Source organism: Grampus griseus (assembly GCF_964374135.1).
Source record: "Grampus griseus genome assembly, contig: HAP1_SCAFFOLD_505, whole genome shotgun sequence".
NCBI classification, from domain to species: domain Eukaryota; kingdom Metazoa; phylum Chordata; class Mammalia; order Artiodactyla; family Delphinidae; genus Grampus; species Grampus griseus.
Window position 1 is genome coordinate 1 of NW_028132952.1, and position 126000 is coordinate 126000.

Consider the following 126000-nt stretch of genomic DNA (forward strand, 5'->3'; position numbering starts at 1 on the left):
TGTACTTTGTGAAGTTTTTCTCCCATACCCTTGGACCGGGTCTCTCAGGTTTCCAAATGTTGCTGCTACCAGATTGCTACAGAAACTGTTTTTTTGCCCCAGGTCCCTTCATACTGTCCTCATTCCACAACTGCAGGTTCTGACCATCTGGCAGGCTCCTTCTAAATAGTGTCAGTGTGTCATCTGTCACATCTCACATCCCCTGAGGATATCTTGAATAATTGCTCATCCTAAGCAATAATCACACCTCTTAAGGCCAAGAACAAGTTGTTTATATATCTGCACTGCCCCCAGCATTATCTAGGCATTTAAATTGAAAAATTAAATAAGCATTCTACAGCTAGCTATTAACTACTACTCAATAGACCAGTAACCTCTAGGTATGTAGGCCAGATAATATTAATGCAAACTACATGAAACCATCCCAGGTTATTTTGTTCTGGTGGGCATTAATCAAGAAAAGTGATATATCGCTTCGGGTACAGAGATGAATTATGTGGAAATGTTAGGACATCTTTGTATAACAGGTTTCCCCTTCAAGTGACGTCTTCTTTTGAGCAATGAAAGTGTTGAGTAATGAGCACAGATTTCATGGAATTTTAAGAGAGAAAATTAAACTTAGAAGCCAATCGTGTCCAAATGTCCTCACCTAGTTCTCTCCTGTATAATCGAGCAAACCATTAAATCTGACCTCGTGTGACCTTCTAAGAACTTTATAAATATAATATCGTATTGAGAATGAAAAGGTGTTCTAGCAAATCTATGAATAAAGAGAATAAGTTCTTAAACACCCCCAGATAATACTGATGACATTTTGCACAGGGTTGATATGGAAGCAGAGGTGTGAGGTTTGAGAAACCACTGGTGATAGCAGTAAAGCATCTTACCTAAAAGCTCTGACCCCCTTGGTAGAATGAATGTCGTATCAGAACAGAAAAAGTAAATATGTGTGTACATATATGATTACATATGTCTACATGTTGTGCTTTAACAGAAATGGTACTTTTCAACAATGGATGCTTTTCCACCAGAATTACTCATATTTGATTTTAAAACTAAATGCCAACAATTTGCTACTTGGTTTGCATCCCCTTGCCAAATTCATTGCCTATAAAATGAGTTGCAGGCTGCACAGAGGGGGCGCTTTCCAGTTGTGTCTTCCTTTGCCACAGCCATGGCCACCACACACATACACACAGGCCCACACCAATGTATCTTCCATCTCCCTAGCCGACAAAACCTTCTTCAGGGTAGATTCTCCAATTGCTGAGTCTGAATTGAGCACGGTAGGGACAGTGGTGCAGGCGGTGGAAATGTCTTCATCACGAGATGACAGGAGTAAAAATTTTTTCTGTGTATAAAATGCTTTTTTTAACAGAAGGCAGAATATCTATAATTGTAATCCATTTACTCATTATAAAATATTTTGTAATTAGGAATTGAGTAACAAAATATTTTTAATTTTGCCAATGAATGTAGGTATCATTAGCCAGATTATGGGAAAGGAGAATTACATGTCAAAGCTATTTTGCAGCATTAAAATCCTCCGTTTGGGGCTTCCCTGGTGGTTCAGTGGTTGAGAGTCCGCCTGCCGATGCAGGGGACACGGGTTCGTGCCCCGGTCCGGGAGGATCCCACATGCCGCGGAGTGGCTGGGCCTGTGAGCCATGGCCGCTGAGCCTGCGCGTCTGGAGCCTGTGCTCCGCAATGGGACAGGCCACAACAGAGAGGCCCGCATACCGCAAAAATAAAAAAAGTATGAGACACTGATGAAAGAAATTAAAGATGATACAAACAGATGGAGAGATATACCATGTTATTGGATTGGAAGAATCAACATTGTGAAAATAACTATACTACCCATAGTACTCTACAAATTCAATGCAATCCCTATCAAACGACCAATGTCATTTTTCACAGAAGTAGAACAAAAAATTTCACAATTTGTATGGAAACACAAAAGACCCCAAATAGCCAAAGCAATCTTGAGAAAGAAAAAGGGAGCTGCAGGAATCAGGCTCCCTGTCTTCAAACTATAGTACAAAGCTACAGTAATCAAGACAGTATGGTACTGGCACAAAAACAGAAATCAAGATCAATGGAACAGGATAGAAAGCCCAGAGATAAACCCACGCACATATGTTCACCTTATTTTTGATAAAGGAGGCAAGAATATACAATGGAGAAAAGACAGCCTCTTTGATAAATGGTGCTGGGAACACTGGACAGGTACATGTAAAAGAATGAAATTAGAACACTCCCTAACATCATACACAAAAATAAACTCAAAATAGATTAAAGACCTAAATGCAAGGCCAGACACTGTAAAACTCTTAGAGGAAAACATAGAACACTCTATGATATAAATCACAGCAAAATCCTTTTTGACCCACCTCGTAGAGAAATGGAAATAAAAACAAAAATAAACAACTGAGACCTAATGATACTTAAAAGGCTTTGTACAGCAAAGGAAATCATAAACAAGATTAAAAGACAACCCTCAGAATGAGAAAATATTTGCAAATGAAGCAACTGACAAAGGAGTAATCTCCAAAATGTACAAGTAGCTCATGGAGCTCAATCTCAAGAAATAAACAACCCAGTCCAAATTGGGTAGAAGACCTAGATAGACATTTCTCCAAAGATATACAGATTGCCAACAAACACATGAAAGGATGCTCAACATCACTAATTATTAGAGAAATGCTACAATGAAGTATGAAAACTACAATGAAGTATCACCTCACACCAGTCAGAATGGCCATCATCAAAAAATCTACAAACAATAAATGCTGTAGCGGGTGTGGAAAAAAGGGAACCCTCTTGCACTGTTGGTGGGAATGTAAATTGATACAGCCAGTATGAAGAACAGTATGGAGGTTCCTTAAAAAAGTAAAAATAGAACTACCATACGACCCAGCAATCCCACTGCTGGGTATATACCCTGAGAAAACCATAATTCAAAAAGATTCATGTACCGCAATATTCATTGCAGCTCTATTTACAATAGCCAGGACATGGAAGCAACCTAAGTGTCCATCAACAGATGTATGGCTAAAGAAGATGTGGCACATATATACAATGGAATATTACTCAGCCATAAAAAGAAACGAAGTTGAGTTATTTGTAGTGAGGTAGATGGACTTAGAGACTGTCATACAGAGTGAAGTAAGTCAGACAGAGAAAAACAAATACCATATGCTAAAACGTATATATAGAATCTGAAAAAAAATTGTTTCTGAAGAACCTAAGGGCAGGACAGAAATAAAGATGCAGACGTAGAGAATGGACTTGAGGACATGGGGAGGGGGAAGTGGTAAGCTGGGACGAAGTGAGAGAGTGTCATGGACATATATACACTACCAAATGTAAAACAGATAGCTAGTGGGAAGCAGCTGCATAGCACAGGGACATCAGCTCTGTGCTTTGTGTCTACCCAGAGGGGTGGGATAGGCAGTGTGGGAGCGAAACTGAAGAGGGAGGAGATATGTGGATATATATGTATGTAGAGCTGATTCACTTTTTTAAAAAGCAGAAACTAACATACCATTATAAAGCAATTATACTCCAATAAAAATTTAAAAAAAAAAAAGGAGAAATGAGGCTTTGGAACGAAGGCCTGGAAGGATTAAAAACTTAGATCCTCCCCCAGTGATTGTGAGGTTGACTGAGCAGAAGGAGACTGTGGTTTTGCCAAACAATTGGAGGCAGACAGTTCACAAGTGTAGCCACACACTTGGATGTTTGATTTTCTCCCTATACTCTTACAGCTGGCCTAGGCCTGGAGAAGTCAGTTTAAAGAATATGTCCAGAAGTAAGTGTAACTGGGCTGAGACTGTGAAAGAAAAACAGGCAAAACACTTTCTCAAGCACTAGGAAAAGAGAGGTTGGAATCAGAAGCCAAGGGATTTAAAATATAGAAACAGAAATGAGAAGATGATGGAAGGAAGTCGAAATGTGAATGGACTGGAAATCCCAGTAAAGAAGAGCAGGCATTGTGGGGACTTGGACCACAAAAGGGGGAAGTATGGTAAATGATCCTAAACTTCCTCTCCAGACTAATTTTATATTATTTAATTAAGTTTTATAATACCCATTGAGATTTTTCATTAAATTTTATTATACGTATACATCCACAAGGAAAAAGTAATATATTTACATTGTTAGACATTCTCAGTCAAAAGCATGTTAAATATCTCAGTCCATGCAAACCTTATTTTATGTCACTTTGCCGTGTTTGGTTGTTGTCTACAATACAAATTGTAATTGCGTGCACAATTCTCATTCCACTGGGTGTTCACTCTTGTGTCTTTAGAAAATTAAACGTTTAAGTCACCAAATTGATGTCTGTTTCTTTAGTATTGAGCAGAATTCAATAACAGGGACTCCATGCTCTGTCAGTGAAAATGCTTTACCCTGCTTGTAGGGATGGATCTATTTGAGCCTATAATTAAATCTTACACGGGCTTATTCTGACATATTTACTTTTGACAATTTAAGAAGCCAATATTACCCATTATTATGTATACATTATTGATCTTTTGAATTTTAGTTTTCAACTCCATATCATGGATTAAAAAAATAGAATTTTATTCTAATAGAAAAGTTATCTTCTTTATTTCCTTTCAGCCAGCCTACTGTGAGGCTAAAAAATGGTCAAAATCAAACAAATATTATACAATGTAAATTATCATGAAATGTAATAGATTACCACCAATATTTATCAATATTTACAATATCTATCAATATTTAATATATACACCAAATTTGGATTTAAATATGTGTGGGTTTAAATATATGTTTAAATTTCAGCACCATTTCTTATTTATGAACTGTGTCATCTAGAGCAACTACTCATATCTCTAAACTCTCTATTTCCTCATATGTAAATTGCATGTAATAATACAGGCCTCAGGGACTTCTCTGGTGGTGCAGTGGATAAGACTCCATGCTCCCAATGCAGGGGGTCCGGGTTCAATCCCTGGTCAGGGAACTAGATCCCACGTGCATGCCACAACTAAGAGTTCACGTGCCACAACTAAGGAGACCTCCTGCTGCAACTAAGGAGCCCATGTGCTGCAACAAAGGAGCCGGCCTGCCACAACTAAGGAGGCCATCTGCTGCAACTAAGAACTGGTGCCGCCAAATAAATAAATAAATATTTAAAAAAATAATATAGGCCTCAAAGAATAGTGGTATTTATTTGTCAATTATTAGTAATAAATTGACTATTATTGATGTGGAACTTCTTAGACAGTATATTTTATAAGAAAGATTGATATATAATATCTTTATAAACGTTACATGATTGAGCTGAGAATTCTGAAAATAGAATATACTATATTCATCTTTAGTTTGCATTTTTATGTAACAATGTGCATAACTTATATGAATCATTTTTTTTTCATGTTAAACTGAGAACTTCAAACAATGCCTAAGGAAAACCACTCTAAGAGCACAGTGATGGATTTCTTGAAGTGTTTTGTTCCCCATCAGAGGAAGAAACAAAGTGAGACCCAAGAAGATATAAGAAATAAGTAATCTGTTTAAGAACAAAAAAATGGCACTATGTTGGAACATAATGTGCCAGAAAAAATGGATTTGAAATGATCCAGAATCTAGGCATACACAGTAAAGAGGAAAAAAAATAGATGTGCCATAATGGAAGAGAAAGATTGCAGAAAAGGCAGTTCAGGAAGCACATTTCTATGTTGTTATCCTATTTTCCTTTCCCTCTTTTAGAAGTAATAACTCTCCCAATTAATTTCCATCTATGCACATATTCACTGTGTATTATTTAGAAGAGAATCAGTTCCATATTTTAAAAAGGGATGAGATTATAAAAGGAGGAAAGTGTAATGAGGTAGAAAACTGAAGGGAAAAAAACACAAAATAAGATTAAAGAGAAATGAAAAAGAAACCATATAGTTGTATCTTAATACGTTAACCAAATAATTTTGCTGCAAAAAACAAAAACTGGCTAGGCCAAAATTTAACAAAGGGCCGTTTTATGTAAAATGTTTCTTCACAAGTAAAAGTTTATGAAATTCTGAGATTGTTCAGTAGATTAGATATATCTGCAAATCACTATCAATCAAGCTGAAACCTCTGCAGTATGTACTTTTATGAATATTATTTTTTAAAAAACAAAGTCACCCCTATGAAACAAGAATAGCTCTTTTCTTCTCTTTGCTTAATAAAATTAACAAACAAATACACATATATAGGAAAAAAAAACATGTAAAGTGTGTTCACTGCATGACCCAGTTGTGCACACAGTTGAATGTCTTTCCTGTGTCTTTCTTGTGTTTTCCTGGAGAAAATACTTTAGTGCTTCCTTTGTCTTGTTTTCTGTAACTATTTTTAAATTTTCCCCAAATGATCCAGAGCTCTATTCTCCTTCTAGAATTAGACTTTTTCCCAACCATAATATTTTCTTGCAGATGGTTCTTCTGTTACACTTTGAACTGGTTTTTCTCCACTCATGCAGCAGTCTTCTTCCTTGAACTTCCATTCATCTTCAACTTAGGACTTCCTCCACTACGTCCCATCCCTTGTTTCCTGATCTTCATGCTTTCCTGTTTTTAACTCAGTAATATTGTTGGAGTCCATCCCTCAGTAATTATCTTGGGTCTTGGTGTTGAATCTTTCTTGGATTCTTTATCAAATTGACTGGGTAATGGCCAGTCACTCTGGGTGGTAACTTCTCTGACCAGCTGTAACAGTTATTACTCTTTCATTGTATTTCTGCTTCCTGAACATGTATTCAAACATATCATCTAGGATTTTCTTCTCTTTCAAAGATCTGGAGGGCTGGAGTTGGGTATTTCTCTTCTGCCAGTGAGGTTAGGCTTAGATAAATTCCAAACTGTTTGGCTCTGGTAAAAGTTTCCCTTGAGGGTGCACTTTGTTAAGAACAGGGACATGTGGGCATATTTCAGAATAGTGACTTTTCCCCTCCCCCTGCCAGAAGTATGAGAGAATTTTTCCTCTATTCTTCCCAGTAAGAATCTAATGGGACTCCTAGAGGTAAAACGTATAAAAGATTGGGGCCACATGGAGATTTTAACTCTCAAGCTAGTGCACACTGAGCCTCTAGCACTCTGTCAATACAGTTTGTGTTCCTACTGGGATTGGCACCAGTGATGGGATTCTGTTCCACTTCTGGGTTTATACTCCCAATAAGCTGTGATTCTCTGTATTCTCCTATTTCTCCAGGTTTAGGGGCAGCAGTTTGCCTTGTGGCTTTAGCTCCCTGATGACTCTAAAAAGAGTTGCTGCTTTTCAGTTTATTCATCACTTTTCCTGTTGTGAGGAAGCAAGTAACAACTTTCAGGCTCCTTACAATTTGGACTAAAACCCAGAAGTACAATCAACACAATATACAAAAGTCCTTTTACGAATTTTTCTCTTAGATCGTCAGTTCATCTCTTAGATAGGTCAATAACAGTTATTTCCTATGTGACTTTTAAATCTTTTCAGTGTTAAAATGCATGTTTCATTTTATCCTTTCCCCAAAAGGTACATCTAGATAATTGTTCAATTTTGCTGACTTTTCACCAAATCAGTATTCTTAATCATTGTATTTAGGAACTGGGTCCAGAATAATTCTCTGATGATGGCATTTATTAATCCATTTGGGAATTTTGTTCTAGACCTTGCTAAGTGTAAAGACTTGGGCGAGGTACTGAATTCTACACAAAGAGGAGTAAGATGTGATTTCCACTTTCAAGGTCATAACAGTCTATCGATAAGTTGCCAAGACACACTTGGAATGCACAAAGTGATAAAATGGCAATGCATTAGTTTCCTGTGGTTCCTATAGAAACATCAGAAACCGGTGCCTTAAATCTATAGAAATTTATTGTCTCACAGTTTTAGAGGCCAAAAGTCCTAAATCAACGTGTTGGCAGGGCTACATTCCATCCCAAAGCTAGAACGGAGCATCTATTTTTGCCACTTCCAACTTCTGGTGACTCCACGTGTTCCTTGGCTTGTGGCTATACTGCTCCAGTCTCTCTGGGTCACACAGCTTCTTCCTCCTGTGTTCGTGTTTCTCCTTTTCTGTCTGTCTCAAAACTGTTTCTCTCTCATAAAGATAAATGTGATTGCATTTAGGGCCCTCCTGGTTAATCCAAGATAAGTTTTGCCTCTCAAGATTCTTAACTTAATCACATCTTTTGCCATACTAGGAATAATTCAGGCATTCTGAATATAAGGGCATGGACCTATATTTTGGGGGCCATGATTCAATTCATTATGGCCAATAAAACACCAAAATCTATAGAAATAGAGAAAGAAGTCAGGGAACCCCCTGCTTTTAAGGTAGGTATATTTAACCTGGCAGAGAGAAAGAGTTTTAATGTTTTTTTGTTTTTAAAGACAAAAAAAATCCATGCTGAGTGATTACTTCTGTGTCTCTCATAATCCTAATCATGAATACATGTTATTTAAACATCACAAAATCTTAATCAGCATATGATTATACCAAGTGATTTGCAGCTGAGTTCAAGAATTTCAAGGACATTATAGGATTATTCTGATTTCTCTAGTCATAATGCTCATAGGTTATAAAGTCAGGACTTCCACCCACATTTTTCTGACCCAAAGCTCATGAGCTTTTAAGAAAAAAGAATACGATAATAATAATATTCGTATAATTAGTGTTAACTAGAAGAATATGTTTTCTTTTATCTTCAGAGTATGATGTGTTTACTCTAAGTTTGTTTTCTTTTCATTAACTCAGAATTTGAGGGCAGCACTTTTTGGATTATCCTACTAGCTCCCCAGTTATCATTAGAACTGCTACTACACTCAACTGGTGAGCCAGTAAAAGCCGGCTTTAAAAGCAAGAAGCTTTATGCCATGTGCCTATGGGGCTTGCTGTCAGAGCAGTCCTGACACATCCCATAGAAGCAGAGAAAATGGAACCCTCTGAGCCAGAGGTAACAGCAGAACTGATGAAATGAGCAGCTGTGCTCACAGGCTTCAGTAGCATCATCATTTCTTCCTATTTATTGTTATATTCCTACTGAGGATAAGAAAAGACTTTTTGAGGTAGGCTTGCCATCAATCAGTTCCAGAATGCTTGGAGGTGAGGGAAGCTTGGCTTATACATGAAGAGCAAAGAATCTACATTCCATAAAGCTGAGCATCACATAGGCTGTTTTGCCTTAAATCATAAATGAAGATCAAAGTAGAGAAGAGATTTAGTGGCACAATTTGATAGATCCTTGTTTGTTGGAAAATAAATCATATGACAAACTAATAATAGAAGACAAGAGACTTGAAAACTTAAAGAAAACTGGGCTGTTTATCTCCAGTTATAACATTGTTTGATGAAATTATTTTGAGGTTTTAGTAAGCTCTAGGCTTTGAGAGATCAAGCTATAATCCTGATAGATTGACCCTTTCTAATTTGTAGTTTTGTTTTCTTGTTCTTCATTTTGTGATGGCATGAGTACTTCTAAGCCACTAGTTGATAAAATGAAAAGACAAAGAAAAACAAATAATTTTAATAAAGTGAACTTTGATCTAAATTTTGTACACTTATTAAAAATAGAGAAAGTTTAATTTATGGCCCAAGAGCTATCAAAGATGGTCATTCTTTTCATGGCTTTGTTTATCCTCATTTTGTAGCTTTAGTGTTTGGAATATAATAATTCCTTAATAAAGAAAAATGTGGTGCGTCTAAATACATTGCATTTATAGGATCTTCAATGTTAACCGGCAGGCTCAAGACCTTTTATGTATTCTTGGCCTCTCCTCTTCTCCAAATTTCAGCCTAAGCAGAGGCACAGCTTGTTAAAGGGAATTTATTTTGGCTGCCCCTGCTCACAGCTGATCCTCATTAGGGAAAACAAACCTCACTTTAAAAAGAACTATTGAGGGCTAAGGAAGAGGTCAATGTAAATTAGTTCACAAAGTGAGACTTCAATTGTTACCTAGTAGAGGGGCAGGAAGTCATATAAAGAGACACCAATTTGAAAGAAAAGGCCTAAGCCCTGTTTTGTTCAAAGTTAAGCCTTTAAGTGAGTTTCTCTCTGTCTCTCCTGCTTTCTTTTTTCTCTCTCACAGATGTTTGCCTGCCTGTGAAAGAGCACAGAGATCCTTTTTGAAGTCTGTTTTCATGCAACATCTGTGAGAATTTTGGCTTTAGGTCTTACTTCAAAGCTTTTGTACCTAATGATACCACAGAAAGATGATTCAACAGTAACAGCACACCCTCCCAGGAAGACATTTCCATGTGATATAATTTTTTATGTTTAATAGCAGCATAAATTTTCAAAAGGCAAACAAGGTATGTTAGGTGCATGTGAGGAAAGAATCAACTTCCCTGTGCCAAAGAATGATACCAAAATGGTAAAATGAGCTTCTGACACTATCTTTTCAGCAAATCTCTACTAGAATTTTTCTTAGCTCTAAAAAATAACACATTTGAAGTGAGCAAAAACTCTCCCTGATCCTCTTTCCTTACTGAAATAGAAAAGAATGCACATGCCAAAACAATGTCCATATACCAGAACCTGAGGCTCTATCTGTTCTAACAAAGTTACCACATCCATCATGGAAACTTCAATCAGGGCAACTACTGGGTTGAGCTTGCAGCGGTCTACAGTCACCTTCCAGGATCCATCTGGTTTTTGCAAGATCATTGCTAGGTAACTTAACTGGGGATGTGATAAGGACCACCATCCTTGCTTCTGTTAGAAACTCATAGCTGATATAAATCTCCTAAACTCTATATAATACATATATGATACAATTTTTATTTATATATTTTCACTTACTTTCTCATGACAGGAACAGTTTCAGAGGCTTCCATGTGGCTTTCCCTATTTTGGTAGTTATCTACAACCAAGGACCCAATCTGGAAGTTGTACTAACTTCCAAGTATGTTAATACCAATTAAACATTCAGGGTCCAGGGAAATGACCATCAGGTGGTCTATGTAAGTGATTTATTACCTGTCTCCCATATGCCCCCATACATATAGGAAGGCCACAATAATGTTTCAAAGTATTCATAGTTCAATATCACAGAAACCCCATAACCTATACCAACAGTGCTAAAAATATGAGTAATCCCCATCTCCCAATTTATAGTCAAGTGAGTAAATGGCCATAATTTTCTTGAGGAAAAATGCAGCAAATCATTGCTTTGTATACATGCTATGGTATTGCAATTGTTCCACTTGGAACCACTGTTTAGTGGGCTCTGATTCTGAACAATGGTTCCCAGTCTGAAACCTATGCAAGGAATCATGACAGATTTATTAGGGTGGCTATCCTCAGACGCCCAATCACCAAACCTTGATTTCTTCTGCTGGTTCAAGCTGAGTAGTGACTTTGTCAGACACCAATCTATTTTGCCCCTAGGGAGGTCATATTCTATTAACCATCCTTGTAAGTCCCTGTGTATCTGGTTCCCAGGGCTATTACTCCAACTTTGCTAGTGATCACAACATATGTGGTTAAGTGCCACCTGGTTACTGACAGTTAACTGCTGCCACCTAGACTCTACTATTTTAAAGTCCATTCATGGACATTGTTTTCAGCTAGATAAATTCTGTAACAGTATTTTCTATCTCCAGCCCTAAAATGAAAAGTAGAGACACAACTGAATTTTTTTTTTTTTTTTTTTTTTTTTTTTTTTTTTTGCTGTACACGGGCCTCTCACTGTTGTGGCCTCTCCCGTTGCAGAGCACAGGCTCCGGACGCACAGGCCCAGCGGCCATGGCTCATGGGCCCAGCTGCTCCGCGGCATGTGGGATCCTCCCGGACCGGGGCACGAACCCGCGTCCCCTGCATCGGCAGGCAGACTCTCAACCACTGCGCCACCAGGGAAGCCCCTGAACTTTTTAATGATGCTTCCTGTCTCACCAGGCCATTCATATGGCCTTGATAAATTTTGTGTCCTTTGGGCCTTCCCAGGGAACATAACCATCATGCTTATCTTCTGACTGTACATATTACATCCATTCTAGCACGTCTACTTCTCTGAACTTTTTAATTTCTTTATCCATCATCTGACATTGCAGTTCATGCACTTCAATTTTGTTCAGCTTGCCCACTTGTGTACCATGCCACTGGGAGCCACCTTATTAGTTTGTACAATCTCCTGAGGTTCTTTCCAGGACACTAAATCCTTTATCTCCAAAGAATATTCTCAGGTAAATAAATTCTTCCTTTTCCAATTCTATGTTCCAGTCCCTTTGATAAAGAATCTTCTAACACAGTGCCACTCATACATCCCAGATGGCTACTGATACATGTCAGATAGATTTGCAGCATCTTTAAATTACAGTACCTTGTTTATGAAGCCAAGTGCATCCTCAGTTGCTTGATATTGTGACTTAAAACCTAGGTATAAGCCAAGTGGCCAGGAGGGAAAGTGAGGGCAGATCTTGAGTGGTATATCTGCTGCCTTTCAGGATTATTGAGATGACTGCTCTTAGCAAAAAGGAATGGAACACTTCTGCAGGCTTAGAAGGTTCAGAAGAGTCAGAGGAATCAAAATCTTCAGGAGCAATCATCCGCATGTCTAGATTCTGTGTGTTAAATCTTCAGATTTTCCCAATGGGGGCAATGCCCTTGGTATAACAAATCTGCCAAGTTTAACCTCCTTTGAAGTTAGTCGCACAGACTAATAAATCTCAGGCCTCATGTTTGGCTTTCTCTGCACTCCTGCTGCAAAACGAGGGCTTCTTTGCCTCTACCAAGGAGTCCCTTTGGCTTTCACATCTCATTTTTAATTCATTCTTATTTTCTTTATCATTCTATTATCATTCTGTAGAGAAATTATAGCGCATAAGAGTGTGACAGAGAGGGGACTGGAATTATAGAAATTGAGGAAGGTATTAATGGTCTCCTTGCTCCTGGATGAATTCATGTCCATGTTCATAAGAGTGCACTCTCACTTGTGAATCCCATCATATCTCTTCCTTTCCCAAATCTCTTCAGGATAAACCATATATATATATATAACAAGACTGTATTATCTATTCCCCACCAAAATAGTAAACTCATTTCCTGTTGCTCCCTTTTGTGGCATTTTAAATTCTCAAAAAATATGTAAATATAGAGAAGATCAATAATTATCAACATATGTCCAATCGTGTTTTGGCTCTGCCCAAAACACGATTACTTTAAGCTTACTTTAGGATTACTTCAGAGTTACTTTAACCCCTGAATAGTATAGATGAAAATCCTAAACATAACATTTCATCGGGGAAAAAATAGCATAAGGACTAAAAAAATACAAAATAAGACAAAAGCTTTTCCAGCTATCCACCCACAAATTTAACAATAAACCCTTTATATTAAAAAACCTAGTCAGTGTATATATCTGCATGATGTATCATAATTTATTTCCAAAGTTGTTTTATTGAAATCAGAATCCCAACAGGGCTCAGAATATTGATAGCTTGGTTGATTATTCTCTTGTCTTTAAATCTACAGGTTGTCCCTCTCTCTTTTTTCCATGACGTTTATTCTTCCTTGTGGGTGGTCATTTGCCTTGTGGAGTTAACAAAATTTTGCATTTTTCTGTGTGTATTCCTGTTTTATTTTTAACATATTTCTCCGATTTTCATGTTTTTCTTTTTTAACAAATTAGTGGTTGGGAACTACAGTTTTGATTCAGATTTGATTGGTAAGAGTTCTTCATAGTTGATGTGCTACACTTCTTATTTCTTCACATTAGGGAGCACATAATACCTGGTTGTCTCAAGTTTCATGTTCTTAAAATTAATCACTAGGTTCATTCACTTAAAATCCCCCTCGATGTGTTATGATTCTTAAACACTAATACATTTAGATGTACTGTTTTCTCTATGGTTTTGAGTGCCCACAGCATACTTTACTTATATAGCATTATAATAATTATTTTAAAGAAATAAAGCAATTAACAAGGATTAATGTACAAAAATGCTTATTATAGAAAGTTTGGGGATAGAAGAAATTAGAAACACATTTAATATCAAGTAATAAAGGCACAAATAAATTATGTGGTACTTGCATAAGATGGAATGTTTTGTAGGTATTAACATGCTTTCAAAAAATATTTAATAACATGGAAAATGTTCTTAATGTAATGCTACATCAAAAAGTGCTAAAGACACAGATTGTTCCTTAAAAAAATACAAAAGCTTATCAAATGTAATTTCAAGAGCAAAGAAATAATATGTAATTTTAACTTCCTAGTGTTTCTGTAAATATACTAAATTTTAATTTAGGATAATGGATAATAAGAACCAATATTACTAAATATCAACAAACTGATTTGTAATTATATATGGCTGAATAAAGTTGTTTCTTTTGCCCTTTTCTCAGTAATTTGGTGCCAACAACAAAAGTAAAAGTTAATGAAAAATATTTTAAGTGCATCTTCAGTAAGAATAAAAAATACTTTTTAGCTCTCAAAAGAAGATTTTGTTAGCATAAGGAAATATGACCAAACTGAGGAAGAACTGTGAGATCATAAGATTAACAATACAGACCTCAATAACACAAAACAAAGTTCTAAAATTAGGTGACTATCCTTGTGTTTCCTGAATTAAAGTTTGGGAAAAGGAGCAGGTTTCTTCAGGAGAATTAATGAGTGCTAAGAAAACACATCGAAACCAAATTGTATGGATAAGGTTTTCTCGTATAGAATTCCTGGCATAGCAACCAAGTAAGGACAACTCGAAATCCCCATAAGAATGACAAATAAATTCTGAAGAATCCAGAATATGTGCTATGAAGGTATTTTGAAAAAGTTATAAATCTATAAACAGACATGAAAAAGTCTCTAAATCTTACTATCAAATAGAAAGCAAAATCCAAAACAATTCAGAATATTAGTCCAATGTTTATATTTCCATCAATTTGAATAGTTTACATTTAACAAATTTCATGAATTAAACGTATAGACAAAACATTCATATTATTTTTATTTTAAATTTTGTTTTGTTGAACACTGGTTAGTTTGAGCATTTCATTGTATTTATCACATTTTTTACATTTGCTTTCCTGAATTTCTTCTTCCTGGCATTTATTCAATATAATACTTACCTTCATTTTTTAATGAAATCTCTTGCCCCTATATTGATTATTTTGCATTGCAGAAGTTATTTCTCTATTTTGAGATTTGTTTAAACTTTTTGAAGCTTTTGGTGTTTAACCAAATCATTATGTCTGCTTTTATTGTGTAACTCAGAGTTTCAGTTATCTACTGTATTATTTCAGTAATTTTATGCTCTATATATTTAAGTCCTTATTCCATCTGAATTTTATTTTGATTTGTATTTTAAAATCTATATAAGGAGACCAACCATCTGCTAACTAAAATGTACATATGTATTTTGCATTATCATATCATGATATTTGTGCCCTACAGAAATCTCTGAATAAAGTATACTACTGTAGTTGAGGTGAGGGGCGGGGGGACAGTGTGTCCTTAAAGAGAATAACTTACCATCAAGAGAAGAGTAGGTCCTTCGAGAGAAAACAGAAACCTAACAGAAAATGTTAACTTGCTGGACAAGAGAAAACACATTTCAAGTTTCTCCTTAACCACTATTCTACAGAATGCCAAGCACTTGAGTGTATTCACTTTTGACAGTAGGGGATAGAGTGTATTAAATAATTTTGATACTCACTAGCTGATCCCATGAAGATGGGCTGCTGCTTCGGTTGCTTTGGAAAACCATAAATATCTATTTAAAACTCAGTTTGTGAACATCTGTGGTTAAGTTAATCAAATATTTTATCAACGTTTCTTCATGCATTCTCAGTTCCATGAGGTGAAAACGTGCTTCATTTCCCCCCCCTCAGTCCACCATTCACCAGAGGAAAGTTCTCCTTCGTTTGCAGCATTATGTTTTTATCAGATCAAATACTGGGCAATTATCAGCTTCATCTTGACTTGTGTCTTCAGAAATGTTGAAAGGAATCTGAAACTAGTAACTGATAAATAACTATGTCACTTTCTGGATTAAAAAAAATCTTGTAATTTGTAAAAGTGACTGTTTCATGAAGTTACAATTTTCTGTAGATTGGATTTTATTTTCTACCTTCTTTCACTTAACTATTCTCTCATCACACCTAGTTTCTATTATTTTCTTCTGAATTCTGAGAAAAATTGAGTATGTATGTATGCCGAGTATGTATTTCATTGCATTGATTTTCTAAGGAATATAACTTGCTGCTTACTGCTATCACAATGATTTTAAATTTGATAATTCTGTTTTTAATCAGGAATAATAATTTCTTTATAATCTCTAGAATAATAAAGAGGCAATGATAGCTTTCAATCAGGTCGAAAATGGAGTGGTGGCTAGACTCTGGGTTTCCGGGGTTCTAGGCATGTCCCAACCACATCTGGGGCTTCCCACGTCTAGAGGTGCCTCAAGCAAGGAGGGCTTAGCTCACACTTGGAAGGCCCCTATTTACTTTGTCATGTTCCCCAGGGTGGGAGTCAGCTTGCTGAACGCCTTCCTGTTTGCACCAGAGAAAACATAAGAACCCAAGTTTTTGCCTATCCCCATCTCTGCATCAGGTCCAAGCCCTTTTCCTAGAGATACGGTAACCGTTCTTTATTCCATAACCCTCATTTGAAACCACTTCTGACCTACAATGAAGATGAATAAAGAAAACCTGGACCATTGTTCTACATCATGGACCACAGCTCAGATTTGGACTATTCTTGCACATGGACCAGTAAAATGTATAGGACCTTAAGCCCATGTTCTTTATTTGCATCAAATGATGACCAGTAGACTGATTTTCCATCACTTTTCTTGTAGCAGGAGATGAATTAAATAAATAACTTAGGTAAAAAAAGAAAAGGAGAGAAAAAAAGGTAAAGATAAGAGGAAGACCATGTCTCACTCCCCCTTTTCTTGTTGCCCTAGATTCCATCCTTCCAATCAAGGAATCATAACATTTATATATATATATATATATATATGTGTGTGTGTGTGTGTGTGTATATATATATATATAACATACATGCACATATATATACACATATTTATGTTTTGTGCAAATAAACATTCTGCACACTATATAAAAGACAAAAATTGATCAGTTACAATTAAAGTTCCCACTACTCAGCACTGCAAAGAGAAAATTGGAAAAATCAGTTTGAGATTAGTTCTCACTTTGATGCAATGGTCTCAGCAGAGGTGGATCTAGAGGAAGTGTAAGGTGGCAGGTCTTCTATGATGAATGGCTTATTAGAGGAGAGTATGAATTGGTAATAAAAAACATGGGATTTCAGTTCACAAGATTGATATAATTTGTGAGGTGAAAATAGCTAAGAATTTTTCCAAAATAATGACAGACACCAAACCATAGATCAAGGACTCAGAGGAGTCCAAGTGGGATAAATAATAAAAAAACTTTCACCTGGCATGTTGTGTTCAAACTACAGAAAATCAAAGAAAAAATCTTGAAACACACACACAGAAAAACAACACCTTACCTATGAAGAAAGAAGTATAAGATTTATAGCAGACTTCTTGTCATCAACAATGCAAGCAAAAAGAGAGTGGAGAGAAATATTTAAAATGTTGAAATAAAGGAATCACCAAGCTAGAATTCTGTATTAAGGAAAATTGTTCCTCAAAAATGAAGGAGAAATAAAGACTTTCTCAAATGAACAAAAATGAGGAATTTTTCACCAGTAGATCTGCCTTTCAAAAAATGTTTAAAGAAGTTTAATTTTTTTAAAGTTCAGAGAAAGAAAATGATGCAGCTTAGAAACTGTGATCTATGTAAAGAAATGAAGGGCATTAGAGAGGGAACACATAAAGGTAAAATAAACCCTTTTACTTTTCTTTTTCTTACTTGATTTAATATATAAGTGTTCAAACTAACAACAGCAACAATATATTGGATGAGTATAGCTTATTGATAAGTGAAATGAGTGACATCAATGTTAGAAGGGATGAATATGAAATATTTTAAGGTACCTACACACTCATAAAATAATATAGACTTATTTAGAAGTGGACTTGTAAATACATGTTGTAAATACATGTTGCCATCCTTAGGGCAACCACTAAAATCATTTTTTAAAAAGAAGTATAACTGATTTGTTAAGAAATGAGAGAAAACAGAATCATATAAAATGCCTAATTAAACCAGATAAGGCAGAAAAGGGGTAGAATATTAAAAAATAAGAAATAAGAAGTGCAATGAATAGAGAACAGTACAGAAAGGGGAGAGATTAATCCAACTATACACATAATCACTTTAAATGTGAATGGATTAAATGCAACTATAAAAATTAAAAACAGAAAATGACAGAGGGGATAAAAAAACAACTGACTATATGTGTCTGCAAGAAACCCACTTTAAAAAGAAAGACATAGATTATAAGCAAAGTGATGAAGAAAGCTATACCACACTAACACTAATGAAGGGAAAGCTGGAGTAGCTATATTAATGTCAGGCAAAGCAGACTTCAAACAAGGAAAATTATCAGGGATAGAGAGAGGCATTACATAACAATAAGGAGGCCAATTTTCTAAGAAGACTTAATCCTTAATGTGTACGTGCATAACAGCAAAGTACCAAAATAAGTGAGGCAAAAACAGATAGAATGGCAAGATGAAATAAACAGCTCTATTATTATAGTTGGAGACCTCAACAGACCTCTATCAGTAATTGACAGATTCTGCTTACAGAAAATCAGTGAGAATACAGTTGAACTGAACCACCATCATTATCAACTGTATCTAATTGACATTTATAAAATACTTATCCAACAGCAGAATATTACAGTCATCCCTTGGTATCTGAGGGGGATTGGTCCCAGGAGCCCCTGCATATACCAAAATCTGCTGATGCTCAAGTCCCTCATATAAAATGTAGTAGTAAAATGAATGGAAATTTCAATCCAAGTTGATTGAATCCACAGATGCAAAACCCAAGAATTTAAAGGGCTGACTAAATATTTCTTAAAAACAATCCAGGTATAAGTGGACCTGCCCAGTTCAAACCCATGTTATTTAAGAGTCAACTGCACATTCCTCTCAAGCTCACATGGAACATTCACCAAGATACATCACATTCAGGGACATGAAACACACCTCAAGCACATTTTAAAAGAATTGAAATCATCCAAAGTATGCTCTCAGAACACAATGGAAATAAACTAGAAATCAATAACAGAAAGTGGCTAGAGAATCCCAAAGTATTTGGAGATTAAACAAACAACACACTTGTAAATAATACATGGGTCAAAAAAGAAATGCCAAGAGATATTAAAAATAATTTGAACTTAGTGAAAATTGAAATAAAACCTATCAAAATTTATGAGATGCAGTGAAAGCAATGCTTAGAGGGAAATTTATAGCATTGAATGCATATTTTTTAGAAAAATAAAGATCTAAAACCAAAAATGTAAGATTTCACCTTAGGATACTAGAGAAATAAGAGCAGTATAAACCAAAAGAAAGAAGAAGTAACAAACTTAAAGCAGATATTAATGAATCTTAAAATAAGAAATAGAGAAATATCAATAGAGACAATGAGAAAATTAATGAAACAAAAAGGTGGTTCTTTGAAAACATTAATATAATCAATAAACTTCTAGCCAGGCTAAGAATAAATATAAAGACGTAAGTTACCAACACCAGAAATGAAAGAGGCACCATCATTTAAAAATATAGTAGACTATTATGAAAAACTGTATGATCCCAAATTTGACAATTTGAATGAAATGGACTAATGCTTGAAAGACACATCATACCAAAACTGACACAAGGAGAAATAGATCATCTTAATAGGCCCATATCTATTACAGAAATTAAAACAATAATTATCCTTCCAGAAGAGAAAGTACCAGGCCCAGATTTTTTCACTGGTGAACTCTACCAATCATTTAAGAAAGAAATGATCCCAAATCTCTTTAGTATCCTCCAGAAAAGAGAAACAGAGGGCACACTTCCTCACTCATTCTTTGAGACCAGAATTATCCCCATAACAAAACCAGAAAAAGACAAGAAAACTACAGTCCGATATATCTCATGGGTAGCTGCAAAAATCCTAACCAAAATTATAGCTCACTGCATCCAAAGATGTATAGAAAGAATGTACTCCATAACCAACTAGGATTATCCCAGGTATTCAAAGCTGTCTAAACATTCAATAATCAGTGTAATCCATTGCATCAAAAGGCTAAAGAAGAAAATTTTGCAGCAGTATTACCTCAAACATGTTACCTTGCATTCTCATGTCTCATTTTTCACATTTGTAAAGTATGGTTTATAATAGGACACACCTCAAACAAGGCAGGCCGTGAGGAGTAACTGCTGATTCCTTTTTCTCATTCATTTTAGGAGGAGACCACCAAGCACTAGTCTGAGTCTAGCAGGGGAATCAGACATGGCTGTCATAGAGTTCAGGAAATGATGGTACAGAGATACAAATACAGGCCTGGAATACAGTAGGTAATTGCTAAGTGTTTGTTGAAGGAGTGACAAAATGAACACAATACTATGGGGACTCAGATGAGGGGCAGCTAACTCTTTCTGGTAGTTTCATGAAAGACTTGTTGGCAAAAGTGATTTTTGAGCAGGTCTTGAAGGATGCATAGGAAGCTATCCAAAGGAGGAGATGTATATACCAAATTTCATAGTCAAAGAGCAAGGGGAGTCCCAAATGACAGCAAGCGAGGCAGTGAGGCCAGGAAGAGCTGTAATGCCCCTCCCTCCCTCCTTCCTTCCTTCCTTCCTTTAGGTTTATGGCTGGTATCGATTTAGGGCTTTATAGTTGTTGAGATTATCTGGTCTGGGAAACTTGCATTGTATCTGTTTTTGTAATATAATTTTCTTCCCATTGTGTAACATAGCAAGACTTCAGGTACTTAATCTAAACGTTTTGTCTTTGGGCTGAGCTGACATTCTGTTTTAGAAATACCACTCTAATATTTAGGTGTTATATAGTTATGAGTACTGTTTACTACTGTCTGCTCTCATTTGCCAGGTCTAAGTTCTACCAGTTGTTACATATTTAGAAAATCACAAGATAAAAATACTAATTTTGATGCAAAATTTTGGCCAAGTGTAGACAACACTATCCATTTGATATGACTTAAAAATCTTCTGCTTTTACTTTTATTTTCTTTTGCCTTTATTTTGACTGTGTAAATATTTCCAAAATTTTTATATTTTTACAAAGAAAAAATACATGCATAGTTCCATCCATTTTGTAAGTAGACTTTTAATTTTGTGTTTATTTCCAAGACTTCTTCTTTGAACACCACCATTTTGTCATTGAACCATCCAAACTATGTGAATTAAAAAAATTTTTGATTATATATTTATTAGTAAACTTTACTTTTTAGAACAGTTTTAGATTTACAGAAAAATTGTGAAGCTGGTACAGAAAGTTCCCAAATAGTTCATATTCAGTAGCCTCTATCAAAGCATCGTACATTAATATGGTACACTTGTCACAATTAATGAACCCAAATTGTTAATTATTAAATAATTATTAACAAGTTCCAAACTTTGTTCAGATTTGCTTAATTTTTACTTAATGTCTTTTCTCTCTTCCAGGATCTCACTGAGGATACCACATTACATTTAGTTGTAATGTCACCTTAGGCTCCTCTTAGCTGTGACAGATTATCATACTTTTATTGACTTTTGATGACCTTGAAAGTTTATTTTTTAATTTTTAAAAATTTTATTGAAGTGTAGTTGATTTACAATGTCATGTTAGTTTCAGGTATACAGAACAGTGATTCAGTTTATATATATATACATAAACTGAAGTTTATGTCTATATATATATATATATATATATATACATATTTCAGATTCTTTGGCCATATATGTTATTACAAAATATTGAGTATAGTTCCCTGTGCTATACACTAGGTCTTTGTTGGTTATCTATTTTATATATAAAATATATAACTATGTATATGTTAATCCCAACCTCCTAATTTATTCCTCTTCCTCACCTTTCCCCTTGGGTAACCATAAATTTGTTTTCTATGTCTATGGGTCTATTTCTCGTTTGGAAATAAGTTCAATTGTATCTTTGTTTTTCAGATTCCACATATAAGCAATATCATATGATAACTGTCTTTCTCTGTCTGGCTTACTTCACTAAGTATGATGATATTTAATCCATCCATGTTGCTACAAATGGTGTTATTTCATTCTTTTTATGGCTGAGTAATATTCCATTGTATATATACCATATCTTCTTTATCCATTCATCTGTCAGTGGACATTAGATTGCTCCCATGTCTTGATTACTGTAAATAGTTCTACAATGAACATCGGGTTGCTCGTTTCTTTTTGAATTATAGTTTTCTCTGGATATATGCCCAGGAGTGGGATTGCAGGCTCATATGGTAACTCTATTTTTAGTTTTTTAAGAAATCTTCATACTATTCTCCATAGTGGCTGTACCAATTTACATTCCAAACAAGAGTGTAGAATGGTTCCTTTTTCTCCATACCCTCTCCAGCATTTACTGTTTGTAGAATTTTTGATGATGGCCATCCTGACCAGTGTGAGGTGATACCTCATTGTAGTTTTGATTTGCATTTCTGTGATAATTAGCAATGTTGAACATTTTTTCATGCACTTTTTGGCCATCTGTATGTCTTCTTTGGAGAAATTTTTATTTAGGTCTTCTGCCCATTTTTTGATTGGTTTCTTTTTTCTTTTTTGATATTGAGCTATGTGAGCTGTTTGTATATTTTGGAGACCTTGACAGATTTGAAAACTGTTCAGGTATTTTGTAGAATGTTCCTAAATTGAGAGTTGACTGATGTTTTCTCATTAGACTGGAGTTTGGGATTTGGGGGAAGGAAAACTATAGAAGTAAAGTGACACTTTCATGTCATATCAAGGGTACATATTATGAACATGACTTAGCACTATTGATGTTGACCTTGACCACCTGGCTGAGGTAGTGTTTGTCCAGTTTTTCCACTATAAAGTTTTTACTATTGAAAAACTTTTATTTTAACTGCCTCCTTTCCTTGCTTATCTGTAAACTGCTACTCCAATTACATTCTTACTTTTCAAAAATAACACATATAAAACATGGAGAATACAAATGTATCAAGAAAACTGAAATTACTAAAAACCTCCCCACAAACAATACATCAAAGTAGTCTCAATTTTTTTTTCTGAACATAAACAGCTAAGATTAAGTTATCAGTTTTCTAGGGTGATTACTATCATAATAGTAGTCATGGGAAATTTCCCATATCTAATGGAATGTTTGGTTTAAAAATAATTAATCCATGTTGTGAAATCTAAGAAATTTGCTCCAAATGGAAAAAAAAGCTCATCTTTTTGCCCCCTTCAACACATCTGCATTTTAGCAATAGTAATAGCTACCATGAATTTCAATGAATCTTACATACCAGGTATCATGTTAAGTACAATGCACATATTATCTTCTATAATACTCAGAGCCATCCTTTAATTATTTCTCTCATTTCACAAAGGAAACACCTGAGTTTTGTAGAGATAGAATACATTGTCTCATATCATAGTAAGTATGCAGCAGAAAACTGAGTCAAACAGAGCAAAAACTCATTTCTTTACCACTCTTTTATATGACATCTTGCATTTTGGTCCTCTGTTCACCACTAGTACATTTAGAAACTACAACTGAACTGTATTGCTGATTATTTTAGTCATATAGAGTAGGTCGACATGATAGTGCCCTGAAATGTAGCAACTGTAGGTACAATTATTGTATGTGAACTTTACAGTTCAGAGATTATAGATATACTTTTATACACTGAATACTTAAAAACTTCTGTCAGGGTCACTGGCTAGCTCTAAAGGGGAAACCCAAATTAAAGGAAGTGTTAGATTATTTTCTGTCTCTATGCTAGAATGAAGTTCTATGAGGGCAGGGAGTTTATTTTATTAAGAGATCTATTCCTAAATCCTAGAAAAGTTCCTGGCATGAAGATACAACGTTAAACATTGCCAAAAATTTGTGGGGAAGTATAAACTTAATATAGAGTTATTTTTCAATGTAATGCTACCTATTTGTATAGATGAACAAATTTTTTGCTCCTATTTGTATAGATGAACAAAACCACAGCAACAAAATACTGCCTTCATAGAGCTCAAATTTCAGTAACTCATAATCATTCCTTCTCATTTCGCTGAGGATCCTTTCAATTTATTCATTTCTAGTGATATTTTAATGGAATTGGTTGATCTCAATAAAGTATAGTCTTAATTATGTTGAGCTCTTAAGAATACAATGGCCACTTCATTTCGTAGTTGTGAATATCTTCACAACAGAGTATTTAACATATTTTAATCCTGGTTGGAATAAATTAAATGAAATGTTCAATACAAAATCATTTACAAAGCTCTTTTAGGAACTAAAATTTTGTTTCCATTTTGGTTTTATTCAGCTAAGAAAGTTAATTTTCTGTTCTGAAGTGCTGTGTGAAACAGGTTATAAGTGAACTGAATTTCATAAGCCAAATGAACCTGCAATTCTTGTCCAAGTTTAAATAAAAATGTGGTATATAATACACATGCAATTAAGATAGTGAAATCGTGCAGGGCATATATTATTGGCTCTATATCTAAATACATATATCATACAAAATTGCAATCCAGAGGTACAGTGTACTTATAGGCAGAATTATGTCCCCCCTAAATCCACACATTGATGTCCTAACATCCAATGTGCCTGCATTTGGAACTAGGGACTTTACGGAGGTAATTAAGGTTAAATGAGATCATAAGGATGGGGCCCTAATCCAATAAGACTGGTGTTCTTATTAGAAGAAGAGAAACCAAATAAAAGGTCATATGAAGACACAGAAGGCAGGAAGCCAAGGAGAGAGGTCTCAGGGAGAAGCCAAACTTGCCATCACCTTGACCTCTAGCCTCCAGAACTGTGAGAAAATACATTTCTGTTGTTTAAGTCATCCACTCTGTGGCATTGTTATGACATCCTTAGTTGCCTAATACCACTGCCTAAACCCTAAAGACACAAGGAAAAAATCCCCTAAGGAAAACTTGATAGTGCGTGTAGAAAGCTTTTTTCATATATTTAATAGTTTTAGGGTTTATGCGTGCATGTGTGTGTGTGCATGTGCTTGAAAATACAGCTCATGCAATATATACATTTATATGTATATACACACAGATATACCCCAAGCAACTTAAAATCGGCAATATGTATGTTTTATTTTGTATATTTAAGAATGAATAGATATTACTTTATAGGTGTTATACAAATAAGCCAAAGATGTCCCCTGTTTACTGTGGCCCCCATGTTTTTACTTCATCACAGCAGTCTAGACTGTTAGCTCAAAAGCCTACTGGTGCTAAACTCAAATTCTTACACATCCAATTGCTTTAAATATAGCCCCAATAGGCCTATTTTTAGTCATTTAGAAGCCAGTCTTCTCTGCAAACCCCAAGAAACTGCACCCAACATCTACTGGCCATAAATAAGGTAAACCATGGCCCTTTAAAGATCCCAAGTCCCTGCTGGCTTTGAAAGCTCTCTGACCCAGGCACCACCTAGATACTTAAGCCAGCTCTCCAGCTCCAGCTGGAGCTCCAGCTCCAGCTCCAGCTCTCTTCCCCAGTCATTTCTTTGTCCTCTTCCCTTTATGGATGGTGGACCTAAGCTGCTGTGTCTAAGAGGTCTCCTGCTGTGAGGGATCTCCCCTCACATGCATCCTGTCCAAGTGCTGCCCACAATGCAGCTCCTTGTGTGCTACTGCCACCCCCTAGCATATGTCTTGTCCTTGATTAGCCACCCAAATCCTTTAATTCAATGCAATGGGTATGAGTATCTTAAATATGGATAGGCTTGTAGTCAAACTTAGAAATACATATGAATCAAATAGAAAGCAAACATTTATTAGAAGTGGCAAAGCTCTTATAAAATACAACTATCTCATAAGGGTGTTGGGAGGAGTAATTAATGTAAAATAGTTAGAATAAAGCTCAAAACACAGCAAGTACCTAATGATATTAAGCAAATATTAATAATCTTGTCAATCTAGACTCAAAAATGTGGATCTAATTTATTCATCTTTTTTTGCTCTGCTAACTTTTTATTATCATTTTATAACTTATTCAGCAAACATATTTGAGTACTTTCATTGTGCCAGGTCACTACATGGTAGGAATTTTCCATAATTGTTCCTCTTAGTTTAAATAGAGTATTTCACGTGGAACTTTTTTATTATATAAAGAGAATTTCCTATCCAGATTAGTCAATTTTAATCATAAATCATTTAAGAGATTGTTCTATAATCACTGAAAAAAGCTGACTAAATACATGTAGATTAAATGAGTTTAAAGTCATTAAATTTATAATGTAAGAGAAGATGATTCTAGGACAACTTATAAAAGCCTATGCTTTCCTTCCATATTATTTCCTTTTGTGATCATGTTTACTATTTCCTTTGGGTTTGAGGTTTCTAGGGTACTGAATACACTGGTTTCTTTGATTCTTCAATTTTTAGCAAAACTTATCTATTATGTCTATTTATCTATAATGTATTAAAAACATCAAACCCAAAATGTATAAGAATTTTCATATGTTAAATTTCTTTGGAAATGAGAGTCAATGTAAAAGACACATGGATTCCAAGTTGTGTCAGCACCTTGTGTCCAGGAATGTGTTAAACTTTATCTCAATTAACAGAGATGTTTATTAAAAAATTAATAGCAGTTAACACTGCTGTATGATATATCAGAGAGTTGTTAAAAGAGTAAATTCTAAGAGTTCTTATCACAATGAGAATGTTTTTCTTATTTTTCTTTTTATTGTAGCTATGAGATGATGGATATCAGCTGAAACCACTGTGATAATCATTTCAGAATACATGTAACTCAGACCATCATGCTGTGTGCCTTAAACTTATACAGTAATATATGTCAATTATTTCTTAATAAAACTCGAAAAGAAAGTAAGTGGTGGTTTTAAAAATTTACCAAAGTGAAATTTACTAATGGGAAACTAGAACAGCAAAATAATGAAATAAAAGTTCCCACATGGCAGTGTGAATTTTCTCTTTACTACCGCTCTTCAAATATCAATATTTAAGCCTTTGAAGAGAAGCTTTATAAACAACTTAAGTGTGTTTAAAAACATAGAACTATTGTGGTAGAAAGTCCTTTATATTTTGATTACATCATGTTCAGACTGAAAAACCAATAATTAAAGATTAGATAATTAGGAGGTTAAAAATCTTCAGGTTTGGGGGCTTTTACTGAATTGCAATGCTTAAAAAGGAAGTTTGCAAATAAGAAGATGCTGAAGTGTACCAGTATGAAAGTAAAGTAAGGAACAATCTATGTGACCTTGAACTTGGTGACACATTTTTAGACGCAATACCAAAAGCACATTCCATGAAAGAAAAGCTTGGTAGGTTGGATTTTTAAAATTAAAAATTTCTAAGCTCTGAAGTAAACTTTTAAGGGAATAGAAAGACAAGCCATAGATTGGGATAAGCTATTTGGAAAACCCATGTCTGATAAAGGTATTGTATGCAAAATACAGAAAGAAATTTTAAAACTCAACAATTAAAAAAAAAAATTAAGGCAAAATATCTGGATACCTCACCAAAAAGGACATACAGATGGCAAATAAACGGGAATATGCTGAAAATTATTTGTCATTAGGGAACTGCAAATTAAAACAACAAAGAGGTATCACTACACAACCATTAGAAAGATTTTAAATCCAAAATTTTAACAATACCAATTGCTGACATGGATGCAGAGCAACAGGAACTCTCATTCACTGACGGCGAGAATGCAAGAGGTTCAGCCACTTTGGAAGACAGTTGGCAATTGCTTACAAAGCTAAACATACTCTTACCACACAATCCAGCAGCCATGCTCCTAGATGTTTACTCAACTTATTTTAAAACATATTCACAAAACCCCTGCAGACTTCAGGTTTTTGATTTACATGAAAGAAGCTTGGAAGTCACCACTCTGTCCTAACAACCAGTAAAACACTGAACAGACTGGAAAATCAACAACTCTTCTTGAATTCATAACAGAGGGGGAGGACACAGTGCAAACTGCTGTCTCCAGGACTGGAAAGTCAGACAAGTGAATACAGAGAGTCATGACTCACCTGAGCAGAGTCTGGCGGGCAGAAACTGCCAAGGGAACCAGTGCCGGAGCAGGAAAACCTGAACTGGAATTGTCTAATTGCTGGAGGCTCAGTGTGGACAATTCTGACGTTTAAAAACTCCAGGGGAGCCCAGTCATAGTGGGGCTCCCACACTTTAGTGAGTTTTACCTCCAGGAGCTCAGCTGGATTCTCACAGTAAGTGTACGAGAAAAATCCCCTTGTGCTGTCAGCAGCAGGAAGGGAAGAGGAACCATTTTGAAATATGCCAGAGAGCAGGCTGTTCTACTTAACAAGGCCAGCGCTCAGGAGAAATTAATTAACCGGAGTCTAATTGGCTGCGATATTAGCAGAGCCTAGCTCACCTGGGAGAAGGGAAATACCCAACTCTAGTCAGCTGTAGCCTTCCACATAGGAGAGGGGGAATACACAGCTCTAGCCCACTTGAGCCATCCTCATTCACCTAAGGAGAGAGACAAAAACTGAAAAACACTCGTGAAGTTCCAGAGGCACTGGCCCACTAAACAACTGAGAGCTAGTTATTAGAGATTACAGAATTATAGAACACTTCCCCTCCCCCCACACCTTACCACCACATTACTAATCGCCTGGTTACAGCAGTTCTTTGTTCAAATCTGGCTGTCAAGAAAAATTACAAGGCATAGTAAAAGGCAAAGAAAACACAAGAGATAGAAGGAACCACACATCACAGGGATTGGGAATGATCATACCAGGATTTTGAAAGAACTATAATTAATATGTTAAGAGCTCTAATGGATAAACAGCATGCAAAAACAGACGGATAATGTCAGCAAAGAGATGGAAATCCTAAGAAAGAACCCAAAAGAAACACTAGAAATGCAAAACACTGCAACAGAGATGGGAAGAAAGCCTTTGATGGGATTATTGGTAGACTAGACATGACAGAAGAAAGAATCTCTAGAATATCCAAGGTCTGTGGGACAGCTACAAAAGATGTAACATACACGTATAAGAATACCACAAGGAGACAATAGAAAATAACAGAAGAAATATTTTAAACAATAATGACTGAGAATTTCGCCCAAATTAGTGTCAGTCACCAAATCACAGATCCAGGAAGCTCAGAGAACATCCAACAGAATAAATATCAAAAGATTACATGTAGGCGTATCATTTTCAAACTATAGAAAATCAAAGATAAAGATCCTAAAAGACAACTTCATGCAAATATTTATAGCAGCTTTACTCATAATTGTCAAAAATCAGAAGCAACCAAGTTCTCCTTTTAACAGGTGTGAATAAACAGTTGTGGTACATCCCAACAATGAGATGTCATTCCATGAAAAAAAGAAATGTGGTACCAAACATGAAAAGATATGGATAAATTATAAATGCATATTGCTAAGTGAAAGGAGCCAGTCTGAAAAGAATCATGAAAAATTGTATGACACTCTGGAAAAGGCAAATCTATAGAGATAATTTTAAAAAGTCAGTGGTTGCCAGGTGTTTGGAGACTGAGAAGTGTTAAATAGGTGAAGTACAGAGGATTGTTTAGGGTAGTGAAACTACCCTGTATGATACCGTAGTGGTGGATACATGATACTGTTCATCTGTTAAAACCCACAGAAATTTACAGCACGAAGAGTGAACCTTAATATACATAATTTAAAAAAAACATTCATTTAGATATTCTGGAGAATCCACAATGGAACACAGAATGTGACAAAACATCTAACTGTATTACAAGTAAGAAATAACTTCACTTAAGAAGTTTTGGGGAAAATGGTGTTGACCTAAGTAACTGTGGAACTGAGTGGAGACTGTAAAATGAAAGCCAAAGTAAACTATATAAAAGCGCTGTAAAAAATTAATGAACAGATACTTTGCTAAGAAAAAATAACTCAGATAATATATTTACTTGAATTAAAGCATAACATCATTGATATTCCCAGTCTCTGACTAAATTGGCACTGAATGACTCACCCTGGATTGTCACATCTGTTGCCTTTGAAGTCTGTGAAACACCAGTGTCTCAAGCACATGTTTAAGGCTTTACTTGAGATTTCACATACACTGATCTCAGGGACAAATTTACCTAAAATGGATTTTAAAAATGTATAAATGTATTAAAGCCATGTAGAATCTTTACTTTGGTGCTGCCTGCACTCAAGTTGCAGATTCCCTTAAGACTCTAAATGTACACTTACCACAGCTGTTGGGTTCAAGCAGACGTGTTGGTTGCAGAAGCTCAGAGACGAGAGAAGTTGAAGAAACCTGCAGAGATTTCTTGGAACCCAGCTCCTATTCACTAACACCAATGACAAATGTAAAGCAAATAGGAGGTGACAAAGGTTGCAAAGACATTCATTGTTTATGTTTTCTCTAGTGTGTGCTGATTGCCAGGAGTCCGTTCCCTCTGTCATCCATTCCCCAATACGGCATGAGTTAGAAATTTTATCAGTAAATGTTTTCACTCTCAATATTCAACCTGTTCTAGTAGACCGTTGAAGACAGTTTTTAGATTCACAGCTTGTCATCATTTGTCTATACCTGTGGCAAGGAATATGGAATAAGATGCTCTCAGCGCTGTTTGCACATTAAACTAAGGTGACAAATGCTGTGTATCAGAATGATCAGGTACATAAAATTCAGAGACCCAACTGGCATGCTGTAGATATTTGGATTTTATTTTTAAAATGTTCATGATAAAGGGTTATAAGTTCAATATTATAAAGTCAGGTATACATTATAATGAAATGAACTACATGAATTAGCAATATGCACAATACAACTTATTCTTTGATCTTGATTTTTAGAATTCATGTTATGTTTATCAATTTATACATTAGAGTTTTTCTATTTAAATACAGTTAAACAGAGCTATAATAAAAAGCATGATGTTTTATAATTGGGATGAGCTTTCTCAATAGGCAGAGGGAAGGAATGTGACTGACATCTTTATTTTCTTCTATGTGTAAAGGAGAATCACTTTATTTTGACATGCCTCAGTATTAAAATCAGCATTATAAAATATTCATTGTAATCTCTAATTTTCATACTGATAGTCAAGATTTAACAGAAGTTATAAAAATTGCACTGATATAGATTTATGGTACTCCAAATAAACATCAAATATGGGCTGTGAGCTAAAAGAGCCTATGTCATACTGCTTAGGTCAGCTTCAGAAAGACATAGTAGATTTCCAGAATTCTTCAGCACTATAAAATATGCATTGTAATCCCTAATTACAATGCAGATACAAGTCTGTCGATGCCCTTTCACATAAAACTCCTTTAATCGCTGCTTCAGATATTGGCAAATCATGATTTACAATTAATGAAAATTTAAAATTACACAATTATTAATCAAATAGTGTACTATCAAGCAGGATGGATTAAATTATGATGTGATAATTTACAATCACAAAATCTCACTGGATTAACACAGTCACAATTTATTTCTTGCCAATTAAGCATATCTATTGTGGTACTGCAGGGGCTTTCTGCTTATAACTGTCACTCAGGAATCTAGGGTGATACAGACTCATTCTGGACACGTAATTCTACAACCATTGCAGTAGGCAAAAGGTTAGATGGCAAGTTGCACCTGTATTCAATTTTTCCAATTGGAAATCCACATAATGCTCTGCTCACATTTCACTGGCCAAAGCAAATCACATGGCAATTCTTAATTTAAAGATAATGGAAGAGGAATAAACCTGGGATGATTCCAACACCAATCATAAGTGCTGCAATTATTGAGGAGGCCGCCCAGTGCACTTCACAGGCATACCTATGTTAAATTTATTCTAGCCATTAGCTTCAGCTGAGTGCCCAAAGAAAAGCTGGAGCTCTTGGCAATCAAACTACTACATGGTAAAGATTACAGTCAGCAAATTACCCAGGGCTGGCCCATGACTGTTCCTGTAGGTAAAGTTTTCTTGGAATCAACCATGTCCACTCCTTTATGTATTGTTTATGGCTGCCTTTATACAACAACAGAAGAATTATGTAGTTACAAAAAACGCTGTATGGTCTGAAAAGTCTAAAATATTTACACTTTGGAGTTTTAAAGAAAAATTTGCTGGCTACCAGTGTAAGTGCATACATGACAGATGATGAAGATTTTATTTTTGTTTCTTCCTCATTTTTTCTTTCAGTAGTGCTTGTTTCTGATGTAATACTGTACATGTGAAAATTCAAGGAGGTCCCCACAGGAGTCTACATTATTGATTAATGAGTGTGAAAAGCATCAATCCATATTTACCACCAGAAATTACTGAGAAAGGTTGAGTTTGTAACTGTGAAAGGATAAATATGAAGTTATGCATGCCTTTCGGTAAACACAGTATTTTTATATATCTTTTGTGTATTTTTAATTAAAAAATATTTCATTAATAGTTACTTTTTCATTTTTTTCTATTGTGGCAAAATCCACAATTCTTATCACTTCAGCTCTGTGGCATTAAGCGTACCCACATTGCTGTGCAACCATCACCACCATCCATCTCTAGAACCTCTCCATGCTCCCCAACTGAAATTCTATACCCATTAGATACCAACTCCCAATTTCCTCCTCCCCACAGCCCCAAGTAACAGTATCTGTCTCCATGAACCTAAGCACCCTAGCTATTCCCACACAAGTGGGATGTTGCAACATTTATCCTTCTGTGACTGGCCTACTTCTAGCATAATATCTTCAAGGTTCATCCTTGCTGTAGCACATGCCAGGATTTCCTTCTCTTTCAAGTCTGAACAATAGTCAACAGTATGCATAAACTACATTCTGTTTATCCTTTCTTCCTTGGATAGACACCTAGGTTACCCCCACCTCCTGGCTACTGTTAAAAATGCTGCCAGAACATAGGTGTACAAGTGGCTGTTCAAGTCCCTACTCCAACCTCTTTTGGGTATATACCCAGAAGTGGAACTGCTGGATGACATGGCAATCGCTGTACAATTTTTGAGGGCTAGACAGTCCTCCAGAGCCACTGCACCATTTCATATTCCCATCAGCAAAGCACAAAGACTCCAATTTCTGCGTATCTTTGCCAACACCTGCCACTGTGTTTTGTTTCAACAACAGCCATCCCAAGTGTGTGAGGTGACATGCCATCCTGCTCTCAGTCTGAATTTCCCTAAAGATTAGTGATATTTAATATCCTCTCATATGCTCATGCACTACCCATACATCCTCTTTGGAGAAATGTCCACTCAATTCCCTTATATTTAATTGGACTGCCCTGTCTTTTTATTGCTGAGGTGTAGGACATCTTTTGGTATTCTGGGTATCAATCCCTTATGCAGTATATGATTTGCAAATATTTTCTCCCATTCTGTAGATTACATCTTCACTCTGTTGATAGTGTCCTTGGATGCACAAAAGTTTTAAATTTTGATGAAGTCCAACTTATCTATTTTTTCTCTTGCTGCCTGAGCTTTCGGTGTCATATCCAATAAAGCATGATCAAATCCAATGTCATGAAATTTTGCCATGTTTTCTTCTGATATTTTGCCATGTTTTCTTTCTTTCTTCTGTTTGATAGTTTTAGCTTTTACATTTAGGTCTTTGATCCATTTTCAGTTAACTTTTATATATGTTAAGAGCATAACTTCCTTTCTTAATGCATGTAGATCACCTACTTCTCCCAAAACCACTTGTTGAAAAGATGTTTCTTTCCCCATTGAATAGTCTTGGCATCCTTGTTAAAAACCAGTTGACTACTTCAGGTCCCTTTAAATTCTATGTTAACATTAGGATGGATTTTTCTATTTCTGCAAAAAAAAAATCATTGTGATTTTAATCGGTATTGCATTGAATCTGTAGTTTACTCTGGGTAGTGTTGACATTTTAACAATATTGAATATCCCAATCAATAAATATGGGACATCTCGCCATTTATTTGTGTCTTTTTGAAATTTGTTTCTTTAATTTCAGTGTAAATATTTTTTCTAGTTGGTTAAGTTTATTCCTAAGTATTTTATTCTTTTTGACGCTATCGTAAATTGAATGGTTTTCTTAATTTCCTTTTTGATTGTTCATCGTTAGCATACAGAAATGCAACTAATTTTCGTTATTGATTTTGTATCCTATAACTTTGCTGAGTTCATTTATTAGTTCCGTTTTTTCTCTTTTTGGGGGTGTAATTGTTTTGGTTTTCTACATATAATGTCATGTCATCTGTGAACAGAGATAAGATTAATTCTTCCTTTCTGATTTGGAACGTTTAACTTTCTTTTTCTTGTCTAACTGCCCAGGTTGACTTCCAGGACTACGTTGAATATAAGTGTTGAAAAAGAACATTCTTGTTTTGTTCTTGATATTAAGAGAAAAAGTTTTCAATCTTTTATCATTGAGTATGAAGTTAGCTATGAGTTTTTCATATACGGCCTTTATTATGTTGAGGTGATTTCCTTCTATTCCTAGTTTTTAGAGTGTCTTTATCATGAAATGTGTTAAATTTTGTCAAATGCTCTTTCTTAATCCATTGAGATGATCATGTGTTTTGTTCTGGCTTGGTTTGTTTTTTCTGCTAATGTGATGTATGAATATTACATTGATTGATTTTCATATGCTGAACCACCCTTGCATTCCAGGAATAAATCCCACTTGGTCATGGTGTAAGTACACAGAATGTTTATGGGGAAATTTAACAAATATTTTTAAATTATAAAAATTTTCAAATATTTACAAAAGAAGAAAGGTCAATAAATCTTATGAATTCATCATCTAGCTTAAAAAAAAACATGTTTTAAATCTATCCCCTAACATTTGTTCTTTAAACCAAACAACTTTAAAGTTAATATGAATCTCAAAAATAGTAATAAAAATATTTCTTACATAAACACAATCACATTAACACTTGTTACAAATTTAATTATTTATTAATGTCATGTAATAATATTCAATTCATAATCAATTTCCTTTACCTTCTAAAAAATGTATTTTCACAGTTTTTGATCACATCAGAATTTTTAAAAAATCACACAAAATCCTCCATTTTAATATTTTTTTCAATTCTATTAAAATTTTAAAGAAATAGAGGCAATTATTCTATAGTACACTCCAAATTTTGGATTTTATTGATTGCTTCCTTATGAGGTAGTTTTAACTTTTTCCCTGTTCTCCATATTTTCTCAGTATTTTAGTTAGATATAAATGTTTGAATATATTAAACTTCAAAATTTTTGTCAAGAATACTGTGTAGGGCTTCCCTGGTGGCGCAGTGGTTGAGAATCTGCCTGCCAATGCCGGGGAGACAGGTTCGAGCCCTGGTCTGGGAAGATCCCACATGCTGCGGAGCAACTAGGCCCGTGAGCCACAACTACTGAGCCTGCGCGTCTGGAGCCTGTGCTCCACAACAAGAGAGGCGGTGACAGTGAGAGGCGCACACACCGCGATGAAGAGTGGCCCCTGCTTGCCGCAACTGGAGAAAGCCCTCGCACAGAAACGAAGACTCAACACAGCGAAAAATAAATAAATAAATATTTTTTTTAAAAAAAGAATACTGTGTACATAATTTTGGGTGATTCAATTGCATAACATGGAGAAGCATAGTATGTTTGTTTGTCTCAGGACTAGTGATTCTAATCAGGAATAAGTCTAGATTAGTTAAGGCCTGAAACTTTTACAATTTGAAGTCTCTTCTTTAACAAAAAGGCTACAGAATTACAAAAAAAGTGACAAATGTAAATGTTTAGTTAGAATAGTAAAGAAATTACAGACACAAAAATTAAAATTCATAAAACCTAACTAATTTCTTCAAACATCATACACTGTTCTGGCCCCTCCCAGAGCTTGGAAGTGACATATGCAAATAAGGGAACCTGAAGCTGAAGCTTAATTACCTTCATGGTAACCTGCTTCTGATACTAAGATTGATTACTGCATTCCAGTCATGAATAACTCCTTCTTTATAATTCTTCCCATTAGCGTTCCACCATAGTACAATGGTAACAGCCATCATGACTGTTGCCTAAATCCATTATTTCAATATAGATTGCAAAAAGTTATTTAAATTTGATCATTTCTTCTCCATTTTTGAGATAGAATTCATTTTTAAGAACAGTGACCCTCAGAGCTATTTGACTATCTAAAATACAGTTCCTACCATAAAGATAGTAAAATGTGTATTTCCTTACCATTATCTCTTTTGAGAGTAATGAGTTGATGTTTAAGCAAACTCTAATGATTTTATCATTTTGATATGTTACTTTTTTCTTCTTTTTATCACTATCTCTATGAAACAGCATGTTCACCTTTATAATATGTATACTGTATATATACACATACATACGTGTATACAATATATACACACAAATATATAGGCTTGTATGTATACTGTATATAGTACTTACACATATACTACAATGTGTGCATACATATAAACATATGTGTATACATATATATATAATAGGTATACACACATATACAAATTAATAGGCTTGTATATATTCAATATTTTTACATATATAGTTTCATTTTAAGGAGTTGACTCATGTGACCGTGAGGCAGGCAAGTCAGGGCAGGACTCTGGGCTGGAGACACAGGGAAGAGCTGAGGTCCCAAGTCCATTGGAGGAACACTTTCCTCTTTCTAGGGCACCTCATTTTTCTCTCCAGTCCTTCAACTGATGGACGAGGCCCACCCACGCCGCGGCACTGACAATCTCCTTTACGCAAAGTGGACCAATTTCAGTGTTAATCTCTTCTGAAAAATACCTTCCTGGCCACATCTGGAATAATGTTTGTGGTTGCCGAGGCCCCATTTAGTGCGCACATGAGATTAACCATCCCCGTGGCGATGATGACACTTTATTTTCTCCCTTGACCATTGTCACTACTATTCCAATTAAAATGGCAGTGCTATGAGGGCAGGACATTTCCTTTTTTGCCAGTACTGAGCGTCCGCGGTCTGGTGCCTAGCATAGGCTAAATACACGGCATTTTTGTGAACACAAGCCGGGATTCCAGCTGTTATATTTAATAGGAATTATAGTCTTATTATTGGGGGGCAGGGGGGTGTGTCAGGGTACGTCGAGGTCGGGAGTCGAACCCGCCACCACTGGCCCTGAGAGGTTTTCCCGGGTCCCCACTTCGGGCCGGGGGGTGTGGCCAGGGGCAGCCGATGACGTCCTACGTGCGTGCTTACGTGCGTGCGTGGAACCGTGCGTGCGTGAGAGCGTGCGAGTCCACGGGGTGGATAGCGCGCGCCAGCAGTGTATCAGCCGGGACCCCGGCTCATCGTGATCGCCTCTCACCGGCCCGAGTTCGCAGCAGTGCTGGAGGCCCCGGGCCTGTGACCACAAAGAGGGAGCCGGGGGCCGGACGGGAGCGCGGCGGCGGCAGCTGAGGCCCAGGCCAGGCCCCCTCCCCTCAGACTCCCGCCTGCCCGTCTGCGCCGCCCCCGCCGGCGGCCCCGCGCCCCTCCCCCAAGCGCCAGACTAGCGCGGTGCGGGGGCCGCGCGCGAAGACACGGGGGAGAAGTTGGAGCTGAGGCTGGAGTCGCTCTTGGGGACTGAGCCCGCCGTCTACCCGTGGCCACTGCCGGTCTACGTAAGTGTCGCCCGTCCCCTCCTCCCGGACCCCCTCCCCTCTTCCCCCAGGGCGCGTGCTGAGCCCACCGAGAAACGGAGCGACTCGAGTCACCAGACCCTCTTTGGAGGCCCCTTCCCGCCCCGCCGTGGTTCTCCGTGGCACTTTCCAGCCCCCGCGCGCAGGGTGGGCAGAGGGGAGCCGGCGCCGGCCGGGGGGCACAGACTCGGCTGCGGGGACCCCGCGCTTCCGCGGGGCGCCCGAGCCGGTCTGCGGTTGGCTCTGCAGGGCTGGGGACCCCGGTCTCCCCGGGCCTGGACTGCCGGCGGGCTTGCCCTTCTGTACTTTAGGATCTGACATGTAGGGTTTCTTTTTCCTGGTGGTTTATTCTTAGCGCTGTCAACGTGCTTAGTTTTTTTTTTTTTCAGGTCACCCTTTCCTCCCTCCAGTTTTTTTGTGTTTCTGTTTTGTTTTGTTTTAGTTAGGCATTTTATCCCTCTGATCTTGAGTGGGTGGGCTGGCAGGACACTTGGAGAGGAGGCGTTCTGTCCCCTGACCTTGAGTGGCCTTTGGAAAATGACAGGCCAGACGGAAATGTACACAGGTGTCCGGTGATTCCAGAAATGCAGGGTGTCCGGCTAGGTGGGCGCCCGGCCTCTCGTCCCCCGTGGCGGCGTGGTGCGCGTGTTCCTTGTCTCAGGGTTTACGCTTGGGCCCCGCAGCCCACCTTCCGGAGGGGAAGCGCAGCGGGCGCCTTGGGCCGGCGCCTTTGGGGCGCCCTTTCGTGCGCTCGGCTCGCGGAGGACCGGCCTCCAGGCGACCCGGCGGGGAGGCCCGCGCGACCCGGCCCTCGCGCGGGCTCCGTGTGTGTCGGTGTGTGGAAAGTGTGTCGCGGCCGGGGTCGGGGTCGGGACGCTGGGACCACCTGGGAGCCGATGTAGAGGCATATGATTTCCATTTTCAAGGCGCATTCATCCTATGCAGGGAGACAGCCTAACATAAAATTTGCCTAACAAAAAATATATTAACAGGTGGAAAGACTATCTCCCAGTTGAACAGCGGATGCCTGGGACTCGGTTCATTGCTTTCAAAGTTCCTTTAAAAAAGATGAGCAAAAGTTAATACCGTATTCTTCCAGAAATCTGAATTCACCATATAGAGCCCTGGCTCTCAACCCCGTCGTACTCCATTTTCCCTTTTTATAGCAAATACTTTTTAATACCTCTTTTACTATCCAGAAATGGGATTCATAGACAAATACAACCAACTTTTGTACTTAATTAAAAAACAAAAAAAAACAATGCAATGCCCTAACTATAAATAAAGAATAAAGTAATTTATAAGAAAGTAATATGTATCTCAGTATGTAACTCTTTGGGGATGACTATACTAGAAATAAAGAAATAGTCAGTTACTTGTACCATGAATGCAATAAACTATGGACTTTGATTGATAATGATGTGTCAGTGTTGGTTCATGAATTCTAACAAATGAAGCACACTGGTATGGCATGTTGATAATGGGGAAGGCTGTGTGGGATGAAGGAGAGAGGGTATAAGTGGGAACCGTGTACATTTTGCTCAGTTCTGCTGTGAATCTCAAACTGCTCTAAAACTAGTCTACTAATTTAAAAAAAAGTTTGTGTTGCTGACACTTGAATAACCAAAGAGATCAATGGAACAGGGTACATGTATAAGCCAAATACATGAAAGAATATTTAGCAGTGAAAGCCATCCTTCCTATATGTAGATATTCAAGAAGTATTTATTTCTGTGTCTATTTTCAGGCACTCTGCTTGGAGCTGGCAATACAGTGGTAGGCAAAATTGATGTGGTCCCTGCCTTCTGGGAGTTTAGAGTCAGGTTAGGAGACCAACATGAAATAAACAAACATAGAAATAACTATATAGAAGTGAGCTTATTTTCTTCTGTCTAATCTCTCTGGAAGAAAGGATTGTAATATCGCTTGTAAACTCCAGAGGAGGAAACTTTACTTTGAATCTCATATGTTAGCATCACAGGGTTTGAATAAATGGATAATATAGTAAAGGATTTTAAACATATGTTCTTCCTTATTTTATTCTTTCTGACAGAGTTTTGAAAAGAATCTTGCTCCAGAAGAACGTTTCTCCCCCTTGGATCTCTTGACAAAATCCAAGGACAGAATGAAGAACTTGGGCTGATTATTGACTTAACAAATACTCGCCGCTATTACAAGCCAGAGGTAAATGGAAGCCGTGATTGAAAATGACCTTCTTTCTGATACTGTAATAATTCATAGTAGTTCAGTAGTTATCATCTTATGCTAAGGTGAATCCTGGCCTTCTCTCGTGGGTTCAAAAAGGGAAGCTAGTGGTTTCCTTAAATACACATTTGTAATTGCTGTTTCAAAATGAGATTAAAGATATGAATTGAACTATAGTATTTGGCAGTAGGCTCTAGATATGCTTAAGAAATTCTGTAAGCTTCCATGTTCTATATTTTGAAAATGAAGTAAACTTTTAGTAGTTACAGTAGTATCCTAAAAAGAAAGAAAGGTATGTCCATTATGTCTTTAGCACTTATTTTAAGCAGTTGCCTGAGCGTGCTTAAGCATCACTGTAAAAGACAATTGTTCTCTAAGTTTTATGCTTCCTTTTCCTAATGCCTTCTGATATAGTACAGAAACCCATATATTCTCTTGGCCCATGTAGGACATTCCAGTGCAAAAGAATTATCCTTCTTCTGACCTGTTCCATGGCCTTGGGAGACAGTAACACCTAATGTCTTTTAATATTTGTAGAGCAGTTTGCCATTTAGAAAGTTCTTTCATATCCATTGACTTAGTTAATCTTCACAGCAATCCTTTGCTCTTGAAGTGGAAGTAGTACTGATATCTCCTACTGAGTGCTTACCCTGCACTAAGCTCAGAGGATAGACAACTACAATTACTAATTTTACAGGCGATGAAACTGACTCTCGGAAAAGGAAGAATTGAAATTTCAGCTCTGTTATTCCTTTTTTTTATTGTGGTAAAATATAGAGAAATCATATTTATTTTAACCATTTATAAATATGCAGTTCAGTGGCATTAAGTACAGTCACAGTGTTGTGTAACCATCACCGCTGTCTATAACCAAAACTTTTTCATCATCCTCAACAAAAACTCTGTAACCATCAAACAGTAACAACCCCATTTTCCCTCCCACCAGCCCTTGGTAACCTCTATTCTATTTTCTGTCTCTGTGAATTGGCCTATTCTAGGTACCTCGTGTAAGTGGAATCTGCAGTATTTGTCCTTCTGTGTCTGGCTTATTGCACTAAACATCATGTTTTCAAGGTTTATCCATGTTATAGCACGTAACGAAATGCCATTTCTTTTTTGGCTTAGAAAATCACATTGTGTGTATATAGACCATAGTTTGTTATTCAATGGTTGATGAACACTTGGTTGTTTTCCACCTTGTAGGTATTGTGAATCATGCTGCTATGATCATTGGTGTACAGATATTTGTTCAAATCCCTGCTTTCAGTTCTGTTATATGTGCAGCGTAGGTAGTAGCAGAGTTGTTGGATCATACGGTAGCTCTACACTTAACCTTTGAGAAAGTGCCAAACTGTTTTGTACAGTGTTGTCTTGTTTTTAAACAATTATCACAAATTTTAAGCAAAGTATAAAAATACTGTGAGTGTTCCTTGTATACCCATGAACTCATCCAGCTTTCTTATTTACCAACTGATGGCTGTCATGTTTTATCTGTACCCCCACCTGTTTCACCCCATTCCATATTATCTTGAAGCAGCTCCAAGACAGCATGTAATTACACCTGTACGTTTTTGGTACGTGCATTTAAAATACAGGACTTTTATTCCTTAATATCATTTTTTAATATTAAATACCCAGGGAGTGCTCAAATTTGCAGTTGTCTCCTAAACGTCATAAAAAATTGTTTATAAGAATTTTGAATTAGATCCAAATAAGGTCCACACTTTGCCGTGGATTGTTAGGTCTCTGAAGTCTTGTTTAATCTATAGGTTCTCCCTCCATGTCTCTCTCACTTTTTTTTTCCTCCTTGAATTTTGTTTTTAAAGAAACCAGGTAATTTGTCCCATCTAGATGTCGATGATTACATTCCATGTGTTGGTAACATATTCTTCAGTCCTTTTATTTCCTGTAAATTGGTAGTTGATCCGAATGAAGCTTGCATGTTTTGTTTTGGCAAGACAGTTTCATAGGTGATGATGTGTTCTTCCATGGAGACATATAATTGTGTCTTTCTGTGGTATTAGCAGTCACTGATGATTCACACCTACATCCATTAATTCAGTTGAGGCTACAAAGAATGGTGAATTCTGTTGTTCTTTTTTTCACTTATTAGCTGGGTATATTTGTACGAGGAGAAGATTCCCCTCATCAACTGTTTGGTTGCCCAGTTGTAGAGGCATGATTCTCTTCTTTTATTTAACAGTTTTCAGAATAATGAATTGATTCACAAATATCCTCCAGTGGTGACCAGTTTTGTAAAATTTTATTTATTCCTATCACCGTGGACTCCGTTACAGTTATTCTAACTGAGGCCCTGTCTTTGGCCAGTTGGAGCTTCTCGGTGACTGCTGAGTCCTTTTGACATGACATCAGTTGTTTCTAGACTTTTTCAGTGGTCAGAGCTAGGAAATATGTATGTTTGTTTTTAATATTTTTAAAATATGTCATAGGTTCCTACTGCTACTTTCCATTTAAATTCAGAACTAGAGAATTTTCACTTATCCTTTTCTGTCTTCTATGGATAGTCTACTTTCTCCCACCCCAAGAATACCAGTTCTCAACAATGCCTGAAATTGCCTCTATTTCCTAATTCGAATCCAAGTTCTTCTGACTCTATTCTACTCCTCTCCTTAAATCACAGCCGCTTTATGGCCCTTGAAATGTAAGATAGAACATAAATGTAGGTAGAACTGTTTATATCATTTTGAGTTACATGTGCATTCATTCACATAGATTTGCTTTTCCTTTTGCATGCCTGGTAACTGTCCGTTCTGCAGTTTTAATGAAAATCAAGTGATAATTACTGGTTAAAGCAGCTTTGGAAAAAATGGCTCTCATCAGAATGACTGACATACAAAGTTTAATGTACTCTCCTGGTTTATAGTCTGCCTTCTCTAATTAATTTTTTATTCTTTCCCTACAAAGGAAATAATACATATTTTCATGGTTTTGCCTTATAGGACTTACCAGAAACTATTCCTTATTTAAAAATTTGTACAATTGGGCATCAGGTGTCAGATGACGACGCTAGTTTTAAATTCCAGTGTGCTGTTAATGGGTTTCTGAAAGAACATAAAGATAACGGTGAGTTGCTTTTGTTTTTGTTTTTGTTTTTCCTTTACCTGAACTTTGGTATGCATTTTGAGTGGGGTTGGGGATTTTTAACATTTTTAATAGTTTTGACATTAGTGTCAAGTTGTGTTTGGTAACATTAAGGTGGAAATGTCAGATGGTGCTAATAGAGTACGGTGCTTTTCCTGTTTATGGTCACAAACAATTTAGTTTAGTTTGGAAAGTGATTTTTGTGAGAAATATGAACTGAGCTAGCTTACTTATCTCTTTTTTAAAAATTTGAATGGAAAATACATAAAAACATAAAAATGTTCTTTTGTCCTATTTATTGGTTGGGAGGTGGAAGAAAAGGTTAAGACTCTCGGGTTCTTAGCGTACATAAAAGAGAAAACAAAAAGCAAAGGTTCGGAGTGAGACAGATCCCTAGAAGCAAAACAAAACAGAGTGGACCAGAAGAGCGGCTTCCTCATCATATATGTGTTTAAGATATTTTTGCCGCTTTTATACTTCGGTGCAAGTGAGGAAGAACACTACCACCTCTTATTCTTATCTTCAGACAGGAAGAACTTAAAAGGCTGGTGTTTTCTTGTTTCCGCTTTAAGATCTACTCTGTTGATAGTAGGTCTTAATAGCGTATGAATTTTAAGGATCCACTTGCCTTTTTCTAGCATCTAACTATCAGAAGGAACGTGGTGTTTGCCATATTTTAAGACTGAGGAATCTTTTGTCTTTGGAACACCACTGACGCCCATGTGAAAGTGTTCATTTTGTCCTCTTTCTAAATTTAGCACTTTATTAAATAAACGTAACAGTAAATATTCCGTGTATATATAAAATGATGCACGTATATACATAAAACAGGGAGTAGGGGAGAAGGAATAGAGATGGAGGTGGGAAGATAGGGGATAGGAGGCGAGAGAGAGAGGGAGAGACGGGAATTTCAAGATGAATTTTCATTCTATAACCTGGTTGCTTAATGCAGGTACTAGCTCTTAAATATCTTAAGCCCTATTCACAGATCTTCCGTGTACTTTAGCTTTAAAACTTGAGAGGCTTGGCCTGTCCTGTCATAACCAGGGTGTCTAGAAAGGAGGCAAATTATCTGATTTGTTTAAACTGTAGTCACAGAAATGTTACCTCTTAAGATGTTAGGGCACAGCTGCCGGCCTACTCACTTCCTCCAGGCTCCTTTGTGTGTGTTCTGTCTGTTCCGCGTGGGCTAGAAGATCCTTACAAGTGCATGAGAACACGTTTGTAAACCTTGATTGTTCACATGTTATACCAAGTGTAGTCCATTGCATATGCTGACTCCTCTGTGGGTCTTCTGCATGCAGTGGGCTAACTTCACCATGCTGTCTGCCATTGCAGTCTCAGGACCTTAGTTATGATCCATTGGTGACTTTCCTCTGCTGTAAGGCCCTCCCACAGGTGCCAGGCTCACTGATAAGGAGGAGGAGACTATACTATGCACTCCCTAGAATTGGTAGAGACTCAGAAAATAAATTGTTTCAGTAAACACCAAGAGCCTTATAGGTTTGTTGTTAGGGCACGGGGATACAGAGGTGAGTAGAAGTCTTTGTTCAGTAGCAACTTACAGTTATCTAGGAAGAGAAACATGTAGTGAGTATAAGTGGGTTAATTATGATAAAAGAATCAAGTGCAACAGGAATATAGAGGAGAAATTGAGGAAGGCCTGACTGAGGAGACAGCGTTTGAGCTGGGCTTGGGGGAAGAGGATTTTGCCGGAATGAGGAAAGGACAGCCCAGGTATTGGGGACAGGTACAGAAGGCACAGGGCTTGAACTTGTGCTCTGGAGGGGCAGCCTCTGGTGTGACTAGAGGGTAGTGTGAAAGGGCAAAGAAGTCATACATTGATTTTCAGCAAATATTTGTATAACACCTTCTAAGTTGAAGGCACTGTTCTAGGAAGTAGGAAGAGAACAAAGTTCTTGCCCTTACGTACTTTCCATTCTAGTGGGGGAGAGAGACGAATAAATAAGTCAATATATGGAGTGTCAAGCAGTGGTAAGTGCTTTGGAGAATAACAAAAGAAGATGAAGAGGTGAGGGAATGTGGTAGGTGATCAGGGAAGTCCCCTCTATTAAGATGTGGATTGAGCAGAGCCTTGAAGTGAGAAACAAGCCATTGGCTATCTGGGAGAGTGGAGATGGGGTGGGAGGGTGTGTTCTGGGAGAGTGGAGATGGGGTGGGAGGGTGTGTTCTGGGAGAGTGGAGATGGGGTGGGAGGGTGTGTTCTGAAGCAGAAGGAATAGTAGGTGCAAAGTCCCTGAGGCACGACTGTGCTTGGCATGTTTGAGGACTAGTAAGGAAGCCAGTGTGGCTGGACAGGGGAAAGTGAGTGAGGGCAGGGCAGTAGAGAATGAGATCAGGGGAGGCTGGCAGGGCAAAGGAGGGAGGTGGATGATGTAGGTTCGTGGCCTTGTGCTGGCACCGGGGACACTGGGTTGGCGACTTTGGCACTCCTGGCGTTGGGTGGGCGGTATCTTGGGGGTGACGTGAGCCAGTTCGTCGGCCACGAGGAAGGGCGGAAAGCACATCCCGGAAAGGTAATACGCCTTGGCCCCTGGGCGTTGCCGGTGGAGCTCAGAGCCCCTGGGCCTGGGCTTCGTCTCTTGTGCTGTCGCCTGTCACAGTGGCCCCTGCGCGCTGGCCCGTCCGCGCTGTGCTAGGGGGTACTGGTCGTCTCGCGGCTCAGTTCACAGTAGCTGAAAGGGACAGTGTGTGATGTTCTGATTTCTCCCCATCGTTTTAAAAGGGAGGCTCTGGCCATTGCTCCTCGGGTAAAATGCAGAGGGACTGCTTTTTAAGATGGGACTGTCAGTGTTGGGGACCCTCCTTAATTACCAGGATGGAATCCCCTTCAGTTCCTCAAGCTGTGTTGTTTAGGCACAGAAAATGTGAGTAATAGTTACTGGAACTAAGTTTGAGTGAAAAAACGCACCGGTACCGCCGAATTTTCCATCGAAACAGTTGATCTGTGTTGTCTCCTGGAATTATAAAGGGCGTACTGTTGCTTCCTAGCCGGTGTCCTTTGAGAGCTCTACCTCTGTACGTTCAAAGGATTAATTTTGAGGCTTTGCTCATACGTGTAGTAAACCCTTTAATTCCCTAAGACCTTCCTTTCCTCCATCTCATACCCCATTAAGCCCGCTTCAGTTTATCTCCTGAATTTCTTCTGAATCTGTCAACTCTTCCTCAACATCCTAATACTGAACTTGCCTGTCTGTTGCAATGAGGTCCTAACCAGTGTCCATATATCTTGTTTCCTTCCAATCCATTCTTCACCCAAGAAACCTTAAAAGCAAGTTGGGACATTGCTCATAAACATGGCTCAAAAACATTGTTTTGAGAATAGAAAACAAACTGTTGGCCTTTAACACTCTGCGTGGTCTAGAATCCTGTCTGCTTCTCTGCTACGTGGACTCCAGCTTGGTGCCTCTCCAACTTTAATATGGGTATGCCTCTCTTGTGGATCTTGTTAAATGCAGGCTGTAATTCAGTAGTTCTGGGTGGGGCCTGGATTCTGTGCTTCTAACGAGCTCCTAGGTGACGGTGACCCTGAGAGCAAGGGTCCAGCTCCTGCCTTTCTCCCTTCTTTCTGGAAGAGCAGGACGTCTGCCCCCCCGGGAGGAGAAAACATCCGCAACGTGACTACTAGTAACCAGCTTCCCTCACAGGCAAGGGACCTTTACCACTGCTCCCTACCATTTTGTCTGAGGCGCGGCAAGCCAAAACACTGACATGCTGAGGTTTGCAGCAAAGAGGAGGTTTATTCACAAGGCAGCCAAGCGAGGAAGTGACGTGACAATAGGTCTCAAATCCGCCTCCCCAAAGGCAAGGGGCTTGGGGTATCTATGGGATAAAGAATGAAGAAGCAGGGCAGTATGAGGCATGGGGAGCATGAGGAAAGGTGATTGGAAAAAGGTGTGCTCATCATTGTTCTGAGCTGGCGTAACTAGGCTACGGGGCTCAGCACATTCTCAGGCTGTAGTTTTCGGCCCTCTGATGGCAGGAGGTCAAAAGGCACTGGCCCAGGTGGAAGATCGGTGGTCCTCTCCAGTCTTAACCAGCTCAGCCTAACTAGACACAGCTGATTCCAAGTTCCTGGACAATACCCGGGGCAAACATCTTATTGCTTATGCTACATGCTATTTGGAGGACGTGCAAGTGTTCAAGCTACCTTGAGGAGTGAAGACAGGATTTGACTAATCCTTACACATGGTTTCACCTCCAGATGAGCAGAAGAGGCCTGTAGGCTGAATCTGGCTCCTGGCACCTGGAATTGGAGGCAGATGGTTTAAAAACAGGCTCTCCCACCCTCTGTGTTATCTTAGGTAGATAGACTATTGAACCTTCCTGTGCCTGTTTCTCCACCAGCAGCATGGGGACACTCAGAGTCCCTCTCTTGGGGGCTGTTATGGGGGTTCAGTGAGATATAGATGCATGCACAGGCACACGGGAGACACCCAGTGTGTGTTAGCTTCATGCTTCCTTTTATTAGGAGACCAGTATTGTTAGAAGATTTCTGGTTTGGACCACAAATTAGATAGGTGGTCATTACTATAGTTTATGCAACAGCAATTCACATTACCATTTGCAAAAAAGCAGTTGGTTGTCCAGTGGGGATTATAAACATCCATTTACCATGAGCTACTGAACAGATACTTTACACAGTAACTACTGCAAGTACTATTTAAGATCAATTCTCTATGTTGTCTTAAGCAGTTGTTAACCCCCAATTTCGTGAATAGTACCAAGTAAGTCACTTGAACATCAGCTAGAGCAATCTATTTCACTTAGCAAGCCTAAAGCTATAGTTCAAGAATTTTATTTACTGTTCTATGACAAAAATTACTCTCAACAGCTATGCCCTGGATAAGTAATCAGCTAAAGCTAGTTTGACTGACCAAATCTGATTTACTGAGTTAATAAGCCAGTTGATTTAGAAAGGTCTAATGTATATTTCTCATCCATTCAGCATTAAACTGTTTCCCATGCCTAAAATGTCTTTTTTCCCATTCGTACATATCCAAATTCCTACTTCTGTGCCATAGGGCTTGGCTGAACTACAACTGCCTTTAGTGACACTTTTCTCACCTGCACAATTGGAGATAATTTTAGTCTCCTCAAGACTCCCACGGGGTTACCTCTGTTGTGACACTTGACGATTTGGTGGCATATTTTATTTTATTTTATTTTATTTTATTTTATTTTATTTTATTTTAAATAGCCTTCCATTACTCCGTGCACATCAAACAGTAACTGCTTTCTCCTAGTAAAGGTGCATAACAATTTTCTGAACTCTTCTGCTCTGGGCAAGATTCATAAATACACCAGGCAAACATAGTGAAAGAGGAGACAGTACTTGTGTTATATTCAGTTGGGTCTTGATACCTAAGTGTGACTCTTAACCAAGGATTATGCAGTAATTAAGGACACAGGTTAAAGTTGTTTAGAGTGTGTCCTAAAGTCTCACTGGCAGAATTTAAATCTCTACTCTGGAAATTGTAGACCTGAGACAAATTACTTCCCTAAACTTCATTTCCTACATCTGAGAAAGATAATAGTATCTACCTTGTAGTAGACTGAATAGTACCATTGCCCCCAAATGTCCACCTTCTAATCCCCAGAACCTGTGAATGTCACCTTAAATGGCAGAAGGGACTTTGCCAATGGGATGAAAGTAAGGGTTTTGAGATGGGGAGATTCTTCTGGACTACCTGGATGGACCCAGATGTAACCACTGGTGTTCTCGTAAGAGAGAGGCAGAGGGAGTTTTTACTCCAAAGAGGATGTGATGATGAAGTTGGGGTTGGATTGATGTGGCCAGAAGTCAAGGAATACTGTCAAGGAAACAGATTCTCCCTTAGAGCCTCTAGAAGGTGGATGGACGGCCTTGTCAACTCCTGGTTCCAGCCCAGGGAAACTGGTTTTGGACCTCTGTCTTCCAGAACCATAAGAGAATGAGTGTGTTTTGTTTTACACAAGCTCATTGGTAGTAATTTGTTACAGCAGCCATAGGGAACTAATGTGTACCTCATAGGAACTATTTCTCCAATTAAAATGTGTGACTGTAAACACACTTGGTGGCATGTCTGACACACGGTAGGTATGCTACTGTGGGTAGTTCTTGGAAACTAAAGCCTTGGTTTTTGAGGAATCATCAAAACCAGTACAATGGTTGCCATGTTTCTCCTTGTTCATCCTGGTGACAAACCTGTATTGAGAGCTCCATCCTTTCCCACAGGACACCCACCCCTAGTACTTACAGGGAAGAGGTTATGTCTCACTTCAGGCACCTTCCTCTTTTCCTTTCTGCTTTTTTTTTTCATTAATCTTCATCCAACAGGCCTTTCTAAGTTTAAAAAAAAAAACACAAGACAAAACTATTTCTCAATGGATTCAGATACTACCCCAAGTTAATATTCCAACCATGTTCTTGTTCTTCCGGGTCTCATCACCAGAAATTTCTGAGCTGAAATCCTCTCTAGTTTCTAGGATCAGTCACTTTCTAATTTCTCCCTTCTCAAGTTCAGAGTCTTGTCAGTTTAGTCCCTTCCCTAACCACAACATCTATTAAGGTGACATAGCAAAGTGATGAAAGTCTCGACGGTCTGGTTTTCATCCTGGGTTTCTGCCCGCTACTTACTGTGTGGCATTAGACAAGCTATTCAACCCCTCTGGGCCTCAGTTTCCCCCCAAAAAGGTGAATATTATGAACATTACCTACCTATAGGGTTGCCATTATGAGGATTAAGTGAGTTAATATTTGCTAAGAACTTAGAATATTACTTGTTATAGTCTAAGCACTACAGTTGTGCTTGTTAATAATAATAAATGCAATTCCAAGTGTATAACTTACTCAACTTTCTTGTCATAACTTTGAAATGTTGGTCTATCTGTTGGCCAGCGTTGCAGGTAAATGAGTCGAGGCATGGGCTGAGGCATTGCTACCAGTGAGTGGTGTGTTCCCAGAACTAGGAACAGCCGTGTGAAATAGGTAGTGGTTCTACTTGGAGACGGGGCAGACTGGAAAATGACAGCCCTGGGAAGGAGGTGTGATGTACATAGGTTTGGTGTCAGAGCTGCTGCCTGCTGAAGCACCGATGCCGGCCTAAGCCGTAAATGGGGGGGGGGCTGGGGAAAACAGGGGCAGAATGGAAAGGGAAAACAGGGGCAGAACGGAGAAAGATAGCCTAGGGAGGAGGTGTGGTGTCCATAACTTCGGGGTCAGAGGTGCTGCCTGCTGCAGCACCGATGACACCCGAAGCCGTAAATGGGGTGCTGGGGAAAAGGGGGGCAGAATGGAAAGGGAAAACAGGGGCAGAACGGAAAACGAAAGCCTGGGAAGGTGGTGTGGTGTCCATAGCTTCGGGGTCAGAGGTGCTGCCTGCTGCAGCACCGATGACACCCGAAGCCGTAAATGGGGTGCTGGGGAAAAGAGGGGCAGAATGGAAAGGGATAACAGGGGCAGAACGGAAAACGATAGCCTGGGAAGGAGGTGTGGTGTCCATAGCTTCGGGGTCAGAGGTGCTGCCTGCTGCAGCACCGATGACACCCGAAGCCGTAAATGGGGTGCTGGGGAAAAGAGGGGCAGAATGGAAAGGGAAAACAGGGGCAGAACAGAAAACGATAGCCTGGGAAGGAGGTGTGGTGTCCATAGCTTTGGGGTGAGATGGGCTGCCTGCGTGATCTGAGAAGAGCGAGTGAAAGTGGGAGAGCTTCTCCCTAGCTGCTAACTCTTCTCAAGGTCTAGCACGCACTGAACACTGGCCGGCTCAGCCTGGGTGTTGACATTGCACTGTACGTGTCACAGAGCAAGGGCGGGTCAGGGGGTGGGCTGGAGGCCCCACACAAGCCCAGCCCCTGGAGAAACCCAGCCCGAGGGCAAAGAGCCCGACCCCTTCTGGACTTTCTAGCGGCTGGGACTTGTCGCTGTGGGTGGCAGGTGTTTGGCACCGGATGGGCCACCATGCGGAGACTGTTGGGGACTGTGGAAGCCGCCTCCTCCAGAGCTCACCCTGCCTGGGCACCGGCTCTGCAGACCCCTCAGCCCTGGGTATGTATCGGCCAGCCCTTCCCCGCAACGGGGTCCAGAGGCCAGAGCCTGCCCAGAGCTGAGTGGAGGAGGCACCCAGAGCTTGCCAGGCTGTGGCCCGCCTCCTCCGTGGACCTCCCCAGCTTGTCCGTGAGCCCTGGAGACAGGAGCGCCTTCTCCAGGGCTGCTGATCTGCCAGCATCACCATGAGCCAGGCGGTGAAGGTTTCTGAGCAGGGGATGCAGAGCCCTGACGCGACTGGATGCTGCACCCCACGATGTCCCTTCCTGGCAGGTAGGTTCTTTCTTCACTTGTTTTTCGAAATTTGGTAAAAGAACATTTAAACCTTCGACTGTTCTTCAGGGTATACAGGTGGTAGTGGCTTAGCCGGGATTCAAAGCAAGCCTGTGTGATTCCAGAGCTCGTGCTCTGGACTCTGGTGCCTCCTTGTCATATATGCTTCATGTGTTACTTTTTCTTTTTTTTCTTGAAGTCCTTATGATACTTAGCCCTAAGTGCCATACCTGTAATGAACACATACACTGCCCTGTAGGAGGTGTTCTTTTTGTTCAACGCGTGAATTGGTCATCCACCACACTGGGTTCTAATCTCAGAAGATAGGTCAGGGACCACCAGTTGTCAGCATAGCACCATCCCACATTTCTAATTGAGGCTTGCAGCCTAGATTTTTCCCTTTGGTCTAGTTTGAAGGATCCAGGTATGTAAAGCTTATATTCTAGATAAATCAGGGGCTATCCTGAAAGGAATTCATCAATGAATTATTCTGTATGGATTAGAAGCCAGTTTCTCTGGCCTTCCTGGAGTATATCCAGTAAGGCATCTCATTCATGTCTAGAAAGCAAATATATCATTTATTGCAACTTCAGCATGGAGCGATGTATTGGTTTAAAATAAAGTACGATCAACACAATTTGGTCATTGTGAATATGCCGGCTGGGTCCACTGTTTACTACACATATGTAACTCTAGAGCTTCTTACGCCCCATAGAGGAGACATACTCTTGTGTGTCTAAGACAAGGGAAACATGTGTTTTTATTCAGGAGCTGGAAGCTACAGCATGACAGGAAAGAATTGAAAAATCCTGGTCTTGGTCTACACATCACTTTACCTTGTTCGAATCTTGTTTCTTTGGCTTGCTTCATTGGAGTGTTTTCTCTCTCCTGGGACTGACATTGTGTGTTATATATCAGGCATGTAACATGTAGAAGTTTCAGAACCCAGAATCATATAGATCAGTAAAAATTGATATATTTTTGTTTATTTAAAATCACACTGGGCATAATTCATATATTCCAAAAGTAGTTTGACCCTCTGCTCATGAGATTCTTTTTATGGTATGTCAAAGCAAATTTGGACTTCCATCCCCAATAAACTTTGAGGTTGGAGGACACAAAAGCTTTTGCTCAGACCTAAATTCTGTCTGAAAAAAAAGGGTAACTATTATAAGCCCTTTCTAACCTCTCCAGGAGCAGAAATGATTTACAGCTGTGGCATTGAACCCTAATTTCTTGATCTCATTTGAGAAGAGTTCAGTAAGAAACAGTGTCTTGATTTTTGTTTGTTGGTTCCCTGTTTTCTTGTCTTGCTTACCAACAATCCACATGAGTGAGTATGGCAGCAGGCTGAGTGTTCCCTGGAGCTCATTAAGTGAACGTTTTTTCCTAAAATGACTTTTGTCTCCTTGTTTTCAGCCCCTCTTCTTTCCTCTGTCCTTTACTATAACCAGGGCTCAGCAAAAGCTGACTGGCTTTGTGCAGACCCTACTTAGGGTAGTCTTTTCTTCATTATTTTATTCATGGCCCCTCCATTTCATTGTTTGCCTTCTCGAAATGTGTTGAAATCTTTCTGTGGTTGATGACTTCCACAATGTCTTGGCTTTTATTGGTTGATTAATTTTGGTATTTCTACAGTTTTATTTAAACATGGTTTCAGGAGGACCAGAAAGTAAATATATTTCCTAGTCTGCCATCTTGAGCTGAAAATCCCTGTGGATTTTAGCATCCAATGTTCCCATGGGTAAAAAACCCAACCTTGGCATTAATAGATGTACACTCAAGATTTCAGCTTTTCTTGAGCAATCACTAAGGATTTAATATGCGATCACTTCTAATGGGAAAATAATAACTATCTCATGGCGTTGATTTGAGGATTAACTTAGATAATGGACAAGAAAATGCTTTGTAAGGTTTTAAAATCTGTAAAAAACGTTTTTTGTTATTATTTGATTTGTTGCTATTTCAACTTCAGCTGACAGTTGTTTGTGACCTTGCTTATGTGAGAAAATGCCTTCTGGTTTATTGTTTTGAAAGCCAGATTATATTTTTCAATAGCTCAATGGAAATGGCATCATTTGTGAAGTTGAAGGGTGAAGGCATAAATGTTTCTTGACATTTGAATCAACTATTGGTCTTCTGGGGCTTGTCCTTATTCTCCTGCAGTCTCTAATCAACATGGCATCCAGAGAGATCCTGTTAAAACATAAGTCAGATCATGTCACTCAAGTCTCTTCAATGGCTTCTTCACAGGAAAAGCAAAGTCCTCAAAGTGCCTCCACAGCCCTAGAAATCTGGGCCTCTGTTTCCTCTCTGACTGTTTCCTTCTCCTCTCCACTTTGCTCCCTCTGTTTTCCACACACTGACATCCTTTCTGCTCCTTGGATACTCCGAGCCCACTCTTGCCTCATTGCCTTTCCATCTGACTGTTCCCTCTGCTTGTACTATTCACTTCCCAGATATGCACCTTGCTCCCTCTCACAACCTTAGGTTCCCTCGTAAATTTTATCTTCCCCAGAAAGCCCTCAGTGATCACTTAGTTTCAGATCGCAGCCTCCTCCTACCAGCTAACAATCTCCATCCCCCTTCCCTGCTTGCTGTTTTTCTCCAGCACTTACCTGATATACTAGTTATTCTACCCATTTATTCAATTTTTATTTACGTATTTACACTTATGATTTTATATTTGCTTCTTTACTTTTGTCTCTCCCCTCAGCTCAAGAGAGGCTGTATTCATCTGTGTTAATCACTGCTGTTTCCTGAACATGCCTAGAAAACATGCTGAAGAAGGGTGCCTGAAATTTGGTAAGGGATCCATCAATTTTCTTGGCTGAATGAAGAAATATGTTCATAAATTAATGAACAAATCTCTGGGGTTTCTGAATTAAGGACTAATGGGAAGAGGAAGGCAAATGGTTGGGACAGGGTACTGCAAGAAGTAGTAGTTGGAGTACTCTGATAGCTATCCTAATAGATAACATTTTGTTCATTTAAATAGTTTTAACTAGAGAGCTGGGAACTAGGGACACACAGCATCGAGGTTTTATAATGCATTCTGTAGAGTTCTTTTCAAGTGTGTTCAAATATCATTGAAAATATATGCATGCATATAAACCTCTGTTACTTTATTTAGTGCTTTACAAGAGCCCCTCAAGGAAGGGGTAGTAGCAACTATCAGTATCCTTCCTTTATGATGAGCTTAATTTATTCAAAATTACATCATAATTTATTTGTAACTGTGAAACTAGACTTAGTTATTTAGTAGACCCCCCCTAGAAACCTATGACGTTAATAAAACCAACAAAAATGTGTTCAGTTTCCAGTGATACACACACTACAGACTCAATTATGTGTCATCCATTTTAATGAAGGGAAGAAGTGATTTAACAAACACAGAGCAAACAGAATATGAAGTTTTGTCCTCCATTAATATTAGTAATGGATAAAGTGGGCTCCAACACCTTCAAGGTAGCTTGAGACCCATCATCTCTGTCATGGGCAGGGGGATGCTCGGCCAGGATGTCTTTCTCTGTCACTGAGAAAAATTTCCATAATATATAATGATACTTACTGAAACAGATATGGGGCATTTGGGTAATTAGGAAGCCGTTAGCATATTTTTCCGGAAGCCTTGACTACAAAACGAAGATAGTAGATTTGGACACTTCGAGCTATGCAGAAGTTATTTGGGTATTCATCTTTATGCCACATGAAGTAAGCTTATTTCATCTCTGCAGCTTCCCATATACCATTTTCCCACCTCTGTTTTGTGTTTGGAAAGACTTTTAGAAATTAAAACTCAAGTTAAAAAGTGAGTGACGGGCTTCCCTGGTGGCTCAGTGGTTGAGAGTCCGCCTGCCGATGCAGGGGACACGGGTTCGTGCCCCGGTCCGGGAAGATCCCACATGCCGCGGAGCGGCTAGGCCCGTGAGCCATGGCCGCTGAGCCTGCGCGTCCGGAGCCTGTGCTCCGCAACGGGAGAGGCCACAGCAGTGAGAGGCCCGTGTACCGCAAAAAAAGGAAAAGAAAGTGGGTGACAACTTAAATGATATATGGAGTATTTTGCTGACTTACAAGAGCATGCAGAATTAAATATGACCCAGTTGAAATGTTAATTTTATTTTAATGTGTATTTTGGGGTGGAGTCTTAAAGGTGCCAGGAAACAAGCATTCACCCATCCTGTTTGGAACTGCAGCACACAGGCACCTTCAGTTACCAGTTCTGTTCATTCCACAGAATCATCTTGGGAAAACATAACTGTTTGTTATGTACCTGGTATATATCTTAATTAGTTTGAAGAATTTCCCAAATACCTGTTAATATGTAGTTCTCCAATTCCAATCTTGCCACGTCCTGTACCAGTGACACAGCACATAGGAGTTTTATTTCTCTTTCTTTCTCTGGGTTGTTGAGAACCCAATGAAAGAACAATGGAATGGCATCAAAGAGATCAGGGTTCTTGACTCAGATTTGCCATCAAATAATAGTGTCCTCTTGGGAAAATTATAGTTATTCTAGGCCCCTTTCCTTTTCTTTACTTTGACAGAGCTGCACTAGATGACCCCAAGTAACACTGCACTCTTTGCAGTAGTAGCTTAGACGTTATTGGTTTTCTGAAACAAATGAAGACAGTGACACAGGAAGCCGTGCAACATCTCTGTAACTATGTTTTCTTAGAGTTGCCTCCATTTTACAGATGATAAGATGGCTGAGCACAGAAGTAGGTGTTTTGACCAGAGGTTCCAGAGTAGATGGAACTGAACCACAAATTTCCTTCATTCCTGAAGCTCACTTAGCCAAAACATAGGCTTCTGAATGTTAAGCTGTAAAGCATATTATCAGTATGCTTTAAAAGAAGCGGTTCTTCTAGGATTTCTAATTAATAGCAGGCGGTTTTGAAATTCTTAGAAGATCATCTAATTTTGTGAGATTTACAGCTCTATTTTCCTGTCAAGCAAGTTGTATTAGTGCCAGACAATCACCTGAGCTTCTGGATGCTTCTCTGAATCTCTTGAATTTTTCTTCTTGCTATCTGAAATTCATGCCAGATAAGCCTTTTGGAGAGAGCATGTACAGACTTGTCTATTTTCATATAAGAAAGCGATGCAGTGAGCCAGGTCGGGGGTTAAGCCCTCATTCTCAGAGTGGTGTTGAGCTCCTGGTGAGATATTATCATCATTTCCTCAGAATAGAAAAGCAGTTATCTCAAGTTTTTAATGCCATTAACTATTTATACATTTATGTATAATACATATATTTATTGTACCTACGAGGTGTGCTCTCTTTGGGTAGTACAAAGCTATTTGAGACGTAAGTTGTTCGTTTTTTTCTTTTCCCACAAATACTGTGACCCTTTGAGCAGGAAGGTCTATGGTTTACTAACATCTAGAACAAGCGGCTAACACGGTGTCTAAGATGTAGTCAATAAATATGAAATAGGTAAATGAACACATTTTTAAGGAAGGGCCAGGACATGAACAAATAGAAAATTTTCATTTTCAGTCACAAAGCCACAACAGACATAAAAATGATACAGACAACAAGTGCTACGGTCATTCAAAGAAGGCATAGAACTGATACAACAAGGATCTCCTCTATGGCACAGGGAACTGTACTCAATATTTTGTAATAACTTATAAGGGAAAAGAATCTGAAAACGGAATCACTGTGCTGTACACCTGAAACGGACACGACATTGTAAATCAACTATATTTCAATTAAAAACCAAACAAACAGACAACAGCAACAACAAAAAACCAGAGAGGTCATAGAAGTTCTTATGAGATTCCACAAGAGAAGAGAAGAGAAGCCAAATGAGGACGGGAGAGGAGGCTTTTGAATCAGTTCAGAGGAGCAGTCACAGAGGAACTAGTCTTTGATCTGAACTTGAGATTAAGATTAAGATGAATTAATCTGAATTAATTAAGCTTGCAACACAGGGATATTACAGATGAAGGTAATCACATAAACTTACTATACTGAAACTTGCAGAGGTTATGAGTGTTGTTCAAGATCCCAAAGCAAGTGCATTGTGGAATCAGAATTTTAAGTGAGGCCTAATGAACTGAAAACAAAGAAACACAGAAACAAGCCCTTCCTGTGACACCACGTTGCCTTTGAAGTCGTTTTTTTTTTGGTGGGTTGGCAGAAACTGGTTCCAGTGTTTCTTGCAGGAATGACTGGCCATAGGACTGGGCGTCGTAGCTTCCTGCCAGGCGGCCGAAGGTCGCAGGCAGATGGGTCACTGGGACACACGCGGAGGGGCTCCTGCCCGGCTCCCTGGCCGCTCAGTGCCCCTGCCCCAGAGCGGGGGTGGGGGCCCCAAAGCAGCCTTGTCTGAGTCCCCTGCCACTAGAGAGAGTATTGGCCCAACACTTGTAGAAAACGGGGACCTCGCTGGCAGTTCAGTGGAGGGACACAAATAAATCTTTGCCGACTTTCTGCTGAAGCTCACGAGGGTTCACTCCTAAGCCTCTTACAAGGTCAGCTGCCGAGGCTGCGAGAGATGAGTCAGGGCTCGCCCTCCACCACAGGGAGATCGCTGGTTAAAGCGCTCACGAGGGAGTGAACCGCGTGTCCGCACCGACACGCATGGGCAGACCTCGTCGATGCCTTCTGTTCGGGTTATGAAGCCCTCTCCTGCCTCTTCCAGGCTCTCTAGAAAGCATGTGCAGAGCCTCCCACCCCACCCTCGGACTCCACGGGCCACAGCTGGAGGGACCAGCCAAGGAACCGTGGCAGGAAGAGACCAGAGGTCAGCGGGCCTCGGCCGGAGCCCGTCAGTCGGTCCCCGTTCACACACCGCCAGACGAGCCTCTTGACCTGGGCAGTAGCCGCCAACCGACCGCTGAGGTGAGCCCGGTGCGCGCTTGGCTACCTGGCATGGCTGGGAACCCCAGGATCTCCTGGCAGAGGCGGGCATTCTCCTGGGCCGGGTCCGTGGGCGTCTGCGTGTGCAGGGCCTGAACCACCTTGGCCAGGACGATCTGGCACAGGTTGAAGAGGCCTGGGGGGCGGGAGGAAGGAGACGGGGGGCTGGCACCGTGTCCAGGCCGCGCTTTCCAGCCGGGCAGACCGGAAGCCCCCTTCCCTTCCCTCGGTCCGGCCGCATCTGGGTTGGCCTCCCGGGACTTGATGAGCTTGTCCAGCAGCTCCTGAGGGACGGTGCTGCCCGTGCCCCACCAAGACTGGCAGCAGCGCCAGGGCCTCCCAGGGCACGGCGCCCCCGGCCCCAGAGCCTTCCCTCTGGTTCTCGTCACCGGCTGTCACCAGACTTGCATGCAACGTTCTTTTCTTTTCTCTTGTCTTCTTTACGTCCCTCAGCCACGCAATGCGGTGAAGCCCTGACGCTCGCTGCCGCGTCGATACACCCTGAGAACACGATGCTCAGCGAGAGAAGTCATACACAGAAGGACACACAGGGCGTGACCCCACTGAGGAGAAACGTCCAGAGCAGGTAGATCCACAGAGTCAGCGAGTGGGTTCCTGGTTGTCAGGGGCTGGCGAGGGGACGGAGTGATAGCTAAGGGCGTGAGGGACATTTTCGGGGTGACGGAAATGGTCCAAAGCAGTAGTGACGTCTGTACAGCTCAGTAAACTGTCCCCACACGCCCCGGTGCAGCCTGTGAGAGCATCGCTCTCAGGCTGAAGGGCTGACCACAGGAAGACTGAACGAGCAGTGGGTCCTGGGCCCAGACGCTCAGCTGGCGCCCCCCACGTGGGGAAGTCACTGGGACTTGCTGAGCCTCCACGGAGACTGGCAGCAGCCCCCGAGCTCACAGGGCACTGCGCCCCCGGCCCCAGAGCCTTCCCTCTGGTTCTCATCACCGGCTGTCAGCAGACTTGCAGGCAACGTTCCTTTCTTTTCTTTTGTCTTTTTTCAAGGCAACTCTTGAGTACATGTATTTAACATGCAGGGAACCAGCCCTGACTCCTTGATCTGGGTCTTCCAGCCTCTAGAGCCTCGAGGACATCCATTTCCGTTATTTACGCGCCCAGTGCCTGGGGTTTGGTGATGGAAGCTGACACCGAGGGCGTCACCACGTGCGGGGTGATGTCAGTGAAAGAATCCCATGGCGAGGGCCTGCCTGAGGACCACGCACGCCCGGGCCCTCCCCGCCCCCTGCCTGCAGCCCTGCGCCTGGGAGCGGAGCTGGTGCATCGCGTGCCCGACGTCGTGGAAGTTGGTCTCCCGCTCATCATGCTGCAGCAGGGAGGGCAGGTTGGGCGTAGGCTTGGTGAAGTTGGCCACCGTGGCCACGATGGCGATCTGTCGTGCTGTAGGCAGCCCGGCTGCAGGCCGAAGCAGGCCACGTGCCCGGACTTCCCCACCCTGCGGAGGGACGTGGATGGGGCCCCGCTTCCACAGAGGAGCCCCGGCCCACGGCCGACAGGTTCCCCCACGCACGCACCGAGGATAGAGGTCAGGTAGAACTTGCCGATGGATGACCTTGCCCGAGGCCGCGTCCCAGACCGTTTAGAGCCTCACGTCTTCGTGACACATGCTGGTGCCCTCCTCCAGGTCGAAGGTCAGCCCCAGCAGCTCCTGGGAGAGGCCCAGCAGCCCGCGTGTGAGCGCCTGCATGGGGAAAGACTCATTGAGCAGGTACCGGTTCACGTGGTAGCGCGTCTCCTCCCCCTGGTTCATGTAGTAGCGCAGGTCCCAGGCGTTGATGGGGCCGTCAAAGTGCAGGCCCCGCCTCTGGCACTCGGCCTCCTTTAGCTCCAGGATCACGGCCGCTCCTGCTCCCCGAGGGGCTTCAGCTTCTGGGCCAGCTCACCTGCGGGCGGAGGGGAGAGGCTCGGCTACGTCCCTGGGGCGGCCCCCCAGCCACCCCCGACCCCGCGCCCCTCGAGGCAGAATGAAGGGTCTGGGAAGGTGACCCCCAAGGGCTGACACAGTGGGGTCTCAGGCAGCACCACGTCCGGTCAAGGTGCACCTGACCCCGTCCCCACTGGGACTCGGGGAGGCGGTGTTACCTAGGACAGTGGCCACCACCTGGCTGGTCTTGTCCATGTTCATCTCCAGCACGGAGTCGGCATGCGTGCGGAACCCCAGCAGGCGGGACTTCAGGGCCTGCAGTCTCACCAGCTCCCTGAGGATCACGCAGTTCTCCTGGAACCCAGAGACGGAAGGCGCTGGGGACCGAGGGCCACGCCCTCCCCGCGGGCCCCGGGCCAGGTCTCTGCAGGCGGGCAGGGCTCCCAGGCCACTGGCGGGCACAGCCAATCCCCCTCCCTCCTCCTCCTGACCTGGATTTCTAGACACTTTGGTGCTGTCCTAACACGTGGTCTTTATTAACACAGGTCCTTTTGGAGCCGGAAACGGCATGAACGTGATGGGCTCTAAGGCCAAGGGCAGGAAGAAATGCGGCCAGTCTTTCCAGGAGCCACCAAGGGGCCTCCCCGGGCTCAACAAGACAAACACGGCTGCCGTGCAGACAGTAGCTCAACCCCACGGCACCCGAACACCCAGCCCCTGGACGGTGAGACACCTGTTGCTGCACCCTTGGCCCGTGGCTCACTGATGAGGCCCGGCCCCAGGCGTACGCCACCTTCTCTGGGGCCACCTCTCCGGTCTGCAGTGGGGTTCTCCTGGGAGCCCCCAGTCACCACAGGACCAGCGTGGCCTGTCTGTAGCCCAAGAAGGTGGGGACACAAGACTGTCCCCCGTGCCCCCCGCATCACCCGCGAGGCTGAGCGAGCACCAGGGGTGTCTGCGGGGAAGATGAAGGGCTCACGCACAGCCCCCATCTACAGAAGCACAGACTGCAGCCACATGCGCTATGGAACAAACACAAGTGTCCATGCAGGACCCGATGTCTGAATGTCAAGGCCATGCCCGGGCCACAGTGAGAAGGTGCATCCCCCATGCAAGCCACAGAGAGGGGATGGGGAGTCCATCTGCGATTCTGAGCTCATCGGGTATCACCCCAGAGGGAGAGGGAGAGGGAGAGAGGTAGACAGAAGTACAGAGGGAGAGAAAGAGAGAGGGAGGGAGAGACGTCTCTCCCTTCCCTGGGGGTTCTCTAGTGCAGCCAAGGCTGAAAACCACTGTATTTTGGGAGATGGGTCCTCGTGGAAGAGTTAAATAGTAGCTCATGGTATTATCGACACATACTAAAAAGGCCCCAAATCTTGGGGAGTCAGGGAGGGGAGTGTCGGCTGCCTCGTAAACGAGGAGAGATTGGGCATCAGGGGAGGTGCCTGTGCAGCCTGCGCCCAGGGCCCCGCAGACTTCATCTCCCAGCGGTGGTCCTGGGCTGGAAGTCAGCGGGGAGGTCAGGCTGTCCAAGCATCAACGTTGACTTCAGGACTGATCTAAAAGGCGCCTGGTGTTTGTTGAAGCAGAAAAAAGAGAAAGCAGTAGGGAGAGGATGGGAGTGGGAGGGGGAGGGAGCCCCCCTCCTCAGCACTTCTACCGCTCTCCCTCTCTCTCTCCCTTTCTCCCTCTCGCCCTCTACCTCGCTGCCTCTCCCTCTCCCTCTCCCTCCATCTCTCCCCCTGCCTCTCTCCCTCCCTCTCTCCCTGTCTCTCTTTCCCTGTCCCTCTCTCTCTCTCCCTCTTTCCTTCCCCCTCTCCCTCTCCCCCTTTCCCTCTCCCTCTCCCCCTCTCCCTCTCTCCCTTCCTCTCTCCCTGTCCCTGTTTCCCTGTTCCGCACGCTCTGGCTCTACCTCTTTCCCTCTCCCTCTCCCTCCACCTCCTTCCCTCTCTGGAGAGGGAAGGAGGTGGAGGGAGAGGGAGAGAGAGATGGAGAGGGAGGGGGAGAGGGAGAGAGAGATGGAGAGGGAGGGGGGAGAGGGAGAGAGAAGGGGGAGAGGGAGAGAGTGATAGAGGGAGGGAGCGAAAGATGTCTCTCCCTCCCTCCCTCTCTCCCTCCCTCTCTCCCTCTCCCTCCCTCCTTCTCCTCCCTCTCCCTCTCGCTCTAACTCTCCTTCTCCCTCCGTCTCTCCATCTCCCTCACTCCCTCCCAGAGAGGCAGAGATAAGGCAGAGGGAGAGAGGGAGAGGGAGAGATGGAGGGAGAGGGAGAGGGAGGGAGAGGGAGGGAGAGGGAGAGGGAGAGAGGGAGAGAGAAAGAGGTCTCTTCCTCCCTCCCTCTCCCTCTCTCCTCCTTCTCTCCCTCTCTCCCTCTCCCTCTCTCTCTCCCTGTCCCTGTTTCCCTGTTCCGGTCTCCCTCTCCCTCTGTCCCTCTCCCTTGTCTCTGCCTCTCCCTCCATCTCTCCCTCTCTGAGAGGGAGTGAGGGCGAGGGAGAGATGGTGGGAGAGGGAGTGACAGAGGGAGGAAGAGGGAGAGAGGAAGGGAAAGGGCGAGGGAAGGAGAAGGGGAGACGGAGGGAGGGTGAGAGGGAGAGTCGGAGGAGAGAGGGAGAGGGAGGGAAGAAGAGACCATTTTCCCTCTCCCGCTCTCCCTCTCTCTCTCTCTCTCTCCCTCTCTCTCTCTCTCTCCCTCTGTCCCTCTCTCTCTTCCTCTCTCCCTCTCCCTCCATCTCTCCCTCTCCCTCTCTCCCTCTCCCTTATCTCTGCCTCTCCCTCCATCTCTCCCTATGTGGGAAGGAGTGAGGGAGATGGAGACATGGAGGGAGAGGGAGAGTTGGTGGAAGAGGGAGAGGGAGGAGAAGGAGAGAGGGAGAAACGTCTTCGCTCCCTCCCTCTATCCCTCTCTCCCTTTCCCCTCTCTCCCTTCCTCTCCCCCCTCCCTTTCCTGCTCTCCCTCTCCCTCTTTCCCTCTCCCTCTCCCTCCACCTCCTTCTGTCTCTGGAGAGGGAAGGAGGTGGAGGGAGAGGGAGAGGGAAAGAGGGAGAGCGGAACAGGGAAACAGGGACAGGGAGAGAGGGAGGGAGAGGGAGAGAAGGAGGACAGAGGGAGAGGGAGGGAGGAAGAGACCTCTTTCCCTCTCCCTCTCCCCCCCCTCCCTCCCTCTCCCTCCATCTCTCCCTCTCCCCCTCTCCCTCTCCCTTGTCTCTGCCTCTCCATCTCTCCCTCTCTGGGAGGGAGTGAGGGAGATGGAGAGATGGAGGGAGAAGGAGAGTTGGAGGGAGAGGGAGAGGGAGGAGAAGGAGGGAGGGAGAGGGAGGGAGAGAGGGATAGAGGGAGGGAGGGAGAGAGGGATAGAGGGAGGGAGGGAGAGAGATAAAGGGAGGGAGGGATAGAGGGAGGGAGGGAGAGACATCTTTCGCTCCCTCCCTCTATCCCTCTCTCCCTCTCCCCCCTCTCTCTCCCTCTCCCCCGCCTCCTGCTCTCTCTCCCTGTCCCTCCACCTCCTTCCCTCTCCAGAGAGGGAAAGAGGTGGAGGGACAGGGAGAGGGAAAGAGGTAGAGGGAAGGCGTGCGGAACAGGGAAACAGGGACAGGGAGAGAGGGACAGGGAAGAGGGATGGGGGAGGCGGGAAGAGGGAGGGGGGAGGCGGGAGAGAGACGGGGGAGAGGGAGGAGGTAGAGGGAGGGGAGGGGAGAGGGATGTGGGAGAGTGAGGGGGAGACGGAGGTGGAGAGGGAGTTGGGAGAGGGACGGGGAGGGGGAGAGGGAGGGGGCGAGGGAGAGAGGGAAAGAGAGAGACGCAGAGGAAAGAGGGAGAGGGAAGAGAGAGAGAGAGAGAGAGGGACAGAGGGAGAGGGAGAGAGGGAGGGGGAGAGGGACGAGAGGAAGCAGGGAGAAAAGAGAGAAAGAACACACCATCTACATTTCTGTCAAATGACACCGGGGATCCTTACACAACCAGGAGAAAATAACACAGCGAGGCTCTTTCTCAGCTGGAACTGGAACTGCAGATGGGGCCAAACACCACCAGGGTGGGCACACATGTCCAGCTGCCGCCCCAGCCCCCTGAGTCTGGTCACCAGGGCTCTTGAGTGTTTGCTCCAGGGACCTGGGGTTCACCCTGTCACCCTGGAGGTCGGGCCTAGACAGCAGGGCCCCGGGCTGGACACATAGGGGGAAAAGCATCCCCACAGGACAGCTTGTGCGAGCCGATTCAGCTGCGAGATTCTAGAGGCCCGGTATCACCCTGTGGCCCATGAAACCCAGGAGCCAGGAGGGTCTTGCATCGGGATTCCTGTCCGTTGGACTGTAACGTTTATGTAAGGAATCTTGGAAACAGTGGTAACAAGACTGAATTCGAACGAGCTTTAGGATATTATGGACCACTCCGAAGTGTGTGGGTTGCTAAAAACCCTCCCGGCTTTGCTCTTGTTGAAAATGAAGATCCCCGAGATGCAGCCGATGCTGTCTGAGAACTAGACGGGAGAACGCTCTGTGGCTGCCGAGTAAGAGTTGACCTGTCGAATGGGGAAAGGAGAAGTCGAAATAGTGGCCGCCTCCTTCTTGGGGTCGTCGCCCTCGAGATGATCATCGGAGGAGGAGTCCTCCCCCTCACCACAGATCTCCAAGACGGAGAAGCTTCTCCCGCAGCCGGAGCAGGTCCCTTTAGTAGATATAGAAGAGAGAGATCACTGTCCCAGGAGAGAAATCGCAAGCCGTCCCGATCTTTCTCTAGGTCTCCTAGACAATCCAGGTCAAATGAAAGGAAATAGCAGACCACTTTGCAAGAGGAGTGGTGCACAGGAAATAACTTCATTTGACAGGAGTATGTACAGAAAATTCAAGTTTCGTTTGAGACTTCTGAAGCTTGATGCACTTTTTAAATGTTTTAGCTGTTCACATTTGTTTGTCTCTTGGGACAGTGACACATAAAGGTGTCATTCTCTATGGTTTGAAATGGGTCATATGAGGCATGTAATATGATGAATTGTTTCTTTACAATGTTCTCGTAAGCAAAATTGAATTTGCTTTGAATTTTTGGTCTTGCCTAGACTGATAATAAAACTCTAACTCCTGCCCACCTAAAGTGTGATGTTTATTATTATGGAAACAACACTGGCAAACATTGAAAAGACTTTCTGTAGCTGGGATATGGTATGCAGCTGTAGTTAAGCAAGCAGTCTTTAAAAGGTGCTGTGAACACAAGCCAGCAGGTAGAAATGAAAGCCGCACCTTTACCCTAGATTAGAGGTTTAAGAATTCCACTAGTCTTCACACTGGACAAGAGGTTGTCCAGTGAGTTTAGAATCTAAGAAGTTTCAAGGAAGTTAGTTTCCCTTTGAGTTAGGTCATAAGTCCCCTCTGTGATTACTGTACATGAATACATAGCTCTTTGTAATGTTTTTTGGAAGTTGAGATTATCAAGATACCAATGTCTTGCCAGATGAAGAGTATATTGTAGAGCTGAACTTTGAGTTACTGTGCAATTTTTTTTTTCATGCTGTCATTTGTAATATGTTTTGTGAGACTCCTTGGGATTAAAGTTTTGGTTCCAAAAGGAACAAAGAAGAAAAGGATCCACCTGCCAATGCAGGGGACACGGGTCCGAGCCCTGGTCCGGGAAGATCCCATGTGCCGCAGATCAACTAAGCCCGTGGGCCACAACTATTGAGCCTGCGCTCTAGATCCTGGGAGCCACAACTACTGAGCCCCCATGCCACAACTACAGAAGCCCGCACAGCTAGAGCCCGTGCTCCGAAACAAAAGAAGCCACTGTAATGAGAAGCACGTGCCCGCAACAAAGAGGAGCCCCTGCTCACCGCAACTAGAGAAAGCCCGTGTGCAGCAATGAAGACCCAACGCAGCAAAAAAAAAAAAAAACGATACTGGCCAGGTGATCAAGGGTAAAATTGTTTGTCACAAGTCCCATTGATGGTGTGTATCCTTGATGTGTGTATCCTTGATGGTGTGTATCCTTGATGATGTGACCTGAGGAGAATGACATTTTTATCTGTGTCTGGATCTTCCGCCCCAAACCCCATAACTCCAGCCCAACCATAAGAACAACATCAGAAAACCAACAGACAAACAAATTGAGGGGCAAAATACCTGACCAGTCCTCCTCAAAACTTTCAAGGTATCAAAACCCAGGGACGTCTGAGAAATGTCACAGCCCAGAGGAGACTGGGACAGAAAAAGGATGTTAGGGGAAAGCTAGGGAAATTCTAGTAAAGTGTGGACTTTAGTTAATAATAACGTATCCATCTCGGTTCCTTAGTTGGATAAGCATGTCGTACTAACGTACTAAAGTACTAACGTGTTGGAAATAGGGTTACTGGGTCAGGGGTCCACAGCACTCTGTACACTCTGTACAGATCTTTGCAACTTCTTTGTAACTCTAAGCTATTCTAAAATTAAGCAACTACTAAACAGATAAGAATGTTATTTCCCTGATTTGAACATGCCTGAGTTTGTTTTCATGGTCACATTTGTGCTATCTGGATGTGTCTTGGAATCAGTAGCAAAGGAGAGTTGCCAGCCCCTGGGAAGATGCGGCTGGTTTGCAGGTGGCTTGCTCTGGAGCTGAAGACCACGGTGGGAAGTCTGCAGCCTCGGGCTGCACTTAGAACCATGGGAGGGGATGGGCCAGCTCAGTTAGGGATGGAACCTATAAATAAAACTCTTTTTCTTTTCCATTATGGCTTATCACAGGATATTGAATATAGTTCCCTGTGCTAGACAGTAGGACCTTGTAGCTTATCCATCCTATATTTAATAGTTTGCGTGTCTGCTAACCCCAAACTCCCAATCCAACCCTCCCTCCCTCTTTCTCCCCCTTGGCAACCACAAGTCTGTTCTCTATGTCTGTGAGTCTGTTTTTGTTTCATAGACAAGTTCATTTGTGTCGTATTTTAAATTTCACATATAAGAGAGATCATATATGTGTCTTTCTCTTCTGACTTACTTCACTTAGTATGATAATCTCTAGGTTCATCCACGACATTGCTGCAAATAGCATTATTTCATTCTTTTTATGGCTGAATATATTCCATTGTATATATGTACCACATCTTCTTTATCCATTCATCCATCAGTGGACATTTAGGTAGCTTCAACATCTTGCCTATTATAAATAGTGATGCAATGAACATTGGGGTGCATGTATCTTTTCTTTCTTTCTTTCTTTCTTTCTTTCTTTCTTTCTTTCTTTCTTTCTTTCGTTCTTTCTCTCTCTCTCTCTTTCTCTCTTTCTTTCTCTCTTTCTTTATTTTTTTGTCACACAGCATGTGGGATCTTAGTTCCCTGGCCAGAGATGGAACCCATGCTCCCTGCACCGGACGCACAGAGTCTTAACCACTAGACCACCAGGGAAATCCCAGGGGTGTATGTATATTTTTGAATTAGAGTTTTCTCCAGATCTATGCCCAGGAGTGGAATTGCGGGACCCTATGGCAGCTGTATCTGTTCTCTGCACGTCTCACATCAACCACCTGCACTCCAATCCTTGCTCTCAACGTCATCTTCGGGGAACACAACCTGCGACAGGGACCTTGACAAGAAGAAATGGCTCAGGGAAAAGCTACCTGCACAGGGAGGAGATAGAGGCCATCGACCCTGGGGTGCGACGGGGAGAGTGGGCACAGAGATTTGTCATTTCATCCCTGATACTCAGCCCTCCTGGCTGCCCCACGCTAGGTCACCTCGGGATACAGAGGTGACCCGGTTAGAGTCCCAGCCTGTGCAGGAATCTAGGGGCACCAGCGGGTCTGAATAATATTAGTGCAGGGTCTCCCCCATGGCACTGGGGTTATTCGGGGTAGGTCATTCTCTGCTGGTGGCCCCTCCTGGGCACTGTGTGGGGTTCAGCAGCATCCCTGTCCCCACCCATTTGATTCCAGGGGCCCCTCCCCCCCAGTTGTGACAACCACAGATTTTCCCCAGACATCACCGAAGAACTGGGTGAGGCAGAAGCAGGATGGCCCTGGGTGAGGACAGCTGTGTTGAAGCAACCAGCCTGGCTTAGGGCAAGGTCTGCCCCAGTCCTGTCAGAGCCTGCATTTAGAACTGCCCCTTCTCTCTCCCACCTCCCATGCCCTGCAGTGGTCTCCGAGACATCATCCCCATGTAACAAATCACACCACCTCAGTTTACTGTCCCCAGCACCTAGAAGAGTGTCTGCTATGTAGTAGATGCTTCATAAATACTTGCTGAATAAAGGAGTTGAATAAAGGGATGAGTGGATGAATGAATGAAGGTTACCATGGAAGGAGGGGGGAGATTCCCTTTCTGGCTCTCGGGGGTTGGGATATCAAGTGAAAGATCCATCCTAAATAGGCTGGCCAGCCTTCTGGGGTTCCCCGGAAATGAGGGTTTCCCCACAGTTCCAGCGCTCAAACCTGAGCGGTCCTGGGCAAACTGGGGGCGGGTGTTGGTCACCCTGTGTAAACACAGTAACAATTCCAACTGCAATAGCAATGGCCAAGGACCTCTATGGTCTTATTGACCAGGCACAGTTCTTTACCTGGCGAGGAAGGGTGGGCCGGGATTGGAATTCCGGTGATCCAGGGTGGGTGGGTGAGGGCACACCCCGGGCTTGTGTAGGGGAGTCCAGGAAGGTTCTGGAGGAAGTGACAGTGACACAGGAGGGAGGGAGGAGTCTAAGGAAGAACATCCCACACGACAAGGTGTGCCAATGGCCCTGGGCCCAAGGTCACACCTGACCAGGGCTTGCTTTTTTTCTTTTTTTCTAATTTACTTTTTCCCACATGGATATGCAATTGTCCTAATGCCATTTATTGAAAACTCCTTAATTTCCCCACTTTCTGTCATATCAAGTTCTCATCTATCTGTTTCTGGACCTTTATTCTCTACCATAGAGCTATACGTCCCATCCTTGCACCACTAGGGCTGTTTCATCACTATAACTTTATTTTTTATTCATTTATTTCTTTGGCCATGCTGGGCAGCATGTGGGATCTTATTTCCCTGACCAGGGATCGAACCCGCACCCCTTGCAGTGGAAGCTCGGAGTCTTAATCGCTGGACCTCCAGGGAAGTCCCCAGGGCTTGCTTTGACATCCATCGAATGGTGGCAGGTGGGCACGGGGAGCAGCTGTCTGTGAGCCATCCTGTGTAGAAATGCAGGGTGGAGGGCAGGACAGCTGGAGCGGGAGGGTAAGAGGCGGAGGAGGGAGGGAGGGATGGCGGCCGGGCGAGAGACAGACAGACAGTTTCCTGAGACAATAGTTCTGGCCGTGTCCTAGGGCATGAAAGCTGAAAATAGCTCCTAGTGCCGGGAGCCTTGGAGCTGGAGCCTGGGAGCCAGGGTGACTGGCTCTCCTCCCTGGGGTGTGTGTGCGGGGGGCGGGCCTCTGGACTTCTCAGGCTGGGAATGGCGTGCACGGAGCAGGGACGAAGCAGGGACCCTTCTCTCTGGGACCTCGCGGGCCATCCTTAGCTCACAAAGCTGAGCCACTCCTGGCCCTACGAGTGGGGGGCTTATCCTCCCTGTCCCCTGGATCACACCCCCTCACACACAACTTCCCCGTGTGTGCTCCCAGCAACCAAGAGAATCTGTTTTTAAAAGATTTGGGGGAGGGGGGTAAACATACAAACAAGAGCAGAATGGATACTTTTTCAGAATGGGAATGGCTCTGTGTAACCCCATCCCCAGGGTAACCAGAGTCCTGACCTCTAACACCCTTGACGAGTCAGCCTTGGTATGGGCTTGCAGACCCACGGAAGCTTCCTCATCCCCTCCTTCAGACCCCGTCTCTCCCTTGGCGTCTTTGTGAGAGGCACCGGGGGAAGTGGGACTGCTAGGCTGTACTGCTGCTAGAACTCCACCTGGGCTCCACCAGGCTCCAGCCCCCCGCCCTGTGCACCTCTCTGACCCTGAGGCACCTCAACTGGTAGGAGCGGCATCACCTTCCCTCCCGGGACCTGTGACACTTAAGGGAGACACAGAAAGGACAAGCGTTTGGCTCCCTGGCTGGCAAAGAGCAGGTGCTCAATTGTCATAAGTGTCCGTATCAGTGAGGGTTCTCCAGACAAACAGAATCCATAGGGGGTGTGTGTATATACACACACACGTACATATGTACACACATACAAAAATATACAGCTGTGTATATATACAGTACGCATACAGACATATACACATATAGTATATACAATACGCAAATACATGTATACACACATATATATAATGCATAGTTTGTATATATACAGTATGTATACACACATATACACATAATATATACAACAGACATACATGTACACTATACATACACACATATGAAATGCACAGTTTGTATATATACAGTATGTACACATACGTATAACATATGCAACACACACACCTAGGTACGTCTATATCATACATATATACACACATACAAAGATATTTAGGTGTGTATATATACAGTATACATACATACACATATAATATATGCAATACATACACGTACATACATATAGACACACATATACACCTACATATAAAAGCATGTAGAATAAAAATATATATGTACTGCATATATAAATTCGTCGTATATATACATACACATAACATATATGATACATATATACAATGTATACACACACATACACACCTATTTGTAAATATGTGCATGTACATACACATATAAATACATACGCAAGTGTGTATATATATATATATAGCATATACATACATACATATAATACCTATACAACATATACACATACAGGTATACAGCATATATACACACCGATATACAAATATACACTGTATACATACATACATACGGTGTACATATACTGTACATATACACACCCATATATCAATATATGGGTGTGTATATATACAGCATGTTCACCTTTATAATATGTATATTGTATATATATACACATACATACATGTATACAATACATACACACAAATATATAGGCTTGTATGTACACTGTATATAGTACTTACACATATACTACAAACGCATGCACATATAAACATGTGTATACATATATATGTGTATACACACATATACAAATTAATAGGCTTGTATATAGTCAATATTTTTACATATATAGTTTCGTTTTAAGGAGTTGACTCATGTGACCGTGAGGCAGGCAAGTCAGGGCAGGACTCTGGGCTGGAGACACAGGGAAGAGCTGAGGTCCCAAGTCCATTGGAGGAACACTTTCCTCTTTCTAGGGAACCTCATTTTTCTCTCCAGTCCTTCAACTGATGGACGAGGCCCACCCACGCCGCGGCATTGACAATCTCCTTTACGCAAAGTGGACCAATTTCAGTGTTAATCTCTTCTGAAAAATACCTTCCTGGCCACATCTGGAATAATGTTTGTGGTTGCCGGGGCCCCACGCAGTGGGCACATGAGATTAACCATCCCCGTGGCGATGATGACACTTTATTTTCTCCCTTGACCATTGTCACTACTATTCCAATTAAAATGGCAGTGCTATGAGGGCAGGGCATTTCCTTTTTTGCCAGTACTGAGCGTCTGCGGTCTGGTGCCTAGCATAGGCTAAATACACGGCATTTTGGGGAACAGAAGCCGGGATTCCGGCTGTCATATTTAATAGGAATTATAGTCTTATTATTGGGGGGCGGGGGGGGAGTTGTGTCACACGTCGAGATCAGGAGTCGAACCCGCCACCGCTTGCCCTGAGAGGTTTTCCCGGGTCCCCACTTCGGGCCGGTGGGTGTAGCCAGGGGCAGCCGATGACGTGTGGACGTGCGTGCGGACGTGCGTGCGGACGTGCGTGCGTGCGTGGTAGCGTGCGTGCGTGAGAGCGTGCGAGTCCGTGAGGCGGGCCGCGCGCGCCGGGAGTGTTTCAGTCCGGACCCCGGCTCATTGTGCTAGCCTCACGCCGGCCCGAGTTCGCAGCAGCGCTGGGGGCCCCGGGCCTGTGAGCACAAAGAGGGAGCTGGGGGCCGGACGGGAGCGCGGAGGCGGCAGCTGAGGCCCAGGCCAGGCCCCTCCCTTCAGCCTCCCGCCTGCCCGTCTGCCCCACCCCCGCCGGCGGCGCCGCGCCCCTCCCCCAACCGCCAGACTAGCGCGGTGCGGGGGCGGCGCGCGAAGACGTGAGGGAGAAGCTGGAGCTGAGGCTGGAGTCGCTCTTGGGGACCGAGCCCGCTGTCTACCCGTGGCCGCTGCCGGTCTACGTAAGTGCCGCCCGTCCCCTCCTCCCGGACCCCCGCCCCTCTTCCCCCACGGCGCGTGCTGAGCCCACCGAGAAACGGAGCGACTCGAGTCGCCAGACCCTCTTTGGAGCCCCCCTTCCCGCCCCGCTGTGTTTCTTCCGCGGTAGTTTCCAGCCCCCGCGCGCAGGGTGGGCAGAGGGGAGCCGGCGCCGGCCGGGGGGCACAGACGCGGCCGCGGGGACCCCGCGCTTCCGAGGAGCGCCTGAGCCGGTCTGCGGTTGGCTCTGCAGGGCTGGGGACCCCGGTGCCCCCGGGCCTGGACTGCCGACGGGCTTGCCCTTCTGTACTTTAGGATCTGACATGTAGAGTTTCTTTTTCCTGGTAGTTTATTCTTAGCGCTGTCAACGTGCTTAGTTTTTTTTTTTTTCAGGTCACCCTTTCCTCCCTCTCTCCAGTTTTTTTGTGTTTCTATTTTGTTTTGTTTTAGTTAGGCATTTTATCCCTCTGATCTTGAGTGGGTGGGCTGGCAGGACACTTGGAGAGGAGGCGTTCTGTCCCCTGACCTTGAGTGGCCTTTGGAAAATGACAGGCCAGACGGAAATGTACACAGGCGTCCGGTGATTCCAGAAATGCAGGGTGTCCGGCTAGGTGGGCGCCCGGCCTCTCGTCCCCCGTGGCGGCGTGGTGCGCGTGTTCCTTGTCTCAGGGTTTACGCTTGGGCCCCGCAGCCCACCTTCCGGAGGGAAAGCGCAGCGGGCGCCTTGGGCCGGCGCCTTTGGGGCGCCCTTTCGTGCGCTCGGCTTGCGGGGGACCGGCCTCCAGGCGACCCGGCGGGGAAGCCCGCGCGACCCGGCCTTCGCGCGGGCTCCGTGTGTGTCAGTGTGTGGAAAGTGTGTCGCGGCCGGGGTCGGGGTCGGGACGCTGGGACCGCCTGGGAGCCGATGTTGACTCCCGGGCCCCGGTTCTCCGCAGTTATCTGAGGTCCGAGGGTTTCCAGCCCGCCACCGCGCACTGGCGCTTTCTATTTTTTGCCCTTCCTGTGCCCGGAGGCGCGGCTGAGCCTGGGCTCTGGCTTTTCCGGTTGGGTAACTCCGGGTGGCCCTGGTGGGCGGCCTGAGCAGTGGGCAGGGCGGGGAGACATCCCAGGGGAGGGAAACTGAAAGTGGGGAGAACCTTCAGAAGTCCAGCTGATGCACTTGCCTCGCCTCCCCGCCCCTCTTACTGCACTTGTCATGCACGGGTTGGCTGGCCGGCGCATTTTTCAAAATGTAATCATTTGTTTATCCTTAGTAGCCGTGAAGCATAGTTCTGTGCACTTGTAGTGCACAGCTGTAGGAGTTTTGACAGATGATCGCCGTCAGGAGGCAGAGCAATCCTGTCATGCCATTTGCTGCCCTTTGGCGCCAGCGCGCCTCTAGCTTCTTGGCCTCTAATCTCCTCTCTGTCCCTAAGGTTTTGGCTTTTCCAGAAAGCCAGATAAAGGGAACAACAGCATGTACCTTTTTGATTCTGGTTGCTTTAGCTCAGCAAAACCTATGCGAGATTCATCCCGCGTTTGTTTTTTGTTGTTGTTGTTTTAAACATTGATTTAGTTAGTTATTTACTTGGCTGTGCCGGGTCTTAGTTGCGGCACATGGGATCTTCATTGGCGCGTGCAGTATGTTTTCGTTGCAGCGTGCGGGATCTAGTTCCCTGAGCAGGGATGGACCCCAGGCCCCCTGCATTGGGAGCGCAAAGTCTTAGCCACTGGACCACCAGGGAAGTCCGTCATCCCTGTTGTTGCGGGTATGAGAAGCCACTCCTTTTTCTGGCTGTGTTGTATTCCATGTTCCGTTTGTCCATTCGCCTGCGGGTGGCAGGACTTGTGGGATGTTTCCAGTTTTGAGGGGATCAGGAATAAAGCTGCTGTAAACATCCCAGGGCAGGTTTCCATGTGAACTTGGGTTTTTACCTCACTTGAGAAAATGCTCAGGAGTGGGACTGGGATCTGTGCTAAGTGTATGTTTAACAACCCTTCTGCATCTTAGAAATTGGTATTTTTGAGTATTGGAAGAGTTTAGAAATGCACTGTGACCCAGCACCCAGGCACTTGAAACGAAGTTGAGATGGTCTGGAGATGGTCACGTTGTCCCCATCTCTGTCTTTTATTTGAGGCAGAGCAAGGCCACAGATTTGTAACCCTTGTAAGGAAGGCTTTGTGTGTCCAGGCCCTGGCAGGACCTGGCTTTCTAGTGGTGGGCGGTGCTGAAGTGGAGAGAGCGTCTTTCCCTTGTTGGCCGGACCTCGCTTGGCAGGGTGCGGGGTGTGCTGCCTGCCTGGCCGGGCGCTCTTTCTGCCGGTCAGCAGCCGTTCCTGGTGTGTCTGTTCTACTACCAGGCAGGCGGTCAGGGGCCCTAGTGAAGTGCTCAGCGAGCCGCAGCCTTCCCAAAGCTTTGCGGGTAATGTCTGCTACCCTCCCATTTCCCTGCTGAGGAATTTTGCTTTCTCATGGGAAGTGAGGGGGCATTACTTTATAAGAATTCATATTTTGTGATGACTCGATGCTGAATACGTTAAGAAAATGGGCTCCTTCCAGAAGCTTAACTTCTTAGAAGGTCAGATTACTCGTGTGACCGCACGTTTGAAATGAGTGAGCTTGTTTGTTCATTGATTCATTCATTCTGCAAGCACCTCCTGGATATTTAGTGTGAGTGTTCCAGGGGGCGCGGAGGACAGTAGACAGTATTTTTTTTTTTTGATTTTTGAATTTAATTTAATTTATTTTTTTATACAGCACATTCTTATTAGTCATCAGTTTTATACACATCAGTGTATACATGTCAATCCAACTCGCCCAGTTCAGCACACCACCATCCCCACCCCACCCCACCCCCGTGGCTTTCCCCACTTGGTGTCCATACGTTTGTTCTCTACATCTGTGTCTCAACTTCTGCCCTGCAAACCGGTTCATCTGTACCATTTTTCTAAGTTCCACATACATGCGTTAACGTATGATATTTGTTTTTCTCTTTCTGACTTACTTCACTCTGTATGACAGTCTCTAGATGCATCCACGTCTCAACAAATGACTCAATTTCGTTCCTTTTTATGGCTGAGTAATATTCCATTGTGTATATGTACCACCACTTCTTTTTCTATTCGTCTGTCGATGGGCATTTAGGTTGCTTCCATGACCTGGCTATTGTAAATAGTGCTGCAGTGAACATTGGGGTGCGTGTGTCTTTTTGAATTATGGTTTTCTCTGGGTATATGCCCAGTAGTGGGATTGCTGGATCATATGGTAATTCTATTTTTGGTTTTTTAAAGAACCTCCATACTGTTCTCCATAGTGGCTGTATCAGTTTACATTCCCACCAGCAGTGCAAGAGGGTTCCTTTTCTCCACGCCCTCACCAGCATTTGTTGTTTGTAGATTTTCTGATGATGCCCCTTCTAACTGGTGTGAGGTGATAACTCATTGTAGTTTTGATTTGCATTTCTCTAATAATTGGTGACGTTGAGCAGATTTTCACGTGCTTCTTGGCCATCTGTATGTCTTCTTTAGAGAAATGGTTATTTAGGTCTTCTGCCCATTTTGGATTGGGTTGTTTGTTTCTTTTGTATTGAGTTGCGTGATGTGTTTATATATTTTGGAGATTAATCCTTTGTCCGTTGATTCGTTTGCAAATATTTTCTCCCATTCTGTGGGTGACAGTATTCTTATTCTCAAAACTTATGAACTAAGGACTGTAGGTGATCTATAAACACAGAAGTTCAGCTGAGGTGTAGTGCCCCGTATATGGGATCAGCTGAGGTCCCAGAGAGTGGGGCTGCCAGATTTGCCCTGGGGGAGGTATGCGTGGCTTCTCTGAGGAGGGGGCGCCCGCAAGAGGAAGTGCAAACAGCCACAACCGCCTGTACGCGGAAATGTCCAGCCTCCAAGATGGGCTTTTGCGCAATTGACAAAAAGGAGGGCGGGGTGCAGGATGAGTTTTGTTCCTTCTGTGACTGAGAGTTCCCAGATATCTACTTATAGCTCACGGTGGCATTTCTAAAGCAGGATGGTCCTTTTGGTGGGAAAACCGGGTCTCAGCTCAGGAGGAAGCAGGTGGTATCTTTGGCTGCCTGATGGCAGGGCAGGAGCCAGCGAGGGCGTGCAGTGGTCCTTCCCCTCCGTGACTCACTGAGGCTGTGGGCGTGGAGTGGCCCCAGCGTGAGTGTCCCCGCCTGCTTCTGGCTTCCTCCTGAGAGCCCACGGGTCTCTGATGAATACCCGCTGAGCAGTCACGCCCTTCACTCCACAGTGGGTAGTAGCTGAAGTGGGCGGCTGAGTGAGCCATCCCTCCCCCTGACTCAGAAAACATTTTCTGATGTGACCTCTGCTGGTGTGAGTCCTGCCTAATCTGAGCTCAGATGGAAGGCAGGTTAACCCTTTGAGGACTTTCCATGGGTGAAGTAGCCTCTTTAAAGAGGAAGGGATCACCGGGAAAAGCCTGGTATTCCGTATGCATGTGGCTGTTAGCTTTCATACTTTGGTCCCTAACATCCAAATGCCGCCTGTATGCTCTGTTCCTGGTGGGAGGAGACAGAGGCAGCCAGCCGGCCCTTTGGATATTCACTAGGCAGGAGGCTGCTGGGAGCTGCAGGGGACCCACCCCCAGCCTTCTTCTAGGAGCTGTGTCCTTTTTTCCTTAATTAAATTAAACTTTTTATTTTGAGATTATCGTAGATTCTTGCACAGCCGTCAGAAATAGGTCGGACATATCCCACGTTCTCTGTACTCAGTTTCTCCTGATGGTGGCATCTTACAAAGCTACGCACTGATGTAATGATTTCATTGGCATTGATACAGTCAAGATACAGAGTGTTTGGTGTCCTTTTTGGATTCGGGGAGCTGTAGGGTGGGACTGGCTGTGTCTTCGCATCCCTGGGTCCCGGGCCCGGCGCACGTCTCCCAGGAAGCCCCTCTCCTCCCTCTTTCTTTCTGCCATGTCCTCCTCTCGTGGTCCTGGCACTCTTCCCCAGTACGTGCGCCTTCTCTCCCTGGCTGTGGGATGACAGTCCTGTTTCCTTCCTCCCACTCAGGGTGCTGCCTGGAGGCCTCTTTGGCATCTTCTCTGTCCCCTCAAGCTGTCCCTGCCGTTCCCACCAGCCGGGTCTCCTGCCGTGCCCGTGGCGTCGAGCAGTCCCAAGGGTGTTAACAGAGGACATGCCGGGTGCCTGTCCACGGTCATCCGCAGCTCATGCATGGCTCTGTACTACCTCCCTCACCGCTCGCCTTTCTTGTTCCTTCCCAGACTCTCTCTCCCCACCCACAGCCACTGTCGCGGTGCCTAGCCCGGGGCTCTGTTCCTCGGCACCCCTGTTTCAGACCGGGCCCTCTTCCTGTCCAGGGCGCCTGGCAGGGCTGCCGAGTCACAGGTTCCCGTGAGCTGCAGTTGGGAGTTCGGAGGCTGTGTGCTTCACTGAGTATTGACCTTGGATGACGATGCCTCCTCATCTCTGAGGGGCTTCCGTTTGAATCCCCTTAGTTAGTCATGGGGTGCGCGGCCGATGTCGGGAAAGCGCATCAGACTCACAACAGGTGCACGGGCAGCCGGTGTGTGAGAGAGGTTACCTCTGAGAACGCTGGTCCTTTAAAAACCTGACGCGTCTTTTCCTGGGTGGGGAAGGGGTCTCTGCAGGCTGTGTGCCCGGGGGTCGGGGGGGGGAGGGGGAAAGGGACCACCACGGGGTGGTGCCCACTGGGATGGCGGGAGTCATGGGGCTTGGGGCAGGGAGATCTAGGGAAGGATTTGCATGTCCCATGGTGGTGGTGGCTCACGTTTCCCCTGGTGTGCAGGTGGCTCCCTGGCGTCTGCTCTGTGCTCACCCTGCAGGCTGAGTGAGGCTCCCACTCAGCAGGTGCTGGGGCCGCAGGACACACTGGGCCCACACCTGGTCTGGGACAGACACCAGGTGAAGGGGCGGGAGAAGGGGAGGAGGAGCCGCGCTGGGTCTTGTGGGTTTTGTGTCTTTTTAAATAACAGCTTTGTCGAGATAGCATTCTCACACCACAGAACTCACACATATGAAGTGTACAATTTAATGGCTTTTACTATATTCACAGAGCTGTGCAGCCTTCACCTCTAATTCCAGAACATTCCATCAGCGCAAAGGGCCGGCAGTCCCCTGCTCTAGCCCCTGACACTCTGTGTTTGTGGATCTGCCTGTTCTGGACGTTTCCCATCAATGGAGTCACACACTGTGTGTCCTTCTGTGTCTGGCTTCTCTCACTGAGCATCGTGTTCTCAGGGTCTGTCCACATTGTTGTGAGTGTCAGGGCTTCACCCCTTTGCATAGCTGAGTGATGCTCCCGTGTGCGTGGCCCAGGTCGTGGGGTCTCGAGGCCCCTGGAGAGGCGTTCGTTTGGCTTGGTCCTGGGGTGGGGTGACGCCAGTGGCACTGATACGGTGCTAACAGGATCCCTTGCTGGAATGGGAGACAGTTGGAAGGCTGGGGGCGCGGCTCGCCTTGGCCTTTGAGACCGCTGGGTGGAGGCCGTGCTGCCGCTTGTCGCTCGGGTAGCGCGGGCGAGTCCCTCTCCAGCTGTGCCCCCTCGGAAGGGCTTCCTCCATCCCTGGGCTTTCCCTCCCTTGCAGTCACGGCCTCGGCCTCAGGCCGGACTGCTCTGTGGCAGTAAAGCATTTTCTTTGGTGAGGGCGAGAAAAGTTCTGGTGGTGAACTTTTGGTCGTCGCGTTCCCCCATCCCACCGGGGTCACTCCACGACGGCCCCTCCCCGCACACGCCCGGCGTCAGGCACTCAGCACTTGCAGCGGCTCCTTGGGTGGCTGGGCGGCCTGTTACAGGTGGGCTAGTTTGGATTGAAGCAACTGAAACGGTCTTGTCACCCCTGGAGCCCCCGTGGTGCCCCGTCCTCCTGTGGACACATCCACACCCGTCCTGCAGAAGGACGGCTGCCCGGACAGCAGGACATCCCAGCCGGTCCTGGCTCTGTGCAGACTGGCTTCCGTGAGCTGCGGACCCAGGCGTGGAGCTCGGGCTCAGGGTCAGGTCTGGAAACGCTCCCGCAGGTGGGGCGGTAGGTGAGGGGGCACACGAGCCACACGCATGCCCTCGTGGGAGCCAGGTGACGAGTCAGAAGGAGGAGGCGAGGTACGTTTTCATAGCATTACACGTAACCGAGTATAGCCCAGACACGACGTTTTCAACGTGCCATTTAAAGAATTACTGAAGGGCAGTTTTACTTTGTGTGTGCGCGCGCACCCTGTCTTAAAAATCCGCGTGCATCTTGTACTCACTGGAGTGGCACCAGCGCGCACCATTGCCCCTCGTCCAGGTGGCCAGGGGCCGCTGTGGGCACAGTGAGGCTCTAGACCCCTCTCCCTCGTGGCAGCTCCTTCCTTGGACCCTGGTCATCGGGGCCCCTGTGTGCACAGTGGGTCCCACACACCCTGGTCAGGGCCGCGGGTCCACCGTGTCCTGCACCGTGTCTGTGGCCTGGGAGCCACGGGCCCGCTCCCTCTTCTCTCTTCCTCCTCCAGCTGGACTTTGGCCTCATGGGGTCCCAGCAGCCCCTTCCTGTTTTCCCATGTTGACTGTTATTGCAGTGCCGGTCTCGCGGGCAGGGTTTTGCGACGCGGCTCAGTCCCGAGACCAGCCTGGTTTGTCAGCCTGGCCCTGTGGGGAGCGGGCCGGGTGCGCGGTGGGAGGAGAGCCTCCTTCCTGGTTCTCTCCTTTGCATCGCTTTACCAGGTGGTTCCCATCCTTGGCCTGCCTTGTCCTCAGGTACGGTCCTGGGACCAGGCAACACCCCCTTGCTGGGGGCCTGCGGACATCCGGGGCTGACTGTGGACAAGACCCGTGTGATGCTCCACAGCCAGTCTATCTGCCACCCCCACCCCTGTGTGAAATGCACTCATTTTCAAGTGAAAACCTGTTCACTTCTTGAGTACTCAGGCCCACCGCAGGCGCTGACCCTCCCCCTCCCCCTTCACCCCATGCTCCCTCTCCCTGGCGAGTGGCTGCTCCCCAGCGGGGCTGCAGGCTGAGAGATGCTCCCCAGCGGGGCCGCAGGCTGAGAGGTGAGGCTGAGCGCCTTTGCTGGGCCTCGGGGCCCTCTGCTCACCCACTTGGCTTGCCTTCCAGACGGAGAGACTTCTGTGGATTTTCCACTCCTCCAGCCAGATCTCTGCTCTCAAAGCCTGGCCACTGGGAGAGGCAGAGAGACAGCCGGCGGACCACCCACCGTGTTCCATCTCCCCTGCCTTTGACTCCTCCCGCTGTGCTTCTCCACTTTGGGAAGTAGTGCGTGCATCCCACCCTGGCCGCTCTGTCCCACTTGCCTTGGCCCCCACCCCAGGGCTCCGGAGGTGTGCAGAGCCTCGGGGGAGAAGGCAGCGACCCCCAGCCCACAGGCAGTGCCCCCTGCAGCCTGCTGGGGAGTGGGGACCATGGGCAGAGTCCCAGGGTGCTACCCCTCAGCACCTGCTGGACACTCGTGCCCTCAGCAGACGGTGATAGAGCAAGAGTCCCTGCTTGCTTCAGGCCGGTGGTTCTCTGAGCGGGGCCCTGGGCCAGCAGCCTCCCCACCAGCCGTAACTGGTTAGGAATGCGGGTTCCTGGGGTCCAGACCTGCTGATTCTGAAACTTTGCGGGTGGGCCCCAGAACTGCATTCTGACCAGGGATTCTGATGCTCGTCCTGGTGTGATGCCCCTGCCTCGGAGGCCCCCTGGGTCCCGGCGTCTTCCTGCTGCAAGTGGGAAGAGGAGGACGGAGTCCACGTCTTGTCTCCTCCCTAGTCTCTGCCCCCTGCCTCTCGCCGGGTCCTCCAGGGACGATGTCTCCAGATGTCGTGCCCCTGTCACTGTGAACCAGCCTGCGTGCTCAGGGGTGGGCTGTGCCCTGGCAGCGAGCACCCAGGAGGCCTCCTGTCCAGGCTCCTCACACCGGGCGCAGGGCCTGCGGGGACGAGCAGGGGCAGAGCCAGACCTGCGGGAGTCCGGGTGGAGTTCCTGTTCCCACACCTGTCCTCACAGTCAAGGACGAGGCAGGGGCCTGCCGAGTGGGACAGCCAGGCTCCCCAGCCCCGTGGGCGGCTCCCGCCCTCACCTGAGCTGGGCAGGGGCAGGGAGCAGACGGGACGGGCTTTGTGGCGGCTCAGGCCTGATGACAGCCCCCGGCTTGTGCACAGCGTGCTTTTTCAGGTGGGAATGGTTGTGCTTATTGCAGCTGTTTTCCCAGGACCCCGGAGTGAGGCCGCTGGCTCTGTGATGAGCAGCATTCCGCTAAGCCTCTGCGTGGCTTCCTGCGGAGGCTCTGAGGCTGTCAGTGAGAAGAGCCTGGGTTAGTCAGTGACTCAGCAAGCAGCCAGCAGCGGGCCGGGGCTGTGGCTGGGACTGGGAGGCCGGGCATCCTGTGCAGCGAGACCAGGGCTGGCCTCAAACCCCGGAGTTCCAGGGCTCCCCCAGAGGAGGAGGTGTGGGTGCTCCTAAGCGCGGGCTTCCTCAGGGCTGTTCTCAGTCGGACGTTTCTGGGTCGGCTTCTGGTGTCGCTCTGTTCTGAAGGCCTGTGAAGCAGAAGAAGAGGCCACAGCCGAGAAGCTGTGAGAGCTTCTGAATCATTGATGGTGATCAGGGCATCTTAAATCATACGACTCAGGATGGTCGCTGGAAGCTGGCCAGTTCTAAAGCAGCATCCTGAGACTGTAGGAGGCACATCGTAAACTGTTTCCTTCCTTTTGGTCTGGTTTTAAAGCTTGGGAAAGCTTGAGTTCATCTCATCACGGATGAGACCACATTCCAGGCCCCTGTCTTCCCAGGTCTGTGTGATGCGGCCTGAGATGCGGTGGCTCGGCCAGGGCTGCAGCCCACGTGCCATGAGGGTCCCTGCCGCCCCTGCAGGAGGAGCGTCTCTGGGGCACGTCCAGCCTCCTGAGGGGGCCGAGGGAGGGAGCGCAGTCCGAGCTGGCACGGGACTGCCACGCAGCGCACGCTCAGGCACATGCGCATGCTCACAGGGTCCTTTCAGAGCGCACACGCTGTTTTGTAACTCCACAGTGGTGACCGGAATGAGACTCTCCTGGGTACTGTCACGTCCTCCCGTGGCTCTAAGACTTGTTCTTACGGGCCGTGCTCACAGGGTGTAAGGTATTGGCCTAAACGCAGACATGAATTTAGCAGCTTGAGACAACGCACACTGATGACCTCCCGTGGTTTCTGAGGGCCAGGATTCAGAGCAGGCGGGCCAGGGGATTCCGGCCGAGGGTCCCTCAGGAGGCTGCAGTAGGGGCTTCAGCCGTGGCTGCCCCATCCGAAGGCTGGACCGGGCGGGATGCCTGGCTTCCAGGAGGCCCCACCCGTGGCTCCTCTGCACGTGGGCCCCGCAGGGCTGCTGAGGCTCCTCAGTGCATGGGGGCCGGCTCCCCTCAGGAGGAGTGTGATGCGGGAGAGCATTGGTGGAAAGTTCTAGACCCTCCTCCTCATCCTGTGGCTACCTCAGTGCCTTGTACACTGTGCTGTGTGCTTTTGTCTCTGAGCAGACCCTGCGGGAAGTGTGGCGTCTTCTCTGCTTTCAGTGGGTACAGGAGCCCAGGGAATTCAGGGCTGCCAGGGCTGTCTCTCTGGAATCACTGAATGTTGTGGACCAGGAACAGAGTCCGTCGGCCACATGAGTGTCTTAGATGCTCGGTATTTTCCTACTGAGGTGGAGGTGCTTTTAACACTGCCTCACATTTCCTCCTATAGATTGTGTTGTGGTTTTTTGTTTGTTTTTGTTTGTTTTTGTTTCGCCACGCCGTGCAGCTCGGGGGATCTTAGTTCCCCAACCAGGGATTGAACCTGGACCCTCGGCAGTGAAAGCACAGAGTCCTAACCACTGGACCGCCAGGGAAGTCCCTGTTGCTGTTGTTGATAGCTGTTTTGAGGTGTAATTCCCTCACTCTTCACCTCATCCACCTAAAGCGTGCCGTTCCCTGCTTTGTAGTGTATTCATTGAGTGTAGTCGTCACTACTACCAATTTTAGAACGTTCCATCACCCCGAGAGGAAACCCCATCCCCATTAGCATCCCTCCTGTCCCCCTCCCCAGCCTCTGACAACCAGGAACCCACTCTCTGTCTCTGTGCACTTGCCTGTTCTGGACGTTTCCCATCAGTGGAATCACACACACTGTGTGTCCTCCGTCTGACTTCTCTCACTGAGCATTGTGTTCTCAGGGTCCATCCACGTTGTAGCGAGTGTCAGTGCTTCACTCTTTTTCGTGGATGGATAATATTTGTGTGTGTGGAGGGACACATTTGTTTATCCGTTCATCTGTTGATGGACATTTAGGTGGTTTCCACCTTTTGGCGGTTGTGAATCACGCCTCTGTGAACACTAATGTTCGGGTTTTGGGTGTGTTTTTTTTTTCTGGCTGCCTTCGGTCTTCGTTGCTATGCGCGGGCTTTCTCTAGTTGTGGTGAGTGGGCTCTAGTCTTTGTTGCAGTGTGCGGGCTTCTCGTTGCAGTGGCTTCTCTTGTTGCGGAGCACAGGCTCTAGGCACGCGGGCTTCAGTAGTTGCAGCACGCGGGCTCTGTAGTTGTGGCGCATGGGCTTCATTGCTCCGCGGCATGTGGGATCTTCCTGGACCAGGGCTCGAACCTGTGTCCCCTGCATTGGTAGACGGATTCATAGCCACTGCCCCACCAGGGAAGCCCAACGTTCAGGGTTTTGAGTGGACGAATATTCTCATTTCTCTTGGGCAGACACCCAGGAGAGGAATTGCTGGGTCATTTGCTAACTGTTTAACCTTTGAGGAGCTGCCAGACTGTTTTCCAAACCCAGCTGTCCTCACTGTTTTCTGCCGTTTGCCAGGAGGCCTTGGGGCCGATTGTTCCCATCAGTGGTTCTTCCCCAGGGTTTCTGGGTCAGCAGTGGTGCTGAAGCTGCGGGTCGGTTCCCCCGTGTTGGGAACCACTGGTCTGCAGGGCTGTCCTGTGCTGGACCGAACGGACGGCACATGCTCCATCTCCCGCCCCGGCCTTGTCTAAGTAATATGAGTTCAATGGATATTTACTGCTCCGTCCTTGGTAAGTTGGAGGATATTATTAAGAACGATAGAAGATTGTTTTTTTCCTTTTCCTTAAAAAATAAGATTCTGGGCAAAAGGTCACATACCATAATTCTATTTACAAACGTCCAGAACGGGCAAATCCACAGAAACAGAGAATGGACTAGTGTTGTCAGGTGCTGGGGAGGGGATTGGGGCGCGTCTGCTAATGGGGTGATGGGATGTTCTGGAACTAGATAGAGGGGATGGTTGCCCAGCTCTGAATGTATTAAAACCCACTGAAGTGTATACTTGAAGCGGGGGCCCATTCTGTGTGAATTATAGCTCAGTAGGGCTGCTGTTGCAAAGATGAGGCTTAGGACACAAAGGGTGTTTCTGGAGTTGTTTGACCTGTTAGGACCGCTGCGCTGTGGGGGCCCCTGTCCTGGGACCTTCCGGGCATCCGTGCCCTGGCCCGTAGGGGCTCTGCCTGCGTTGCCGTCCTCCACTGTGAAGCGTGGAAATGGTGGCCTGGTCTGAGAGGGGCAGTTGCTGTCCTGGGGCAGGGCTGGCAGCTCTGGGCCTGACCATCTCACCTCCAGCTTCAGCCCGTGCTCTTTGGGGGCCCTCCTCTCGCTGTGCATCTTCTTCGAGGCCCCTCCTCACCGCGATAGGAACCTTCACCGGCGGGGCGGAGGTGCAGTCTAGAGTTACAGACCGTCCACACGATGCGTTGTCCTCACTTGGTTTCTGCGGGGTCTTGGGTTAGCTGGCCGCCAAGACCCCGGCGAAAGGCCAGAGCAACCCCCGACGTGCTCCTCGGGGAAAGCGGCGAGGCCAGCCCGCGGGTGCAGTGAGGCCCGGAGAGTGCCGCCGTGGGCGGGAGGGAGGAACGCTGCTCGCCCGCTCATGGTGGTTGCACGAGTGGTGTTTCCCCATTTTACAGATGGAGACCGAGGCCTGCGGCGGTTCAGGGACTCAGAGGCAGACCTGTGGCTTCCAGGCTGCAGGAGCGCCCGGGGGAGGTCCTGGGGCAGGAGGGTCGGAGGCATCAAGTCCGTCCCCGTCCCTTCCCCGCAGCCCGCTGGGCGGCAGGGCGCTGCAGGAACAGGCGCTCCCGGAGCCAGCGTGTCCCACGTGGCAGGACAGGGCCCCAGCGCTGTAGGTGGAGCTCTCTGGTAGGTCCCGCGTGTCGGGGAGTCCCGGGGGCTGCAGCACCCGCCTCCCCTGGTCGCCCCCGTCACCTGAGCGGGGAGGGACGGCTCTGAAACCTGTCCCGTTGTCTTTCAGGACGTTTAAACCCCACGATGCCGCTCACGAAATCAATGAGACCATCCAGTGAGTGTGGCGCCTGCTGGCGCAGGGCCTCGGGGTGGGCCAGTCCTGAGTTCCCAGCAGCCCCCCAGCCGTGCAGTCCCCCATTCCTCCATGCTGATCTGCGTCAGCATCGAGGAGGCTTGGGAAGCGGGGCTGTGGGGTCAGGGGTCAAGTCCTCTGAGTGTGACCCAGGACAGGTCTTGGTGCTTCGTGAGCTGGCTTCCCGTGGAAGAGGCTGGAAATCCTGAGTGGCCAGCTTCCCGAGGGACCCCTCCCCTCTCCCCTCATCACCTTGGTTTACTCTTCTCCTGTGGGGTTTGGTGTGACCTTTGGGTTTGGGCCGCTCTTCCCTCTGTGAGCCTGCCCAGTGCTGTGCAGAGGAGGCCGGGTGCCCGGGAGGCTGACCCGGGCGAGATCTGGGAGGAGGGCCGCCTGCTGTGTTCTAGCGGGCTGTCTCCTCACGTGGGACCTGAGGGTCTGCGACGGCCTCCAGAGTGCCCTCGGGGGCCCATGCGCAGAATCCTGCGACCGCTCTTGGCTTTAGAATGTTCCACGTGTGTGACTGTGGCCCTGGCATCTCGCTGCATTGTGCCTTAAAATCCTTAGCTGTGTAGCCACTGCCTGGGCCACACACCATTATATCTGCTTGGACCTGGGGCGGCCGGGCTGGCAGCAGCACAAAAGGCTGTTTGGTACGTAAGGGTCGTGCTCCCCCCTCTCCGTCCTGTTCTTCCTGCGAGAGGCGAGCATGTATCAGTTTCTTCTGTATTGTTTCAGATTATATGTATGTATATATTACAGTAGTATATTAGTATAAAATCTATCGTAGGGTTCTCCAGAGAAACAGACCCAGTGATGTCTGTGTATATGAGATTAATTTAAGCAGCTGAGTCACACGACTTCAGGCTGGCCAGTCTGAAATATGCAGGACAGGCCAAGAGAGGCAGACCCAGGGAAGAGTTGATGTTGTAGCTCAAGTCTAAAGGCAGTCTGGAGGCAGAATTTTATATATACACATACAGATTAATTTCATATAATACAGTACAGAGGGGTCCTGTGTAGTTTACCCAACTTTCTCCAATGGTGACGTCGCACATAACCGTAATAGCAAAACCAGAAAATGGACATCAGCATAATCTACAGACTTTATTCACTGTGCATGTGTGGTCACGCGTATGCACGTATGCATTCTTGTAACCTCCACCTCAGACAAGACATAGATCGGTTTCATCACAACAATATTTTTATCCCTCTTAAATACATAAATACAGATATCCTGGAGATGGCAAGTGTTGTGAACTTAGGGAAGTAGTGTACTAAGGTATTCATCAGAGAAGAGCTGGTGTCCAGTCTAGGTTGTCATCATCACTTCCTGATGTGAATCCCAAATTACTCCTTTGGTTTTTTTCTAGTGTTAACAAATCCCTGACATGAGGTGGATCTTTGACTTTACGTAGCATCACTAGATGACCTGTAGTGCGCATACGTGTGCCGGGCCAGCTCCTGGGCCTCTCTTTGTTTTGAGGGTGGTGGGACATCAACACCAGACTGAAGGTTGCCCAGATCTCCCCCAAACCGAGATTAACCCCCAACCCCTGTTTTTAACCACATCAAATGTATTTATTTAATACTTTGACTCACGCTTTTTTTTTTTTTTTTTTTTGTGGTACACGGGCCTCTCACTATGGTGGCCTCTCCCATTGCGGAGTACAGGCTCCGGACGTGCAGGTTCAGCAGCCATGGCTCACGGGTCTAGCCACTCTGCAGGATGTGGGATCTTCCCAGACCGGGGCACGAACCCGCGTCCTCTGCATCGGCATGTGGACTCTCAACCACTGCGCCACCAGGGAAGCCCTTTGCTTTTGGTTTTGATCTTCTTTTGAAATACTGTTTTTCTCTTTTTCCCTTCTCTCCACATAGGAGGAAAAGAGACATAGAGTTACATCCAGAGAACGGTAAGAATAATAAAGCTTTTTGTTCTGTGCAATATGTAATCTTGATGCCTGAAATTACTTTTCTGAAATCTTTTAAAAAGAAGAACTTTATAGTGAGTTGCCAGGGTGACCATAGATAGCTTAAGGATGCTGGGCTTGCAGTCAGGTTATTAACCTTGTGATTCAGGTAAAATTCTCTTGCAAAGAGTGAATTGGGGGCAACTGGCAGTTATCAGAACTAGATCTAAAGGTTGTATTAAATACTAAATCTCGAGGTAAGATGTGCCTTTTAGGGCTCCTGAGATGAAGATTGATTTTTTTTTGGGGGGGGTGGGTGTAGGTAGGAAGGAAGACCTTTTGAAAACTGCCTCCACGGGAGGAGTCTGTGAAAGTCATCCTTAGGGTGTGTGATTTTACTTGACAGGGTTGCTGGACCGCTCCCTGCAGAAGAACCGGGAAGAGTAAGACCAGGAACACACGTGGAAGAAGAAGAAAGAGATGATAAAGTAAAGTCTGGTCACCCCCAGGTTTGTCACTTGCACTTTAATCTCAGAACCCATTTGGTTCTAGGAAGGGGGCTCAGGGTGTGGGCAGTGTGTAGGAAGAGAATGACTTTCACTAATGATCAAAATGACCTTGGATTTAGCTAAAATGCTCTTCAAACTCATTTTTCTGCTGGTTCTCTATGTGGAAGGTGTGTTACGTGGCTCTGGTGATAGTAAATCAGCGGTAGGCCTGGAAGTCAGCTGGACCTCTGCTACTTGATCAGTCAGTCACAGAGCTTCAGTCTGTCCCCTCTCCTGCCTGTCTCCTGCCCATGAGGTCTTTGTGAAGATCTCATTTTCAAACACAGGAGGTGCTAAAGTGCTCTAGTATCGTCCAGGTATAAAGTTGCATTCTTAACTGAGATCAGACCAGTTCTTTCCCCAGACCTCCAGCTCCTTTGTAAAATCAGAGTTTCAGGTTCTATGAAATACAGATGTACCCACTGAACCCCCATGGGAGGGGGTAGGAGAAGGGATTGGGGATCTGATAGTGGAAGCTTTACCATTAGACAGCACTGCCCCATATGACAAAGGGCTAACATTGGTCGGGCACAGGTGGTAGAACAATATCACGTCCCTTTTGGTTTTATTAAGACGTTGCTTAGAAGTTTCAGCTCAGCAGAGGGGCAGCACCCTGGGCGGGGACTGGGCCTCCACCATCTATGGCTCCTCCCCTCCAGCACCCAAGCTAGGTACTCAGTTCCCAGCAGCCCAGAGGGCAGGAACAGAGCTCTGCCAGGCTGGCCTTCTCAGAGGGCAAGTGTAAGCAGCACAGCCAGGAATGTGAGCGACAGGCTTTGCTGGGTTGTCGGGAAGGAGGGCGATGTCTGGCTCGGCATGGCTGGAGTCAGCGCTAGCCTCCCCTCGGCCATGGGCACTGTGTCCCTGGTCTCAGGCTCACACAGGCCTCCAAAGCCCTTCCCTCGGGATGGCACCCAGACCCTCCACCCAGCTCACCCTCCCGCCCCAAACACCAGCAGGTCAAGCACCACTCAGAGAAGGGGGCCTTTAAAGGGCTTTAGAAAATCTTAGACTTCCGGATATGGAAGCTACTGTGTTTCACTTCTGGCTGAGAGCTCTGCTCCCAGAGCACAGGATGGCCCAGGGGGGCGAGATGGGAGGGTCTCGCTGTGACCCCCCCAGGCACTGCTGGCCTTTTTAGCCACATGCCTGCGTTCCTTGGAAATACATTTCATTAACAGCCAAACGGAACATCCTGAGAAAAGAGAGGAATTATTGGTTCGTTTCAACCCTTAGCAACACCATGTGTGTATTTCGTCTGCTCTCTGCGATGCACTGGAACTTACCTTTGGGCAAAATGTGCCTCAGCTGTCCAGGGCACCCGACACACTTGGCGACTCTGCGGGAGCGCCCTGGGCCCCAGGGACAGGGTCCCTCCTTCCTGACCACCCCCTCGTGGGAGTGCTGAGGCTGGTCAGCCCCCAGCCCTGGGGGCTCAGCTTTCCCTCGGAAGTAACTGCGAGTCAAGCTCCCCACCGACCCCCGACCCCCTGGTCTCCCTCCCGCCAGGGCCGCTTCGTGTGCGGTTCCGGTCGGACCCTCCTCAGGGGGTAGGTGTCGGGGAAGCCCCGAGGCGGGTGCCCTCCCGCACCCTCACGACTCGGTGCTGCTTCGGGTGGAGCCCGCGGCCGGGGTGGGGGTGGGGCAAGAGGCGCGACGGGGGTGGGAAGGAGACGGGGCCACGGGAAGCCCACCCCGGGCCGGCCGGGGCGCAGAGGCAGGAGGCGGCGAGGAGGGCCGGCCCAGCCGCGAAGCCCGTGCCTCCGCCCTGCCCGGGACCGAGCGGCCTTCAGACCTCCCTGTCGGCCCCTGGGCTCGGGGTGGGTGACGGGCACGCCGAAGAAGCCATCCCGCTCGAGCCGTCCAGAGAGGCCGGCCCAGGGCTTGTGCCTGTTCCCGGCGTGGGGCGAGCACTGGGGCATGAGGGTGTGGAGCTGTCCGGCCGCAGGTCACAGGCTTTGCCTGTTGGAAGGGAGGGCTGCGATGGGGCTGTGCCGACGGAAGGGGAGGATGGAGCCGCCCACAGTCCCCGTTTGCCAGGCAGAGCTTTATCGCGGACCCTGTTCTCAGCAGCCATGCGCAGCAGGGACACCCAGGCCTGGGGAGTCTGCGCCCCACCCAGGGCCGCTGGGTTCCTGTGTGGCAGCCCCGCCCAGCATCTCCTGCTGAGAAACCCCCAGAGACCATGCTCCTTCCCCTGAGCCCACCGCCCCGCTGCAGAGCCCAAGGGGGCTGGGGGCTTCACCCCAAACTTGAGGAAGCCACACCTGGGGGCCAGGACACAAGCGGGGGTCCCACTTTCCCCGCAGGAGCAGACCCCGTGGAGGGTCTATCTTTTGGAAATAAATTTAGACTAACAGGTTTTACACACAGAATCTTAGAGCTGGGAAAAGTCCTCTGTGTCATTCATGTAGCTTCGTAAGATTTTTTTTTTTAAATGAGAGGATGGATTTCCTTGAGCAAGAGTGAATTTCCAGGAATGGGTCCCTGGTTACCAAAGACTGTTTTCGGGAAGAAAGATGAATCTATTCTGTGAACGCCTTATAGAACTTATTCTATATTGTAGTTCTCTCTGGAAACACATGTACCGTTGAGCTTTGTAACAGCCCTTAACATCCTCAAGAGAAGCTCTCATTTCCCCATTAATACTTGTTATAGACTGAATATTTGGGTCCCCCCCAGCATTCACATGTTGACACCCTACCTCCAATGTGATGGTATTAGAAGGTGGATCTTTTGGGATTTGATGAGCTCATCGGGATGGAGCCCTCATGATGAGATTCTTATCCTTGTGAGACGCATGAGAGAGCTGGCTTTTTCTCTCTGCTCTCTGCCCTGTGAGGACACAATGAGAAGTGGACAGTCTGCAACCCGGAAGAGAGTCCTCACCAGAAGGCGATGATCCTGGCACCTAGATCTCAGACTTCCAGCCTCCAGGACTGAGAAATACATTTTTGTTGTTTACAAGCCCCCACCCTGCCCCATTTATGGTACTTTGTGACAGCAGCCCAAACTGACTTAGCACTCTTTTCTTCAAGTACATCGAAGAATTTGTGGAGCCCATCCATTTTATGATACAATTTCCCAAATAACCAATATTCTCTCTATACACTGATTTGTCAACTTTTTTATTTATCAAAATTTTTATTAAAAAAGCTTCCATATTTTTTCCTAATAAATTGTTTCCAATCCAGGTTGTCACTGTAATTGTTCTATGATATTAATAATTTGAGCCCTAATACCTTGCTTAAAATATTCATTCGTGTTATGAGTAAGTTCAGTGTTCAAATGCAAAAGTTTTAAAAGGATATACTGTGTAAAACATCTATGTCATCCCTCTGAAGGAAAGAAGGAGGGAAGAAAGGAAGGGAAGAAGGAAGGAAGGAAGGAAAAATCATTGAATTTGCCCTCAGTTTAGCTGCCACTTCCTAAGGGAAGCCCTTTCCAACTCCAGACCCCCAGGCATCACAAATACGCTCTCATGGGACCCTGTCCATAGTGTTGCCCGTCATGTTTCCTGAAAAGCTGCTTCTGAGACAAGGACAGACTTTCAGGAAGTTTTTTGGGGTGTGTTTTTGGGGATAAACATAGAATTACCATATGACTCAGCAATTCCACTCCTAAATCATTGAAAACAACATTCAAATCTACGTACACATGTTTATAGCAGCACTATTCACAATAGAAAAATCATGGAAATAACCCAAATGCCCATCATTGGATGAATGAATAAACAAATTGTGGTATATACATACAGTGGAATAGTAATTCAGTCATAAAAAGGAATGGAGCCATTAAATATCAGTTACACGGCCAAAAACATTTTTTTAAGGAATGCAATACTAATACATATTACAGTGTGGGTGACTCTCACGAACATCATGCTAAGTTGAAGATGCCAGACACAAAGGTCATACACTGTATGATTCCATTTATCTGAAATATCCAGAATAAGTAAATCCATAAGAGAAAGAAAGCAGATTGGTGGTCTCCAGGGCCTGGTAGAGAGAGCGAAGTAGTATCTTCTCAATGGGTCCAGAGTTTCCTTTTGGGATGATAAAAATGTCTGGGGGAAAAAAAATTTTAATTGGAAAATGATTGATTAAAAACAAGTCTGTGGGGCATTTCTTGTTACTGCCTTTCCCAATTTTGACAATAAATGGTCAAGTACACAGTAAATGATCAAGTACAGCAGCCATGGTTTGAGAAAGAAATGATGACCAGAGCTCAGAACACTCACTCAGGGACGAGCGTGAGGGTCACCCCACGAAGTAAACCATCCATTTTAGCAGAGATATTATCCAAGGATGAGGGGGATTGAGAATGGATAGCACAGGAGGGAGACAATGACTATCAGTTGTGGCCTTGAGGCCACCTACAGTAACAGAAGCTATAGTTCGACCCATTGACCCTCCTTTCACTAGTAGTTCATCTCAACTCACCCTCTCCCCTAAAAACGATCCATGGAAACTATGAAAGAGTTGTTTCCAGAACTTATGCAAAGACGTTGATCCAAGTAAAGGCAACAAAAGCAAAAGTAAACAAGTGGGGCTACATCCAACTAAAAAGCACAACAAAGGAAACCAACAACAAAATGAAAACGCAGCCTACCAAATGGGAGAAAATTTTTACCAATCATATATCCTATAAGGGGTTAGTATTCAAATTATATGAAGAACTCATACAAAAAAATAGAAAAAATATCCAGCAAACAAATGGGCAGAGGATCTGAATAGACATTTTTACAAAGAAGATACAGAGATAGTTAAAAAGGCACCTAAAATCACTAATCAGCAGAGAAGTCAAACCACAAAGAGATGTCACCTCATTCATGTTGGAATGGCTAATATCAAAAAGACGGGAACGTGCTCGCTTCGGCAGCACATATACTAAAATTGGAACGATACAGAGAAGATTAGCGTGGCCCCTGTGCAAGGATGACACGCAAATTCGTGCAGCCGCATAGCACAGGGAGATCAGCTCGGTGCTTTGTGACCACCTAGAGGGGTGGGATAGGGAGGGTGGGAGGGTGGGAGACTCAAGAGGGAAGAGATATGGGAACATATGTATATGTATAACTGAGTCACTTTGTTATAAAGCAGAAACTAACACACCATTGTAAAGCAATTATATTCCAATAAAGATGTTAAAAAAAAAAAACAGACAGGAACTAACAAGTGTTGGCAAGGGTGTGGAGGAAAGGGAAGCCTTGGACTCTGTTGGTAGGAACGTAAATTGTTGCATCCAGTATGGAAAACAGTATGGAGGTCCTCAAAAATTTAAAAATAGAACTATCATACGATCCAGCAATTCCACTAGTTGGTATTTTTATGAAGGAAACAGAAACTATTCAAAATGAAATCTGTACCCCCATATTCATTGCAGCATTATTTACAGTAGCCAACACTTGGAAAACCCTGTGTTCATCGATGGATAAATGGATAAAGGACATTTGGCATATATATATGCCAAATTATTTTTTATATATATATATATATATATATATATAATTCAGCCATGAGAAAGAAGCAAATCCTGCCATTTGTGACAACATGAATGGACCGTCAGGGTGTTATGCTAGGTAAAATATGTCAGACAGAGAAAGAAAAATCCTGTATGATCTCACTTTATATGGAATTTTTTAAAAAGCTTATAGAGGCAGGGCGTGGAGAGTGGGTGAAATGGATAAAGGTGGTCAATATGTACAAACTGCCAGTGATAAATAAGTCCTGGGGATGTGACTATAGTTAATATTACCGTATTGCATATTTAAAATTTGCTAAGAGAGTAGATCTTAAAAGTCCTCATCATAAGAAAAACAGATTTCTACCATGTATGGTAATGGATGTTAACTAGACGTACTGTGGTGATCATTTTTAAAATTGAAGTATAGTTGATTTACAGTATTATATTGTAATAACAATATATTAGAACCCAGTGATTCAATTTTTTTATAGATTATACTCCATTTAAAGTTATTATAAAACATTGGCTATCCTTATAGCTTATTTATTTTATGCATAGTAGTTTGTGCCTCCTCATCCCCTCCCCTCCCCCTATCTTGCCCCTCCCCCCTTCCCTCTACCCACTGGTAACCACTGCTTTGATGTCTACATCTGTGCATTCATTTCCTTTCTGTTACATTTATTGTTTATTTTTTACTTTCCACATGCGAGTGATAACATACAGTATTTGTCTTTCTCTGTTTGACTTATTTCACTAAGCATAATAGTGTTGCAGCAAAAATAGAAATGAAGTTTTTCCTCTCCTGAAAATAAGGAAGGTAAAGGGGACAGTGAACAGGCTAGAGAAGACACATAAACTGGCCTGAAAGAGTTAATCGATCCTAGTTTTATTTAAACTGTTACTAATCTGTAGTGTCTGTAACTAGATGTATGTTTCACAAAGCTAAATTACATCCTGTTCCTATCACTCCCTAGCTGTCAATGTAAATTACATCCTGCATCTGGTGCTTAAGCTCCCTGCACTGTCTTGTAGCAAGTCACCCTGTGTAGCTGTTTGCATTTCAGGGAGCAGCTGGCAGGCAGATAAGGCAGAGGCAAATGAACCCAATTACCGGTCCGCGGGACCCAGTTACCGGACTGCCTGACGCCAGCGATGCCGGTTTTGAAATAACGCAAGAAGAAGAATGCAGGACCTTTACCACTTTGATCCTGATTACCACTCCCTGGACTGTGATGGCCGCCCGAGGGGCTGGGAGGCCAGCCGGGGCTTCCAGGCATGTGTGGGCATCGTGTGTGCAGCCAGCATCCCCGAGGCCTCGCTCGGCTCATCATCACTGAGTGAAGGTGCGCCGTGACAGCGCGGCCGACTTTCTTCTGGCGCTGTGAGGACCTGTGTGCATTGCAGGATTCGGTGCCTCTGCCCGCCATGGGCGCCTCCCTGCGGGAGGGCTTGCTGGACTTCAACGGCCACCGCCTGCGCGGGGTGGACGGGGCGCTGCCCCTGAGCACCCTCTGCCCCCGATCTGTATCCAGAGCTTCTTCGAGCCATGGCTTGGCGAGATGGGTTTGTACTTTCCGCTTCCAGGGGCTCTCGTGTCGGCGCTGCGAAGCGGAGTTTTAGATGGTACAAGGTGGAGGGTGGGCACTAGAACCAGTGCCCAGTGCCCGGGTGTGCGTGCACTAGACGGGGCGTGCGGCCTACGACTCCTGCCGGCTCGGTGACCCCGGCCGAGTGCCTTAAGGCTTCTAGGTCTCAGTGTTCTCAACTGTAGCATGGGCTTAACAGGACTCACTCTCTGTGGCGATTACAAGGTCACACTCTGTTAATTCTTGTAGGCTCTACAATGTAGAACACTTAGCACAGTTTGGAGCATCGTTCATTGTTCCACAGATATTACCTGGTCTGTTGAATGACTTTGCCTGGTACACGCCAAAGCGATTAGGAAATTGATATATACCAGCTTCATTTCCTTTTCATTAAAACAGGGCTCAGGAAAAAAAAATTTTTTTTCAATAGTCCTATCATATAGTGGAAAGAGCACTGGTGTGAAGGCAGCTTAGGGTTTGAATTCCAGAGTTTATGCTCTCTGTGGCCTGGGAAGGTTTCTTTTGCACTACAATCCCCACACTTATAAAATGACATTAAAAACCACCCTTTCTGTGGGTTCTTAGAATTAATTACGCAGATTATGTGTGTAAAGTATCCTGGCACTTGAATGAGTGGTCAGAACCAAGGGCTGCTGGAGAGGATGCTTCTGCCCTAGGTAATCTCCCCTTCTACTGGGCGGCAAGTAAACATAAGCACAGTAGTCTGTGCTCTGGAAGAAGTGGGTTCTGGTGCTACAGAGCACAGAATCTTGTTTTTTTTAATTTAATTTTTATTTTATATTGGAGCATAGTTGATTTACAATATTGTGTTAGTTTCAGGTGTACAGCAAAGTGATTCCGTTATACATATATCCATTCTTTTTCAGATTCTTTTCCCATACAGGTTGTTACAGGATATGGAGTAGAGTTCCTTGTGCTATGCAGTAGGTCCTTGTTGATTATTTATTTTATATAGAGTCGTGTGTATATGTTAATCCCAAACTCCTAATGTATCCCTCCCCACTACCTTTCCCCTTTGCAGAGCACAGAATCTTAGAAGGGAAAGTTCAGGGTAGGCTTTTTGGAGGAGGTGCCATCCTTTCTAAGGATATGTAGAAGCTCCTGGGGTGGCAGGAGGGAGCAGTGTGTGTCAGAGTTGGAGAAATATAAGAAAATATGGCAAAACTAAGATACAGGACTGGAACTCAGGGTTTAGGAAAGAAATGAGAGTTGATACTGGAAACCTAGTGGGGCCCAGCAGGAAGGGGCCTTGTTTGTCCTGTCAGAAGTTTAGATGTTTACCCTGAAGGCCGTGGGAAACCCTAAAGAACAGTGAGATGGACTTCTGGCTTAGAGACTCACTCAGACCTCCATGTGGAAGGCACTTGATTGGGTGCAGGATGAGTTGTAATCTAAGGGTCCCACTTAAGTTATAAAAGCTTGAACTGGATTTTGCAGATCCGAGAGAGAATGGGTGGGGCCTGGTGACCAGTTAGAAAAGGAAGGGCAGCAAGTGTGGGTGACAGTTTACAGCTGCATCTTTTTGTGAGATACAGAGCACAGTAGGAAGGGATTGGGGGTGGGGAGAGGATCTTACTTCATCTTCAGTGCTTTAGAGGGGCCTGGTAGACGGGTCTGGGCCCAAGGTACAGATCTGGGCTTTTTGGGAGGACAGGTATTTGAAGGCATTGGAGATACTTAGGTTACCCACAAGAAGATCCAAAGAATCATAGGTCTGAGGGCTTTTTAAGTGGGTATATTGAGGATGTTTATAAGCTGAAAGAAAGTAGCCAGCAGAGAAAGGGTGTTAAGATCTAGGAGAGGAAATGATTGTTCATTTGTTTTCAAAAAGCTGAATACTTATCGTGAACCTGGCCCTTTTCTAGGATCTGGGGTTCACACCATGTGTTATCTCTTCTGCAAGGACAGTTCAACTCATCCCCTGGTGAAGAGAAATCAGATTTTTCTTTGCATCCCATTCAGGTGTAGGAACTGTTCCGTACCTCTGAAGGGACTTTACTTAACCAGAGTAATAAGTTAGAAATCAAAAGAAATTAGAGCTGGAAGGGACCTTAAAGGCCACTGTACTTAATTTTGCCTAATATTTTACATTGATTGTAAGAAAAATTTATTGCAGAGCCCATTCTCTTCAGAGTTCCTTCACTGAACTTTCTTCATGTCTTGCATCCAGTGGGGATAGCTTGTAGATTTTGGCCTGCTCCTAAATTTGCTTCTTCATCCACATTGCATTTTGCCCAGACTATGGCAGAAGCTCCTGGGTGGTTTCGCGGCCCCTGGACTCAGTTCCTCTAAGTTCATCTGCCTACTGTGGTTGAGTGATCTTCTAACATGAAAAGATACGCCTAAAATAATGCTGCTAATGGCTTGCCCACACAGAGTTAGTGCATACTAGCCGCCCAGCGTGTGCTCTGCCCAGAGGCGTGTAGTCTGGACTGTGCTCTACCAAGCCTCCTGGGGCTCTTTGACCCTGAGGAAGGGGAGCTTTTTGTGATCACTCCCTTTATCTAACTGGTCCTTCAGCAGCAGGGTGCCTTTTGCTAATCAGCGGAGGCACCCTTACTCAGCCAGTGGTAGCCCCGGGCCTCATCACCTGTGGGATACAAGCCATGCTCTCTCCCAGGCTTGATTCGACCAACGTCTCTATTTTCTGTCCCTTCTCACACTTGGACCCCTGGCCTTTAGTCATCCCCACCTGCAGTATTTACAGTGCCCAGCAGGAGTCAGGCGTGAGTGTCTTTGCACAGGTGCTCCCTCTGCAGTTGATGCACCTCCTCCTCCAACTCTGCATAGCCTCATCTTTCTCGATTGTACTTCAGGGTTATCATGAAGCCGTCACTTAGACATAACTTTTTGCCTCCATAGGAACCTCTATGCATAAAGGTTATGGTTCTTTATCTCATGTGATTGAAATTTTGAGTTTATACATGTCCCTCCTTAATGAGGCTTTAAGAGCAGGAGTCATTTCTAATCCTTAGCACAGAGCAGATGCTTTTTTTTTCTTTTTAGATGTTTTTTAACGGTGATAAAATGTATGGTTTAAATCACTCATTTTACAATAATTTTGCTTTAGGTTCTGACAGAAATAAAGTTTCCAGAAGTTGTGTTCCTGCAATAAGAAATAAAGATGTGACCTTCCACTTGTGTAAAGCTCTTAGACGCTGTGTAAGTGCGTCAGGTGCGCTAAGGAACCTGGAGCTAAGTGGGCTGGTTGTGAGAGAGAGAGACGTAACTATGTTAACAAAGGTAAGCCTTCATTGTGTCCTGCCAACATTTGATAGTTGCTTTTGGGGCAAACTAAAGGGGTAAAATTTTAGACTGTTCCTCCCCGTTAAAGGGATTGACTAAATCGGCCACTTTGGGGCACCTGTGTCTTGTGAATTGTCCAATTGGAGATGGAGGTTTAGAAAGTGAGTTTCAGTCTTGTTTAAGTCTCTTCCCATCAGACTGGTCTCGTGATTTCCTACACACCATGTTACTTCCTGTCTACCTTTTCTTGGTGTTGTTCATGCCTGGATTGTCTCCTGTACCTGCTCAAACCTTGGTCCATTCTCATTTGTACCATGGATACTGGTATGGATACATGTACCATGGATACATGTCATGCTGGATATTGTCAGAATTAATATTAAGTTTGTGTTAAGCCACAAACCACATGTTTTGTATATTTTCTGCTTTTTGTGTTTGTTTATATTTTTATGGTTTCTCTTCAAGAAATATTACGGGAAGGGAAATAGCAAGATATAAAGAGCAAAAAAGTCATCATGATCTTTAAATTGTTAGAACATGTATCTGCAATCATAATTATAATGCACTGTGGTATGTGTTAAAATAGGAAATATATGTAATGTCCTGTAGGAGCAGCAAATTCAGTGGTGTTGGTGAGGGTGTGTCATGGAAGTAATCACAAAGCAGGTGACTCTTGATTGGGGTCCTGTGTTCCCTGTGTCCAGTAGTGGTCTGGAGGGGTCAGGAAGCCTGCCTTTCAATTTGAGGGAAGAGAGGGTTTGAGGTCCTCTCTCTTCTATTGCTCTAGTATACTGCATAGCAGCTAATAAAATACTGGGTTTATAGTTGACATTTAAGTTGCTGATTGATCATCAAGATTGGCATGTATCATTGGAAATGAAAATCAGAAGAGTCTTATGCTTTTTAGGTTTTTCTTTTTTTTCCCTTTGTCTCAAAAGTATGTAGTACTTTACTGAGTGGTTGGGAATAAAGTTTGCAGTATTCAGTGTATTCAATTTTAGTACCTAAATAGAATTAAACTGTTGCTGTAAACTGGAATAACACTTTGTTACTGACAAGTTTTAGAATGCATCAGTTCATCAATTACCTGTTTGGGAAGATTGCAGTTAATGATTTTAAGAATGTGGCTATAAACCTCCAATTGACTGAAGAAAAGCAAATAAATCAAGATTGACAAATGTATAGGCTCTTCATCTTATTGTGTGTGTGGGTTTTTATTTTCCTTTTAGTTATTTGTCAAGGTATAAAGAACTCTGTCACTCTTAAGACAGTAAACTTCACAGGGTATAATCTGACATGACAGGGAGCAGATCACATGGCCTAGATCTTAAAGGTGATTTTATGTTTAAACTTTCATGAAAACATGTGATTGAAGCACATTAACATATTGATACAGATGGCAGTTAATTTCTGTCTTTTAATACATGTGAGTGCATCTTCTGTTTTGTTGAAAGAATCTGACCAAATGGTAATGTGAATTGCTGTTGCATAAAGAATAGTGTTGAATCCCCAGTCTTTGCACTTGAGTTTAACAACTCTGTGGTTTTCTATCTTCTTCCTGAGACACTTAATCTCAGGTCCATCCTCGTCACACAGAGTGGTAAATTAGAGAACGATTAATATCACCATTTACAGAAGTGAGAGTGAAATCTCAACCATCCTGAACATAGGAACTGAAGGGGCCTCTCAGCAGTTCAGAGAGTTATTACCAAGCTAGTCAGCTGAATTCTGTTCAGTTTTCTCCGTAGCAGAGCCTTCCAGGTCCTTCTTTTGAGCTTATTTTTTTTATACGCAATTCTGTATGGATACTGTACATAATAGCAATAGTTGTATTAACTGGGTTTAACTGGTGATGTATTTACATCAAGATCTTGTTTTACAGATGAGAAAATTGACAGTTCTAGTTGAACTCTCTTTTTACAAGAGGAAAATATGTTCTCATTTTAAATAAAAATAAAGTTGAAAAAAGTTTTGATGTTGATATTCTCCTTTCCTAAAATAAAAAATATCAAGAAGCTACATTCTATTACCAAATAAACCTGACCTCTAATGTCATTCCATAATTTTGTTTGTATGGACAGAAAAGAAAAATTGATTTTCATAAGAAATTTTTGCACCTCAAAAATAATATATTTATTTTATTTCAACTTTAATGAAGAGCTGAACATTTCTAGTAAATAAAGGAACACCATTTGTGGGGGACCTTGTCTTTGTGCTACAAAGTCCATGTTTAATTTTTAAAAATCATTTAATATGATTTTCTTTTCGTATGAAACATGACTGGTTTCAGAACTAATTATCCCATTATTGTAGGACTATGGGAATTAACTCTTTGATTTTCAAAAGAGAAAGTTAGATTTTTATTTTTTTAATTAAAATTAATGATAATATAGAGAAATTTTAAGAAAAAAACTTAGAAAATTATGAAATGTTAGAGTAGGAGAAATCTATAGTTCATGTAGAGTTACCCTCTTTCATTTTATAAATGAGCACCTACAATTTGTAGCACGTAAGTGGCTTATTAGTAAATGGCAGAGTACGACAAGACCCTAGAGCATCTAATCCGCATTCCTTGTCATTTTAGGTGTGTTGTATTCATTTCCTTCATGAGTAGACCAGGAGATTGTATTTCTAATAGTAATGATAGACACTGGGGAAGACCAAGAAGTTTACACACTGGGACCACAGAATAGCAGATTCAAAATGCACTGAGAACCCTTTCAGCTCTTCTCCGTTTTGACAAGACACTACAAGGATGGTATCAAAGTGTTTAAGTATATAAGCCCACAACAATCAAGAGATTTCAACACAGTTTTGAAAGACGGAAGACAGGTGGAAGAGTGTGAAACTGAGGCAGTAGAACAGAGGAAAAGCATCAACTAGAATATGCACAGGGACCACCTGCAACTGAGGAGGATTCTGACCCCACCTGCAGAAGTAGCCCCATGCTCAGATGCGCATGTAGGAGAGAGGGTGGAGTTAGTTAAAAGTGTGACTGAAATAGGGGAGCTCATTGAAGGGTTGTGTTTGGAGGAGTGGACTCCCAGCCCTGCCCTCACGCTCCTGAAGTGAGATGCTTTCATTTTGAAAACAGTGAAACTGGCGAGAACTAGGGCAGCTAGTGTGAGTTTTCACACCCTAGAAAATTGTGTTTGCGGGAGATCCTATTACAGTTACACCCTGCTTCTTCCTGCATAAGAAACCAATCAATCGTTGACTTCAGGGAGCTTTCTGCACTCATTCTTAAATAGAAAATAACTGTCATTTGCCTGATAGTTGAGTAAAGCTTACAACATGAGAGAGGGGGACAAAGTGTGAAAACATATCCTGGTAGGACCGGGGACAATTTAGGGAACAAAATAATTTAAGAAAAAACCCTAATTAGTATTCTGAGGGAGATTTAAAAAGGGCTAGCGACTATAAAATAAGACTAGGGTGTTAATTAAAAAGAGAATGGTCAGAAAGCAAGAGAGGTCTCTTGGAAGTGAAAATATGGTTGCTGAAATAACTTCAGTAGGAATTAAAAAAATTTCTCATTATATAAAAAAGAAAGACACAATGGAAAATGTGATAGCAATATGTTAGAGAGGCTGCTTCTGGGAGATGCAACATGTAACTATTAGAAACTCCAGACCCAGAAAAAAAATGGAGGGAAGCTGTCAAAGGGCAACAAAATTCCCCACAGCTGAAAGTAGACATCAGGCCTCTGATTGAAAATAGTTACTCAAGTTTTGAGCAAGATGAACAAGAATAGACTCATACCTAGGCACCCTTCATTATGAAACTTTAAAATACTGAAAAAATAAATTAACATAGAATAAAATACTGACAGGATACATCCATTCCAGAGAGAAAAATACTGGTCACCTAAAAAAAAAAAAAGTTAAAATCTGACTTTATCATACTTGTCATCAGCACCATGGATCCTGGAAGGCATTAGAAAGATACCTCCAAAGTTTTTCAGGCACATAATTTTCACCCTAGGGGTTTGTATCCAGCCAAACTATCAGTCATAAGTGGAGGCTGAAGAAGATATTTTGTACAGAAAGAAATTTGAAAAATTGACCTCTTGTGCTACACCTTAAGCTTTTTATAGAAATAATCCAGCAAAATGAGGCAATAAACCAAGAAGGAAGGTAATAGGGGATTCAGTGCAGAGAGCAGCTAGTCTAGATTGAAGAGGCTTCTATTGATTGTGTGATTGAGAGCTTAGAAACACCTTGAGGCATATCGTACTTACTAGGTATTAGGCACTGTTGGAAGGGAAGAGGGAGAGGAAGAGGAGAAGGAACTTGAACTCCAGAGGAAAAAAGGCTATACTGACATAAACCTGAAGGAAACTAAGCTATGGTTGATTTTTAACCTACTATTGGTGAGGAAGAGAAGAATCCACTTACACTTGACACTATAGATGTCCCCCTTTTCAGCGACACACGGGGGTAATGACCACCTATCTAATTTGTTGTTCAAACCAGAACTTGTCCAAACTCCTTACACTTCAATAGTGTAAGGAGGCGCTCTAATGCTGTAACATCAGGACAACAGGTATAAACTGGAACAGCCCAAGGCGGCTTGGGGTATGTGGTCAGCCTGCACAAGGGCAGTGACACTGACACAGTATGGAACGAGGTGTAGTCTATACACAGAGACAGTACATCTGCAGTGGGCAATATTAATTTCATTGTAATAATGGCAATACTGTCTTGGTTTGCAGCTTTTATTGTCAACTTGCATGTAATAACAAATAACTAACCTAAACTATACTTAGTATGTATTTGCATTAACTTGGTATGTACTGAAATGTACTAGTATGTACTTAGTATATATTAGGCTCTAAGCGTTTTTGCATATATTAACTCATTTAATCCTCTGAATAGCCTTATGAGGTTGGTGCTAATATCATTCCCACTTTTGTGAAAAGGAAGCTAAGACAGGGAAGGAACTTGCCCAGGCTGTACCTAATTTAGGGTTGGATCGAGGCTTTGAGTTTAGGCTCTCTGCCTGTTGTCTTAAACCTTACTCCTTACTGACTGTCAAATAACAGAAGACTTAACTGCACATAGAACAGAATATAAATTTCAACTTTGACAATGTAAAAGCTAGGTTTGGAAGGTAGACAGGAGGTAGAAAAAAGGGAAGATGGTATGAATGTCCTCATTTTACAAAGCGTGACGTTGAGAGAGTTTATAGTTGATCAACAGTGTAGGTTTTTAAGTATATCAAAACTTTGATTGGTATATACCAAACTTTGATTGGTATATACCAATCAAAGAGATCATGAGCAGTGGAATAACTAATGATGACATAACTTTACTGAGCAGTGTGGACATAGGAAGAGTGTAAATGAACTAAACCCTTACTTAGTAAAATAGAAAGTGAACAGATAATGCCTCCAATTTAGTCAGAAAATGGTCATGTAAGAGTATTACTCGGAGAAGAATTCAAAATAACAATAGTTGGACCTCCCTGGTGTCGCAGTTGTTAATAATCTGCCTGCCAAGGCAGGGGACACGTGCTTGAGCCCTGATCCGGGAAGATCCCACATGCTGCGGAGCAACGAAGCCTCTGCACCACAACTACGGAGCCTGCGCTCTAGAGCCTGTGAGTCGCAACTACTGAGCCCACGTGCCGCAACTACTGAAGCCCACCCGCCTAGATCCTGTGCTCCACAAGAGAAGCCACTGCAATGAAGAGTAGCCCCCGTTCACGGCAACTAGAGAAAGCCTGCACGCAGTAACGAAGACCCAACTCAGCCAAAAATAAATAAATAATAATAATAAAAAATAACAATAGTTGACGTAAACCTCATAAAAAAGGAAATCCAAACAGCCAGTAAACACAGAAAAGTGTAGGACTTCATTAAGTAATAAGAGAAAAGTGAGTGAAAACCAATGATACTACATGCCAATCAGTTTGACAAATACATAAATAAAGTGTGGTAGTATCAGGTATTGTAGACCTAGAGTACTATGGGAATCTTCTACCCTACTTATACTGGAGTATAAATCGACACAACTACTTTGGAAAGCATTTAGCACTCTCCATCAACTGAAGGTATATAAATAGCCTGTGACCCAGCAGCCCTCACCCCCGCCCTGTGTAAATGCACCAGAATAACCGGTACAGCAGGATTCCTGTCCATGATTTGCATTAGCACAAACTGAAAACAAACTAAATGTCCATTAAGAGTCAAAAATTAAATAAATTATGTGTATTCGTACAGTGGGAAAACTATCAAGCAATAAAACTGAATGAACTAGAGCTACAGGCTGCAATGTGGATGAATTTTTTAAACCAATGTTGAGCGAAAGAAATACGATAGAAAAGACTTCATATACTATGATCCTCTACATAAAGTTAGATGTTGACAAAACTAAACTCTTTTGTTAGGGATGCATGCAGGTTAAAGAAAAGGATTGTCAAGAAATGAGGACGGTGTTTAACTGGGAAGAGGGAAGGAGATTGTGATGGGAAAAGGATATGGGGGGGTTTTTGAGATGCTGACAAGTATCAATACTTTCAGATTCGAGTACTGGTTATGTAAGTATTCTCTTTTTATTTGTCACATTGACAGTTTTGTTCTGTGCACTTCTCAGTACGCATATCGTATTTTACAATTAAAAACCTGAGTAAAGAATTGGTCACTTCTTGAGTGCCGAATGTGGGAGTGGGATGAGACTATTTCATTTTAAGCCCTTCACTACTGTTTGCATTCACATGTTATTCATTCAGCATTAATTGAACATATGCTGTGTACCAAGCACTCTTCTAATTTTATATGTGTTTTAACTCATGTAATCCTCACGAGAGCTCTGTGATATGGGAGCTTATCTCCATTTTATAGATGAGGAAGTTGAGGCCTAGAGTTATAGAACTTGTCCAAGGTTATATAGCTAATGGGTAGTGCCAGGTCCATTTGCCTCAGAGAATCTGAATTTTTACAATATAATCTAAAAGAGAAATTAAATTGCTAATTACAAGAAAAAAAATTACACATTAAAGAAGATGACAAGTTTTCATCTATGCAGTTAGAGAAAAACACACAGTCTGTCTTTCACACACGTACATCTTGTATTGGCAGGGATTTTCCTTATTAAGCAATTATTTATCCACCGCCCACGTTGTGCTAGGCACAGGTGCTGGGGATAAACACTTAATAAAATACACCCCCTATCTTCAAATAACTTGCACTCTACGTGAGGAAATAAGCCAACAGTTGTAGTAGAGGTTATATACCAAGTGATACATCGCTGATGGCAGTATAAAATCTCATAAATCTTTTGGAAAGAAGTTTGGAGATAGGTACCTCAGAGCCTTAAAAATGTTCATTTGCTTTGACCTCAAACTCATTTTTATGGATTTATTGCAAGAATGTTATTCTCAATATGGAAAAAAGCCTTCATGCATAAAAATGGTTATTTTATCTTATAATATTGAAAAGTTGGAAAGAATTTAAATGTGTAAAGTGGTTAACCAGTAAACCCACTCAGTGGAATATTTTGTAGCCCACACAAAAAAAATCAAGGTTATGAATCCCCTGATTATATGAGAAATGATTGATTTCAATGTTAAATGGAGAAAAGGTGAACATAAAATTTGATATCCAATATGATGGGAGCTTTGTCCCAGAAAAATCACCCTAGCCAGTGTACAGAGGGAGGAAGGGAGAGCAGATGACAGGAAGGAAAATTATTCCAAAGCCTTATCATTAGTCTTACTTAAGTAACAGAATATCAAGCAATTTTACTTTCTAACTTTTTTGGTTCCATATTTCCATGTAAGGGACATGAATTATTAATACTTTGTGGGAGGAGGGTACACTTTTCCACAAAAATTTAACACTGTGTTCTAATTTCCTCCACTAGAGGAAGAAACTATTTCATGTAATTGCACTTTGATGTGCTATTTAGAACCAGTCAGGAAGTTTTACTCTACTTTCCTCTGACTGTGGTGAGAGTTTTTTTGTTTATTTGCTTGTTTAGAAATTCTTTGAAATCGGTTTTAGAAGATTTATTAAACCATTATATTGAAAGTAGAGGAAGTTTGCAATTTTTCCCCCTTTTTCCCCATTGAAAACTTGGCCGGCTTTAGTAATGAAACATTAAAGAATTTGAAGTTCTTAGACTGTCAGTTTTTTAAACATGATCTGAATATAAAAATATATGTTCATTGAGTAAATTTTTGAAAACAATGAACAACTCATTGAAGGAAATAAAAGCCACCTCTGCATGTACACACACCTGATCTGCTCTTTTGTCTGAAAAAAGTATGAAAAATATTTTGTCTTACCACTAAATACTCTTCTACATCAGAGAATTTGATTAAGCTTATGCACCATCTCCCGGGAAAAACGCACAGATATATTTTGAATGTAGAACTCCTGAAGCCCATTCATTAACTCTGGTTGAGACCTGTTGTCATTATTTTCTTAGTGGCTTCATAGCGCATTCCTTCATTCGGTGATCTGTTTTTGTTTAAACCAATCCCAATTTGGAGGCTCTTAGCCTTCTTCTAGGGTTTGGTTATAAACAATCTTAAGACATCATGTTGGTAGATAAATCTCTGCCCACATCTTTGATTTCCTTAGGGTAAACCCCTGATGTAGGATTGTTGTTAGGTACCAAGAGCTACTCTTCAGAAAGTGATACCAGCTCCTCTGCCAATGATGGCATATAATAGAGTTCCTCATTCTTTAAGTGATTGTTCAAAGCAGCTAAAATGTATAAATATACCTTACTGTTTTCATAAGTGTAGGTATTCTGATTGTTTATCGCTGCATAGGAAACCACCCTGAAACTGTGGCTTAAAACAATGAAAATCGTTTATTTTGTTCATGAGCCTGGAGGTTGAGTAGAATATTAATTCTTTTAGTACACTCTTACTGACTGAAAACAATACCTATTTGACTAGCTCACAGTTCTGTAGGTCAGAAGTCCAGGCACAGCGTGACTGGGTTTCCTGCTCAGATACACACGGGAACATGTGGGTTCCCTCCCGAGAGTGTTAAAGCACGTGAAATTTAAGTGTAAGACGTTGAGTCCCAAACGTTGGATGTTCACCATAGTTTGTGTGGGTCACAGAGCTGAAATCAAGATTTCAGTCTGGCTGTGTTAGCATCCCGAGGCTCTGGGAAAGAATGCCTCCAAGCTTCTTCGGCTTGTTGGCATAATTCAGATTCTGCAGTTGCAGGACAGAGGTCCCCATTTCCTTGCTGGCTGTCAGTCGGGGGACAGTCTCAGGTCCTAGAGGCCTCTCGCTTGCCTTCCCTGCCGCAGCATTGGACTTCTTCAGAGCCAGCAACGGAGAGTCTCCCTCTTGTCCCTTTTGTACTTCAATTCAGGAAGAGTTCAGGTCCTTTTCATGGGGTGCCTGAGTAGGTCACATCCACCTAGAATAATCTCCCTATCTTAAAAAATCAACTGATTTTGAACCTTAATTCCATCTGCAAAATCCCTTCACTACAGCACCTAGATTTAGAGTTTGATTGGATAAGTGGAAGGTTTGTGTACTTCAGTAAGTAGGAATCTTGGGGCCTCTGTTAGAATTCTGCCTATTGCAAGCAGTGTCCCCACTTCAAGGACCGAAGTGTCTTAGTTCCTAAAACTCCTAAGAGAGTTTATCAGTGTTCATTTTATTTCAGTGACCTTGGTGAATGGGAAGACTACCATCTCCGTGAACAGGAATGGCACCCAGCTTCCTGAGTCCACAGTGTGGCTCTGCTACTTAGTGGTGTGACCTTGGCTGTGCTGCTCTACTTATTCTACTTCTCTGCCTCTGTTTCCCTCATCTGTAAAATAGCACTTCCCTGGTGGCGCAGTGGTTGAGAGTCCGCCTGCCGATGCAGGGGACACGGGTTCGTGCCCCGGTCCGGGAGGATCCCACGTGCCGCAGAGCGTCTAGGCCCGAGAGCCATGGCCGCTGAGCCTGCTTGTCCAGAGCCTGTGCTCCGCAATGGGAGAGGCCACAACAGTGAGAGGCCTACGTAACGCAAAAAAACAAACAAACAAACAAAAACCATGGAGTTAGTGATCGTTCTTTCCTCATAGGGTTTTTTTTTTATACATTTATTTATTTATTTTTGGCTGCGTTGGGTCTTCGTTGCTGCTCGCGGGCTTTCTCCAGTTGCGTCGAGCGGGGGGCTACTCTTCGTTGCAGCGTGGTGGCTTCTCATTGCGGGGCACAGGCTCTAGGCGTGCAGGCTTCAGTAGTTGTGGCACGTGGGTTCTAGAGCGTAGGCTCAGTAGTCGTGGTGCATGGGCTTAGTTGGTCCACGGCATGTGGGTTCTTCCTGGACTAGGGCTCGAACCCGTGTCCCCTGCACTGGCAGGCAGATTCTTAACCACTGTGCCAGCAGGGAAGCCCCCTTTTAGGGTTTTGATGATTAGATTATTTCATACCCAGGGAATTCCAGGAACAGTGCTTGACTGTGAATTGCTTTAAAAGTGAGTACTTCTTAAAAACATGCTATTGAATCTGCAATTAGGCAATTCAGGTATGTTAAGCATGTTCATTAATAGGACTTCCTACTATAAGGAGACCCACAAATAAAAATAGAATTTTTCTTTCTGGGTCTTAACTTCTTATTTCTGACTTACTATGTTATTTATACGCATATGCCTTTTATGGTGGGCTACCACAAATTTATGTTGGAAAGAGTGGAATTTAAATAAATCTTACCTATGCTAACTTGATAGGTTTTGATAATTCATTTCACTAGCATGGTATGATATTACCAGTAGCAGACTAAAATCTGAGTTCACTTCTGGCTCTGCCTCTAAATCCTGATGAGACCAATAGCTGGAAAGGCTTTGGGATATTATACTATGAATTAGTTATAATATTGACTCTGTTTAGGAAAACCTGGAGGAGTGCCTAAAGCAGTTAAAGGAGGAAAGAGTAATAAGACTGAAGGCTGATAAACGAGTCAGTGAGGTAAACAAGTTTCTTCTTCTGCTTTAGAGAGTGTTTTAGTTTTATTTTGATTTGATTTTAAGCCATATACACATAATTTGTAAGATTTAAAACTGTAATATGTTGCAAATTTGTTGTATCAAGTGGACTTTTGCATTTACTGGTATTTAGTGATCATATGATCTATATTCCAGAAAGCATGTTTTTAAAAATGTGAAAATCTGGTTTTGTGTGTGTGTGTGTGTGTGTGTGTGCGCGTGCGCTTTTATATGACATTAGCTTATTTCCTGTTCATGATTCTTTGATTCAAGAAGGCACTTTTGTGCATATACTGTATATACAGTAATATAAAAGACACGATGAGACTCTCCTGGCAATGAATTAGGAAAGTGAATCATTTAAATAAATTTAAGATATTGGAAAACTTCTAAGAATGCAATGAAAGATAAAAATATATACTATGAGAATTACATTAGGTAATGTGCATGAAAGCAGGGCATAATCTAAAAAGTTCTATCTAAATATAATTTATCACAGCATGAGTGTAGGGAGGAATTTTTGAAAGTGCATCCGTTGGATTGGCGGACACTCATTCAATAAATGTTGAGCCACCTGCTCATGTAAGGCAAAAGGGGCATCATGAACATTAATGGCCTTTCTGAGAAATACTAGAGTTGAGCTTACAGGGGGTTTTAAGTGCATAGATGATGAGCGGAAGGGGAAGAGTGCATGGGGGGAATATTTTCAAGAAGCCAAAGAAAATATTGGTGATTGTACATTTAATAGATTGGGTTGGGTATGATTTAGGACTTTTAAACGTAAGCATTAGATATTTTGCTCACTAAAGTTAATTCTTAACATTCAGCAGAGTTGTAATATGTTTTATTCAAATCAGATTCTATATTTCATTTTCTAATTTAAGAGAAACTTAAAGCAGGTAATTTTCTAATGTGGAATAAGGCTCCATTATGAATTGAACTAGTTAGAAATGTGATCTTTTGTGAAAGATCATTAATAAAACGGTAACTTTGGTTTTTTTATGTACCACCTAAGTGTTATATAGGAAACTTTGTTGGGTGCCTGTGGGTTTTGGTTACTATGTGATATGGTCTCTGTCTTTACTGGTGGAGAGTTAGGTTAATTACAAATTAATTACATTTTGAGTGTTTTAGTTTTGTTCCTTGAAAATAGGGAAGACTACTTTTGATGACAATGAGAAAAAATCATGTCAGACATTTTTAGTCTTCTTTTATAGCTGGAACATGAAAATGCCCACTTAAGAAATATGAATTTCTCTTCGTCTGAAGCCCTTCATGCCCACTCATTGACAAGCATGATCCTGGATGATGCAGGTGTTTTGGGCAGCATTGAGAATTCTTTTCAGAAGTTCCATGCTTTCTTGGATCTCCTTAAAGATGCTGGGTTAGTTCATTTCTCTTCATGGCATTCTTCTCTTTGCGACTGTGATGGTAGTTTGCTGAGGAACTGGAGCAATTTTCATCACTTCCGTGGCCATATTTAGTGTAATTATAGGTAATATAGTTGACTATTTAAAATGAGGAATTAAATTTTTTAAGAAATGCAAATAAGGAAGCCTGCTTTGGTAGAGTGGGGAGCTCATTATAAAAGAGTAACCTGTAGATAGAGTAATTAGTAGGTGTAGTTTTTTGTAAAGACTAAATTGAAGGCAGTTTTCATTGAAAATATTCGGGAATGCATAAGAATTTTCCTATCTTTCACTTATTTTGCTTGTTTGATAAGTGAATTAAGGTTATTTTTGCCTTAGACATAAAAATTATTAATCTGCAGGGGAGATAGGTCAGTAGTTCTCAACTGGGAGCAATTTTGCTGGAAGAGGGAAGTGGAGATTGATAGTTGATGGAGTGGTGTTTTGTCAGTAAATGAATTGGTGTTGGTGTTGGGAAGGAAGGAACAAACACATTCTTGGAAACTGGAGGAAATGTGGTAAAGAAGTGTGGGAATAGAGGTGTGAGAGGTAGTGGACGAGGTGCGTGGTAGATGTGAAGCTGCTAGTCAGACAGTGTTTAAAATGGAGCGGTAATAGGTAAGGAGATGGGATGTGTCCTAGAGGATGAATCTGGAAAGGGCTGAGAATTTGGGGGAGAGAGAGGCTTGTAGTCTGGCGTAGGATGTTGGCTTTTAAGATTTTAGAAGTATTTCATGATTGTAGGTCTGGGGAAATCTAAACTGCTCTTATGTGATTATAATAACCTTTGTCTTTTCTCCTTTCCTCCTCTGGTCCAGGCTTGGGCAGCTGGCCACAATGGCTGGTATAGATCAGTCAGATTTTCATTTACTAGGTCGTCCCCAGATGAATTCTACTGTTAGTAGTCCACGTAAAGAAGAAAAGAAGGCACTTGAAGAAGAAAAATCAGAATCAAAACAGGGTGCCCCAGGACAAATGAAAAATATCCAAGTAAGTGGACAGAACAGCACTTAATGATTCTAAGAGTGATTAGCAAAAAGGAAATGACCAAGTCAGGGAGAAAACAATAATGATCAGTCTCTAATAGTTCACATGCTCAGAACCTATAAGATTCTGGAATCCTTTCCAAATCTGAGATTAGTAAATGTGTGCCCATTTCATGATACTGTATTATTGTAAATAAGGAGACTGGAAGTTCTTTAGAAAATTTATGAGTTAAAGCAAACTATCCTTAATGAAGAAAGAAAACATTAGAGAAAATATTCCAGATTTTAAATTGTATAAATGTCTATTCTATTCATATTTTATCTAGGTTTCTATTTGTATGCAGTCAGCTTACAGTGAAGGAACACTAATGAAGGTACACATACTGATATAATTTTTAAAATAAGTAATCCAGACATAGCTAATAGGTAACATATTACAGTGAATCACCTGGTTATGGGAATGGGAGGGGAAAACCTGTCAGCTTTTCCTCTAGCCTTACTTGGAGCCCCCATCAACCAATCTTAGACTGGTCTTGGGAACTGACAGCTTGAGAACAGAGTTTGGTCACAAACTATATACTGTTTGCATGTGCCTGGAGGATAGGAAAGAAATTAATTATCTTACAGAATAGGGTTTTATTTTTAGTGAGGGAAAGGAAATGGGTAATAACTACCCCAGTCACCAAAGTCTGAAAATGTAGCGGACATAGCCTTGGATATAGCTAGGTTAAGCTGAGAATCACTTGGCAAGATATAATTAGAAAAAAACTGGCTCTGAAATCTTCTGAATATTGACTGTGTTAATAATAAGGTCACAGAGTAACACTGAAGTTTTGAACTCTACTTTTTAATGGTTGGCTTTGTTCATCACTGAATTTTTGTCTTGTCTTTTGTTTTTCCGTCCAGTTTCAGAAAATTACAGGTGATGCTAGGATTCCTTTGCCTCTCGACTCCTTCCATGTCCCAGTGTCTACTCAGGAGGCCTTAGAAACTTCCAAAGACAACCTGGGGGTCCCAGTCACAGAGCAGCGGCAGGAGTCTTTTGAAGAGTTCATTGCTAGAACATGTTCTCCCTTCAGCAGAAATCATTTCTGGAACTGAAAGTCAAAGCAAAGAAGAGGAATTATCTAGAAATAGCAGGTCGTCTTCAGAGAGAATGAGCAAAGCACGTGAATATACCAAAAAATTCTCTGCTAGGAGACAACCTGGGAAGGACCTGCATTCCTGCTCTGACTCACCTGTAAAGCATAAAAGCAAAGGAATTGGGCAAAATAATTCTTTGGTTAATAAACCAATTAAAAGTGAGTCTTCAAAAAAACACATTTCTGTTAAAGAGAGTAGAATAGTGACTGTTTCATCAAAGACAACTAAAAGTAAACTCAATCTACTAGAACATTCTGAAGGTGATACTCCTGGATCTGATTGTGAATTTCAAGAAAGCATCCATACTCTATCACGCCTAACATAGGTCTAAATCATTTAAAATTATGTTTTTGCCTTCAAATTTTAATAAGTTACTTACGTTTTTATTATAGTGTATGGTGGTTTCAGTTACTTGACTGGAAGCCATTAGAGAAAGATTTATCTATACTTTTTTATTATAATGAAAGTTTTGGTGTACTTTTCCTTGTGACACTTTGCACCATTCATTCAGCTAGTGTTTACTGAGGGCATCATATGTACAGTACTTTTCTGGGTGCTATTGCTTTCAGCAGTGAACAAAATAAAGCCTTTACTCTCCTGGAACTAGCACTCTATGTTGGGAGAAAACATAAACAACAAAGCAGGGTGTAAGGGTTAAAAAGATATGGGAATAATAAATGGAATAGTTTTACCATTTGGTTAAACATCAAACTATTATAAATCACATGGCCAGAAGCCATTGAGGTATTTTAATTCACAATAACCAGAGAGCCTCAAACATTTACCAAGGCACTTACCGTTGTTTATGGACTACAGCAACGCTCTGAGGTAGGGAACTGTTACCATCCCCGTTTATAGATGAGGAGTCTGAGGAGACATTATGTGAGTTGCCCAGAATTACACAGCTGTAAGTAAGTGGGAAGCTGCGATGTGACCCGAACCCATGCTCTATTTTTTTTTTAATGTATGGAATTTATTTTAATGTATGGACTTTATTATGTTTCATTTGTTTCTGATTTATGTGAATTTCTTCTTTAAAGATTTTTTCTGATGTCGACCATTTTTAAAGTGTTTATTGCATTTGTTACAGTATTGCTTCTGTTTTATATTTTGGTTTTTTGGCCGCAAGGCATGTGGGATCTTAGCTCCCCCACCAGGGATCGAACCCTCACCCCCTCCATTGGAAGGCGAAGTCTTAACCACTGGACCACCGCGGAAGTCCCCCTTATGTGACTATTTTTATGGCAATTTTTTTAGATTTTATTTTTTTATTGACGTATAGTTGAATTACAGTGTTGTGTTAATTACTGCTGTACAGGAAAGTTACTCAGTTACACATTTATATACATTCTTTTTCATATTCTTTTCTGTTACGGTTTATCACAGGATATATAGTTCGCTGTGCTCTACAGTAGGACCTTTTTGGTTTTTTAAAATACATCCACTTTTTAAAAAATAAATGTATTTATTTTTTAATTTTTGGCTGCGTTGGGCCTTCGTTGCCGCACGCAGGCTTTCTCTAGTTGCGGTGTGCGGGCTTCTCATTGTGGTGGCTTTTCTTGTTGCAGAGCACGGGCTCTAGGTGCATGGTCTTAAGTAGTTGTGGCATCGGGCTTAGTTGCTCTCTGGCATGTGGGATCTTCCCGGATCAGGGCTCGAACCCGTGTCCCCTGCATTGGCAGGCGTATTCTTAAACACTGCGCCACCAGGGAAGTCCCATGTAGGACCTTTTTGTTTATCCATCCTGTATATACACCAATTTGCATCTGCTAATCCCAAACTCCCAATCCAACCCTCTCCCACCCCCTCCCCCTTGGTAACCACCAGTCTATTCTCTATGTCCTTGGTTATGTTTCTGTTTCACAGATAGGCAGAACCCAGGCTCTTAATTACTTTGTTATCCTGTTTCCTTGTTAAGAGAGGAAGGGTTTAAGGAATGCACTGAGAGAGAAGGCAGTGAGCACTAGAACTGCAAAACAGTGGAACTGTCAGAAAGCACACCTGTCTCCTTCCCCCATCGTGAGCAGAATTTTTGAACGGCAGAGTATGTAAGAGTATGTGATGACACATCTCTGGATTAAATTATGTCTCCCTGGTAAAACATGTACAGATAAGTCTTTAGTTCATTCAGACTGAAAGGTGAGAGCAGAGAACAGCTGGAGTGTCAGATTTCTTCTAGAAGTTCCTGCCTGATTGTTACAAAGAGGGCTACTACAGTAGTAGTTAGTTCATTAGTCATAGATTGGGTGTTAGAGCAGTGAAACAATGAGCAAGATGTAGCGTTGGCCCTTTAGCAGTGGGGTGAGAGGGGAAGACGCACAGCAGATGTCTCATCCTGCACATGACATGCTGTGACGGGCATATTCAGGGCGTTTGGTCAGTGTTTGTGGAAGAAGAGGGGGAGCTGTGAGGCAAAGAAAAGTCATCGAAAGAGGCAGTCCCTAAGCTAAGTCTTAAAGGACTCGTGAAAAACTGGTGAGTCAGCCGGTGAAGGGAAAGGACACTCAAGGCAGAGAGGACAGCGGAAGTCCAGAGCCGTGAGTGTGCGAGGGGTGTGTTACGGAGCCACAGGCACAGGCTCTGGAGGATCAGTGCAGTGTCACCAGGCAGTGGCAAGTGCCCCTAAAGGAGGCCGTGAGGAGGAGAAGAGCGGGTCTTAACCACCCATGTGCGTGGAGCTGGTTTCCTCAGAAAACAGCTAAGTATGGAAAGGACAAGTTCAGGTGGCATTTTAGACCACTGACGTCAGTATGGATGAGGAATTTGAAGAAGCCTGGAGACAATTATGCCCCACTCTTCTGAGGAGCAGTGTTTTTTATTTTCAAGTGGGACTTTCACGCTGCCACCTCCTCTCCAGTCCCTACTGAAAGGTTTATAGGCCGGCAGAAGGGAGAACCTGGCTTAAGTAAAGTTAATCAGGTTTCTTTACTGTACAGCTTCTCGGGGCTACTGTAGGCTAGTGTTCATTCTGGATCGTCAAAGCAGGTGTATGGTACACAGCCATCCTCAAAGCTATTTGACTCTAGAGTCCTTTTTTAACAGAAGTGTCTAACAACTGGTTCCACCAAAACAGCAATTTGGTAACTTCTAGACCAGGTAATAGCAAGAAGAAAGGGGTCTGAAATAAGGTATAATTGAAGGGAGGAAATAAGTTCTAATTGTATTTAGGAAATTACAAGCAAGACTTGATCTTGGGAAGTAAGGAAGAAGTAGGAGGCGGAGGCTGAACCCCCATCTGTGTGACTAAGGTTGGGTGGTGGTATCATTGAGTTTGGAAATAGGGGATAAAGAACTGAATTGGGAAAAGACTTTAGTTCTGGACATGTTGAATTGTAAAGCACCTGTAGAATTCAGGAGACAGACTGGTAGATAACTGGACATGCACGTGAAGACATGGAAATATAAAAATTTGAATGTCATCAGCACATATCAGCAGTCATTAAAATCATGAAAATGGATGAGATTTCAGAGAATTGTGAGTACTGACAACGTTTAAGTAATAAGCAGAGAAAGAATTCTGGGAAGGAGTGAGGTGATAAAGTTTCAAGAAGGAGGAAGTAGATGACAGTGTCATCCTTCAGAGAATGTGAGTGTCCATTGGATTTGGGCAGTTAGGTCCCCAGTGACCTTAGAGCAGTTCAGTGAAGTGGTGGACAAAAAGCCAGATGGCAATAAATTGAGGGTGTAGGGCTGCCTGTGGGGGCCAGGCGGGGCTAGTGAAGACACTGGGAATAGGCTACTCTGAAGGAGTTTGGATGAAAAGAGAAAATAATTAGCAAAAAAGATTTTTTTAGAATGAGAAGGACTTATATGTTGAAATGAACGGATAAAGGAGATCCTGAAGATGTAGATAATAATTTAGAGAATTGGGGAAACATGGACATATGAATAAGACAAAAACCTTGCACAGTATATAAAAGTCACTTGTATCCTTCGAGTTGGTTGGATACTGGTAAGTTTGGGAGGAAATAAAGGTAAGAAGAGATAGAAGTTAAATGAGTTTCTACTGATAACCTCAGTTTTCTTTGACACAGATTTTTCAGAGACACATATATACACATACATAATTACAGTTTTAAAATTCTTTCATAGTTACATGTTTTATTAATCACGTCTGAGAAAAGTCATTGATTTTCATTTTGTACCCCATTATCTTGTAAGGACAAGATACAGTGACAACTTCCAAGCTTTTTGCATATCAGAGCTGAAACAGAAAGTATCTCCATAATTGAATTTTCACTTCTTATTTGTAGTAAGTTTATCCTTAGGAGGATACTTTCATAGTGTTTGATCACAGATGAGTTTGGGCATTGCTGTCACTCAATAATGTTAAGCATCTGTCAGGTTCTCTCCTATACTCTCCTATATTAATTTTTTCTCCATTAAGCAAATATTTTTTGGCGGCCTGTGGGAATAAGATACACCTAGGTCCTCTTTCCTTGGTATATTCACAAAAGCCTCTGAAACTAAATTTCCAAGTCAGGCCATACTAAGGCCTGGCATAATAAGTTTTCATTGTTAACAGTTTTTTTGTGTTTGTGGGATTTTTTTGTTTTTATTTTTTTGAAGCAAGGATAAGACACTGTCTTAACTCAGTAGTTGTCCATTGATTAATAAGTCAAAGAAGACATTGATGAAGCATGGTATTTTGAATATCCTTTCCACAGAATAGGTAATGGGCCATCCTGAAACTCTGGTGAGATGCTTATCATTTTCAGATTTTGGAGTGGCATAGAAAACCCTATTACACCTTGAATTATCACTAGAAATGAATTCAGCCAAATAAAAACAGTGCCTCTGCCTACTGAGGTTGTCAATTTCCATCTCAACAAAAGTGAACATTTCTCCTTTAGATTAAAATCAAGAAAATCCCCTCTGTCCAGGATGCAATAATTGGGTGCACAAAAGAGGAAAACTGAAGCTATTCCCTCTTTACACCTGAACAGTGAATTCATTCTGATATCAAATATTTTTTATGATTCTCTTATGACCAGGTGCTTTATTGTTTAGAGATCAAGTTACTGTTCATTCTTGGTAAGTAAGAAAAATCCATTTTTTAGGACTCTGAATAGTAACTTTATATATTTTATATATATATATTAAAAATAAATATATATATTATATGTAATATATATTCCACCTATTCAACAAAATTGTAATTTTCATCATCTCTTATGAATGATGAACTGTATTCTCTCTTTGGAAAGGGCTTATAGGGAATTAAATTCTCCATATATATTTTATATAACAGCATGGAAACCAAATTCTCAACTTGGAGCAAACTTAGGTTTTGCTATGAAGGTTTATGCTTGCCTGGCCTTAGCGTGATAGGCCATGAACTCATGGTGGAGTATTTTTCCTCTAAGTTACTTTCATTGATGCCACCCTGAAAAAATTTGGAGGGAGTATTTTTTGAAATAGCTTTATCTCAGTAACCCTTTAAAAATGCTTCAGGGAATGGGGAGCATAACTGTCAAAATGTTCAAGCAACTCTTGTTGATTTAAGTGTAATTGATCAGGAGCAATACAGGAAGGAGCTGGGTACAAAAGACAAAAGACCCGAGGCTATTTCATGTATTGTTTTTGGCTTATTGTACAAAACAGAGAAAGTCTCATACACTCAGGCAGCCAAGGTCCCCTACTGTTCTCTCCTTTTAGTAAAAATAAAAGAGAGCTAGTTTCTCAATAGCAGCATTCTATCCTTAAGTGGGTACACAGTGATATTCTAATGGTTGTGGAGCAGAGAATAATTCCGTGGCAGCTCTGACCTCCAGTCACCGGGTTCTCTGTAACTTAGTCTTTAATGGCCAAGGACTATAATCATTATTTCCATTTGTATTTAGCATCTCAAAATTGAAAGCATTCCATGGACAACAAAATAGGAAGTGATTTCATGAAGTGTTTTAGTATGGATAAAATAATAAACTATAAAAATAAAAATCATCACTAAAGCTTTTTCTTTCTGGAGAACTATATTCAGAAATTAATGTAAGCATCTAAGGTGCGCATGTGTGTTTTTTCACCCATGATGTTTGTGTGTGTGCATTCCACTGCTACAGGAGACATGCAAAATAATATCAGATTTGCTACAATATGAAGTGCTGCTTTCTCCCAGGAACTGTGTGCTCGCAGGGTTCGTTCAGGAAGGTGAGTGCCCTACCACCACATCGCAGTCATATCTCATCACCTTCGGCAGGAATAATTCACACTTTAACCTTACATGCTGGCGTATTAAATTAGTATTACTCATCAGAACTTGCTTATTAATAAAACAAGCTGAATTAGCCACTGGCAAATCATATTTGGAAATTCAATGACAATTTTACATTTTTAATAAAGGCTCAAATATTATTGCAGAGCAGGTGGTACAGAAAACTGTGGTCAAATTTGACATTCATTAATAATTGAAGTGTGGAACGTGACAGGTGAAAATTGATATTGATTTCTTTCCTCTAGTATTTGGAAGAGTTCTATTCTAAAAGGTAAATAAAATGAGATAACAAGACATACCAAGTCTCACTGATTTCTTTGATCAACTCCTCCCCACATATCACTCCTTCGCCTACCATGTTTTGAATAATTCAATGCCCATAGCCTTTCCAGTTCAGTGCATTATAAAACACACTCAAGCTGGGTTTCAATCATATTAGACTGAAAGTTGAATATTTTATGAAGGATTGTTTAAAACCAAATGCGTATTGAGCCCAACAGCCTTTGAAAACAAACGACCCTGGGAGTTCAGTAAGGAAATGTCAACACTGTGGACAACTTTTAGATTCAGAAAATTCAGTAATCCTATTTGATGTATGTTAACCGTATGAATATTAACAAACTTCTGCTTGATTTCAGCACTGATTTGAGAGCTGAGTTACTACTGATCTTGTATTTTAACCAGTTGTGAAAGCACTGAGAGAGCTGTTCTTGGGTTGAACTTGACCTGCCTCTGGGAATGCTGTCTCTTCTATCCATCTTGAAAAGCTTTATGCAAGTGCATTTCTCTGCCTTCCTTCTTCTCATCTGCACCCCTTGGGTAAACGAAAGATGCTCAAATATAGATGTGAACGCTGCAGATGCTCTGTTTGGCAATGGTGTCTTTCAGCTTCCCAATAAAATTTATATTGCTGACCACCCATTTGACTGAAAAGTGACTCATTTTACTGACAGATATCTGGCTTGAGATGCCAAAAGAAATAGGTCATTTCAAATTTCCTTTTTAATTTTAAGTCATGGCTTTTTGTTGCAACACTACTTGTTCAAAAGTTAGATCATGAAGGTACCTTCCTATGACCTCCAAATAATTAATCAAAATGTTCTTCAATGGGCTATATAAAAAGCAAGCAGAATACTCCTAATTATCAGTCTTTCTCTTGAGTCATATAGTTCTTGTAATTTCAAGGAAGAGAAACTCAAATGTAAAGTGTTACAATAGCCAAGCCTACCAGCACTGTTATCTAACCATTCAGCAATATTCTCTGCCAAGTCACACTGAACCTTAGACTACTGAGAATGTGTTTTTAATTAATTTTTAAGGTTCTCCTCTTTTGAGTAAAAAAATAGTCACAATTTTATTAGTAAAATTAAAGAAAAAACACAAAATAGAACATCTGAGATATTTGCATTAGGCATTATATATATATATATACATAATTTTAATATATATACATATATAAATGCACTGGGATAAATCTCCCTCTTCTGTGTCAGTCGGAATAGGTCCATTTTCTTAGGAATAGGGAACTCCTTTCACAATGGAAGTGAGGAAATTAGCTGGACCATCCTTGAATATAATTCCATGAAGCCACCATTTAAGGTCGTCTGGATCTTGGTTCCTTCTAGCAATCTACTACTACCACAGTGTCTAGTTCATCAAATTCAGGTCTTTCTGAAGCCAGACTAGAAATACAAAGTGAGGTGGACGACTAAGGTAACTGACCAAAAAGGAGGAAAGGAAGATGAGCAAAACAATTTCCCAATTTCATTTTTTCCCATATTCTCTGTGCTTGACAAGGGAAAAAATATTCGGGTCTGAGTTCCTCTCATTCTTAGCCATTGTTGGTTCAAAGTTTGAGAAAAAAAAAAAGGTAAAAACGAAAATATGGAGTCCAGAATTCCGTTAGCTCTCTTGCATGTAATATCACAACTTAAAAGACCTTCCAAAATGGAGGGATAAACTTTTAAAAATATAGCCCAATCTTTTCAATCTAAACAAGTAAACACTAAAAATATATTTTAGACATCCAGCAAACACACTAACCACGGTCAAAGCAAAGGAAGGCTTATGGTTTACCAAATGACAGTGGCTGTCTACAAGAGAGAGAAAGAATACTCCAAAATTCTATCTGACCTGGCACAGCTCAGCACAGCTACTATTCTTCTTTCCTAAAATCAAGGCATAAAGAAATTGAATAAAACTTGCCAAAATGTCACCCAGTGCCTCCAAAAGCAGATTAAAGAAGGGAGTGTCCAGAAATCAGGATGAAGAAAACTACTTAGAGAAGCCCCTTCTCCTATCAGTGGGCCACCAGGGTTTATCTGGGTAATAAAATGATAATAGTCCTTTCTGGCATCTTCTTTTTATAATTTATACATTTAAATTTCAGTTAATATTTTAAAAATATCCAATCAGAATGACAGGCATTTCCAGAAGTATCAGTTTTTTTAATCCTCACCCTTTCACAAATGTGAAAACTGAGGCTCAGTATAGCTGTCAAGGGATTTTCCTAAATCATTGAAGCTGTAAATTTGGGACCTAAGGCTAAATCAGTTTCTCATTTTATCTTGGCTAACTTCTTAAAATTCTGTTTAGGGACATAGGGAGGGGGAAGGGTAAACTGGGATGAAATGAGAGAGTGGCATGGACATATAGACACTACCAAATGTAAAATAGCTAGTGGGAAGCAGCCAAATAGCACGGGGAGATCAGCTCGGGGCTTTGTGACTACCTAGAGGGGTGGGATAGGGAGGGTGGGAGGGAGACGCAATAAAGGAGGGGATATGGGGATATATATATACGTATAGCTGATGCACTGTTATACAGTAGAGACTAACACAACATTGTAAATCAATTATACTGCAATAAAGATGTTAAAAATATAAGAAAGCTATACTATAAAATAGATACAGTGATAATATATCAGAGGTGGAATTATGGCTGCTTTTTAATCTATTTTTGGATTATTTGATTATATGATTTCTCTATAAAAATATGAATCTCTTGTGTAATAAAAGTTACTGAAAACCAAAAAAAACAAAACAATTCTGTTTAGGAAGAGAGGATAGAATGAAGGTTTGAGCATAGAAATCATGTAGAAATCACTGAAGATAGTGGGTCTATCTTCAGTGCAGTTTTATTTGTAGTGGGTTTGGCTGACATTCTTATATTTAGTTTTATTTCTATACAACTATCAAAGAAGGAGAAAGAAGTTGGGTAATATTTGCATTTGCAACTAATCAAAGCGAATTGCTTTTAGCTTTAACAAAAAGATCCTTCTGTGATCTCAGATTAACATCTTTATTCTTAAATGGAGCATAAATAACATTTATTGGCTAAGATTATTTGCAATAAACAAGACTGTTTACTGTTTACCAGCTAGCAGATGACTATTTGTAAATCTCACTGAGTATGCTAAAACATTATACTGAGCTCTCATTTTACCAGAGTGAATTTAAATTAACATCAGCAGCCAGAATTAATGAAACCGGGTAAATGATGCAAAGATATTCCATAGGGTATTCTGTTTTAATTAGAGATAGAAAATGTGAGTCATTAGAGGTTTTAAGAAATGTTGCATTCTATTACTTTCTCATATTTTAAATCTAGGAATATAGATGAAAACTGAAAAATGGTAGCCACTTTAGTTCAGTTTTAATGTATATCAGCTCTGAATTTATATTGAGTGAATAGTAAAGAGTCTGAATGAAGAACATAGTCTGGGGGCATTCAGGTACAAGCCCTAAATTTTATTAGAAGTTGAGTATCTGTTAATTAGCAGGCAGCTATATAACTTAACTATAAAGCCACTACAATTCAAACATTGTGTGTAGCATTACTACATGAATGAACACATGTACAAATTAAACAGAAAAGAATATCCACAAATAGTTCTTAGTAAGTCTGGGAAGTTTGATTGTGCTAAAGTCAAGTTATAATCTTTAAAATTGATGCCTAGAAAACTACACACCCATTTAAAACTAAAGTCTGTACCTCACACTACATACCAAAATAAATTACACCAGTTACACATGTAAGAAGCTTGCAAGTTGCCACTTTACCCTAACAAGATGTGTCTTTTACAAATGTTTTCTCCCACTCTGTGGCTTGTCTTTTCATTATCTTGATAGTGATTTTCACAGAGCAGAAATTTTCTATTTTAATGAAGTCTAGCTTATCAATTCTTTCATGGAGTGTGCCTTTGGTATTATATTTTAAAAGTCATTGCCATACCCAAGGTCATCTAGGTTTTCTCCTATGTTATCTTCTGGGAGTTTTACAGTTTTGTGTTTTACATTTAGGTCTGTGGTTCATTTTGAGTTAATTTTTATGAAGGATATAAAGTGTGTGTCTCGATTTTTTTTTTTTTTTTACTATGGACATCCAGTTGTTTCAGCACTATTTGATGAAAAGACTATCTTTCCTCCATTGTATTGTCTTTGTTCTTCTGCCAAAGATCAGGTGATTGTATTTATGTGGGTCTATTTTGGGGCTTTTTATTCTCTTTGTTCCATTGATCTGTTTGTTCTTTCACCAATATCACCCTTTGATTACTGCACCTTCATAATAAGTCTTCAAGCTGGGTAGTGTCATTCCTTCAACTTTGTCCTTCAATGAGGTGATAGCTATTCTGGGTCTCTTGCCTCTTCATATGGACTTTAGAATCAGTTTGCCAATAGCCATAAAATAACTTGCTGGGATTTTGATTGGGATCGCACTGAATTTCTATAGATTAAGTCGGAAAGAACTGACATTTTGATAATACCAAGTCTTCCTATTCATGAACATGCAATATCTCTCCATTTATTTAGTTATTCTTTGACTTCATTCATCACGGTTTTGTAGTTTTCCTCCTATAGAGGTTGTACATATTTTATTAGATTTATACAGAAGTATTACATTTTTGACAATGCTAATGTAAATAGTGTCAGTTTTTTTTTAAACCTATTCCACTTGTTCATTGTTGGTATATAGGAAAGCAATTGCCTTTTGTATATTAACCTTGGATCCTGCAACATTGCTGTAATCACTTATTAGTTACAGGAGTTTGGGGTCAACTCTTTAAGATTTTCTACATAGATGATCCTGTCACCTGTGAACAAAGACAGGTTTATGTCTTCGTTCTCAATCTGTACACCTTTTATTTCCTTTTCTTGCCTTTTTGCATTAGCAAGGACTTGCAGCACAATATTGAAAAGTTCTAATAAAGGAGGACATCCTTGCCTTGTGCTTAATCTTAGTGGGAAAGCATTGAGTTTCTCTCCAGTAAGTGTGATGTTAGCTATTGTTTTTTTTGTAGATCGTATTTATCAAGTTAAGAAAGTTCCTCTCTATTCCTGAGAGTTTTTCTCATGAGTGCACTCTGGATTTTGTCAAATGCTTCTTCCACATGTATTTATATGTTTTTTTTTCCTTTATTTGTCTTGGTTGGATTATATTAATTAATTTTCAAGTGTTGAACCAGCCTTACATACCTGACACAAATCCCGTTTGGTCCAACAAGAAAAACATCAATTACTGAGCCCCGGCCCTCAAAAAGAGTCTGCTTCCTTTTGATGGAGCATGTGCTTTCTTTCCTAAATCCAGCCTGTTTCATCCATTAGTTTTAATGACTTGACCCTTGTTGGCATTTGATTTTTCTACCTTTGCTATAAGTCTATTGTGGGAGCTTTGTATTATGTCAGTTTAGCTAAATTGGAACTACAATTCCCAGAATTCCTTTTTCTGCATGTTTCAGAGTCAGGGTTTGGCAATAGAGAAATATGCCTGAGATTTACAAGGCTGAAATACCCAGCATCTATGTTTACATTTGAAAGGTGTTGGATCAAGCACTGTTCAGCTCACTAGCTGGTCTGTTGGCTCACTTTGTTGGACAGGACAGCAGCCAGAACTGCAGCTCTCCCAGATCCTACTACATCTCCTCCTGTAGCTTCTCCAAATCCTGTACGAGGTTCATGTATGGCTGTGGTGACTCATACTACCGCTTGAAATTGTTAGTGAGTGACCAATGTAGGTTCCAGCCTGTCCTCATGGGTTGCACCTCATCTTCTTAGGTTTCAGTTAGCTCTCCCAGACTCTCCCTGATCACCAACCCCAGTGACTTCTGTCTGCAGCCCCTGAAACTGAGCTAAGAGACATACTTATACATAAGCTTTTTTTTTTTTTTTTTTTTTTTTTGTGGTACGCGGGCCTCTCACCACTGGGGCCCCTCCCATTGTGGAGCACAGCCTCCGGATGCGCAGGCCCAGTGGCCATGGCTCATGGGCCCAGCTGCTCCACCGGCACGTGGGATCCTCCCGGACCGGGACATGAACCCACGCCCACCCCACCCCCCCTGCCATCGGCAGGCGGACTCTCAACCACTGCGCCACAAGGGAAGCCCTATTTTTTATTTTAAGACAGTTTTTCTAAATGTTTTTTTTTTCCTTCTCTCCATCCCATCTCATTTTACTTTTTTCCCTGCACAATGGATTTTAGCTTTTCTTTTGTCTTTTGGCCTTGCAGTATGCAGGATCTTAGTTCCCTGACGAGGGATTGAACCCATGCCCCCTAGAGTGGAAGCTCAGAGTCTTAACCACTGGACCACCAGGGAAGACACTACATAACCTATTTAACAAGGTCCCATGATTGCATAAGGTCAGACCCCTATAATAAATCATAAGGGTTCTGCTTCTCTAATAGAGGCCTGGCTGATATGTCTCTCATGATTGTAAATCAGCATCATTGATCATGATAGTCAGAGGCCTTCTCTGACTACAAATTTATCAAAAAGGTTTCCCTCTTCCTAATTCAACCATAGAATAATCATGGTAATAGTGGGAACAATAAACATTTATATATCATATTATTATTTACAAAGCAGTTTCACATTTACTATCTCATTTAATGTTCAAAACAATCCCCCATGTAATTTTTAAAAAACTTTTATTGGAGTATAGTTGCTTTACAATGCTGTGTTAGTTT

General features: G+C 43.0%; 1 protein-coding gene, 1 long non-coding RNA gene and 1 pseudogene across 4 annotated transcripts; all 3 read left to right on the forward strand.

Moving 5' to 3' along the window:
- Window positions 1–54004: 54004 nt before the first annotated feature.
- On the forward strand, window positions 54005–61956 carry LOC309817818. The gene is made up of 5 exons (XR_014296263.1): window positions 54005–54098; window positions 57947–58146; window positions 58618–58750; window positions 59247–59899; window positions 60601–61956. It is a non-coding gene; the product is annotated as an uncharacterized lncRNA (long non-coding RNA).
- Window positions 61957–64093: 2137 nt separating this feature from the next.
- LOC309817820 (serine/arginine-rich splicing factor 3-like) lies at window positions 64094–65124 on the forward strand (annotated as a pseudogene). Its single transcript has 2 exons — window positions 64094–64121; window positions 64319–65124. The product of its transcript is annotated as a serine/arginine-rich splicing factor 3-like (transcript).
- A 6781-nt stretch (window positions 65125–71905) lies between these two features.
- LOC309817819 (centrosomal protein of 78 kDa-like) lies at window positions 71906–112923 on the forward strand. 2 transcript variants are annotated; one of them, XM_082682110.1, is made up of 6 exons: window positions 97721–98336; window positions 109194–109271; window positions 110506–110672; window positions 111516–111687; window positions 112010–112057; window positions 112590–112923. In XM_082682110.1, the coding sequence occupies exons 1-6, from the start codon at window positions 98100–98102 to the stop codon at window positions 112782–112784; spliced, it is 897 nt and encodes a 298-aa protein (XP_082538236.1). In that variant the 5' UTR covers window positions 97721–98099; the 3' UTR covers window positions 112785–112923. The 2 variants fall into 2 exon arrangements, 1 of the variants encoding a protein (XP_082538236.1); XR_014296264.1 differs by lacking the exons at window positions 109194–109271; window positions 111516–111687; window positions 112010–112057; window positions 112590–112923 and adding exons at window positions 71906–72218; window positions 87441–87475; window positions 87879–87981 and having other exon boundaries at window positions 98164–98336; window positions 110506–110637.
- Window positions 112924–126000: the final 13077 nt, after the last annotated feature.

Excerpts from the sequence above, each read along its gene's own strand:
- LOC309817819 (XM_082682110.1), top strand. The coding sequence starts at position 98,100 with ATGTTTTTTAACGGTGATAAAATGTATGGTTTAAATCACTCATTTTAC. Across the intron at positions 110,673-111,515 it reads GATCTCCTTAAAGATGCTGG|GCTTGGGCAGCTGGCCACAA; the intron begins GTTAGTTCATTT and ends CCTCTGGTCCAG. Across the intron at positions 112,058-112,589 it reads GTGAAGGAACACTAATGAAG|TTTCAGAAAATTACAGGTGA; the intron begins GTACACATACTG and ends TTTTCCGTCCAG.